A 121896-nucleotide genomic window follows, 5' to 3' on the forward strand; every position below is an offset into this window, starting at 1 on the left:
CCAGACCAGGAGTCCAAGTCTCAGTTCTTTAGGGCAAAAGTCTAAGTCGAGTCTGAAGTCTTTTATTTTTGAGTGTGACTTGAGTCATCATCTTTGGTGTGGCTGGTACTGGTAATGCAACAAAGGAGAGACTTGCTCATCAGTGGCGGGGGAAAGGAGGTGTGGGTGGTATCAGGTCTGTCCCATTGCCTTTGAAAGCGACAGTCAAAGTCATTCAGATTGTTGGCCAGATGTGTGTTGTTGACAGAGTGGGGAACTCTCGGCTTGTATTTGATGATATCTTTGAGCCCTTTGTGGTTTGAGAATAGAACAAAAATTGTGAGACAACAACACCGCCTCTGTCTGCATAGTGATTTAGCATGTCTCACCTTTTTGCTTAATTTTGTTTAGCTGCTTTCTATACATTTTTGTCTACCCATCTGAAAGCAGTCTGGTGCATGATGGAATGAAGCTGTCCTCACAGAACCTAATGTTGGATGTCACAGAGTCCGTGCACTTGTCCAGACTGTAGATGGCAGACTTGAAAATGCCCCAACAGCCTCTCTGGTCAGGATCTTTGATGTGTTCACCACAGGTTTGCACAGTTTTAGTTTCTGCTTATAGGCCGGAATCAAATGCACCATGATGTGGTCAGGTTGCACCAATGCATTGCAAGGGACAGCATATAAGCGCCGCTGATGGTCATATAACAGGGTTCCAAAACATTCCTCTGACTAGTTGGGTACTTAGTAAACAGTTTGAGTTTGGGGATTTTGATTGGGGATATTAACTTCATTAAAGTCCCCTAGAACAATAACCAAGGACGTCTGGGTTTGACCTTTTCACACACAGTGTCTCGCCAGCCAGCACACACTGTGCGTCTAGTCCGTTGCTCTGCTGCAGGATAGACCACAACAATGAGTCAGGAGAACTCACATGGAGAGTAGAAGGGATTATAGTTTATGATGAAGGATCTAGGTCTGACAAACCGTGCCAAACAAACTACTGTGACATCTCTGCACCTGCCGGTGTTGATGTAAAAACATATTCCGTCTCGTTTTGTTCTGCCAGGAAGCTCTGTGTGTGTTCGTGCTGTAGAGTTGGAAACTGCTCAGAGTCCAGTATAAGTCCATAACACAAGATGTAGAAGTCTCTTTTCTTGTTTAGCAAAAGGGTCACCTCATCCATTTGTTGCAAAGTAAACCCATGTCGGATACAAATATACCAGGAAGAGCTGTGTGTAGACGCAAAACCTTTGGGAACCATATGTATGTCTTAGGCGAGGCTCAAATGGGTAATATGAAGATCAATTTAAATTGTCTAACTCCAATTTTGGGTCCTACTTTTTATCCAGTCTCACTTATCAGTATCTTCCAGCATTAAACCTAAGAAACGCACAAAAACTGACCATGAACTAAATTATGCATACATGGAGATAAACACTACACAGTTGTGACCTAGGCAAATGAAAATGTTTTCAGGTGACATTAGATGGAACAAATAATCTTTAATTTCACAGACTGTTTTCTTAATTATCCATATGCAGTTTTTATGACTATGAAAATATAACAAAATATTTTTTTTATTTAAATGCTCTTTAAAGTTAATGATCTTTATTTTGCTCATTTTAAAACTCAGTCAGCAAAATGTACTTGTACTGCTAAGAATATTTCAATGCATGTGATAGACCTTGATTTAAGACAGACAGTTAACAGTAACATCCTTATTTAGGCATGCTTTGGAAAATTGTCCCTCTGAAACTGTAAACCAGTCATTCTTTTTTCACACCTGGTACGATAATGTAGGCTGAATACACAAGTACAGCTTCTGAGTGATGAGTCAGTAAGTGATGAAAAAGAGACAGAGATAGACAGACGGACAAGCTGACACATAGAACTGAGGAATTATGCCCAATCTGAATAACCAAGCCTTGTTTAATATAGTTTAAATGTGTTGTATTGGAGAGCAGCGCTGGCGCAGCAGTAGAGAGAGCGGCCCAGAGAGGCTTTGGCCCTCGATGCGGCTGTCCACTGGTTCAAGTCCAGGCCATGGCGACCTGTGCTACATGTCTTCCCTACTCTTCACCCCATGTCCTGTATGCCTACTTTCAAAGAGAAATGACAAAATAAAAGCCCCAATGCTGCAAAAACATGTGTTTTGATGAAGGTTGATAGATTTTCCAGTTTCTTACATTTTGGTTCTGAATCAATCAATGAGCCAAAGAAGACAAAGCCAAAAGAGAGCTGATAAAATCTGGAGCAGAAGCCCAAGCTGGTCCCAGGGAAGTAACCACTGCCTGATCAACCTGGAGATACTACTTCATGTCCTATCATAAGGCTGTTTGCTGGCACCCTACCTCCAGGCCTTCCTCTGTTGGGAGTCCTCTCATGAATTCTTCAGAATCCAGACAGGTATTTAGAGATAAAAGATCTGTGTGTAAACTGCAGTTTTACCTTTGCAGAGAGAGAAACCATTTAATAAATGAAAATATTTTATCAGCTAACGAAAATCTGAATGTTAATTTTTAAAATTTCCCTTTAAACAAATACATTTATTTATTGTTATTAATCATTTTAGTGTGATTATTAATAATTTATTAACAATTCTGTTAGTGTTGGTCTTGTCATTCTGACAATAAATACATTTTCATATTATCTTCCTCACTCCTTTCATGATATGTGGAATTCAGGCTCCCTGGCAAGGAGAATTTACACAGATTTAAGACTGATTAAAAAACATTTTATTTAATGAAACTGATATGATTTTCTTATACATTCTGATGCCACCCATGTACTATGGGATTAAGTGAGACATTATTCACTATCCATTCATTACACCATACAGGCAGTTAGCATTGGGCCATTATGTAACCCATGGATAATCCCATCTGGGGCCTATTTCTCAGCCTATTTCCTATCAATGCGGGCCCCACATGTGAACCGTGGCTGGGTTGAAAACACAAGGGAACAGTGTGACTCGGGTATTAAAAACTGTTCTAAAACCCATCCAGGACACAAATCAACATGGATAAACACTTGGGGAGGAAGTAAAAACATATTTTTTACATTTGTGGGTGTGCATCATTGGTATGTGCATAAAGGGGACTTTGTTCTGCACCTCCCCGGGCTAGCTCTGCATGTGCTTGCATGTGTGAGTTCCATCCACAGGTGATAATTGCATGAGAAGACGAATGATGAGGGGATTGTGATTCATCCACATTTAATTCTATCCAAAGGCTGGTTGGTGAGCTCACATGCAAGGCTGTATTTGTATAAAGAACAACAGCCTAATATTATTTTTATAAAATGCCATCACAACGGTAAACTATAGAAAACATAATATTGTTTGTGCTAATAAAGCCCATGCTTAGTGTACACAGTGTTTATGTGAGGAATTAAGGCTGGCCATTTTATCAGCCGGGCTAGGAAGAGTTATGCCTACATTATGTAAGAGAGGTCCGTGACTGTGCAGTCCTTAGACAATCTTTAACCTTGTTCAAATCATTTTTTAGGGTTATTTTTTAAAATTCTCAATATTTACTCTGTAAACATGCAGGAGACCAAATAAATAAATAAAAATGTTGACACTATGAATTTAGTACATGAGCTGTTTAGGTTTAAACCTTTCCTGCAAGATTCATGTGAAGTCTCACAGGATCCCATTTACAGCGTAGTGCTAAAGTACTAGTCAGCTTTTAAGAATCTGAGAGAGCTCATCTTTGGCTTTGCTGTCAGAAGGCTTCTGTGAATTTGCTTTGAGTAGACCCCATGGTACTTGTGAAGCTAACAGGAAGCTGAGCTAACCCTCAGTCTAGAGATTCAAGAAGAACAAAAGGTCATAGGGAGAATTAAAGGGGAAATCGCTTACGCTTTCTGGAAACGACTAGAGGAAAGGTTCATCTATTGAGCTTTTGAATAAAAATCCTGCTTTAACTGCACAATTGAACAATCTGTCACTAAGAAGGCTCCACCTGGTGTCTTGTAGTTTATTAGTCCTAAAAGCATTTATAAATGGTGCACCACAAAGACATGGTATGTAACATCCTAATGATGGAGGTATTATGCATAATTCCTTACCATAATTTGCAGAATAATTTCAAATCAAATGAAGTAAACATATTCACGAAGAACATTTTAAGCCAAAACCCCGTAGACTCAGCTTCTAGAACAAATTTCTCACAAGAGAACTTGAGAGAAAGATTCTTTCACACATCTTGTGGAAGTGATCTTAACTGGTCAAATCACTCCTCAGACTGTTAGTTTAGACATGTTATTTGTTTATAAAACTCTGCATTTATATGATAAATATGCAATATGTATTCATAGAGGCTGTGCCTATTCCAACTAAGTAGCCACACCATATATCTTCAGGGCAATTATTACAGACATCAACCAAAATACAAAATCGGCAAGGTGATGGGTTAGGTTTCTCACCGTTTGAATTAAATCTGAAGATGACAGTGGGCTTTATCTCTAGTCCCTGCAGGTCTTTCCTTCCCCCCTTGTTCTCACTGAATATGGAGGACAAACGCATCATGGCGCTCATAAGCCTTTTTAATCAGCGTGAGAGATTGGCCACCATATCTGTTAGCTCTGCCACTAATGGCTATTCTTCCTCATTAGGGAATGTTATCGCCGCCTCCAACATGTGCAGGCATGATCAATTCCTCTATCATTTAGGACCAGATCAATCTCGCATCACTGCTTCTTTTATAAACTTCAGTATCACCCTCTTCTATCGAGATGCATTAAGGCAACTAATTAGTTGTACCGCTGTCACACAGGCAGTGGAACTGGAGCGTGGGGACAAGTCAGAGCTGTCAAGGTATGCTCCTGTAGTACAGATAAGTCTTCATTAAAGAATTTAATCCCATATAACCACACATAAGACTGATGGAGGGAGTTCCTCTGCAGAAAGTGTTTTAAAATTTAGACCAATTTTATAAGCTGTTTGTGTTTTTAAGAAAGTTTTACAGCAAATGTTTACAGCTAATTTTGCTATTTTTAGGTTTCTCTTTTACTGATCATATGCTGGATCAATTTTAAATGCATGCAATGTGATCTTACAATTGACATTGACATCACAAGGTCTTGTGAAAGTTGCCCCTTCAACGTTTTCATACACAGTATATAAAAACAAATTGTTAAGTAAAATACCAACTGAAGCAAATGCATTGCATAAAATACAAATGTCCCTAACAATGGTATCCCTTAATAAAATGTAGGACAATACCTTCAGAAGTTACCTAATTTGTAAAAAGGCTCTACCTGTGTATACATGCTAAATGATATGTATAGTAGAAAACTAGCACTTCACATCACCCTGAACAAATCATCCGCACATACCCCTTTTCCACCAACGCAGTTCAGAGCCCGTTCCGGTTCCCAAACCTGATTTCGAACCAGTGACGCATGTTTCCACCAAGAAAAAGAGGCTTCAGAGCAAAAAACTCTGGTTAAACCCGGGGACGCAGGATACTTGGCTCTTCTGAGCAAACCGTAACGTGACCTGTGGGCGATCGAACCCGGAGACAATAGAAGCAACAAGTATGGCGGCAAAGATGAAGAACATACAGTACAGACCAAAAGTTTGGACACACCTTCTCATTCAAAGAGTTGTCTTTATTTTCATGACTATGAATATTGTAGCTTCACACTGAAGGCATCAATACTATGAATTAACACATATGGAATTATATACTCAACAAAAAAGTGTGAAACAACTGAAAATATGTCTTATATTCTAGGTTCTTCAAAGTAGCCACCTTTTGCTTTGATTACTGCTCCGCACACTCTTGGCATTCTGTTGATGAGCTTCAAGAGGTAGTCACCTGAAATGGTTTTCCAACAGTCTTGAAGGAGTTCCCAGAGATGCTTAGCACTTGTTGGCCCTTTTGCCTTCACTCTGCGGTCCAGCTCAACCCAAACCATCTCAATTGGGTTCAGGTCCGGTGACTGTGGAGGCAAGGTCATCTGGCGCAGCGCCCCATCACTCTCCTTCTTGGTCAAATTCTGGTTCAGTATGCATTCAATTTTGAATAAATCCCCAACAGTGTCACCAGCAAAGCACCCCACGCCATCACACCTCCTCCTCCATGGTTCACAGTGGGAACCAGGCAAGTAGAGTCCATCCGTTCACCTCTTCTGCGCCCCACAAAGACACGGTGTTTGGAACCAAAGATCTCAACCTTGGACTCATCAGACCAAAGCACAGATTTCCACTGGTCTAATGTCCATTCCTTGTGTTCTTTAGCCCAAACAAGTCTCTTCTGCTTGTTGCCTGTCCTCAGCAGTGGTTTCCTAGCAGCTACAGGGGTTGGACAATGAAACTGAAACACCTAGTTTTAGACCACAATAATTTATTAGTATGGTGTAGGGCCTCCTTTTGCGGCCAATACAGCATCAATTTGTCTTGGGAATGACATATACTGGTCCTTCTCAAAATATTAGCATATTGTGATAAAGTTCATTATTTTCCATATTGTCAATGATGAAAATTTAACATTCATATATTTTAGATTCATTGCACACTAACTGAAATATTTCAGGTCTTTTATTGTCTTAATACGGATGATTTTGGCATACAGCTCATGAAAACCCAAAATTCCTATCTCACAAAATTAGCATTATCATTAAAAGGGTCTCTAAACCAGCTATGAACCTAATCATCTGAATCAACGAGTTAACTCTAAACACCTGCAAAAGATTCCTGGGGCCTTTAAAACTCCCAGCCTGGTTCATCACTCAAAACCCCAATCATGGGTAAGACTGCTGACCTGACTGCTGTCCAGAAGGCCACCCTCAAGCAAGAGGGTAAGACACAGAAAGAAATTTCTGTACGAATAGGCTGTTCCCAGAGTGCTGTATCAAGGCACCTCAGTGGGAAGTCTGTGGGAAGGAAAAAGTGTGGCAGAAAACGGTGCACAACGAGAAGAGGTGACCGGACCCTGAGGAAGATTGTGGAGAAGGGCCGATTCCAGACCTTGGGGGACCTGCGGAAGCAGTGGACTGAGTGTGGAGTAGAAACATCCAGAGCCACCGTGCACAGGTGTGTGCAGGAAATGGGCTACAGGTGCCGCATTCCCCAGACCTGGGCTACAGAGAAGCAGCACTGGACTGTTGCTCAGTGGTCCAAAGAACTTTTTTTGGATGAAAGCAAATTCTGCATGTCATTCAGAAATCAAGGTGCCAGTGTCTGGAGGAAGACTGGGGAGAAGGAAATGCCAAAATGCCAGAAGTCCAGTGTCAAGTACCCACAGTCAGTGATGGTCCGGGGTGCCGTGTCAGCTGCTGGTGTTGATCCACTGTGTTTTATCAAGGGCAGGGTCAATGCAGCTAGCTATCAGGAGATTTTGGAGATTTCATTTTTCAGCACGACCTGGCACCTGCTCACAGTGCCAAAACCACTGGTAAATGGTTTACTGACCATGGTATCACTGTGCTCAATTGGCCTGCCAACTCTCCTGACCTGAACCCCATAGAGAATCTGTGGGATATTGTGAAGAGAACGTTGAGAGACTCAAGACCCAACACTCTGGATGAGCTAAAGGCCGCTATCGAAGCATCCTGGGCCTCCATAAGACCTCAGTAGTGCCACAGGCTGATTGCCTCCATGCCACGCCGCATTGAAGCAGTCATTTCTGCAAAAGGATTCCCGACCAAGTATTGAGTGCATAACTGTACATGATTATTTGAAGGTTGACGTTTTTTGTATTAAAAACACTTTTCTTTTATTGGTCAGATGAAATATGCTAATTATGTGAGATAGGAATTTTGGGTTTTCATGAGCTGTATGCCAAAATCATCCGTATTAAGACAATAAAAGACCTGAAATATTTCAGTTAGTGTGCAATGAATCTAAAATATATGAATGTTAAATTTTCATCATGACATTATGGAAAATAATGAACTTCATCACAATATGCTAATATTTTGAGAAGGACCTGTACAAGTCCTGTATAGTGGTCAGAGGGATTTTAAACCATTCTTCTTGCAGGATAGTGGCCAGGTCACTACGTGATACTGGTGAAGGAAAACGTTTTCTGACTCGCTCCTCCAAAACACCCCAAAGTGGCTCAATAATATTTAGATCTGGTGACTGTGCAGGCCATGGGAGATGTTCAATTTCACTTTCATGTTCATCAAACCAATCTTTCACCAGTCTTGCTGTGTGTATTGGTGCATTGTCATCCTGATATACGGCAATGCCTTCAGGATACAATGTTTGAACCATTGGATGCACATGGTCCTCAAGAATGGTTCGGTAGTCCTTGGCAGTGACGCGCCCATCTAGCACAAGTATTGGGCCCAGGGAATGCCATGATATGGCAGCCCAAACCATCTCTGATCCACCCCCATGCTTCATTCTGGGCATGCAACAGTCTGGGTGGTACGCTTCTTTGGGGCTTCTCCACACCGTAACTCTCCCGGTTGTGGGGAAAACAGTAAAGGTGGACTCATCAGAGAACAATACATGTGTCACATTGTCCACAGCCCAAGATTTGCGCTCCTTGCACCATTGAAACCGATGTTTGGCATTGGCATGAGTGACCAAAGGTTTGGCTATAGCAGCCCGGCCGTGTATATTGACCCTGTGGAGCTCCCGACGGACAGTTCTGGTGGAAACAGGAGAGTTGAGGTGCACATTTAATTCTGCCGTGATTTGGGCAGCCGTGGTTTGATGTTTTTTGGATACAATCCGGGTTAGCACACGAACATCCCTTTCAGACAGCTTCCTCTTATGTCCACAGTTAATCCTGTTGGATGTGGTTCGTCCTTCTTGGTGGTATGCTGACATTACCCTGGATACCGTGGCTCTTGATACATCACAAAGACTTGCTGTCTTGGTCACAGATGCGCCAGCAAGACGTGCACCAACAATTTGTCCTCTTTTGAACTCTGGTATGTCACCCATAATGTTGTGTGCATTTCAATATGTTGAGCTAAACTGTGCTCTTACCCTGCTAATTGAACCTTCACACTCTGCTCTTACTGGTGCAATGTGCAATCAATGAAGACTGGCTACCAAGCTGGTCCAATTTAGCCATGAAACCTCCCACACTAAAATGACAGGTGTTTCAGTTTCATTGTCTAACCCCTGTATTTTATCATGAAGGCCTGATTCACAGTCTCCTCTTAACAGTTGTTCTAGAGATGTGTCTGCTGCTAGAACTCTGTGTGGCATTGACCTGTCCTCTGATCTGAGCTGCTGTTAACATGCGATTTCTGAGGCTGGTGACTCGGATGAACTTATCGTCCGCAGCAAAGGTGACTCTTGGTCTTCCTTTCCTAGGGCGGTCCTCATGTGAGCCAGTTTCTTTGTAACGCTTGATGGTTTTTGCAACTGCACATGGGGACACTTTCAAAGTTTTCCCAATTGTTCGGACTGACTGACCTTCATTTCTTGAAGTAATGATGGCCACTCGTTTTTCTTTACGTAGCTGCTTTTTTCTTGCCATAATACAAATTCTAACAGTCTATTCAGTAGGACTATCAGCTGTGTACTGTATCCACCTCCTGCACAACACAACTGATGGTCCCAACCCCATTTATAAGGCTTGAAATCCCACTTATTAAACCTGACAGGGCACACCTGTGAAGTGAAAACCATTTCAGGTGACTACCTCTTGAAGCTCATCAACAGAATGCCAAGAGTGTGCGGAGCAGTAATCAAAGCAAAAGGTGGCTACTTTGAAGAACCTAGAATATAAGACATATTTTCAGTTGTTTCACACATTGTTGTTCAGTATATAATTCCAGATGTGTTAATTCATAGTTTTGATGCCTTCAGTGTGAAGCTACAATATTCATAGTCATGAAAATAAAGAAAACTCTTTGAATGAGAAGGTGAATCCAAACTTTTGGTCTGTACTGTACCTTACAAACATTATTCCTATGTTTGCAAAAACACACTAAACATTCATTGTTTTTACTATTGGTTTACATAACACTCACGCATGATGAACATATACAAATAAAAACATGGTACATACCATTGTTCTTGCACGTAGTTGCCATCTCCTTTTCTGTAAGTGTGGTTTATGAATGTTCTCTTTTTGCATTAAAAGGACATTGCCAGTTCCTCTGCTGCCTCACTACCATGCTTTCCCCCTGCGTTATGTAACGCCCACAATTAGTGTCTCATGGTTTGTTCCTAAAACTGGTGGAAATGCACGTCAGTACTCAATAAAACACCGAAGTTCAAAGGCACACAAACCCAACCAGTTCAAAAACTTGAGTTCTTTCAGTGGAACGATAACAGTGAAACATGGTGGTGGCAGCATCATGCTACACGCTGAAGAAGGTGATCTGGTAAAATTTTAATTTGTGGCTTACAAGCAAAGTGCTTTGTTTTCAGAAAAAGAAGCAAAGCGCATTTGCTTTGGGAATGCTTTTCCTCAGCATTGACAAGGACGTTTATTTAGGGATAACAGGAGGATGGATGGATCTACTGTAAATACCATGGCAGTACTGGAACAAAACCTGTTAGAGGCTGCAAAAGATTTAAAACTGGGTGAGGTTCACTTTCTGGCTGGATAACCCTAAACATACACCCAGAGTTACACTGGAAACCATCTGTTAGAATCGAACTCCAGACCTAAATCCAAAGCATCTGTGGCAAAGCTTGCAAACCAGTGTTCCCAGGTGCTCACCATCCAACCTGACTGAGCAATTCGACAAAGAAAGATTGGCATACATTTCTGTGCTTGGCTGGTTTAATGAAAACCGTGTATCAATTTACTAAAACTTCACAATTACATGTTCTTTTTTGGGAAAATCCAGACAAAGTACACTGATGTACAACCTGACAAATTGTGAAAGAAAATCTGGGGAATTGAGTGTTTTGGAGCCACACTGTCTTGTGCTCAAGAATACTCGTTCAATTGAAAATCTAATACGTTCCAAGTGGAAAATCTGGAAATATGTTGAGATTCTTTCACCTGTCACTGGTGCAATTTAACTTGATTCAATGAGCTGTGTAATTCTCTGCTGGAAATAATTTCAGTAATTATATTCGGTCTATACCAAAAACAAACAAAACGCAGTCAGTATTATCCTCTTTATAGTTTCTATATTGGCATAATTACAGGTTTCATGCAGATGCTTCCCATGAGAACTTTACCCTTTGAACAGAAGTGAATGAAAGTGTGAATGGGCAGACTTTAAGAAAGGGCCTTTGGGAGCCATTGTTTCTTCAGCGTTTAGCTCTGTTATAAGGTCAGTACAACCATGAAAGCTTTAGAGACACATAACACGCTTTTATAAACTGGGCATAAAGCTTTACACTCTGATGTCTTTCAGGCCAACAACAAAGCAAATCCTCCAAGCTCTGTGTGTTAAGAAAGTCACTGACTCAATAAAAGAGGATATGAGCACATCTTTAGGGGTTGATGGATACTTCATGTATCTACACATTAGTTCTGAACATAGTCCAGTCAGAATACCATGTTAGTATCTTCCTCAGTTAGAGAAATAAGGAACTGTTTAGATAAAGGCTGTAAAGGTTTGATCTACTCAACAAGATTTTTTTGTATTTCCTTTCCAAGAACCCAGCCATCTACTTATCTTCCTGACAGAAACAGTCAGATTTTCTCAGGATTTTTGAGTTTTACATTGAACAGTGATTGTTGTTCAATACCTGTACCTGACTATTTTCAAAGTTGTAATTTTACTATATTAGCAGTAAGCTTTAGCTATTTGCAGCCATTAATTGTCAAAACTAAATATGCTGCCAACGATCCAATTCCTTTTACATACATATAAAACGTGCTGAGACCAACAGTTGTAACCGTGCCACAGTGTGGCCCAGGATGGGTTCAAACCAGCGTGATCGGCTCCGGAAATCGGACTCTGGCATGGTAAAAAGGGTTCCAGTGGTTTAGTGTGAAAGCACTGTCAGTCACTGCAACAGTAGGTGTTACTACAATAACTATAAGCACTATAAGTGCTTTTAAAAGCAGAGCTGTAGAGGAGGTACTTACATGCAACCTTAACTACAGTTTAACCTTATAAGCTTAAGCAGTTTTTGAAACACATGTAATGTTTTGAAATAAATACTTGTTCTGTGGTTACATTTAGCCAAATGACATCTTAGAAAAAAATATTTGGTGGGCACCATTTACGCTGTGAGTGACAATCTGACAGAAATCAGGAACAAGACCAACAAGGGTTCCACCTTCGTTTTGTCTAGCAATGCTGTCCATGAAGCATAAACATTGTAACACTTCATTACTAGAGAGCTGGAAGCACCTTTTCAAAACCTGACTGTATTAATGGAGGACCAATATCCAGTTTAAAGGTTAAAAAGGGGTTAAAAATGATGTTCTCTGACAATAAAGTTCTGCTTGGTTTCAACTTATTAGTGGGTGAATGTATTTACCAGACTGCAGTTCAGAGAAAAGCAAGACCCATCTTAGATTACTTTCTTTTTTAACAGAAAAACAAAACTAAGGTTACATGGATAACAAAACAGAATAAAATTGATATACTTCCAAAATGTGCTCTTATATTAACAAATAAGGATGAAAGAAAAAATGTCTTGACCAAAGATATATTTTGTACTGTATCACTCACTGGGATGTTTACCTCCCCATGATTTGCAGCTGCTCTTATGGTAAATTTGAATTGCTTGAGTGAAAAGCAGCTAAACCTATTAACTTGCTGCCAGGTAGTGAGTTAACAGTTTCTCCTAACAGCTTGTATGTGTTCATTTTTGGTATTACAAACATTCAGCGAAAGTCCAGTAAGTTCCACCATGTTCATTTGATGGGTTAAAGCGACCGATATTTGGTCAGCTCAACAAATGACCCAACAACAACTTCAATTCCGTGTTTGGTTACAGAGCAACACGCCAGTTTATAGCATCTGAAAACAAAAATTAGGAACAATGAGAAAAAAAGGTCTTGGTGGAATGGAGGACAAAGAGAACTAACTGAAACAAACTTAAGTGGAAGAAATGATTCTGAATACAAAACATTAAAAAGCAGTAACACAATCAAATAAACCCATCACAATAAAATAGACACTAAGATAATAAACAAAACCACAAGGTAAATCATCTTTTGCTCTGGAATATGAACAGGTTTGATGGTAAGTGAAAAAGTAGCCAATGTCAAAAAAATGTTTTAATGCTTCAGAATGCCTCTGATGAAGTCCAGTTTGTTAGTTCATGATGTTATACGGGGTTAACATCTTACCTACAGAAAACGACTGTCTTCATTTAGTATAAATCAAAATGGATTTCTGTAGTTTTAGACTCCAAAATCTAAAGAAATGTCAGGAATGCTACTTTACTTTACAAACTGTGGTGACGTTTGCATTGGGCAGTTGTTTACGGAAGAGCCAATAATTATTTAAATGGAAAATGAACCTTAGATTCAGTGCACCTCCAATTGTCATCCTATTTAAAATGTACATAGAACATACAGCCATATTTAATAAATTAGAAGTTTATTGAAAATTTCATTTATTTCAGTAACTCAAATCACTAAATGAAACACATTATATAAATTACACATAGAAACATGTTTTCAAGCCTATATTTCTGTCAGCTATGATGATTTTTCTTCTTACAAATGATGAAAATATTTTTTTTTATTATTATTATTAGGCTCTGGCAGCCTTTATTTTCTTTCACATTATGTTTTAGACAGTAATGATAATGTGGAAAGGAAAGAGTGGGGTAAGCGTGCAGAAAATATCAACGGGCCGGGATTCAATCCTTCAACAGTCTGCGTACATGCTTAACCCCCTGTGCCACCAGCGCATTTAAGACTAGACTGTTACATCATGAAAGTTATTTTTGATACCTGCTTAAAGGTTGTTGTTTTTGAAAGGTACTTTAAATCTGAAAAACGAACCTCGTCGGAACGCATATTCTAATTTATTGAATATGACTGTATATTGCATTTCCAGTTAGAGTTAATTTCACTTAAACTGCTATATGTTTTCCTTTTTAAAACAACCTACTTTTATATTAGAAAAGTGGAAGTCGCTTTGATCTCGGATTCATACAAAGTAAAAATGCCAAGAGAGTGATGTACACCAGGTAAGTCAAAACTGTTAAACCAAAATGCCCTAAATGCAAAACAAATTTGAGGTGACCATTTGCCTAATTTCCTTTATTAACTGTCTTGATCAATTGTATGATCAGAGAATATTTATTTTCCTTGTCATTCTGGATGTTATACTATTATAAAAGTGAGCAAAACCTGTTAGCTCTCTGCCATGCCCCTGTCCACAGTGGTGTAGAGAGTGCAGTGAAGAAAGAGGACAGAAGGGATGCATTATTTATTAATAGTCAGTCTCCCCAAAGCTCTGTAAAACATCCTGTTGAGCTCCCAAAGGTGAGCACTTAGCTTCAAAGCAATTAAAACTGTGGCAATGAGAGTGGAATGAAAGTCGTGAAAAAAGAATTGAGAGAGGGAGAGAAAGTAATGCGACCTGCCCGGCCCCAGGGCCACTGAGCGACTGTGCGGTCACATATTATACATTTAATTCTTATGTTCTGGAGAGCAGGGACTCAAGGCAGATTCCCCAACCCAGATCAGGGGTCCCCAGTCAGGGTTTAACACCCCTATAGGCCTGGGGACAAACAAATACTCTCTTTTTGTGATTATTTAACAAATATGTCAGCATAGTGATTCTTGTCTTTATCTTTTTTTAATCTTTTTTTTGCCTGCTGTGTTTCACATTTTGGGTTTTACAAAATTGTATTTGCCAACATTTTGTGTTTAAATGAAATGGGAAAGTGTTTAATTAGCATTTAGCCTAACATCAAATGGCTCTTGATTAATGGCAGGTATTTATTGCTTCTGGCTCTTATTGGCAGCAAAAGGATCACAACACCTGGATGCTGAAAGTAATTGTCAATGAGAGAGCTGAACTTGGAGCCAAAAGTGGGGTTTTCTTCACAGTCACACACATTAACTGACTAGAACATCAGATACAGGGCTTCTGTAAATGAAAGTAATTGCTTGTGGACCAAAAGAGATTAGACTGATTGAGTCAAAAATAATTACCTTGGGTGATTACCTCACTAAGTCCAAGTTTATCAGAAACTGTGATTCACAACAGCCTGTAGATACAGTGTAATACCAAACCTTCATGTTGTTTTATCTTATAGGCTGGTCCACGGTGAAATGGACTGGACATAAAGGTACAGTACATTTGACATAAAGATAAGAAAATTCCTCCTCTATTCCTCCTCTAGCCTCTACTATCGTTTGTGGATTAGGATGATAAAATGTCAAGAGTATATTTGAGCTCTCTCATTAGTGAGAACCTCAAATAAAATCAAAATATTAAGGACCTGTGTGGAGACGCCAGTCTTGACTCACTTCCCGTGACGTCACTGTTTGAACAAAAATGCTGTGTTCAGACACGGACCACGCGGATTTCAAGCAGGAGAACCAGACAGAGGGACACAACATTCCAGTTGCAGATAACGGCTATGGAGGGACCAGACCACGCCTCAGCTGTTGGTTTATTCAGCAAATCATTCTCTGAAATATTATTTTATTAAAATAATGTTTTATCTGATGTTGCAGGGTGAATGGTGGTTTAAAGGTACCATTTAGGTACCAAGTTAGTTCCAAGACTAACTTAACCTCATTTCCAGATTCCTTAAAATAATCCTTTGTTCTTTAGCATAAATAACATTGAATGATAATGTTGCATCACTCTTTTGTTGGTTAACCATCTTTGATTCATTTTTTTCATATTTGTTCATAGTTCATTGGTCTTCATTATTCTTTCATTCTGCTTGGTAGTTTTAGTTAGATTTTTCCAGGATAAGAAAGAGTTTGTTGATTGAAATACGTTTGACTTTGAGTTTACTTATTTTTATTAATAAAATGTTGTATTTCAAGAAATGTATTCCATGTGTGCAGAGTTTTGTTGTTCATTAATATCAGAGCTTGGCTCACCCCTTTCGCTATTGTCCTAACACCACGGCCTTATTGGGTTGGTATTCACAGGACAACACTTAACAGACAGAATTATTATTTAATAAAACAATGTAATATTTAATATTAAATAATATAATCATAATAATAATCACAACAAAAACAATAGCTTCACTCTCACTTGAAGGTACACTAGCATGCTTCCAGAATACATCTCACAATCCCACATAAAGCACGGTTGTGGGATACATCCAATAGCAAAGGCTCTTCGGTGTCATAAACACAGCTTAAGTGATCTTTAATAAAGGTAGGTTTTACATGACTTGTGGGTATTTTCTCATAAAAACCTGAAAGGTTTTGAAGAATCATTCTCTCCAGCAGGCTTGTAAATCGTTAGCATCCTCCTTTGACCACACAGACAGGAGCAATGCTCCTCGTAGACTTACTGGTAGAACCGCCTTTGACTCCATAGCTTTATAAACTGTGATTTTTTTGTATTAAACTTCCCTTCAGATGATACTTCATTCTAATATACTCTGTTGTCATTGTTTTGTCTTTCTTATTAGTGTGCCGATGTGGCCCTGTCACCCTCTTCTGTTATCTATATTACATTAATCATGATTTTGATTTGATGAGAGAGGGACAAAATTAAAAGGGAGGTTCTTTCAAAAACTTTGGAGAGCCCCCATGCTCAAAACGGAGACGATATGATAGTTGCACTATGTTCTGCTACTTTGTTATTTTGTGCACACTGTCAAGGTGAGTTTGCAATCAAACAAGCTGAGAAGAAGCAAAAATTAGTCTCTATTTGCTTCAGGGAGGAGGGATGCCTTCCCTTCAGTTTGAACATGTTGAAATCCCAGGGTAGCAAACCGCCTTTGCATTTTGGTTTAGACAATTGTTTATAAGATTTATTTTATATCAATCTGTTTCCTGTGTATTCATGTCCAGGTCTCCATGTTAGAAGCCAAGGAGAGGAAGTTTGGGCTACTTCAACAATATCCAGAGGGGTTCCCAGGTAAAACAAGATATGTAATCCCCCCACTGTGCTCTCGGCTGGCCCCAGGGTATTCTCTCAAATGAACCCGCTAGCATGGGAAAGCATTCCAGTACAAGTCCATTTTCCTTGAACAACCTAAAATTACTCTTACTCCTAACTCCATAAGCCCATTCACTCCACCTATGACTGTGCCCCATTCTCTCTCTCACTCACTACCTGTATTCTACAGCAGACTGCAATCTTGAAAAGATATTTAAATCAAGATCTTTTGAAAAGGTATTTAAACCAAGACAACCCAACAATATCCATCATCCTTAGCTGTTCTTTTGACAATGTCTCTACTGCTGCCACTACCTCACTAACCTCTGCCATGGAGCCAGACCTTATTTCCAACAATATCCTGCATTTTGTTTCCATTACACCATGTGTCTGGGAACTCTATTAGGAATCTGACAGAAATTTCCTCCCTCTGACTGACTATACACTCACTTCGGGTCAGCAGTTCTTGTCCCCTGCTGAGAACAGTGTAGGCAGGGCTCTGCCTCCACTTCCTGAATCATCTAATATTTTGGTAAAAAACAATCCCGTCTCCATGGTATCCTGAACTTTAGCTTCCATAAAATTTTTCTTTCTCTTTGATTGAAGTTAGAGGTAGAACCCAAGGTCCCAAAAGAGAGCTTCTTTAGCAGGTTTTTAATAGTTTACTCTTAGATTGAGCTACAAAAGAAAGATGACCCCATGATGTACCTCTGAGGAGTTTTGACCAGTCTATAATAGAAAAAGGTGTCACTGTTCCAAATATTTTGTCACCTACAGTATTTAAGCCAACCTGCAATTTGGCATCTTCTTGAATAACCAAAGTATTCCATGCATCTGTAGGCATAATGCAGTTGTGAAGTATTTATTCAATATATTTTTTAGGGAAAGCAAGAATAGCAAACACTTAAAAAAAAAAAAAACAATTGAGGCCCTGTAGTCATAAATCAAGTGTATGACCTTCCCTACGTAAGCAACATTGAACAAATTACTGAAAGAGGACAAAAAACTCTTTAGGGAAAAAACAGAGGGCTGCTAAGAGCGATGAACTGAAAGTAGACCATTTGATGCATTCACTGATAAAATACAACTCTCAATTCAGAGAAATGCTAGCCCACATTTAGGAAGCAGCCTTTACTGCAACAATTTCTACAGGCATACTTTTGATAGTCAATCGTAAGTGTGCGTTTATGAATACGTCAAAGCAGGGGTGTTATTTGCATCAAAGAGCTGGATTTAATCTGCAAATACCTCAAGGGACTAGGGGCAAAATGGGTTGTTGACTACAGTTGGGAATAAGCTTGTTGGGTTTCATTTTTTTTAAACTGAGGAGATATCGTCAACACTGGCGGCCTGTCCATGAGGTGACTGTGGCTCAGTAGGAAGAGTAGTCGTCTTGCAATCAGAAGGTTGTGGGTTTGATTCCGGCTTCCTCTTGTCATATGTTGATGTGCCCCTGGGCACTTCACCTACCAATTGGGTGAATGTGTCTCTAGTGTAAAGTGCTTTGAGTGGTCTGTATGACTGGAAAGGCGCTCTATAAATTCAGTCCATTTACGCATGCAGCAGATAACCCTCGGGGAGTGGTGTTATCCGTGATGCCAGGGTCACCAGATACAATCTACCAATCCATCAGTCAAAGTGCAGTTGCTGCTGAGGAATACTTCTCTCTGTTCATTGCTCCCCATGCCTTGGTGCTTCAGGAATATTGAATATTGCTGAATATATAACATGCTGTGGCCACTGCAGAAACAATGCCATTGATTTTGAATCAATACTCCAAGCTGCAATAATTTGATTTGGTATCAGCAGTGGCTAAATGAGGCTTCTTGAGGCAAGAGCAGAGTGATTTGGAAGATGGCAGGTTTGTAATTCTAAATAGCTTCATATTTGCAGGTAGGGTATGAGATTCATCAATACTGTGCAGCTGAAAGATTAAGCTGCCTTTGTTTTGCACTTACAATGTCCCTGTACTTGTGTTGTTTCCTTTCTTTTGCAATATCTTCTTTCTATACCTGAAAAGCATCTTACAAAGTAGATGACATTGGTATTTTTATTGTGGTGTCATTGAAAATCCCTCTGGTGACTCAAAATGTTGACCTTAACGTTACTCTTATTTAGCGAAAATGTTTTAAAGTTGCATGTTAGAAGTAAAAGGTCTAGGCCAAGTCCCATTGGGTTTCTTTGGCAGAAGTTACATTTTTCTTAAAGCAATATTCATCACAACTGATTCTACTCTAATGAGGATCCCAACCCCCAGTGGCAATCAGTGCTTCACAAGAGTCAGCAATGAACCTAATGCAATTAGGCCACAGCTGTCTAACAGACCCTCTTGGACTCTGCGAGAGATGGCCAAGATACTTCTTAAATGTCGGCACAATCAGATGAGCACATCTCGAGTGCTACAGGCACCCTCAGAGAACCTTTCTGACTTTCCATCAGACTTGTCTGCCCTGTTAAACTACATATATTGTGAGCAACTTGTGGATTTAGTGAAAATATAGGTTGTTCTATAAGTCAATTTCTTTACTCAGTGCTCACTTTCCCAGATCCAAATACATATATACTTATGTACACAGATTCAACATATTCACAAATCTATTAGCTGAAATGGCATTGGGGAGTAGGAAGGCATTACTAGAGTGAAGCAATGTTTCAACATAAATCAAGTGGATTTTAATAGGGAGTATTATATGAGACAAATGTGCTCTTATCTGCATTGTGATTCCCCGTACCCCCTGACAATGGCTCTGTTTTTTGCCACATCACTGGAAGTATCCCCACCTCACTGTGACCAGTCTGCCTTCATCACTATTTCACCAGTGAGCAGCTCAATTCTGCCACCAAGTGGTAGACAACAGCCATGACTGCCACACCGACAGGAGGTTAACAGCCCCAGATGCTCGCAGTCAGTGCATCACACTGGGGACGGCCCTGCAGATGGAGGTGCCGTGGTGGGTTCAAAAAGATGAGCAGACGTCAAATTATCACAGAGCCTGGCGGAGCTCCCACTTTGTGATGAGCAGACATCAAATCAATAATCTGTTCATTAGTCTTACACGAGCAAATCTGGGAGTGATCCTCTGCTCAGAAAATCAATACTGTATGTAGTTACTCATTGTGCCAGATCCTCTTCTCCATCCATAACAGTCTTTTATGTGTATCTACTCCAGCTGCAAAAAGAACATCTCCCAATTATGGAAGAACAAATCCCCTTGTGTATAACCTATCTGGGTGCGGTATATTGAATCGCCTTCAAATTGAACCATAGCATAGATTTCTGTTATACCTTGCAGGAGCAAATGACATCCTGGCTTGAATGTGTTTTGTCTATCAGGCCTCAAATCTTTCTTTTCCGTGCAATCAAGGTCACAGTGAGAGACCACTAACAATGTGTGGGCCTATTTCCCTCCTGCCTTCATTACTATACAATTAGCTCCGGTGCTATTCAATTTCCCTCATTTCTTTGCAGATCAATATCACTCAGGCTGCTGGCTAAATGGTTTTGCTGCTTGGAGGGCTTTTCTTTAGCTTAAGGGGAGGTATCAATCACGGAGCTAAAAGAGACATTCAGTGCTGGAGTGAGAAATGAGCAGACAGTCTTTGAAGAACAACTGTACAAGTTTGAAAAGAACCGTGGTGGTGAAAAGGGGGCAGCGTGAAATATTTAAAAATTGATATTACAACAAAGTTCAGGAAAAATCAGATCATTATTTAAAATTCTTTTTTTAATAATCTAGAATTTAGTAAAGCCTTCTGATATTGTCAACTTTGTAGTGTTTATTCACTTTCAATGTCAAAATTGAAATGTTCAGCCAATGCAATAAAATTGATATAATAATTTCTGTATTAGAAAAAAAAAATGTATACAGATTACATAGACTTCTGACATTGGTGTACCTCAAGGTTCAGCACTAGGCCCTCTGCTTCATCATTTGTTTAGTGTAGTTTGCCTGAAGCTTGTCCATGTAATATTGTGATGATATTGTTGCATAATTACATGCGGCATTCTAGCAGCTGTCTGCAGAAGAACTGTCAGCTGTTAATGATTTAGATCTCTCAGAGGTTATGTAACCCGTGTTTGAAATTCGGTGATGATAAAATCTACATATTATTTTCAATATATGTAAATAGAGATTAGATACAAGTGTTTCAGGAATGAGAGTTTCTTGCAAAAATTATCATACTTCTGAACTTGTTTACATTTTATCACGTTAACACAAATTTATAACCACAAATTTAACCACAAATGTATTTTGTTAGGATTTGGAAACATCTGAAAAGTGTGGCACACATATGTATTCAGCCCCCTAACTATAGGGGGCTGAATACTATAGGGGGGAACCTAAAATTTGAAATGTGCAGGGCACCAAAGTTTTCAAATGTGAAGAGGAATAAAACATCACAGACCCAAATCTAAATCTTTATCTCCACCTAAGCTCAACTCCTAATAACGTTGGATCGATTTGCACTCAAACAGAGTGAAGTCCAAGTTTGTTTGCTCTTTTACTTTGTTGTTTACTCAAGAACTTCTCATCGAGCACATCATTTGACAACAAAATCAGGTAAGATCGTACTTTGACTAATCCTTTCCAAACCTTAATCTTGTTTTTTTGTTTTAGCCCTGCAGAGTTTGGATTTGCTGGTATGCTTTGGATCATTGTTCTGCTGCGTAACTCAAATATTGAGCTTAGGTCACAAACTGATGGCTGGAGATTCTCTTGGAGTCTTTTCTGAGAGAGAATAATCATGACTCCATTAATTATAGTTAGTTGTAGCAGAATAGCAGAGCAGACCCAAATAATCACACTACCACCACCATGTTTCAGTGTTGGTATGATATTCTTTTTCCTGAAATGTAGTGTAAGTTTTTTACTAGCTCAAGCTCACTTTTGTTAGGCAGCAAGACAAGTATCTAAAGTATACCAGCAAGTCAAATCTCTGCTAGGCTCAAAAAACCCAATATGAAGGTTTTTGAGTGGCCAAGTCAAAGTCTGAACTTCCTCCAATGTAACTGAATTAAAAACTATTTCGTAAAGAGCAGTGGGAAAAAGTCCTCCACAGTGATATAAAAAAAAGTAATTGCAGTTATTGCTACCAATGGCACAATCAGTTATTAGGATTACAGGGCAACTACCTAGATAGTTTTTCCCTTAATAAATAAAATGATAATTTAAAACTGCATTTTGTATTAACTCTTTGTATTTAACCTTTGTATGATATTTAAAGTTGTCTGATGATCTGAAACATTTAGGCGTTACAAAGACACAACAGGAAACAAGAGGAAAATACCTTTTTACAGCACTGTGTCTCAGAAAAAAATGAATTGTGGTTGGGAATTTCGATTTCCAATTTCACCATTTAATGCACCCAAAGTGGCAGTAAGCTGTTAGCTAGAACAAAAAAAGTTCATAATTTCAGCTAAAATGTCCTCATAATGTTTCTAAATTCCTGCACAACCCAAACTAAAGTGGTGTTCTCCAGGATGTATGGAGCCAGTATATGATTCAGGTTTGGGGATGTGATTTTTTTTTTGACTGTTGCAATAATCATAAACTGGATGTTTTGTTATACCAACACTTCAACCAGCAGTGCAGTGGTTTCTTAGGATGGACTAAAATTCAATCTCCTATACACAACAAGCTTGTGTATAAGACAGCTTAGGTTACAGCTTACTGTCTGTGTTAGAACTACTTATGTCCAAAGTTTAAAGTTAATTTGTTTATTTTCTGGCTTTTGTGACTTTAGTGGTCTAAATTCAACACAGGAGGGGTCTGTGTATGTAAGTTTAATCTAGGTAATCCAGAGCCTGGGCCTGCCACTTAAACTTAGTTTACCTTCCTTAAGGACTCAGACTCCCTGTACTTAATAGTTATACTGTGCTTTGCAAACCTATTCCTAACCCCTTGGACATTTTCACATTTTGTCACATTACAATCCAAAACTTTAATTTATTTAGAAGGAATATTATGTGATAGATCAACACAAAGTAGTGTTTAATTGTGAAATCTAAGGTAAATAATACACATTTTCAGAATTTTTACAAATAAAAATCAGAATAGTGTGGTATGCATTGTATTCAGCCTCACTGAGTCAACACTTTGTAGAAACAGCTTTTTCTGCATTTACAACTGATTCTTTTGGGTTTGTCTCTACCTGCGATGTACATCTACAAACACTTTTGCCAATTCTTCTTTGCAAAATAGCTCAAACTCAGAATGGATGGAGATGCTCTATTGATAAAAACTTGTAGGTTTTTCTAAATACAGTATTGTTAATCGGATTTAGCTCTGGACTTTGATAAGGCCATTTTAACCTCCATATACCCTAACCCTATGTTTATGGTTGTTTTCCTGATGGAAAGTCAACCTCCGCCCCAGTCTCCAGTCTTTTCTAGCCTCTAATAGGTTTCTTTTTCCAGGATTGTCCTGTATTTACCATCCCATCCATGTTCCCATCAACTCTGACCAGCTTTCCCTTCTCTGCTGAAGAAAAGCATTCCATTAGCATGATGCTGATACCACTATGTTTAACAGTGAGAATGATGCATTCAAGAGGACGTGCAGTGTTAGTCATTGCCATGTACAGCACATTGCATGTAGGCCAATACAGGATTGGTTCATAATCAGTAACTGTGCATGTCTTATATTTGCAACATGACACATTAAGGGTTAGGTAAGGGCTCCATCAAATAGTGAATGTCCACATAGTTCTTTGAAAAGAAGAACTGTGAATGTTTAGAAAGATGTGTGTAAATCATAGAAAATGGTGAAACTGAAAATGTTCTAAAAACAACACAAACTCTCATGCTTTCCAGTATCATTCTTATTATTCACAAATATTTTCACAACACTTATTTGAAAGATACCTGCTGCACTTAATACTGAGGAATCATTTGGAAGCTACCACAAAACAGCATAACATGGTTCTGATAAAAACACATTGTTAGGTGGGGATCAACACTGAAGGCCCAACTTTTCTTCAGCTATTCATGCAGCAAAAAATAAACAAGGAGTTTCATTCAATGACTAAACAGTTGGTAAAATGCAGTTCCAAGTCTGAATTAATCTCTCCACAGGCAGAAAGAAGCTGAAGAATTTTGTGAGTAATGGCGCTCTACTTTGGCGTGCTACGTTAGAAATGTTGAAACTTCTATTCTGAGGAAAGGTTTGGAGGCAGCATGCAGCATAAAAAAGGCAAAACGTTGCATTACAACAGATTCTCAGGAATAATTTTCTACAGGCCGCCGTCAAATAAAAAAGCCTCATTAGGCGACTTCGGTGTAACTTCCTTCCTTTGATTCCTTAAAAAGTAGCAGGCTGAAAACATTGGAGCTCATTCAGCCACTGATGGGGGAATCAGTGGGACATAAGCCGGTCTCCTGCTCTGTGCTGTCGACGAATTTGCTGGGAAAGATGGATTCTTCATCTGACAGCAGGATTCCTTTATCTCAGCTTGGTTCACAGCACTGTATAGTGAAAACAGCACGGTGTTCACTACAGGACAGCTACTGATACTGGGGGAAACATTACAAAAATACAGCAATGTTCAGTGTCTCTTCTCACTCTAATTATAGGTGTCTACACACTTATTTCTGCTGTTTCTTTTGTCTGCAGTGCAGATGCTTTTGTCACCACGCTTCAGACGGTAAACCACAAAGCAACAATATTTCATCTGACATCAAAATTGGTCCTTGTTATGTCTCCACTCAAATATATATTTCAAAAACAACATAAAAGAAAACAAAAACAGAGCCTCTCAGATAAAAAGGAGACAATAGCTTAGTCTGGGTGGCAGCTTCACATTCTTGGCAGTAACAGCACCTCTTTAATGTTCTGAAGATGAGTAGACATCAACTTCAAAATGCAGAAAACTAGACTAACTTTAAAGTTCTACTGAGAAAATACAATTTGATGGATTACTTTTTGTTTAAACATACAATAGCTCTATACATTAAAACCCCCTTTTCAGGCGGAATCAACACACACATTCCACGGACATAGGACTTCATCATTGATTTAGATTTAGACGAGTGTTGTTCCAGGGTAAGTCCACCATGTGGCAGCGTGCGGGTTTCCTGGATGGTGTTCAGTGCAAGTTCCCCAGTGTTGAGCGTTTTACAACTAACGGTGGCACGTTCCCCAGCTTGGCTTCATGCACACCACCTTTGACAGGGATTTTGGGATACAGAAAGCTGAGGACTGTCACTGGCCTGTTCGTTGAAGCCACCCTTCAGTTAAAGGCTCCTGCAAGAAATGTGAAATCCATCAGCATAATGACAGCAGTGCACCAGATGGACTAAAGAGGAACCCAGGATCTCAAACCTCCGGAGTTCTACATTTCCTCTGTCAGCTGGTCTGATGCAAGATTGAATTACCACGGGAAATATGAAGCATCTGACTTTATCAGGAGGTCAAAATGCCTTAATGAGCCCATTTTGATCATATAAAGCAGGATATTTTTGTAATCAAGAGTGAAAAGAATATTTTTTCAATTTGACAAAGCTTTGCAAAAGTATTAAAAAAATAATAATAATAAATATATATATATATATATATATATATATATATATATATATATATATATATATTTATTTTTTTTTTTTTTTTTACATTTGTCACATTACAACCACAAACTTCAACGTATTTTATGATGATTTATTTCATAGACTACTAACAAAGAGTGGATTGCATGGTTTTCGTTTTTTTAGAATATGGAAACTGTAACGTGCATTTCTATTCAGCCCTTTGAGTCAATACTGTGTAGATGCCCCTTTTCACTGCAATTGATCCTGCGGGTCTTTCAATAAATGTTTGCCAACTTTTAACATCTAACCATTGAAACTTTTCCATTCTTGTTTGCCAAATAGCTCAAGTTCAAACTGGAAGGAGCGCAATGTTGCCAGTGATCCTCAATTAGATTTAGGTCTAGACATAGACTGGGCCATTCTAAGACATCAATATGGTTTGATTCAAAATGTGCAATATTCCTGTAAGAAGGATTGCTCTCCAGGATTGTCTTGCATTTATCAGCCATCACCTCTGACCAGCTTCCCTGAACTTGTTGAAGATAGGCCCTCCCACAGCATGATGATGCCAGCGCCTTGTTTTTCTCTGGGTATGGTGTGTTCAGAGTGATGTGAATTATTTGTTTTCTACAATTGTGGGCATGGTTCCACTTATCCGTTAGCAGCTAATGGTGGAGCAATTTTTTTGTTTAGCGAATTAGCATTTTTGCTAACTTTGGAAACCATTAGCGGACCGTTTAGCTTCCACTAAATTAGCTTTTGCCAACAAACAAACAAAATTCACAAGTTTGTTCCTTTCTGTTCTGGGCATATCTTAGAGATTCACACCATTGGCTTACTACAGGTACATGTAACAAGATGTCACTGTGCGATGCAGCAGCAGCTAACTCAGGGCATGCTGTTGGTTTACTACATGTACACATGACAGAATGTCACTGTGGGACAAAGCAGCTATCTGAAGGAAGTACTGAATTGAACCAGAACCGTTTTAACCCAAAGAGGATACCCAGAACTGGGTTGTTTTTTTTTTGCCTCCATAAAGAACAGATTTGGGCACTATATGTCTGATGGTTTTTCTCTCAATAGATTCTCCCACATGAGCTGTAGATCTCTGCAGCTCCTCCAGAGTTAAGACAGGCCTATTGGCTGTTACTTGTCTGACATGGTCACCACTACACAATTTGTGTTGGTCTGTCACATACAAACCCAATACAATACATCAAAGCTTTTGGTTGTAACATCACAAAATGTTGTAAGATTCAGCAGGAATTATTACTTTTGTAAGGCATTTAGTATCACTTTATTGTGAAGTCAAAATGTCTTGAGGCAGCCATAATTATCATATTAAGCCAGAAAACCTCTATTACTCACATATATAGTCACAATGTGTGGATACATTTTTGCCCCACGGCCCATTTGTTGGTTAATATGACCGTGTCATTTTGCATTGTTGTTGTATAATTAGCCTAATTAACAAAACACTGGTCCCCAACCTAGTAGTAGGATAATTCTCAGAGGGTGTAAGATGTTACAAAAGCAGAAGAGTCAGTCCTCCAAATGGAAATTAGGCACATTTCTTTCCTGTCCGTTATCTCCAGTTGCCTTTTTTCTTTTTATACAGTGATTAGTTTCACTTGTGAGGGCTTTTAAGAATTATTCAAATCAAACAGCTGGGAAATGAAAGATGCTCTTTGAATGAACTGCTCACACTTCATATTTATTTATATCCAGGCTGTGATTTGAGGCTGTACGGAGTCATTGATGTATTTCACAGGACCAAAAGCCACAAAGGCTTTTAGAACACCTGAAGGTATTTCCAGCATGGGTACACTTATTAAAGCTCACTTATTGATCTCTTATTTCCATAACACAACCCTAAAGGAAATAATGAGGTAAAGAAATGGGCTTAACAGCACCTGTACTGCAGTTAATGGATACCATAGCAGGATTCTTGATCTTGAATACTTCTGATGGGCTTGGAGTTCTTTGTTAAATAAAATAACAATGAAGTCGAACATTTTGTATTTCTTCAAACTCTTTAAACACTGCATCTGCTCTGTGTGTGGCTGTAAAGAGCGCAGATACCTGACTCAAAAAAAGCTGCATATTGCTCCCATCTGTTGGACGTGCTGGGCAGGATTGCTCTTACATGTATTTACAGGAATCTGCGTCATGAATCCAGTGCAGAAAAAAAGGAATAGTGAAAGCAAAATAGCTGCAAAAATTGAGGAGATTGCACTGCTTCATGAATGTGCCTCTGATTGTTATACACATGAAAGAGCAGCATCAAACTTATTGGCCTCACCAGACACTTACGTCTGACCAATTTATGGCATGTGCAACAGATATTTTTGTGATTTCAGGAATTCTCCACGGCCAAATAGGTAGTTATTAACAAGAATGAAAATCAATTACTAGTAGAGATCCACAGGACATCTGTAAAAGGTGAAAACATAACACAACAAGCATAACTGGAATGCAATAAAAACCATTGTCTCTCTTACCTGGTTATAGATGGACATCAAATACTCCCTCCTCGACTGTCTCAATGTCTTCTTCAGCTATGACTGATGGAAACAGAGAATAAAATTCAACTTCATGCAAAAGTGAAACTGGGAGTCTGGTCAACACTTCCAGAAGATCAAGCGAGCAGAAGCCGGATCTTACCAGCATTCTGGTTCATTTATCCGGCAATTCTGTGTAGCTCAGTGAGGAAAACAGTTTACAGTTATGTAAAATACAATTAGGCAGAGAGTAAAGGCTTCCCTGTGGTGAGCTAATTATATTTCCATTGTAAATGACACTCTCAGGATATGTTCCAAATAGACATTGGCTTGTGTGAGATTCGCATGGCATGAGCGAATAAAAATACCACAGTATTATAGCAGCTGCACAAAATGAATATAACTTAATGTTATTTTGATTTTAATACATGGATCTTAGCAAAAGCATAGAAAAAAACCCTGCTATATTTAGTAGTATTTATAGCACAGATTATACATTGCTAGGAAAAGGATTTGGATGGATTTCTTCTTTGTTTTAGATCATCTAACAAATTGTACTACCAGAGACAATCAGAGTAAACGGAAAAACAGTTTTCCAATTCATTTATTTTCAGACATTTTAACAAGTAAAGCAATTATTACGCAAACCAGCCCAACCCTAAGTGAAAGTAAGTGCTCCCTAAAGCTAGTAACAGTTTTTTCCACTCTTGGTAGCAACAGTTGATATAATGAGTCTACATCACTGTGGAAGAACTAATGGCCAGGGGTGGACTGACAATCTGTTCATTCTGGAAAAGTGCAGAATGGCCATAAAGTACAGGGTTGTAGGTCTGCCTTGTTCATTCACCAATAAGTTACACTGAGCACCTCTTTCACTCAACAGCAAATGGGTTGCAGTCGAGAATGGCTGCATGCATTAGAGCAGAGTGCAAGCTCCATGTGTGTGCGATCACAGGCACAGGTAAAAGTAGAGAGACATAAGTGAGGCTGAAGATATTTAGTCATGTCTGGGTCAGAGGACCCGTCTCTCTGAACTTCTAGCTGGATTTGCATTAGAATGATGACGCTGATGTGAAAAAAATCTTGTCATTCAATGATGTCAGATTTAAAGTAGTAAAACTTGTAAAGCTAATTTAGCTATTTTAACCAAGTCTTTGATATTCAGAAAATCAGTTCGAGCTATTTCCATTCGACTGTTTTCTCTGTAGTGAACTGATACAACACATGCAGGCCTGGCAGTTGTTAAAACTGCAGAAATAAATGATAGTTAATCACGGCATAATTTACCTTTAACTAGGTAATTGTTGTAGCGGTTCTCCTATGAGAGAGTGTGTACAGAAAGTTTGTATGTTGCCATTTCAGAACAACCTTGTTGGTGGCTGGGCGTATCTGCAAAGTGGGCCGGTCAAGTAGAAGAGGCCCAGAGCTGGTTTTAGGGCCTACTCTCCCTTGCAGAATTGTTTTGATTCAGCATCATTGCATATTATTCCAGCACGAAGGGCCGTTAATAGCATCATGACAGCATCTTAATCGGATTAAAATATGGATTTGACCAGCCCACTGCCCACCTTCATGTTATTTGTTTAGATCCTCTCAGAGTTCAAGGTGGTAGTGTGACAGCTTTCATTTGAATGCCAAAAATAAAATAAAAACATATTGTTTTTATCTATTTCTTTTTTGTATCCAGCAGCAAGAGAAAGCTTCTCACCTGTATCTTGCAGGCTGGGAGGAGAATTGGCAGGTGGTGGGAAGCTGTAGGACCTGGCCTGGAGGGCTGGTGGAGTCTCGTGGCTGATGCTCTTCGTCCTCTTCCTGCACTCGACAGCCAAGCGGCTTCGGCAGGACTTATGACAGTTCACCCCGCAGGCTGCATCAGATTTCCCACAACCGACGAAGGACACCGGCATGGAGAGGTGTCGGGAGAGGAGGAGAGGACGGCGAGTCGGGTAGAGAGGAAGGGAGGATCGGCAAAAGAGAAGAGGGAAGGACCATTTGTGTGGGTAGCGGGGGAATGAGGAGGAAAGAGAGGGTCAGGCAGAGGGACGGGTCCAAACCGAAACATTGGGGTGAATGGGAGAACTAATGGCGACAGAAACGTTCTTTGACACGGCATGCAGACACACGAGCACTGGCACACACACACAGAAAGGTCAACTGCACTCGACAACAACTCTCTAAACTCAGGGGAGTCTGAAAGGAGAGAAATGATGGGTCAACCAGCAAGATGGCAAAAAAACTGGAAATTTACTTTTGGTCATGCATGGTTCTCTGCAAAATTATTCACAAGCCTTGAACTTACAGTTTGTTATGTTACAACCAGAAATTTGAAATGTATTTTTAGGGAGATTTTGGAGATTTCACACATTTTTCACAAGCTCTCTCCATCCAGTATGTCTAAACTTGAACTACAGTCCACCAAGTGTTCAAAGCTGGTAAAGACACACACTATAATGCCAAACGTATTTGCTCATCCATCCAAATAACTGAAATCAGGTGTTCCAATTACTTCCATGGCCACTGTTGTATAAAATCAAGCACCTAGGCATGCACTGTTTCTACAAAGATTAGTGAAGGTATGGGTTGCTCTCAGGACTGCGACGTCATGGGATTCCACCTGTGCAACAAGTCCAGTCGGGAAATTTCCTTACTTCTAAATACTCCACTGGGAACTGTCAGTGGTATTATAAGAAAGAGGAAGAATACCGAGAGATTTTGGACAATTTCATGTTCCCAACTGTGTGGGAATAGTTTGGAGATGTCCTCTTCCAACATGACTGTGCACCAATGCATGAAGCAGGGTCCATAAAGACACAAATAAGAGATTTTGGTGTTGGTGACCTTGACAGGTCTGCACAGAGTCCTGACCTCAACCAGACAAAACACCTTTTGGATAAATTAGAGCAGAAACTGAGAGCCAGGCCTTATTGTCCAACATCAGTCTATGACTGCTAAAATGTACGTCTGGAAGAGATGTCAAAAAACTTCCATGAAAATGCTTGTGGACAGCGTTCCCAGAGGAGTTAAAGCTGTTATAGCTGCAAAGGGTGGGCCTAGGTTATGCTGAACCGTATGGATTAAGAATGGGAAGTCACTGAAGTTCATTTGTGAGTCAAGGCAGGTGAGTTAATACTTCTGGCAATGTAGAGGATCTTAAAGGCTTGCAGCTGCGATTGGAGTAAAAGATGGTTCTGAACTGGTGTGGTGGGTGTGGTGGGGGGACTCAACACTTCTGAAAGCCATGTATCATTTCCCTCTCACAAATATTCACTATTTTGTGTTTGACTATCATGAAATCCTAATTAAATGAGATGATGTTTGTGGTTGTGAAAAAGGATGTGTGAATAGTTGAGTAAGTCTTTGTAGATTTAAACAGCTGTGACTCGAATGTTTGAGAGACAGACATGAGAATCAAATTAATTATTTCTCAGTATAAAAAGCAAGGCTGCTCCTGCAAAAATGTTAACCTGCCTGAAAATGTCTGAACCCCATATTAGGGCTATCTTTGTGGTTGTGTTGGTATAAAAGTTAGAATGAACTGTGGTAGCACTGCACCCATTCACACACCAAGAGGCTACCTATACTTAGGCCTGAAATACCTGACATCTGCTCCTCCGACACACATCCAGCAACCCACACACAGTCAGAGTCCTCCCACTCCTGCACTGCGCCACAGTGGGTGATTCATTTCAATTACACCCCTGGTGCTCTGTCTCCCTCCCTGAGTACAGCCTAACAATGGTAATGGGGATGAATGGCTGTGGGGCTCTCTCATTGACTTCCTCCGGTCTCATTAATGGAACAAGCCAGAACACACTGGAACTCCCAGTCAGAGTACAGGCCTTTGAGTGGAGAGGATATTGGAAAGTGTGGGGGTCCTGGGGAATGGGTGGGTAACATGTTTGTGTAGGTGTGTGGGTGTAACCACTGCAGAGACATCAGGCCTTTTTATGGGTGTGCTTGTATTTGACTTCCACTTAGCCTTGTTTGTAAAACCAGAAGCAAAATGTGGGTTGGCTGTTTTTTAATAACAGACTGATCCTCCTTTCATTGGGTAAAAACCTAAACCTATACTGCTTTCATTTATAACCCTTGTCCTTTTCCACTTGTTCTCACATATGAATACAAACTTCACTGTATTTGATTAGGATTTTATCTGATAGACCAGCATCAACATTGCATAATGGTAATGTGGCATTTATTTGTATTCAGGACCCCTGAGTCAATACGTTGTAGAACTACCTTTTGCTGGAGTTACAGCTTCAAGGTTGTGTGTAGCGGTGCAGTCAAAACAACCTAACCTGGCACCAAGAACAATCCAGTGCAAAGTCTCAGGAACTCATAATAACATAGTTGTTGCTGCAAACGGTTAAAGAAAATCTGAATATTCTAAGTTAGAACTCTTCTGCATTTGAATAAACCCAAGAGTTTCACAATAAGTTGCAGTAAAAAAAGAAAGTTGCAGCTGTGGTCTTGAGAAAAAATACACAAGACAAGACCAACAAGAAAAGTCAAGATAAAATAAAAACAAAGACCAAGGCTTGAAAACTCAAGACTGGTCAAACAACACCTCAGTTCCATCTCAAAAAATTTGAATATTGGGAATAAATTCAATATTGTTCGTCAATCATTTCAGAAAGTGAAACTTATTTATTATATAGATTCATCACACTATTGTAAGCCTTAATTTCCTGTAATTGTGATGATTATAACCATCTGCCTCTCCACTCTCCCTCCAGACTCTGGGACCTTGATTTCCAAATGCAATGCAAACTTTACTTTCATCTGAAAAGAGGACCTTAGATCACAGAGCAACAGTTCTTTTTCTCCTTAGCCCAGGTAAGACCCATCTGATGTTGTCGCTGGTTCAGGAGTGGCTTGACACGAGCAATGTGTGATGCCCAACTGATGTGTAATATGTATTTCTTTAAATACTTTATGAAAAACCATGTAGCTTGTGTTTCAGCGTTATCTGCTGTTGACGGGTCCTGGACTCCGGTACCAGTTATGAATGCGACATTTGTAGCCCTTGTATATCTTGTAAACAGTGAATGACTGTCTTCTGGATCTCTGTCCAGTCAACAGTATTCCCTATGATTGTGTAGCCTACTGACCCAGACTGCTAGACAATTTAGAGGCTCAGGAAACCTTGCAGGTGCTTGTACTCGTACTCGTTGTCTTCCGCTTATCCGGGACCGGGTCGCAGGGGCAGCAGACTCAACAGAGACGCCCAGACGTCCCTCTCTCCAGACACCTCCTCCAGTTCCTCCAGGGGGAGCCCAAGGCGTTCCCAGGCCAGCCGAGAGACATAGTCCCTCCAGCGTGTCCTGGGCCGTCCCCTGGGCCTCCTCCCGGTGGGACGTGCCTGGAACACCTCCCGAGGAAGGCGTCCAGGAGGCATCCGGTAGATGCCCGAGCCACCTCAACTGGCTCCTCTCAATGTGGAGGAGCAGCGGCTCTACTCCGAGCCCCTCCCGGATGGCCGAGCTCCTCACCCTATCTCTAAGGGAGTGCCCGGCCACCTTACGGAGGAAGCTCATTTCAGCCACTTGTATCCGGGATCTCGTTCTTTCGGTCATGACCCAAAGTTCATGGCCATAGGTGAGGGTAGAAACGTAGACCAACCAGTAAATTGAGAGCTTTGCTTTTCGGCTCAGCTCTCTCTTCACCACAACGGACCAGCACCGCGCCCCCATTACTGTGGCAGCCGCACCGATCCGTCTGTCGATCTCCTGCTCCATTCTTCCCTCACTCGTGAACAAGACCCCGAGATACTTAAACTCCTCCACTTGAGGCAGGAACTCCCCTCCAACCTGAAGAGGACAGGCCACCCTTTTCCGGTCGAGCATCATGGCCTCGGACTTGGAGGAGCTGATCCTCATCCCAGCCGCTTCACACTCGGCTGCGAACCGCCACAGCGCATGCTGTAGGTCTTGGCTAGAGGGGGCCGGCAGGACCACGTCATCTCCAAAAAGAAGAGACGAAATCCACTGGTCCCCAAACCCAACCCCCTCCGGCCCTTGGCTACATCTAGAAATCCTGTCCATAAAAGTTATGAACAGGACCGGTGACAAAGGGCAGCCCTGCCGGAGTCCAACATGCACCAGGAACAGGTCTGACTTAGTGCCGGCAATGCAGACCAAACTCCTGCTCCGCTCGTACAGGGACCGGATGGCCCCTAGTAAAGGGCCTCCGATTCCATACTCCTGGAGCACCCCCCACAGGGCATCACGAGAGACACAGTCGAATGCCTTTTCCAGGTCCACAAAACACATGTGAACCGGTTGGGCAAACTCCCATGAACCCTCGAGTACCCTGTAGAGGGTATAGAGCTGGTCCAGTGTTCCACGGCCGGGACAAAAACCACACTGTTCCTCCTGAAGCCGAGGTTCGACTATCGGTCGGACTCTCCTCTCCAATACCCTGGCGTAGGCCTTACCAGGGAGGCTCAGAAGTGTGATCCCCCTGTAGTCAACGTGCATGAAAATCATTTGTGAAACCAACAAGTTTTACAACATATTCTTAATTGGATTTAGCTCAGGACTTTGACTGGGCCATTCTAACACATCAATACACTTTGACCTAAACTATTCCATTATGTGCAAATATCAAAAGGGGGCTGATTATTACATCATACTTTACAGTCTTTTATTACCAGAAAGTTTTGAAACTGTAATATTCCTTCCACTTCCCAATCTTAACACTGCTTTGCGTTTGTAATGTGAAAAAAATAAAAAGGTTTAAAGGTTTGGAATACCTTTGGGATTATTTTGTTAATAAACAAATTAGTCTTAGAGCAAACATGTCTCTTTTTCTTGTGTCCTACATTCAGGGTGTTGTGAAAGCTGCATGTAATAGCCTCAGCGAACACTAATTACTCTGGTTGCTATGCAACAGAAATGTTTGATGATGACTTGCCAACGATTTAATAAGCAATGGTAAGCAAACCTGAAGTCCTGAATGATTGAGGAGATTGTTAATATTGAAACTACAAATGGAAAGGATAAAATTGGTTACTGAAATGCTTATATTTCAGGAAACACTGAGCGGAGCATTCACACATCACATAATCATGGGTTTTAGAAAAATAACTAAACAAAGGTGGACAGGAAAGTGCAACTAAATTGACAGTTATGTGTTAGAGCACTAGACCATTCTGAGAGTAAAACATTTGTCTTCTATCACCTCCCCCAAAACTGCAGCAGACAAAAACCTCTGTGATTTGCATTCAGGATCTGCCATCGCTTCCTAAGTTTTTCCCTGCGTTCCATATGCAGTGTTAAGTTATTTTCAGAGTGTAGCATCTGCAGTTTATCACCGTCTTGACACAAACCACTGACAGCATCTCCCCAGAGGAAAGAAGCAGGCTAAGTCGGTGTTTATGGAGTGTGGAAGGGTTAGAAGGTGTTGGAGGAAGCTGGCTTGCGGGTGTGTGTTTGTGAAAAGAGCATGCTATTTCCAACACAAGTTTACGCGGAGGCCTGGAAGGGCAAATAATTCCCTCAGGTGTTTATGGGGTTCTTAGCTGATGGACCAAATCCAACTGCTAGCGACAAGGTTTTACATGCAGACAACAAGTAAACCTGTGCGATCCAATATACTGGTGATGGTATCATGGCTCTGTGTGTTGTTGACATTTCCTCTGTATATGCGTGTTTGTGTTAGATGGGAAATCAATGGCATCAAGAGATCATCTGGAGGCTGCAGGCTTCTGCATGGAACAAGAACATCTGCTCAGTGAATTGCTGTCTTACCTTTACACTTGTAGCCTTGTTTGTAAAAGCCCCATATCTACAAAAAAGACACAAAAAAAGCAGAAGGTTGGTGAACTGGTAATTAGGATGCAGTTTAATTTCCTTGAAGGGAAATGGATGCAGACACACTAGTATGCAGTGACTTTTTAAACTTTGTCAGACTTTGTCAAGTTTCAACCACTAAATTTAGTGTATTTCATTGGGGTTTTATGTGATGTGTCCAACACAAAGTAGTGCATAATTTGAAGTAGAAGGTAGCTTGCACAATCTTTCACAACTCCAAACCAAGAAAGTGGGATGTGCATTTGTAGCTCAGTGGTATTGGATCTGTGAACATCAAGTCTTGCCACAGATTCTCAATTAGATTAAAGTCTGGACTTTGACTGGGCCAATCTAACACATAATTATATTTGATCTAAATCATTCTATTGTAGTTCTGACTGGATGTTCCTGAGGGTTCCTTTCCTGCTGGAAGGAGAACCTCCGTCCCAGATCATCCATTGTTTTGCTGTCTCTGACTAACCAACTTGTATCAGGTACTTGTATTTAGCTCCATACATCTTATCATCACTTCTGACCAGCTTTCCTGTCCCTGTTGCAAAAACGTATTCCCACAGCATCATGCTGCCACCACAGTTGTTGTGTGTACGCAAGTGAAAAAAAGTTAAAGCTTTGTATCTTCTGACCAGAGCACCTCCTTCCACCTGTTGCTTTGCATGGCATGTGGAAGGAGGGTTACACTTCTTAAAGCCTCATTCAGGCTACTCTCTATTAAAGGCCAGATTTTCCATTAACTATTTTCCCACCTGAGCTGTGAATCTCTGCAGCTCCTGTAGAGTTACTATGGGCCTGCCCAAGAAAATATTTAATAAAATAATGTAAAAATATAAAAAAACAAAATACACAAAAACTATATAAACAACACAGGTTGACACAACACAGATAACATCAGACATAGCATACATCATATGCACTAAGTGAAAGTGTAGGCAGTGTTCCGGTAGAGAGTGCGATTATTGCACATTCTGTTCATAAGGATGGGATGGCGTGGAGGGGATCTCATCTCTGGGTTGTGAACGTAACTCCTTAAATGTGTGTGTGTGTATTTAGACACAGAATACGCAATGTCCAAGACCGGAAGCATTTCTCCCACAATCTTCTGTGGAGTCTTCAATTCATCACACAGAGGGTTGATGAGTGAGCAGGGGTGGCGGGGAGATGGTGGCTAATGCTCTGGGAAAAAAGCTGTTACTCAGCCTGTTAGTTCGTATTTTAATAGTGCAGTACTTTTTCCCAGATGGCAGTGGAACAAAATAGGACTGTCCCAGGTGGCTGCTGTCCATGCAGATGGAGTGTGTTCTCCTCGCTCAGCATACACAGAGTCCAAGTACGGGAGTTAAGTTCCCACAATCCTCTGAGTGGGTTTCATTACATGGGGCAAATCTTCCCTGTCTTGTGCTGTGCAGCTCCTGCACTACACTGTACAGCTCTGACAGAGGATGCTCTCTATGGTGGTTCTGTAAATGTTTTTAAGTAGCCATGGAGCCAGACCAGCCTGCTTGAGCTTCTTCAGGTAGAACATCCTCTGCTAGGCCCTTCTTACCAAGTCAGCTGTATTTAGTGACCATGTCAGATCCTTGGTGATGTAAGTGCATATCTGGAGAAAATGTTATAGTCTTTGATCAACATTTTTAACTCAGCCAAAAACAGAAGGACAAATGTATTCTGAATGCTGATATCAATAGTTCTTGGAAAGAAACAGGCAACGCGCCCCGCTAGCATCCTCACAGCAGAATTCTATAGATTTTGCTGATGTACACGATCTCAGCAGGATCCTCCAGCTGCAACACTGTGGACGGGTGGGCCCTGCAGAGGACAGTGAGGGTAGCTTAAGGAGTTGTTGGAGTGTTCCTGTCCAGGATCTGTTTCAGAGCAGGAAGGGGGCTGTGAACATTGTCAGAGATTCCACAAACGCTCTCTATAAGCTGTTTTTATCTATTTGTTTTGTCTGTGTATCTGATTTTTCACAGTGATCCATCACAGATCCCAGACCAACACTGTTATTTTATTGTATGTTATTCAGTGTTTCATAACAAATTGATTAGATTTAAGATCATATATGACTCAGCAGGTCAGAGCTTTACAAAAACTGGATATTGTTATCAGAACTATGCCTGGTACATCTCTAAAAATTGGTTGTTTTTCAGATGAATGATGCAGCAACTGCAAAAAGCAAAGGTTGTTTTTTTTTTTTTTTTTGGAAAAACTGTTATCACTACCGAAATATAGAATAATAATTGTTAAGAACGTTTTAAAAACTGCAGCAAAAGAGATGCGTATTCAGTAGTAACTGTTACAAGTGTAAAGTGACAGCAATAAAACATTTCTTATACTTGTCACTGTAGGATAATGGTCTTGATTAAAAGGATTTGGTTAAAATAGTTTAGAGTCAAAACAGTTGGAAAAAATATCACAAATCAGGAGTCATGCAAAGGAGAAAAAAAGAGAAACTAGAATGAAATCAAGAATGAAGCCGTTTTGATGGTGACTCAAATCGGAGAAAGGACTCAGCAGTATACATTACTCACCTGAATGAGAGATTCAGGTGAGTAATAAGTAACAAGGAGGACCTGATGATGTGATGATGCAGAGTACAGAAGAGGGTATCTGGGGACATCTAGTGACAGTTTCATGTAACAGGAAAGAACAGAAGAAAATGGCTCTAACAGAACACACAACAATGATGGTGCCGGCATCTTTTATTTGATGGCCAAGCGGAGTCGCGGTGCTTGATTACAGCTAAATATATAACATAAATGCCTTGGCTCATTCTCATACAGTGCCTTGCAAAATAATTTATATCATTGAACTTTTTTACATATGTGTTTTATTTGGATTTTATTTCTTAAGTATTACATAATTGTGAGGTGGAAAGAAAAAAGATGCATGCGAAGTTTTTGCAACAAAATTGTGAAAGGTGCGCTTTGTATTTGTATTAAACCCACTTCAATAGTCAACTAAGTGACTTCTGTAGGCATTTAGCTGCACTGGGTTTGATTTTATTCAGGGGTATTAAATTAAAGGGGCTAAACTCATATGCGTGCCAAACGTGTCAGATTTAATTAGCTAAAAAAAATATTCCAAACCATGTGTCATTTTGGCAGCATCATGCTGTGGGTCTTCAGCAGGTTCCATCTAACCATACTGTTAGTTTATTATCTTTTTTTGTCATTAAACATCAGTCATAATCATTATTGTTTGTTTGATTGTTTTTAACTAAAAATACTATACCAACATTTGGATTTGGTATTGATTTATGTTTTTTCATACATTATGGTAAAAATGAAAATGTTCTGTATTGTGCAGTGGGTCCATATGATCACTGTGACTGAAAGTGACTGCAGAAGATAAATTGGCTTTATTTTAACCAAATAGCACCACATTAATGCCAATACCTGTTCATTCATTCTCAGTTACTATGAGGTCTCCTAAAAACTACACCTTCTGTTTTTAATCTTTTATATGTTCAATGTTTGTTAAGCTGCAAAATGTAATTACAGGAAACCAAAAGCACCCTGAAAGCTACAGGCAATTATTCTAAAAACGTGTTTGAAGAGGAGATGGGTGGGAATAACCAAAAAATAAAATAAAATAAAAAATCCCACAATGAATTATAGACACATTTTAAGACATCCATTCACTTCATATGTGGATCTCCATCATTGATGCTAAATCCATTGGAACAGACAGAGAGGTGAGATGAGTCAGGGGCCAGAAAAGAGGAAGAGGAGAGGGGGTTGGTGGGACAGACAGGTGGAGGGGGACCAAGATCAAGCGGGATGCAGGGAGCGCTCCGGCAGTGGGGGGAACAATGACATGAAAGACCCAAGCTGGAGATCACACACAGCACTGGCACATCTGAGGAGGCACAAAATATCCTGACCTCTCCACACACACACACACACACACAGAACTACAGAGAAGCTTTAAGAACAAATATGCCGCCAGCTACACACATACACACATAAGGACGGGCTGTGCAACAAAGAGGAGTTAGGAGGCAAACATCTAGACACCATCATCATCACAGCTCTGCCTACACAGACTGACCTTTGCTGCTGCTGGAGACAGTAAAACACAAAGAAGCACGAACAGGAGTCGCAATCACACTCACTTGTTCGCTTCCTGTGATGTTTAAATGTAAGCTTTGAGAAAGGTGCTGCGATCAGCAGTAGTCAGCAGTAGTCACTTTTACTTTCAGCTCTCTGCAAGTTTTTTAATCAGCATATTTATTATTAACACATTTTAAAAGTAAGAACAGTTTTAATAAATTCTTTGAGTTTCAATTCATAAACCCAACAGCAACATTTCTTTAGTTTGTTTCTTTAGTCATTTCTTCTGTTGAGTAAGTGAGTCTTTTCTGAATGGACAAAGTAAATGTTCCTCACAGCTCAGAGAATTACACAGCCTTATCTGCTGCATTAACAGTAATAGACATTTCTGTTCATCAACAAAATGCCACAAACAAAATTCTACAGTCCACTTAACATGAAGCAAGATGACAATGCTCGGCTTGCACTTTGGGTCTTTCTTTTTAGATTTTGACTCGTTAAACTCGTTAAACTTCCTTTTTTCCACCCTGCTCAAAGTTGCCTTTAAAGCGCATTTATCTGGAAAAAAAACAAAACAAAGTAATACTGCTAGCCTCTACTAGCCTTAACAGGGGGCTATAGTGCCTTGTAAAACACAATTTTAGTGTGATATGTGGTAGACCAATATGTAATTGTGAAGAGGAAGGAAAAGACTACATGGTTTTCGATGTTTAACAAATAGAAATCAGCAGACCTGTTGTCCACACGGGGTGGACTTGTTACAGGATTGCTGTTTGTAGCTCCATCCATCTTCCCACTGACTGCAGAATCCCCACAGAATGATGCTTCCACCACCATGTTTCGCTGCCAGGTGATGTATTATGCTAGCTTTCATCCACAGAAAATGTCTTACACACAGGTCAAAAACCTTCGTTTTGGTCTCATCTGACCAGAGTGCCTTCTACCACATGTTTGCTGTATACCATACATGTCTAATGGCAGACTGCCAACAGGACCTTTTAAAGATTTCTTTCAACAATGGATTTCTTGTTGCCATTCTCATACAGGGCATATTTGTGTAGTGCACTACAAAGAGCTGACAGTTTCCCCCACCTGAGCTGTTAATCTCTGCAGCTCCTCCAGAGTTACAGTAGGCCTCATGGCTGCATTTTTGACTGATGCTCACCTGATAGTTAAATTGGCTTTCAGGTCATGTCTCGGTGGGTATGCAGTTGTGCCATAACCTTTAGGTTTTTTTGTGAGACGTTCAGAGGTCGGGACATTATTTTAGAACCCCAACCCTTTTAATTTCTTCACAACTTGTTCCCTGACCTGTCTGCTGTGTTCCTTAGTCTTCTCAGTGCTGTTTGTTTACTAATGTTCTTTAAAAAGCTTCTGAGGACTTCAAGAACAGCTGCATTCTGAGATGAAACCTCTAAAGGCAACTGGTCACACTGGGTTTTATTTAAAGGGGGTCAGATTTCGTCTTTGTAAAAATGTTGTAAAACCATGTGTCCATTTTCTTTCAGTTTCCTAGTGTGCACTGTTTTGTGTTGGCCTGTCACATAAAACCCAAATAAATCCAAAAATACATTGAAGTTTCTAGTTACAACATGACAAAATGTAAAAAAAGTTCCAAGTTGTATGAATACTTTTGCAAGGAACTGTAATTAGAGCCAAGATGTGATGCCGGAATTATGCAACAATTGAAACTTAAGAATTAACTGATCTATAGGGTCGTTACCTGTTAGCATATGGGTAAAACCCTGGGAAGCTCAACATTTCCTGAGGAGATTGCATCTAAAAGAGGGACCATATGCAAAATGAAAGAAAATAAAGAAACAGGCTAGACGAGTGCTAGCCTGTAAAATTGTTAAATGGAACTTTATGTCTCCTTTAAGATATTTGCAGACATGCACCACCTTCTGTAAACCCAACAGCATATAAATTTGCTGTTTTTATCTTCAAATTATTGCCCCCTGGAGCACCTTGACAGCAACAGGAAGTCTGACCTGCTCAGACATGGTAACATCCACATATTACTTTCAGCACTACATGTTTTGGCCTGCAGCAGTCACATTAACATAGACATGCCCAGCAGCAGTGGGCTGTTTTGGCTGTTTTTTTAGCTTTTTTCCAGAACAGATCAACAAAAATAAAGGATGCTGTCAAATCCCTCCTCTGTGGATAAACGTGCAGTAATTATCGACAGTATCTATGTGCTTGCCAGTGCATCTGAGCCTATTGACTGAGAGAAATGGTTTAAAGTAGTTGAGCTCTGAATGAAGCTGGTGCTCTGACATAATAATTCTAGATCATTACTCACCTTAGCTTGCAGTAAAGCAGTGAAATAATGTTCCTTCTGAGAATTTTTAACAATGCATTCTAATAGATAACAGCTAATGGCTCTTTTCCATTCACCTTTCCATCACTCCACTCCACCCGTCCTTAAACTTCTCCGCATAAACCTGTTGTGTTTTCGTTGACACACTGATGGCTACAGTTATGATGTATTATTGATGTAGAGGTGCTGGAGAGGCGGAGTTATATGGAAACAATTCTGCACCATGAGTTTAGTTTGTGTTCTATTTAGTGACCTTCACTGTTTGTTTTGGGCATAAAATAATAGAATTGCCTTCTAGCGGTTCTACTATGATTTGCAACTAACATGCAAGTTAAGCCAAAGTGTGACTTCATTCAGTCTCGCCCACATGGCTTGCCACATTGTTATCTCTCTCGAGTTTTTTTGAGCTTTTCCCGGCATTGTGTTGGGCTGTAAAATCCATGGCTGGTCATAATCTATTCTGTCTGTTACCTCGCCACTCACCTTCTCATGCTGCTGACATTCAGCTGAGAGCACCCATGGCCAATCAGTGAACAGCAGACTGTTCACATAACATTTCAGTCCTACTCAGCCCCGATGAGACCTACTTATGAGAAGGTAACACATAAGCCAGTACTGGGCCGAAAAACCAGTAATGTAAACGGTTGCAAAACGGCCTGAGTGGAGTGGAGCCAGCCAGAGTGGAGCCCATGGAAAAGAGGCATAATTTTCAATTCAATTCAATTCAGTTTATTTATATAGTGCCAATTCACAACACATGTCGTCTCAAGGCACTTCACAACAGTCAGGTTCATACATTCCAATTAATCCTAATCATTGAACAGTGCAGTCAGATTCAGTTATTTATTCAAATTGGATAAAAGGTTTTTCTCTATAAGGAAACCCAGCAGATTGCATCCAGTCAGAGACTTGCAGCAGTCACTCCTCCTGGATGAACATGTAGAGACAGTGGACAGTCACTGGCATTGACTTTGCAGCAATCCCTCATACTGAGCATGCATGTAGTGACAGTGGAGAGGAAAATCTCCATTTTAACAGGAAGAAACCTCCAACAGAACCAGGCACAGTGTGAGCGGCCATCTGCCACGACCGACTGGGAGTTTCAGAGAACAGAGCAGAGACACAAAGAGAACACAGTAGCAGTGATCCAGGAGTACTTTCTATGGGAAGGAAAAGTAAATGTTAATGGATGTAGCTCCTCGTTTCATCTAGAAAGAAAGAACTTATAAACTCTGAGCCAGTTTTCAAAGATAGAGTCTGAAAGAGAGCACATATAATTAGTTACAGTAAAAGCTCAGTCAATTGCTATGTCTAGGAGAGAGAAAGGGTTAAACACTGAAAGACAGGGCCAAGTGGAACATCTGTAGAAGGTGAGCATTAAGTTGTTGCCAGCAGAAGCTTGGACGATGCCCCCCTCCAGAAAAGTGTCACAGGTAGACACAGAGTCAGGCCAGGTGTAGCTTCTAGAAACAGAAAAGAGAGAGAACATAAAGTTAAAAGCTGAAATAACAGCAAATAATGAAAAATTGAAGAGTAGTATGAGAATGTAGCAGAGAGAGTGAAACGTGATCATTATGTCCTCCAGCAGCCTAAGCCTATAGCAGCATAACTAATGAGCTAGATCAGGATAACCTAAGCCACTATAACTATAAGCTTTATCAAAAAGGAAAGTTTTAAGCCTAGCCTTAAAAGTAGACAGGGTGTCTGTCTCACGGACTAAATCTGGGAGCTGGTTCCACAGGAGAGGAGCCTGATAACTAAAGGATCTGCCTCCCATTCTACTTCTAGAGACTCTAGGAACCACCAGTAAACCTGCAGTCTGAGAACGAAGTGCTCTGTTAGGAACATATGGAACAATCAGATCTCTGATGTATGATGGAGCTAGATCATCAAGGGCTTTATATGTGAGGAGGAGAATATTAAATTGTATTCTGGATTTACCAGGGAGCCAATGAAGGGAAGCTAAAATAGGAGAAATATGGTCTCTCTTTTTAATTTTCATCAGAACTCTTGTTGCAGCATTTTGAATCAGTTGAAGGCTTTTAACTGCATGTTGTGGACATCCTGATAGTAAAGAATTACAATAGTCCAGCCTTGAAGTAACAAATGCATGGAATAGTTTTTCAGCGTCACTCCTGGAAAGGATATTTCTAATTTTGGTGGAAGAAGGAAATCCTAGAAACCTGTTTAATATGGAATTTAAATTACATGTCCTGGTCAAAAGTAACACCAAGGTTTTTTACTTTATTACCGGAGGTCAATTTAATGCCATCCAGGTTAAGTGATTGACTAAGCAGTTTCTTTTTTAAAGACTCCAGTCCAAAGACAACAACTTCTGTCTTGTCTGAATTTAGAAGCAAAAATTTAAAGTCATCCAAGTTTTTATATCTTCGAGACATGCTTGTAGTCTATCTAACTAGTTGGGCTCATCAGGATTTATGGATAAGTAAAGCTGAGTATCATCAGCGTAACAGTGAAAATTTATCCTATGCTGCCTGATAATTTGACCTATTGAAAGCATATATATAGTAAAGAGAATTGGCCCAAGTACTGAACCCTGTGGTACTCCACAATTAACCCTGGAGTTTAAAGATGATTAATCATTTATATGAACAAACTGGAATCTGTCAGACAAATAAGATTTAAACCAGCCTAGTGCTGTTCTCCTGATCCCTACAGCATATTCCAGCCTTTCTAGGAGAATATTGTGATCGACTGTATCAAATGCAGCACTGAGATCTAGCAGAACCAGTACAGACACAAGTCCATTATCTGAGGCCATAAGAATATCATTAGTGACTTTCAGCAGAGCTGTTTCATTGCTATGATGAGCTCTAAAACCTGACTGAAACTCTTCAAACAGGTCATTGCTGTGTAAATGCTCACACATTTGATTAGCAACTATTTTGTCAAGAATTTTAGATAAGAATGGAAGGTTGGATATAGGTCTATAATTTATTAAATCATCTCGATCAAGCACAGGTTTCTTAAGTAAAGGTTTAATTACAGCTACCTTAAAAGCTTGTGGTACATATCCATTTACTAAAGATAAATTAATCATATCTAAAACGGGGCTGGTAATCAGAGGGAACACTTCCTTAAATAATTTAGTTGGGATTGGGTCTAACATACAAGTTGAAGGTTTAGATGAAGCTAATATTTCTGATAACTCAGGAAGCTCCACAGGATCAAAGCAGTCCAAACACAGATCAGGTTCTACAGTTACTTCCAATGTTGTCTCACGTGCTGAGGATGAAGTAATCATCTTCGGGTGTATGTCAAAGATTTTATTTTTAACAGAATACATTTTATTTAAGAAGAATCCCATAAAGTCGTGACTGCTAAGAGCTAAGGGGATGGACGGCTCAACAGAGTTATGACTCTTTGTAAGTTTAGCAACTGTACTAAAGAGAAACCTAGGATTAATTCTTGTTCTCTTCTATTAATGATGAGAAATAAGCTGTTCTAGCTTGGCAAAGTGTCTTTTTATACAACAGTAGGCTATTTTTCCAGATTAAGTAGAAATCCTCTAGGTGTGTAGAGCGCCATTTTCTAACATTGTGCTTTAAAGTACGCAGCTCTGAATTAAACCAGGGAGCCAGCCTCCTATGAATAATTACCTTGTTTTTCAAGGGGGCTGTATTGTCTAATGCAATGATGAAGTAACACTATGAACAAGTGAATCAATTTGTGCAAGGGAAGAAACAAAATTATTGCCCTCCACTGTGTTTTTCAGTGATAAGCATCGCCTGATAATGATCTACTGTAATGAAATGTTCTTTCAGGTGTGGAGTAATCGGTTAAATTAAACTCAAAGGTTATTAAAAAATGGTCAGACAGGACAGGGTTATGAGGAAATATTGTTATGTCTTTACACTCAATGCCATATGTCAGCACAAGGTCCAGAGAATGAAGACAAAGGTGGGTAGGTTTGTTAATGTTTTGAGCAAAGCCAATTGAGTCTAAGATAGCATTAAAGGCAGTATTTAGGCTATCACTTTCATTGTCAACATGTTAAAATCCCCCACTATAATAACCTTTTCTGTATTTAACACTAAATCAGAAAAAAGGTCTGAAAACCGATCTAAAAATTGAGAGTAAGGGCCTGGTGGACGGTACAAAACAACAAACAGAAGTGGTTTTGGTGCTTTACAATTTGGATGAGGAAAACTAAGGATTAAATATTCAAAAGAGTTGTAGCTATTGATTGGTCTGGGACTAATCAATAAATCGGACTGAAAGATGGTTGCTACTCCTCCTCGCCCAGTATTTCGAGGAATGTGAAAATTTAAATAATTAGTAGGAGTTGACTCATTTATAGTAACATAATCCTTTTGCTGCAGCCAGGTTTCTGTGAGGCAAAATAAATCAATCTGATTGTCACAAATCAGGTCACTAACTAGCAAAGTCTTTGAAGAGAGATCTTATGTTCAGTAAGCCAGATTTAATAGTTTTATTTTTATTTTTAGTCTGACTTGTGTTTATTTTTATGAGATTTTCATGATTTCCTCCTTTTAGATTATTTTTTAATCTATTCAATTTTTGCCGTGGGCGAGACACTGTCTTAATAGAGTAATGGGTGGGTAGCAGTACAGAAGCTGCAGAGAGGAGTGTTACGGCCCCGCTGGTCTGAACCCTGGGTTGTCAGAGTTTTGAAGAACTAATACATTCGGCCAGTTTCCTAGAAAGAAGGGCTGCTCCATCCAAATGGGATGGATGCCGTTTCTCCGGATCAGACTAGGAATTCCCCAAAATGTTCGCCAATTATCAATGTGACCCACATCGTTTTCTAGACACCACCTAGACAGCTAGCGGTTGAATGACAGCATGCGGCTAAACATGTCATCACTGGTCAGATCGGGGAGGGGACAAGAGAAAAGTCCCCATTGCTTAATGTCGGACTCTGGCTGTGTGCCTCCACTTATGGAGGCTTTGTGCTTCTAACTGAATTCCAGTTTTCCATGACTATAGAAGACATATCTGTGCATTGAGTCCATTCAGCTCATTTAGATTTCATGCAACTAAACTGTGAGGAGCTCAAATAGACTTAGCGATGCAGTCTGTTTTATAGACACTCTGAGCCTTTAGCTAAACTCACCGCATCCTCTTGAGATGCAAACACACACATTCTGCTGCGTGTCTGCTTGCTCTGTGTGTTTAGTAAAACTCATCTGTGAGCCATTAATTAGGACTGAAGGAGGCTGCGGGCGGAGCAGCACAAGATTCTGACAATCTGGGGGTGTGTGTGTGTGTGTGTGTGTGTGTGTGTGTGTATGTGTGTGTGTGTGTGTGTGAAACACTGGGGGTGAATGAACTCTGCAGTGTTTACAGGAGGCCTGGCTCCACTCGAGCAGCATATTTGAAGCAAGTGCTGGAACAAAAAAAGAACAGGCTGCAGGGGAAAATATTGTTTTTGCACAGGAGCCAAAAGGAAAGAACAAAGCAGGCAGACGAGGAAGCGGCTGGTGTATCTACCTCTGCCACACACACACAGACATGTTCAAAGGAAAGAGCACGCTGGCAGAGCCCTTATCTCTGCCTGCTCTCTATTTTAAATTTCCCCTCAGGATGACTCGAAAATGTCAGCTTCCCTGGAGAATAAATGTGTGTACAGGAATGGTGTCAGAGTTTTTATGAAAGTCTATGCATATAATTTGCGCCATACGTATATTCTGAGCACTTCGCAGCCTAAATGCAACACAAAGAAACGAGGAATCGGATGCCACATTCCTGTTCTTATTCCAGCGGAGTGCTGAGTCACTGTCAATGTCTAAATAACATACAGCTCCTTGGGAGGAATGTCAAGGGCAGGAGGACGCACACACCAACACATACACACACACACATACAGAGGTGACACTACCACAGACGAGGGTTATCATCTCACCCAATTACCTTCCTTCCATGTTTCCCAGAATGCAACTTCAGCTCAAAGTAATTGGCATTGGCCTGACCTGACACAAAGTAAACCTCCGAGAGATGCTCTATCACGACTTTGGAGACAAATAATGATGTGCAAATAGTCTGCTCCACTATATGGCTGTGAAATGGCATGAAGAGCATGTATGACCTTTGACCTTTGAATAGAAACAACATCTGGTATCGGCTGACACGATGAAAGAAATCCACACTAAAATGTGAAAGCACAAAAAACAAAGAGCAATACTTCCTTAAGTATTCCTGCACTGGTAAAAAAGCATGGATAAATTTAAAAAAATATTGAGATGAATTAAAATTTGTTTGTATATTTTATTTTTGTATATTTATATTTTTTAATTCTGGGATAAATTGGTGGTTGAAATTGACAGATTTTCAGTTTTACATTTTAAAATCCATTTATCTTCTTTTTGCAGTTGCAAATGCACTATATGCACAAGGTAGGAAAGAAGGGCGGGTACAAGCAAGGAAGGATGCAAGGAAGTAAAGAAGGAAGGGTATAAGGAAGAAAGAATACAGGGAAGAAAATATATAAAGAAGGAAAGAAAGAAAAGGAAGGATGGTCACAAGGAAGGAAAAAGGGAATGGAAGAAAGGACACAAAAAGGAAGGGAGGTTGAAAGGAAGGAAAAATTTAAATATATACATTGACAGAAGAAAGGACAAAAAGAGAAAACAAGAAATGACACAGAAGGGAGGCAGGACACAAGGAAGAAAGAGTAGAAATGAGAGGTGGGACAACGATGGTAGGAAACACACAGAGGGAACGAAGTAAGGGCACAAGCAAGGAAGAAAAGACGTTATGCAAGAAAAAAAATAAAAAAGATGGACACAAGAAGGAAACAAATACTGCTATTTTTCTATAGTCTTATTTCTCTTATCTATAAATATCCAGATCCAGAAAATATTGCAACCAAATTCAAGACTATTCCAGAATTTTCCAGACTACATAGAAACTCTGTGTACTGTGAAAGTGAGACCGTATTGGCTCCTGCAGAGAGAGCAGCTGAAACACACACAAAATAGTGATGTTTAAAGCAATCACAGCACACTTAATTACTGGATAATTAGCGAGTCATCCAAAAACAGAGAGTAAACAAGACAACACTTCAGCAGACTGGTCTAGATGAAAACACCTTCAGCACAAGATGTGAGTTTATTAAATAACTGTAGCTGTACGTGGGCAGTCAGATATATTTAGAGACAAATGATAAAGTTATGCTCGTTTTAGTTGACAAGTTGCCAGATCATTATAGTACCTTTCTTGACCTTGCTTATCCCAAGTTTGTGCAGCGTATTAAGGCTATATTGCAGAAACTGGAAAAAGCACTGCCACTGTCAAATACATTAGACAGTGCAGGGTCATGAACATCTTTGTGAGTTCAATACTGATGAAATATCATGTTATTGTGTTATTTTACAACACTTTAAAGTGACTAAGTTCTAAAATATATACAGTCTTATTAAAAAAACAGAATATGTGTTCCAATGAGGAATGTTTGTCAGATTAAGAGTATTGTTTTGAAAATAACAACCTTTAGGCATTTATAAAACATACCTTTTAAAAAGCCCACAATTCTGTATAAATTTTTTTTTCATAGGTCTAATGTATATTCTAATCTTTAATGTTGAATTTTCATTAGGGTGAAAGCAGAAAATCCTCATAATTAACAGGAATAAAGGCTTGAAAACATCCATTTGTGTGCAGTTAATCTATACAATGTGTTTCACTTAATGAGCTAAATTACTGAAAGACATAAACTTTTCAACAACATTCTAATTTATTGAATGGGTCTGGACATAGCACTGATTTTCTCAACTATGCTGAAGTATTATTAAAAAGTACCTAATCTTAGATGACTTAGATCATTGTCTCATACTTGAAATCTGGTTATCCATGCCTGTTTGATTTTCTCCTATTCTATTTGTTCAGATTTATATTATTTTAATATAACTACATTTCACCAGACTCTATTGTTCTTGACCACTTTCCTCTGTTTCTCCCTTCGACTGCAAAGCATGATTTGAACTAGGGAGTGAAAGCAGAACCAGGGATAAAGGCAAAAAGTTTAAAGCAGATAATAAGTGTTCATTTTGTCTTTTATAGAGTCCCACTAAAATAGGAGAATACAATGTAAAATCTGGACTGTGCTACAACGGTCTGCCCTGCAGACGGCCACAGCTTGTCATCATAAGCTCAAACAATTTAGGAACATAATCAGTAAGAGTAAGTAGTAAATGCTTTCTTACAAAGCCAGCACAATGCTCGCAGAATGTGGGCTTCACATAGGTGGTCTCTGTGAAAGTATGGATGAAGCCCATCTTGCAGTTTAGCAGGGAACTGGCTTTCAAGAAGTAGTCGATCATCTCATCTCTGCTGATCTTCCCATCTCTGCGAAAGGAGGCAAAGGAAGACCCAGATCATAAACACGTACCAACATGGCTAATTTCATTATGTGTGTTGAGTTATGGAGTCTCACTGGTTCTTGTCCAGTTCACCAAACTTGCTGAGATAAGGGAAATTGTTCCTGATTGCTTCAAACTCATCCCTAGAGATGTGGCCGTCGCCATCCGTGTCAAAATTCTTGAAGACACTCTGCAGGTAAAAGACAAATTAATCTAACATCAAATTTCTGAAACAGACTATACTGTGAATATATAGATGCAACAGATGCAAGAAAAATATAAAAACCAAAATCATTACAAGTGATCTATTGTTCCTTGAAAAATGAGTAGGTTTGATTTTAAGTGATAATGTGAGTAAAAACTAAGGATCCAAATGTTTTGTTTTTGTTTTTGTAAACTGTGTTTTAAAGAACCTCTAAATGAGGGTGGAATGACCCATTTCTGGCTTTATGGGTCTAAGAATCTGACAATATGAAATAGAGATGATCAAATGCCATCCAGCATTATTTAACAAAGGTGAAATAGTCCTTTAGTTTAACACATTTAAGTGGCTAGAAGAAATGCTGCCACCTAAACAATTTAATCTGGGCAGGCTTGCTAAATGTTTTTGTAACTAAGTGTTGTTCGGCAGCCCAATGAGAAGTTTTTATTTGTCACCTCCTATCAACACAACACAAGTCAAGAACTACTTCCTTTCTTACTTCAAAATAAGAGTCTCAAACAGCTCATCAGGGTCAGATCACACACCTTCATATCTGGGGCTCATAATAATAGCATTAACATACTTCACTAGACCATGTCAGCTCCTGGTCAGTTTGCTCTTTAGCAAGTTTGTCATTTTGTCCCATTAATTCCTGCTTTTATTTCTAACAGTAGGAATAGAAAAACATTTCCCACCTTTTTTAACACGACAAATATCCTGTACAATTTTACAATTTAACTGAAAAGCCAAAAGAAAACTTGATAAAGAAATTCAGAAAAACATAAAATAAAAAAATAGCTTTTAATATCTTGGCTGCATTAGTCTGTTCTTACTAATACTACTACTTTATTGAACCACCTTTGGAAAATAAAGGGGGGAAATGAGCAGCACCTGCAGCCATCAACTGGACAGCACCTCAGAAGACAGAATCCAATGAGATATGTGAAGTTATGCCATTTTAATATCACAAAATGTAATGCCACGAGATGTTGTTATACCCCTACAAATGAGATGTAATTAGGTGATAATAGGAAATTTCCCAGACCTGCTGGTAATATATATACTCCAAAAAGGTAAGGTTATATTATTGCGGATTACTGTGGCCAGGTGGTCCTGCAGGGCGTTTGCAGTTTTTTGTTTCATTTAAACTTTAGCTTCCTTGGTTTGCTGTTTTAATTACTTGGTGGCAGCTAAAAGGGGTTTTGACCGCAGTGTTTTTCACATCAACTCAAGAAAAGCCTAGCAACAACAACCACAATTTTAGGGGAAAACACTATAATAACTGCACACAGACAAGAGTAGTAAAAGCAGGAAGCTGTCACAGTCACATAACGTGACAACATTAGAAACATCTTCAGTAGCAAACCACAGCTGTTCTGCTTATATCTGAAATATCAAAACGGATGTTTCATTTAAAATATCATAGCAATAAATTAGCACAGAGATGCAGCCTAAAAAGGAATTTATGCATGTGGGTTTTTCTGGGGGTATATAACTAACAATGCAGCAGCTTATTAACATAGGGCCTGCTAATTAATTTTGGTTCTGACCTCTGCAACCTGCAAAGACAGTGGAAAATCAGCATGAGGTTGCAGGCAGAGGCAATATTCCACCAGCATATGTGACAATCTGCAAACTCTGTAAGTGTTGAACACTTTAGTTAAAGGGATACTGCATGTTTTTCTTTAAGTGGAGTACTGTAGAGAACATATGAGTAGTTAGCACAGTTGAGCCTTAAATTATTCAAACCTTGCTACAAATTAGGTTTATTGTCAAAACATGCAAACTAGCAGCTGTTTGCAATATACAAATCAAACAAGAACGATTCAAATTACTTCAGCACAACTAACATTGGAAGTGGTTCCTCTAAATTAACATATAATGTCACTTTCAGCATCCATTGCAGTCTCAAAACTATTCAGCCCTTTATGGGAAGCACATGTAGTACTTAATACAGCACCATTTCGCTGTTATGACCTGCTGATATGTCTCTGCACACCAGCTTCCTAAGGAATCTTAGTCCACGTCTCATGCAGAAAAGCCTTCAGTTCATTTATATTCTTATGTGGTGCAGCTGCGTCTTTCCAATCCCATCAAAGATTTTCAATAAAGTTCAAGTCAGGCGACTGTGGCCAATCGTAGAGAAGGGGAAGATATGCAGCAAATGTCCTGAGCCCGGGAATCAAACTGAGAACAACTACATCGAGGACTATAGCCTCTGCACGTGGTGTACCTGCTCTACCAAGGGAGCCACCCAATGCCCCCTGGGTTCATTTTCCTCACAGACAGCATTGCATTTTTTTAATACTTGATTAAATCCATCTCCTCCCCATGCTACAGGTTTCTAGTACCAGAGAAAGCAAATCAGCCCCACAGCATCACTTAACCACCATGGTGTTCTTTTCAGTGAATGCTACATTCTTCTTTATCCAGAGTCCATGGAGCCAAAAATTCCAATTTTGATTCATTAATCCACAGAACGGGACAGATGGTGTATCATTTTCCTTCCACTTCACAGTTAGGCACTACTTAGTGATGGTTGTACATTGAAGTCTGTGGCTGTAATGTAATAAAATGTGGGATGGTTTAAGTGGCAAGAGTACATTGTAAGGCACTGTTTGTGGGAATGTATTTTCACACATATTTACTGGAATACATCAGCTGTTTATCATGAAAAGGTTTTTTACAAGCTTAATACTTTACAAGCCTCACAGCTGTATCATAATGTAAAATTACTCCACACATTTGCCATCCTGGCCAAGATAAAATAGTCCTTCAGTGGAGGACAAGAGCAGGTAATAACTCATCTCTATTGTTCTGGTCCCTCACAGGTCCCAGGGGTTAGGCCAAACCATGAGAGACAAATGTAGAAGACATGAGGTAACTCACCTCCACCATCTTCTCTATGTGTTTCTTAATGATCGTGGGGTCAGCATTGGGCTTCACGGACACAGACCACTCATCAATCATACTGGGTTTAGGTTCAGGCGCAGTAGCAGGGCTGGAGTTCTGCTGCATAATGAAGAAATAAAGTATCTTGAGTTTAAGGTTCAACCAAGGAAGCTGGTGGAGAAAGAAAACAGTTTTGACAGAACAAAACAAAGGATAAAAAAATCTTTGTTAGACACTAAAATACTGGTATATGTCAAGGCAAGTTCTGTGTTTAACAGCACAAAACATATCCTCAAAACAAGGAGGTATTTCTTCTTAAATACACATTTTATTTACATGTAAGACTCTTGATTAATGTAATCAATTAAAGTAGGGATGGATGATTCATGGAGGAAAATCTGATGCTTTCGAAATGCAGCCAACTATGCACAACTAACAAAATTACTTTTTTCCAATATTTTAATCATTCTGATCTATCCATTTTTCAGTGATCACAGACCACAAAACCCTTTACAGTTAAGGGTAGCGTAAAAATGCAGTCATAAACTCAACATTACGGCAGGCCAACACAATGAAAACGTCATTCCAAAATTGCTGCTGAAAACTGCAAAGCCGAAATCACTTGCAAGAACCCATTTTTTCCACACTTGCTCCTGTTTGTGCCATTGCTATGATATTCATGTCACCCCTAGCTCAGCCTCTGCTTAATTTATCAGTTGTGGGCCTCAAAGATAGTGAAAAATCACCCCACTCAAGAAATAATACTCGCCATATTTATTGGCTCCCCTTTTTATGATGGGTTAAATGCCTGACAAAAATCGTTTTTTTTTACCACAGTAGTATAACCTCATTGTATTTTCAGTAGTTCTGTAACTTCGGAGATCTTTTTACCTCCTTTATAGCCTTATCACATTCTTTTTGAGTAGCTTAGGATAACAGATCTCATAGGAAAATAACAATCTTACACCACCTTACATGCTGGATACTTGGGACTGCAAGTGAAACCGACAGCAGGACCTATTTTTTGATTCGTTCGGCCTATAATTATGGACCACATGGGGCCACTTAGAGAACATTGAACTTTCATCTCAAAATTGTTGGCATGTCCTTCTAACAAAAAAAATAGATAATTAAAACAAGATGGCAAAGGGAGCATACCCAGTCATACAGCACAACACTGCAAACCCAACAGCCTTGATCCCAACAAATTCGCTCTATTCTGAACAGGAGTGCATCAAAGGCAACACACATGGATTTTATCATGATTTAACCAACCCATCATGGTTTTTAATGTGTCTGCATACATGGTAACACAGGAAATGGTGGCTGCAGCTTTACCATCCTCCTCCCTGTGTGGTGACAAAAAAAAAACATGCTTCCTTGTCTCGCCATTTGTTGAGGACACTGTGGTTTTACCATGCAGAGCATGAATGCATGGCTCTTAAAATATAAGCCTAATAAATATTGTATTCACTCAGTTCTTTGTCATTTTAATAAGGCACACTTTAACAGTGCAATGATGACTGCAATTTGATATACAGTGCGCTGCTTTATTCCACATCATTACTAACACGGTATGCTGTATATTATTGACACTGTACATTATAGAGTATACACTCAGTGGCCACTTAATAAGTTACACCTGTTTTATTGCAAATGTCAAATTACTGAATTACATTGCAGTAACTTGATGCATTTAGCAATCTAGAGGTGGTAAAGACAACTTCAAAGGCCTGAGCATCAGTATGGGGAAGAAAGGGAATCTATAGAAAAAGGTGGCTGGTCTGAGTATTTTAGAAACTGCTGGTCTACCATGGTTTTCGATCACAACCATTTATCTCAGGTTTGCAGAGAATGGCCTGCATAAGACAAAACGTCCAGTGAGTGGACAAAGTTAACGTGTTGATGTCAGAGGGGAACAGGCAGACTGGTATGAAATGATAGATAGAAAGGCAACATTAGCTCAAATAACCACTGGTTACTGTCATGGTATGTAGAACACCACCTCGCACAACTTCTCAAACCTTAAAGTTTCAAAATCTGCCAGTGTTATGTTTTGGGTTTGAGTTCTGTTTACCTTCTTTGCACTGCCATGTTCTTCACTTGCTTTATTTCAGTTCATTTAGCCATATTAGATTCATTCTGTTTAGTTGTTTTAGTTGGTCTGTTTTGTTCACCTTCCCGTTCCAGAAGGTCCAGCTGGCGAGAAGACTGAGCTCGGGTCAGAGCTCCCAACACAGCCAGCAGCTTGTCTCCAGAGCGCTGCAGGTATAATGGTGTGAGGGATATTTTTTGGCAAACCTCGGGCCTCTTAGTACTAATTGAGGGTTGTTTAAATGCAACTGCCAACCTGAATATTGTTGCTGACCATCCGCATCCCTTTATGTGTACCAAAAATGTAGATATGTCTGAAGGCAAGGTACTGGCAAAGAGTATCTATGGACAGGGCTGGAGTTGTGAAAAGAAGGGATTTGAATGAGTGTGTAGACGTACAACTGGCTTGCGGGGTTCTCTTTGTAAAGACATCTGGTAGATCTCCTCCTCAGTGTGGTACTGGTCCAGTGATACCTTCAGAGAAAACACGTGTGTGAGTGAGGACTGTAAAATTAGTTCTTGTCCTTAAGAACAAAACATTTCTGCTTCCTCGAACTGCTCAAAAGCTTTTATACATTGCTATTTTTTTCTGTTTAAACATCTCAGTCTTTTAAAATTATATTCATGTCAAATAATAATTGTATGTTTGGGATTTGAACTTTTTAACATATGTTTACCTGTCTATAAAATCCAAACATCAGAAAAATTATTTTCCTAAAATATCTCACACACACACACACAGGAATATTTAACATCAGAAGTGACACACACCAATTTCATATGCAAGGCACTTTTCCAGAACAAGTATGAAATGTTGCAGCATGCTTTGAATTGGGAAAGATTTGTGTCATGTGGTGGACAAAAATAAAACAAACAAAAATAGAACTAGTTATCCCAAATGAAATCTTAACATAAATTCATTAAATGTGGGTTAACAGGGAAATTTGAAGTGGGGAAATTGGCATTTTCAATGGTTTTGAATGGAACAATATTTGTCCATAGGCACAAATGTATCGTTTTTTGTGTAGCTTAGTCATTTTAGGCTACTTTGAGGAGCTGAAGTGACAATTCAAACATTTTTCAAAACTAAATATGCTCCTGAGCTAGATTCATGCAACGCTGCCAAAATGGCTTGAAAATGAATAAATCATGCAAATTGTTCCTGGGATTAAATATTATTAAAGATTATTAAGATTTATTAAAGTCTTGTATTTTCCCTTCATATTCTTGTATTTTCTGGGGTGTAAAATACATACCTGAGATCTTTTGTGTTCTATGCTTTCAAAACACTGAGGCTCGGGTTTGTGCATTTCTTGTTCCCTAAGTTATTGTTTTATGGCTGCTTTACTTTGGTTTATACTATTTAATCTCCATTCTTGCATGGAAGCAGCAGTTGCAATATGTCGTTCATCTTTTGAGATGCACTCTCAGGTCAAACGATGTCACCTGAACCGGCCTCATTAGCAGACAAATGTCAGATGAAAATGGAAGCTCAGGAAGTTAATTTCAATGAAAGCAGCAAAAAAAATCAGAACAGATGTTTAGAAATCTGACCCATACTAATCTGAAAATCTTCAGGATTTAGTTCAGTTTGTTTCTTTGTTTGTGCCTGCTGCCCCTTGAAACTCTTGTTGCACTCAGTGAAGCAGAATTGGACCTGGACGTTTATCACAGTGGGAAACATTGTTCTGTACTAAATTAAAAATATTCATTGGATTCGAGGGTATTTTCACACAAAGACAGTTCACCTGTTCACAGCTGGAAACACAGAGCCTTGTTTAACATCAGAACCCCTCTGCTCTCTCACACTATGCCACTATGGCAACAGCTGCATGTATTTTTGTGCTAGACTATAAATTAAAAGCCACTTTCACACAAACATCTCCACCACTGGCCTAAAGTTGTTTTGTTCGGAGCTATTTGCTCATTGTCATGGTGTTTCCTGTGTTTTATTGAGTCTGAGTGGTTCACCAGGAAGGACAAAAGGTATTTTGGTTTGGTTCAGCTCTATGATTTACTGCTGTTTATACTACCTCAGAGCAAAGGTTAAGAGGAAATTGTTACTGCGACTAAATATCATAAAATCCCAAACTATTTCATCTAAATTATGTGATTACAAAAGTTTGGATTTTAGTTTTTATTTGATAGATCAACACAAAGTGGGGTGTAATTATAAACTGGAAGAAAAATGATACAATTTTCAAAATATTTCATTTTTTTACAGGAAAAATCTGAACTTCAAGCCCCCTTGATCAAATCTTTGTCAAACCACCTTTTGCCACAATTAAGCTACAAGTTGATTGAGGTATGTCTCCACCAGGTTTGTACGTCTAGAGACGGAAATTTCTGCCAATTCTTTCTTGCAAAATAGCCGAATCTCAGTTAAATTAAATGGAGAGCATCTTTGCACATCAACTTTTAAGTCTTCTCACGGATTCTCAATTGGATATAGGCTGGACTTTGATTAGGCCATTCTAACACTTGAATGTGCTTTGATCTAAACCATTACATTGCAGCTCTGGCTTGATTTCTGATTGTCCTGCCCTGTTGGCTTCATTTCTGAAAGCTCTCAGCTGCACTGGATATTGCCATCTACACCTTATGAATTGCCAGAAGCAGCTCAGAGGCAACTTATAGTTGTTGGTGACAGAAATGTTTTGTGAAAGAGGCTCTTGTTTAATGTGGGGATGGTGTGTTTATGATGATGTGTAGTGTTATTTTCCCGTCGGGGTTTTGAATGTAGGCCAGATATAGTTGTGGGTGATCTGAAGATATTAGACCATGACGGATTAGATCATGTTGACAATCTACTACGTTCTATGAATTACAGCTCTACAGGGGTTGGACAATGAAACAGAAACAACTGGTTTTAGACCACAATAATTTATTAGTATGGTGTAGGACCTCCTTTTGCGGCCAATACAGCGTCACTTGGTCTTGGGAATGACATATACAAGTCCTGCACAGTGGTCAGAGGGATTTTAAGCCATTCTTCTTGCAGGATAGTGGCCAGGTCACTACGTGATACTGGTGGAGGAAAGCGTTTCCTGACTCGCTCCTCCAAAACACCCCAAAGTGGCTCAATAATATTTAGATCTGGTGACTGTGCAGGCCATGGGAGATGTTCAACTTCACTTTCATGTTCATCAAACCAATCTTTCACCAGTCTTGCTGTGTGTATTGGTGCATTGTCATCCTGATACATGGCACCGCCTTCAGGATACAATGTTTGAACCATTGGATGCACATGGTCCTCAAGAATGGTTCGGTAGTCCTTGGCAGTGAGGCGCCCATCTAGCACAAGTATTGGGCCAAGGGAATGCCATGATATGGCAGCCCAAACCATCACTGATCCACCCCCATGCTTCACTCTGGTCATGCAACAGTCTGGGTGGTACGCTTCTTTGGGGCTTCTCCACACCGTAACTCTCCCGGATGTGGGGAAAACAGCAAAGGTGGACTCATCAGAGAACAATACATGTTTCACATTGTCCACAGCGCAAGATTTGCGCTCCTTGCACCATTGAAACCGACGTTTGGCATTGGCATGAGTGACCAAAGGTTTGGCTATAGCAGCCCGGCCGTGTATATTGACCCTGTGGAGCTCCCGACGGACAGTTCTGGTGGAAACAGGAGAGTTAAATGGTAAATGGACTGAACTTATAGAGCGCTTTTCCAGTCATACAGACCGCTCAAAGCGCTTTACACTAGCACCACATTCACCTAATCGCACTCACTAACGCTCACACACCGATACGCAGATCGGTAGGTAATTTGAGGTTAAGTGCCTTGCCCAGGGGCACATCGACATATGGCAGGAAGAAGCTGGAATCGAACCCACAACCTTCTGATTGCAAGATGACTACTCTTCCTACTGAGCCACAGTCACCTCAGTTGAGGTGCACATTTAATTCTGCAATGATTTGGGCAGCCGTGGTTTTATGTTTTTTGGATACAATCCGGGTTAGCACCCGAACATCCCTTTCAGACAGCTTCCTCTTGCGTCCACAGTTAATCCTGTTGGATGTGGTTCATCCTTCTTGGTGGTATGCTGACATTACCCTGGATACCGTGGCTCTTGATACATCATAAAGACTTGCTGTCTTGGTCACAGATGCGCCAGCAAGACGTGCACCAACAATTTGTCCTCTTTTGAACTCTGGTATGTCACCCATAATGTTGTGTGCATTTCAATATTTTGAGCAAAACTGTGCTCTTACCCTGCTAATTGAACCTTCACAATCTGCTCTTACTGGTGCAATGTGCAATCAATGAAGACTGGCTACCAGGCTGGTCCAATTTAGCCACAGAACCTCCCACACTAAAATGACAGGTGTTTCAGTTTCATTGTCCAACCCCTGTATATACTTGCTCAAACATATCAGTTTTGTTTTTCTTCTTTTACCTTAGCTTCATGAAGTAAATCTTACCTGACATTGATCTTAAGTATTAGCAATGCTAGAAATGTTTGAGAATTAAATCACCATTAAAACTATATTTAGTGATCATCCTTTTAAAAAAGTCTGTTTTTTTAATCATCCATCAAACGCATCGTGTCAGACTTGTTGGAGCAATCATGAGCAACAGAAAGCAGTGGAAGTAAGGTGGAGATATTTCAACCAGAAAGGAGCATCAAGCCCTTCTTACACATCACTGTGCAAGAAAGGCTTTTTGAAGCTGTCCTCACTACGTGTAGAGGGGAACTAGAAGACCAGTCCTCTTCTTCAGCTGCTACTAGCTGCCTAGCTGGTAATGATAAGTAAGTTAGCTGGATGTTTGCACTCTTCAGAATGCTCTGTATGGCTGTTTAACTGATTATTAGCGCTTTAGATTTAGTGGACAACCAGCGTTGATTACACTCGACAGGGCAACCAATACAATAACACAAGGGTTTATGCCTCTGTTTATAATGGCATGCATTAAACCTTCCCAATAAAAGCCTTATCAAGTTAGAGAGCCTTCTCAACATCCAATAGCAGAAAGCTAATAAGAACAGCTTACTCTGCTTGTAAAACCCCTGAATGCTGGGTGCATTGTTCAGACTACAGACTGTCAATGAAGACATTCTGAGTGCATTGGTGAGATTCTGATGTAATGATCCAAAAATATCGTTGTTCATACTGGTACATAGTTATAAGGTAGAAAGAGTAATTCTTAGCAAAGGGTTCATTTCTGTTTGAGACACAGTGAACTTTAAGTCTCAAAATATACATATGAACCCTATTTCAATTTTGCTTCACATGATTGGCAAAATTGTGCAAGCTGATCAGAATGTTTAGAAATGCTCTTTGCCCTAAAATCTCCATAACATTTTTTTCTTTAAAAGCTATGTTTTTACGAACGGAAATCTATAAAAGAAAAAGTTGTAAAATGATATTTTTGTCATATTGTCATGGTCTCATTTGAACAGAGCACCTTCTTCCACATGTTCACTGTGTCCACCCACCTGGCTAGTGACAATGTTTAAAAAGGACTTTTCATGTGTTTTTTTTTTTTTCCAACAAAAGATTTTTTCTTGCTCATGGCCTAGCTGGCCTCTCAATAGATCCTCCCACGTGAGCTGTGGATCTCTGCAGCTCCTCCAGAGCTAACATGAGCCTCTTGACTGCTTCTCTGGTTGATGTTCTCCTTGCCTGTCTGTTTAGGTGGATGGCCATGTCTTTGCAGGTTTAGAGTTTTGCTATGCGCTTTTCATTTTCAGATTGATCCCTAACCTGTGTGCTGGCTTCCTTGGTTTTCATAATGCTGTTTGGTTGCTAATCCTAATTCTCTCTAGCAAACCTCTGAGATCTTTACAGAACAGCTGTTTTATTATACTGGTATTGAATTACACACAGGGGACTCTAGTTACACAGTAGGTGACTAATGAAGGCAACTGGTTTCACTAGAATGTAATTAGGGGTATCAGATTAAAGGGGTCTGAATATTAATGCAAGCTAAACCTTTATACTTTTATTTGTAAAAAAAAAGAATCCTTCAATCCACCTCAGCTTTGAAACACTTTGAGTTGGTCTATCTCCTACACCAGAAGTTTAAAAAGTGAGAAAACCTTTGCAAAACCGTGTATTTGTATATATTAAAGGAGTTAAACCTGAGATTGCAGAGTTTTGAGTTATCGATTGATTTTCTCTCCATCTTATCTTTGCAAGCCAAGCAGGCCTCACCACAGATCAAATCCAGAAAGTACTGACATAAGATAATTGAGTATTGACCCTGTCCAGCAAACTTTCCTGGCGCGTCTCAGATCTGAACCCCATGAAATAGACTGTGAGGTGACTTCTGTTGTCAGCGGGTGCTGTATAAATAAACCAAATTCCAGCAGCTATCTCACATCAACATTGGCAGCCAGGCTGAGTAATTGATCTCTTGGGATTGTTTAAGCTCTCCTTCCCACATTCAGGAAACATCTGACAAAAATAATGAAACTAAAACACAGAAGCAGTAAAGCAGCGGTGCTGAAAACTAAAACACTACGTATTCATGCTGATCTGCAGGCAGGCCCGATTCAAAAACTCACTTCCCACATTAAAAATAAATACAGCACTTTGCAAAAGTATTTATTTTAAACTTTTTAAAAGTTTTCCATATTTTGTTGCATTAGGACCACAACCTTTAATGTATTTTGTGGGGATTTTATGTGAGACACACACAAAGCAGTTTGTAATTCTAGAAGGACAACAAACGTCTTCAGAAGTCACCTAATGAGTTAATAGAGTCCACCTGTGTGACATTTTTTTATCCAGCTGTTCTGCCAAGACCTCAGAGGGTGTTAGAGAACATTAGAGAATAAGCAGCAGGATGAAGACCAGAGGGACCTTTAGCAGGAATAGAGAAGCTGTCAGAGTTGATGTGAAGATGGATGGAGCTAAATACAGGGCGGTCCTGGTCTGTTGGAGGCTCCAAAAGACTTGGCACTAAGATGGAGGGTTCCCTTCCAGCAGGATAACAAATGGAATGGTTTGGATCAAGGCATATTCATGTGGTAAAATGGCCAAGTCAAAGTTCATTAAAAATAACCTAAAAATGTCCATTGACAGACGTGCTCTGTCCAGTCAGACTCAGGGGGTCTGAATATAAATGCGCTAGGGCTGAAACATTATTGAAATAATCGCCAACTAATTTAATAATCGAATAATCGTCAACTGGAGTATACAGACTGAATATGCCATTTGCTGAAAGAACAAACCACTCAGAGCAGGAATTAGGCCAAAATTGTACAAACAAAATATATATATTTTGCATTTAAGATGAAAAACATTTTTAGTCTGTAAAAATGCTCTATCCAGAACTTCTCAATTGTTATAGTTTTAGCTTCATCTCATTTAAATTCTGTAAAAAATCTCCAATTAAGCACCTTTTACTATCCGATTAGTTACTAAATAAATTTAAAAAATTAGTCTACAGATTGATTAGCAGCAACATAGTCGTTAGGTGTAGCCCTAAAATGTGCATCTTTTTTTAAAAGCAGTTAGAATTGTTGTGCTACTTTATGTTGGTTTATCATCAAAATCCCATTAAAATAAACATCTATGGTTGTAACACCACAGAGTGTGAAAACACTTTGGAAGGCAGTGTAGAATCCTTTTGCCATGTTTTCTCAACGTAAAAAATAAGTAACAGATAATGCATGTCTAACTGGCGAGGGGCCCCCCTTATTTAAGCATTTTTACTTAATAGAGAGGTGATTGTAACCAGTGCTGAAAACCTGGTTAGCATTATTTTACATTTTTGTACTGAAACATTTTTGCTCTCTTGCAAACAGCAAATGAGTTTTGCACAACAGCATATTGCTAGTTGAGTTACATTTTCTATTCATGTACTTGTAACTCACAATTTGTAGCTTATGGTAATTTGTGACAACCATGGGTATATATACACTGGGCCACACTGACACCTATATAAGACTTTATTTCTACCTTCTTGACATTTGCAAACAGAGAGATGTGTTTTACTGTTAAACACTGAGTGTAATATAAGCAGAGAGGAAGTTTAGACAGGAAGGAAAACTAGGGGAATATAATTATGTCTTGAGGAATGTTTCTCTTTTACATCCTAATAGAATTTCAGTCGCTCTTTTTCTGTCGCTGTTTGAACAATGAGAACAAATGTTAGGAAAGCAGAACATCCAAGGGTAACAGACAGAAATCAGTTTAACCTAGCTATTAGTGAAATATCCCAGATAACCAAACGTGTTTATCTTAAACACACAAAATGCTGACAGGCAGCACTTTCTTCTTTAAGCTGACTAAAGGTTTCCAGGGAAAGTTCTGTTTCAGACAATGATTTAATATTTGCCTGATGATGCTTTGATGTCATGATATGTTTCCCTCTGATCAGTAAGTGTTGATTGTATCAACTTTATCTCCACCACATATTCTATAATCCTCCCCCTTGTTAAATCATCAATTAACTGGAAATAACCACATTTTTGTTTCAGTTTTACTAGCCATACCCAGGCCTGATTACTGCCAGACCAGAAGAATCTAAAAATCACTTACTGCCTAACAGCGTGAAGTATTCTAAAAGATCTCAAAGAGCAACACATCCTAACCCGATCTGAACAAATTCAAGAACCCATGAGAAGCAAAGTTTTTGCCCGAGTCCCAAAGCCTCAAGAATCCTAAAGCCTAAAGAGATTCAATCCACAAATTGAAACATGAAACAGGGGTGAACCTTACTACGAGCAATGGATAAATCAAAAATGGCATCCAGAGAGAATTCCAGGCCAAAACTACTGCCGACCTAAAAGAACACAAGCCCCATCTAACATTTGCCAAAAAACATCTTGATGATCTGCAAGACTTTTGGGAAAATATTTTGTGAATTGATGAGACAAAAATGTAAACCTTTGGAAGGTCGTGTGTCCCGTTACAACTGGTATAAAAATAACACAGCATTTAACGAAGAAGAACATCCTACCAAAAGTTAAACATGGTGGTGGAAGTGTGATGATCTGGGGCAGCCTTGCCGCCTGAGGAACTGGACAACTTGCTTCAACTGATGGCCATGAATTCTGCTCTCTGCCACATTATCATGAAGGTAAATGTCCAGCCATCCGGTTGTGACCTTTAGCTGAACTGCACTTTGTGTTATGATCCAAAACACACCAGCATACCTTTGAATGGCAAAAAACTGAAGGGCACCGTTTATTCTTTTTTTAGTCTAGGAGACATCTGCTGTGAACGCATTGATTTACTCTTGATTTTTCAAATATTTATTTCTGCAGTCGTATGCATTCTTTTACTCTTGATTTTAACAAGTTATTAGATGTTGAACTGATTAACCTAGGCTTTGTATCTTTTGTTCAGAGTTTATTTCTCACACTTCCTAATCCATCTGTTCCAGTCTGTTCTTTGGGTCCAGGGTTGCTTCCACTCCCCTGCTTGTTATCACAAGCTGTAAGCTTTGGAGCCTTCACCCAGCTGCGTCACCAACCTTCAGCAACCTTTGCATGATGTTCTCTGGTTGTTCTGATCCTCCCTTTGAAATGATTTATTGCTAAAAGTTTCTGTTCTGGCTGTTTTCATTAACTTTCTTGCCTGAGTTTGTGCACAGATTTGTTCCAGCTGGCTTTAACAGCATGCCTGACCATAACCAGTACGCTCCCAGCATGGGGGAAAGCCTGTGTCCCAAACAAGACGCCTTTCAAATTGGCTTGTTTGAATATTTTCAACATTTCTGACAGCTCAGCTAACTTCCGAATCCACAAGCATTGGTTATAACCAATTCTGTTCTTGGTCACCTCCAAACAGCTAGATCAGTTTAACCATTTCTACACGTTCTATCCAATCCGCTGCACTCACTGTGAGCAAGTTGAGCAGGTCAGTGTTGGAGTCGATGCTCGGCGGCGTGGTCTGGATCAGAGCCAGCTCTTGGAGGATGGCATAGAGCTGCTGGGTTTTGGCCAGGTTCACCTGTGTCTTCTCCTTGTCGGCCCAGTCCGGCAGTGCCACATGCACAGCTATCAGATCTTTTAAGTGCACGCCGAGGATGGGGAATCGGAAGCCGGAGCACTCGGAGAAGCGCTTGCGATACTGACTGTAATTCCCACATGACGTCACCAGTTCAATGAGGTTGTTAAACACCTGCAGGTAGGTAGATAAAAGGGAATGACAGAGTTGATGAGGGGAGTTTTAAATAGATACGTTGCTTCTGCAGAGACTGGTTTATAAAATCTCAAATGTTCAGGGAAACTTTGCTCCAGATGGACTTACGTAACAGTAGAGACACTGTACATCCACCCAACTGTTATGATCAACTCTTTAGTCATGTGGCTCAAATTCATAATTCTAAAAAAATTCTGTGTAGGAGTAATGGGTAAAGACAAGCAGCTCTGCAATTCTCACAGAAGAAAGGTGGCCTGCTGAATCAAGATTCAATATTACACTTTAGCTAAGTGCACCGACACGATAAAAACACCGGATCTGTGTGGCGACGCCTGACAACAAACACCAGAAATAGAATCAGTGATGGTGCGGAGGGCAGGAACAGTTACTGCACCTTGTTGGTCTCAGCACTGATGTGACTCTGGGTGTCTTTGAGACGGGAGATGGAGCTGTTGCTGAGGCCGCCCACCACCGCCATCAGGGTGTTGAAGTTCTGCAACTGAAGCAGCTTCTGTCATGGAGAAGAGAAATACACATTATTCAAAGACAAATAACATTTTCTTCTGACTGTGTGACATTAAATCAGACAAAATCTTTTTTAGTTTTGAGACGGTTATAATTACTTTTCCTATTTGTTAAACACAAGAGGACAACTTTTTATTACTTTCTTTAGGGTTACAGGTTCCTCATCATTAGGTAGCGTAGAAGATTTTCTGTAATTACTTATGTTTGCTTAACTTTATATATTCTTAAAATGGAAGTTACGCTTAAATGCAGCCTGTGTGTGACCTATGACCATCTGTGTATGTGCAATTAGGGACCTAGGGGTTAACTTGGGTAGGATGTGGACAAGCAACTTTTCATCTAGCATAAAGTATAAAAAAAGTAAACATAATTGATTTAGGGTGGCTATGCAGCTACAGATGAACAGCCATTTGTTTTTTTATATTGTAAAAACTAAAAAAATGTTTTTTTCTTTCACTTTACAGTTATGATCTACCTATTGCTGGTCTATCATTAAATCATCATTAAATCCCAATAAGGGAAAACGGAAGGTAGTGTGGATTGAAATAGATTTATTAGGAGACAGAGAGATTTACACATGCAGCTCAGGCGCACACCAGAACATCAATCTATCTGAATATACCGCAGTTTTAATGAATGTCTCTCCTCTCTGTGTTAAAGTTGGACTAACTCTTAATGAACAGCTCTCTGCAGGGCTTCACGTTGCCCTTCATCCTGCTGGCATCTCACCGAAAATCAATGGGGTCGCAGCTGCGTGGGAGGCCTGCCACAGGGGACCATTTGATCCAGCTCAAACACCCTTGGGGATCGATCTGCAGAGCAGCACGGAGGGCAGCCCATCATTTGCAGAGCACAGGTTTTATCTGGATCATATGCGCGCACGGACGTCAATGAGGTTTCATTGTGAGGTCTCTGCAGTGGGTGTGGAAACCATAATGCAGCAAAATATACCAGGGCAGGGAGCTGGCTAGTCTTTATCATCCAAGGCAGAAAGGCAAATTCCCACAGATCATTAAAGGAAATAAATCGGACTGGAGCTTTGCAATGTGGAAGCAAGCAGCTATGGGATTAATAATGCTGTTCTGCAGTGAAGAATATAAATATGACGTATAGGTGATGTGCACCCCATAGGAATCTATAACAGGGCACAACCAGCGCATGCTGAGGGAAGTTGCAGAAATGTCAAGTGCTTTAAGACTACCTTCTGTGCTGCCTCTGAATACATTTAAAAGTGGCTTGAACTTCATCTTCATCACTGCTAGTTCACGCAAGACCAATTTTCACAATAACATAGTTGAGACATTTAAACAGGAAAAATATAACATGGAATAATCTTTTGCATGCATCGACGTAAATTCTCAGAGTCTTTAAATACAGTTCAATTTGTTTTGTCTTATCTAGAAAATCCAAAACACGGGTTACTAAAACAGGCCTCAGCCACTGACTCCATGTAATGTCCCAAAGACACAGTGACAAGCGTGACCAAGAACATCAGAGTGCAAATTTACAAGCAGTCTTACAATAGAAGGAGAAATAGGTGAGCTTCAGTAATAAGTGAATACATTATCTGCTCTAATGCTCTTTAAAAGCTGGAATAATTAGGATGAAGAAGGAAAAGGGCATTGAAGGAAGGGGGGAAAACGTCATATTGTTTTATATAGTCTTTATTTCATGAAATAAAACAAAGAAAATGAAAGATATAAAAGAAATTATCAGTAAAAGCAACAGATCCCTCCCATATTTGCATCTGTGTGAGGCTGTTTGCAAGTTCAATGTTAAAGCACTGCTTTAACCTGAAGAAAAGCAGCATCTATTTAACTATATAGGTTTGTCCAGTCTGTTAAATGCTTTATCATCTCTAATTTCTTCACACTATTGCCTTAAGTCAGTCCTACTCTCACATAATATTTATCAATTTTGCAATGTTTCCAATTGTTGTACTTGGGATTTTTTGAGGATGCAGCAAAAGAAATGGCAGCGATTTATGTCTCTGATTGTGAGACTAATTGTGAGCCTGCTAACTTGTCTATCAGTGTTGTGCACAAATGAGTTTAAACGACCAGGTTCATGAGTGGCATTGACGTTTTTCAAGGACATTCTATTTAATTATGCAGTTTTTTACACAACGATCTTGAACTAACGTCGCTTAACTGTCCTCTATTTATGAGCCAATAAAGAACTACAAACGTTGACAGTGATGCTTATCAAATGATTTTGCTGATTTCTTTCTGCACCCTGGTTCAGTTGGTACTATGAGTCAGAACTTAGGAGAGATAAGCAGGGAAATGAATCTGCAACTTAATGCATTCTGTTTCTTGTAACTTTTCTCTTCAACCATCATACAGGTCCAAACTATTAGCGCAGATGTCTTTATTTTTTAATGTGTGTGATGATTTTGTGAGCTGTTGTGTTTCAATAGACTGGATTATATCAAGGTTGCAAATGCTACACAATTACATAATTAATATGCTAATTTGCTCAGGAAAGCTTATATATTTTTTTTTTTACTGTTTCATTATAAAATGAAATAAACGTGTATGCTGGGGCTTTGAATTTATGTCTAAATGCCTAGGTGGTGAGCTATGAACATAAATCAGTTAAGTTTTGACTAGTTCTATTCAACTGTGAACTTGGACAACACTGAATGGCTGAAGGGTTCAGAGGTCAGAGTTGCATAACAAACCAAAAAATTCCTGAGAAAATACTCAGAAACTCAATGAAAAAGCAGTCCAAAGAAAAACTTTGAAAGAAAGAAAAGCAATTGTTGCAACTTACATCTGCTAATTTGCCTGAGCAGGGCTGCCATGTCTGTTTGTGGTTTGTGTGTAAACTGAACACCGCCTCTGATTGGCTTACAATGAATGTTTACCCTACCTTAGCCAATCATCATCAGTGATGCAATTGTCTCGCCGCTTGCTCCTCCCTCCTCCCTTCCCCAAATTAAAAAAGGCTCAGCTCCTGTGGCTGTGAGCCACGACAGATGACAAGAACTTCCATGAGTAGCTTTAGTTTGTAACGCGCCGCATTTAATTGTTGGTAACGGTGATGTAATGCTGAAAAGTCATGCATTGATTACTTGTTACTGAAAAAAGTAACAATTAGGAACGCCATTTATTTTAACACCGTTATTCCCATCACTGGCTATAACCACACTGAGCCTTCCTGATATTTGCTGAAAGTCTTGCTCTCTCAGGCAACCTCAATGAGGTTCAGACATGTCTCAACATGTCATAGAAAATTCAGTTTTCTTTCTCCGCTTCTGACTGACTTCATTGTAAACATCCCACTGATAAATCAGCTAACTTTCAGTCTACGTCACTCAGTAATAGTGTATACAAGCAAGGCTGTCCGACGGGCCGTTCCCGGTCAGAACCAATCAAGCTAAACATTGGTCAATTTTAATCACCAGTCGATATCTCATTGCAGTTGCAATAGAAACCATATCCCAGGACAATTTATGCTAAATCTTCGATAACTGAAAGTAATATTAGCAAAAACCACAAACAACCTGTGGTGATTTGAAAGAAAGAACAGTTAATAAATGAGAGGAACAATCCTAACATTATGTCATTCCACAGGTCTTGTTGGGTAAATGGTAAAATATGTTCACCATACGATGGCATGTCAGCATGCAAAAATGTAAAGTATATTACAGCATACTGGCAGTATGTTGAGAGTATTCTACCAGAAAGCAGAGCCCAGATCAAGCTGTCATACTGTTTTAATGATGACTCGTAATGAAAAGTCAAGAGATCAGAGTTATTCCAACTAATCCTGAAGAGAAAGGTCTGTCAAACAGATGTGAGCCAGCATGTTGACACCAGAATAAATGTCACCAAAACCAATTACAATTCTTCTCTGGACTCTGATAGAAAGTTTACAGTGGGTAAAATATGGGGATTGAGCAGTCAAACTCCTATGCTCTTAGAAAGGTCAAAGAAAAGAAAATGTCAAACATGATGAGCAGAAAAAAGTCTACTGTAGCTGTGCTTCATACCCAACAGTCCTGGTCAATACCACCATCTGTCCTCTCCCCTACAGAGACACAGCTTCATAAAACACTGGAACAAGACAGTGGAATCATAATCAATGTGATTGAAACACTAAGGAGAGCTCTGCTGGGCTCCCATGACAAGAGCCCTAGGTGTTGGAGCAGCGACGTATTCTGACAGAGAGACGTAAGAAACCCTGCTGAGAGCCAGCAGAATAAATCACAACTGGCTGCTGTCTGTTCTGTAGATACAGCGGAGATAAAAAAAAACACACGGAGTGGAGGGAGACTTTACAGTTATGAAAAAAATCCAGAAGCCGACCGTTGGTAAGTAATTCTCAGAGCACTGCAGCCTATTAAACTGGAAATACATCTTCACCTTCTCTGCTTGACTGAAGTCTCATCTTCACATTGGAGATGAGAGGATTGTCACATAGAGGAAAAACTCACAGCCCATCTGGCAGACCACAGCAAATGATAACATCATGCTGATATGAAAGCAATTACAGCCAGGCCCAGGATACAACTTAAAAGGATATTTATTCAGTGAGAGGATGACAGTCTCCAGACATATGGTCAGAAAATTATATTAGGCCGCTATATATGAGGCTTTTATTGGTAATTGTGTGAAAGATGTGGTTATTTTAAGATTAGGAATGGAGGCACCTTTTACCGTACCTTAACAATTAGTGATTTAATGAGTGTAGGAGTCAGAGACTCTAAATAAGAGAAGGATAGTGGGAGTAACAAGTGATCACATATGGATGAGCAGTTTAAGTAAAACTTACAACCAAATTAGACAAAAACCCATTTTTACAAGAACTCGTTCACATATTTTTTTCTGAAGGATTGCCAGCAAACAGGTGAATAGTACTGAATCTATCTAATGCCATGCAGAAACAAATGCTGATGCAAGTCTTGAATGACGCAAAAGGGTTCTGGTGACCCACTAAGACAAAGACAACAAATAACATAAAACAGAGCATTTTTTTTATCTATCTTCTGGTTTTTAAAGGCAGAAAAATCAAATGTCTTTGTGGAAAGAAAACCAATTTCAAGTAAACCTAAACTTCAAAGCATTGGAAAAGTCTTCACACCCTGTGTACTTCAATGTTGCAATATGTGAAAAGGTTTTAAGGGTATAAATACTTTCTGCCACTTTATGCTACAATATAAAACATCACAACCCTTTCAGGGCAGAAGGAATGTTCCTGTGTTATTTTAGAAAGCTTAACGGGATTACGAGATGGTTACTGCCTAACCTTAATATGTAAATGCCTTATTGCTCCTACAGAGGAGAGCATGCTGTGAACCTCCCTGGTGTTGGGTAACTCTGCAGGGGTGGGTTTATTGTAAGAGCAAGACTGAATAAGTAAGAGGGGCGCTGCAATGAGTGGTAATATTTCTAGGTCTTTGGAATCGCTTCAATATGCCAAACAATCACATTGTCCATTTTTAAACTCAAGGAGTCAAACAGTTTTCATATCAAAACTCATCTAATTAGGCAAATTTAAAACCAATTAGGTAAATATGCATCATTACACAAGCAGACTATTCCTTCATTTACAAGATACAAGGTTTTCCCTCCTGTAGCCTTATCTCAAAGAGCTCTCAGAGGGAATGTTTAAATGCTAATGCTTACAAAGAGTTCTCAATTTTATTTGCTTCCTTTCTCACAATTGGTGCTACCCGATGGGAAATCATTGGCTTATTAATTTGTGTCTGCATGCAAATCATCTCAGCTCTGCAGTGATGATATTCTGTTTTTGTTTTCTATGCAGTTTTTCTTTATCTCTGGCTCCAGGCTATGACCCTCCATCAGCCTGCTTGCCCATGCATCGAGAAGCACATAATTTTCTCAAGGCTGATGTTAACGGTCCAGGAAGACTAACCTGTGCCACCCTGATGAAATGGGCGACGACAGCTGCTCTCTGTGGGGCGGTGGGCTTGCTAAGCACCATAAGCTGGATCCACTGGGAAACGCTGTTAAAGAGCGTGATGAAGCGCTCCAGGATGGGGTTGTCCACCGTGCAGCCGTGCATCACGAAGCTGTGGTAGTCCTGAAACTAAAAAGAGAGGCAGGAAGTCACAAAAAATGTTCTTCTAAAAGACAAAATGCAAACAGAAGTTACTGGAAATTATTATATCTTCAGGTGATTTGTTAACCAAAATCTATGATCCAAAATTATTTTATCCAAACAGTTGGCCACTCATACTGAGCCTCTCCTGCAGGTTTCTTCTTGCTAAAGTCGTTCTGCTCCACTGTCGCAACATGCTTGATTAGGATGAGGGATCGCTGCAAAGTCAATGACCCAGGACCAGGTCATGCCTCCATAACGTTTTAGTTTTAGTTTTTTTTTAATTATTTCTATGCACTCAATACTTAGTTGGGTCTCCTCTTGCATAATTTACTACATCAATACAGCGTGGCAAGGAGATGATCAGCCTGAGGTTCTGCTGAGGTGTAATGGAAGCCCAGTATGTTATGATAGCGGCCTTCGGGTCATCTGCATTGTTGGGTCTGGTGTCTATCATCTTCCTCTTAACAATGCCCCACAGATTCTCCATGAAGACACAGTGGACCAACAATAGCAGATGGCATGGCACCTCAAATTATCACTGACTGTGGAAACCTCACACAGGACTTCAAACTAAGTGGATTCTGACCCTCTCCACCCTTCATCAAGACTGTGGGACCTTGATTTCCAAAAGAAAAGCAAACTTTACTCCCTATCTGAAAAGAGGACTTTGAACCACTGAGCCACAGTTCAGTTCTTTTTCTCCTTAGCTCAGGTAATACACTACTGATGTTGTCAACAGTTCAGGAGTGGTTTGACATGAGAAATGTGATATTTGTAGCCCATGTGTAGGATTGGTCTTTGCGTAGTGGCTCTTGATACGCTGATCCCAGTGTCAGTCCACTCCCTGTGAAGCTCCCCCAAACTCTTGAATAAATGTTACTTGACAACCAAGGCTGGGGTTATCCCTGTTGCTGGTACACCTGTTGCTACCATACTTTTTCCTTCGACTTAACTTTCTTTGATTATGCTTGGATACATCACTCTGTGAACAACCATCCACTTTAGCAGTGACCATTGGTGGCTTACCCTCCTTGTGGAGGCTGTAGGTGACTGTCTTCTGGACATTTGTCCAGTTAGCAGTCTTCTTCATGATTGGGCAGCCTACTGACCCAGACTGAGAGACCATTTAGAGGCTCAGGAAACTCAGGGTGTGACACTGTAGGATTCCAATATTTAGCTTTTCACATTCATTTTGTTTTAGATGTACCTGTAATTTTTTCCTATACTAAGGTGCCAATTATATTTTTACATAGGGCTGGTTCGTTTGGTTTGGATAGCTCTTTGCCCAAGTGAAATTTGAATGTTTATAACACAAAACATTTATTGAAAAAGATTTAACCGTACCCATGAAATAACACAAACATGTTTTAACTGCACATGAGGTGGTGGTCTCAAATATAAATGAAAAGCTTAGAGCGTTGCAGTCTTTCATTTTTCACAATTTAAAAACAAACTAAACTTGCGCAACAGGTTAGACAAGTAGATAAAATCGGTGGATAAGATCAGTTTCACATGTAAGTAAATGTCGGTCACCCAAAATTAAGGAAATCGGGCACGACCAATCTGTGCACCCCTAATTAGATGTAAGTTGAACCTGCTGTCTTTTTCTTCCTGAAATACAACTGAAAAAGCAACATGTTTCTACAAAATAAAATAAAAATATATACAGCCCTGTAAAAGCTCAGCAAGCTGCAGCATTAATCTAAGAGCTATAAACAACTTCACTCTGAAAGTGCAGCTTCGTCGCAGGCTGTGCTCACACTAACCAGGATCTTGCAGAAGGATTTGTACTCCAGGAAGGTCAGGTGCTCTGCCAGTTCAGTTGAATCAAGGTGGTCGAACAGCAGGGACATTTTCCTCTTTTTAGACACAGATGGGACACGCTGAGTCACCTGCCGTTTCCATTTATACGATGGCCTGTGAGGAGAGACACAGAACATTTTTTTTTCTTTTAAGAATGCTTTTTTAAACAGCATCATAAAAGTCACGAGGACCCAGTTTTATAGCAATTGCAATATATACTATCACCAGTCCTTTACACCCTCAGCAAGCTACTATGATCCAACTTTTATTGCAAAACACATTTTAGAAAAACATTTTTTTTTTTTTACTCAGCTGCACATATTTTTTTATCTAAAAGGTTAATGGAGGTTAAACTGGGATTTTATTTTTTAAAGAAAAGATAAGTCGCTGATCCTTCACTGCACAGCCCAACAATGTCAATCAACAGGCCATAAAACAGAATGCCGACGCCAGGGGAGACAAACTATCAGTCACACTGTCAGCAACACGTAGCACTTAGCAGCCTGCTCACTCACACACTGTCCAGATCAATGAGCTGACTCTGCCTCTCGTTGCCTTCAGTGGTCAGGAGGTCTTTAAAGTCTTTGATCTGCTCCTCCAGCTCAGGGTTCAGATTGAACTCAGCAGGGAACTCAGATATCCAGTACCTGGAAGAAAGGCCGCAGGAAGAACAGCAGACAGATGATGCCATACTGTATGCTGAAAATAGTCTTGTTTGCCTCAGTTTGACACAGTTTTACAGCTTGAAATGTTTCATAAATGTTTCTTTTTGGATCGTTCCTTTTTCCACCACATGAAAATGGAATATTCTTCATGTAATACTACGCAACATTTTATTGTTAAGACAGATCAATGCTCAATTCATCCACAGAGCAGAAGAAAGGGTATTTTGATTTCATGTATAGTTCTTAAAGAGAAATCAGAATCAGCAACGGATGACTTGGACAGATCAGAGCTCAACAAAATCTGGGACTGGAAATTGGACACAGGGTTTTTAATCGGTGCACCTCTAAAACAAAATCCACCTGTGTGTCATTTGATCTCAGTGTAAATACAGCCATTCTGTGAACATTTGAGTTGGTCTTTAACTAATCCCTCTGAAATACATTGATATTTGTACTTATGACATGAGAAAAATGTGTAAAAGTTCAAAGAGTGTGAATATCGCAAGGCACTGAGGCAAAATGAAACAAGAAGGCCAATTAATTAATGAGAAGGAAGAGTAAAAAAGGACAGTGTGAAAGATCAGAGACTAGAAAGAAAAATGAAAAGATGAGATCATTATCAGACAGAGAGGAGAGAACATTACTTGACAAGGTGGCATATTCTTGTTCGAAGTTCCTCACTGCAGCTCTCCTCTTGAGATCTTGTTCTTAAGTTAAGCTGTAAATACACCCAGGGGAAAACATGTGCAATTAAAAGCTCCGTGTGTTCACAGGCAAACACCAGAAGGGAAAACATGAAATGTATGCAGATGTCAAAGGATACTTCAGCACAAGCTTCTTAGCCATGTCAGTGGAAGGGATGTACCAGGGATGCATCATGAGGAACATGCGAACCAAGGAAGCATCCTTCAAAGTGCCTTTCTCATCTTTGAACACAAATCAGCTTTAGTCAGTGTGTTTGCTTCCAACAGCCTGTAGTTACTGCCTACATACATTGCCACCAAGAGCAATATTCCAAATAACTAAACACAAAAAATGCAAGTACATCTACTTTTATTTAACATAAATCATTTTTTTGCAGAGATGAATGACAAACCGAAGGCTTGGATGCATGCTTCCACCAACTCATCCACTGTGGCAGACTGCTCTGATAATATGGACTCCATGGTTCCCTTCGTCTCTGTGTTTACCTCGCTTCCTCCAGTGTAGTTGGAATCCTGTGGTACTCACTGAGCACAAAAGCAGGTAAGAAGAGAAGGTCAAAAAGTGAGAGACGGACTTTGTATTTCAGATGTGAACACAAAGAGAAAAAACGTTGACATCAGCTGTGGCTGGAATAGCTCAAAAGGTGACCTACACTCCCAGTGAGGAGTTTACATATGCTCATCAAGGATGTTAATGTCTTAATAATTTGGGGTTTAAATTATTCAGTTGCCTTCACTGAGCTTCTTGCATAATTCTAGTTGCATTTCCAATCCAAAACCAGTGTTGATGTGTTTGGGTGCTGAATACACAGCTATTAATTTAAGGTTAACTTGAAGAATTTGGAAATAGTCAGTCTTCATTATCAATCCCCACCATGCAATGCACCACTAGCATTGAAGGCAAACAGTCCCAAAGCATAATGCTACCACTACCATGCTTGGTAGATTACACTGTGTTTTAGGGTTTAAAAGCTTTACCTTGACCTCTCCCAGCATTCTGCTTTACAGTGTGACTTGTCTAAGTTGTTTGGCTTGTCATGTGGGCAAGCAATTCATTTGGATCAATCACCTCTTTTTTTGGTCTAAACCCTCACAGTTCATCATGATTTCACCATGGATAGTAACACTGGGGTTCTAGCCGTCTCCAGTTCATGGCACGCTTAAGGCTTGGTGGTTCTTTGGTTGTTCCTGAACATTCCATCTGAGGGGATAATCTGGGTCTTCCTCCAGGCCGTAGCAAAGTGGTGACACATGGAAATAATTTGTATATAGGTGCAATTTTTAAGTTGATGGAATCTGCAGTTGTTTAGAAATGTGCTCCAAAGACTTTCCTAACTCATGTATCAGCCTTCTTAGATCTTCACTAAGTTCCATACTTTCTTATTGTTGAGTGTTAGTATATTGATTGCTGTCAAATAAATCATGTTATGCCACAAAGAACAACAATGAGCTGTTGTCAATTCTAATCACCAATGAAATGTTAATAGATCCTGGTTTTCTCAAAGTGAAACACATTCTAGAGCATTCAGGACCACTTATTAAATGTACAGCCTGGACAGATTACCAATGGAACCTACAACAGGACATAATCCAGTTATCAGTACTAAGGTACTAAGTACTAAGCAGAATGAAAGATGGCTCCCATTATTTTCCCTCACTGGCAAATTACTTCAAAATTCAGCGAATCAGAAGTAGTTCTCTTCGCACAAAAACAAGGATTGTCAAAGTGTGGTAACTAAAGAAGCAACACCTATCCATCTCAAAATGGTAACAATGTATGAAAATGAAGAGCTGCACGTCTAAGCAGCTGATTGCAAGCTGGCAACCCAAGTAGAGAGCTTAACTCATGTTACTTTATGAAGAGCAGAACAACAAACAGGGATATTATAATCTGCAATAAGCACCTAAAACTTACTACTGAATTTAGCCAGTGTGTACTCTGTTTCTGTTAATGTATCAAAATAGCAATAAAAGTCAATAAATATTATAGATATCATTATGATAACTGCGAGTCAATTTGTCATATCATTTTAGCAGCAGGAGAAACAACTATTGATTTTCTGATTTATATAAAAACTATGTTTGTGTGAATACAAGAACCACATTATTTTAGGAAAACATGACAAAATTATTGTTTTATATTGCAATGATCATACTGATTGCAATTTGCCCAGATTTTCCTCCCTGATGTCTTTTTCATCATCAGGTTGTCCCCAAGACTCTTCCTGACCTCTAGCATCCTGTCACCAAGCTGTGGATCAGGTATGGACTTTGACAATCTGTGCAAGTGAGCAAATAATTTATTCATAAGCTGAGTTTGAAGACACGGTGCCTAAAATGGTACAACCTTACCAACTATTGCATCCAAGCCAGCCTTTGGGGTTGATATTGCACTCATAATACAATAATGATTGCAGTAAATATATTTTGCAGTTCTAGTAAATACACAATAAATCTCTAAAGTTCATTATTTTCCATAATGTAATGATGAAAATTTAACATTCATATATTTTAGATTCATTGCACACTAACTGAAATATGTCAGGTCTTTTATTGTCTTAATACGGATGATTTTGGCATACAGCTCATGAAAACCCAAAATTCCTATCTCACAAAATTAGCATATTTCATCCGACCAATAAAAGAAAAGTGTTTTTAATACAAAAAAACTTCAACCTTCAAATAATCATGTACAGTTATGCACTCAATACTTGGTCAGGAATCCTTTGGCAGAAATGACTGCTTCAATGCGGCGTGGCATGGAGGCAATCAGCCTGTGGCACTGCTGAGGTCTTATGGAGGCCCAGGATGCTTCGATAGCGGCCTTTAGCTCATCCAGAGTGTTGGGTCTTGAGTCTCTCAACGTTCTCTTCACAATATCCCACAGATTCTCTATGGGGTTCAGGTCAGGAGAGTTGGCAGGCCAATTGAGCACAGTGATACCATGGTCAGTAAACCATTTACCAGTGGTTTTGGCACTGTGAGCAGGTGCCAGGTCGTGCTGAAAAATGAAATCTTCATCTCCATAAAGCTTTTCAGCAGATGGAAGCATGAAGTGCTCCAAAATCTCCTGATAGCTAGCTGCATTGACCCTGCCCTTGATAAAACACAGTGGACCAACACCAGCAGCTGACACGGCACCCCAGACCATCACTGACTGTGGGTACTTGACACTTGACTTCTGGCATTTTGGCATTTCCTTCTCCCCAGTCTTCCTCCAGACTCTGGCACCTTGATTTCCAAATGACATGCACAATTTGCTTTCATCCGAAAAAAGTACTTTGGACCACTGAGCAACAGTCCAGTGCTGCTTCTCTGTAGCCCAGGTCAGGCGCTTCTGCCGCTGTTTCTGGTTCAAAAGTGGCTTGACCTGGGGAATGCGGCACCTGTAGCCCATTTCCTGCACACCCCTGTGCACGGTGGCTCTGGATGTTTCTACTCCAGACTCAGTCCACTGCTTCCGCAGGTCCCCCAAGGTCTGGAATCGGCCCTACTCCACAATCTTCCTCAGGGTCCGGTCACCTCTTCTCGTTGTGCAGCGTTTTCTGCCACACTTTTTCCTTCCCACAGACTTCCCACTGAGGTGCCTTGATACAGCACTCTGGGAACAGCCTATTTGTTCAGAAATTTCTTTCTGTGTCTTACCCTCTTGCTTGAGGGTGTCAATAGTGGCCTTCTGGACAGCAGTCAGGTCGGCAGTCTTACCCATGATTGGGGTTTTGAGTGATAAACCATGCTGGGAGTTTTAAAGGCCTCAGGAATCTTTTGTAGGTGTTTAGAGTTAACTCGTTGATTCAGATGATTAGGTTCATCGCTCGTTTAGAGACCCTTTTAATGATATGCTAATTTTGTGAGATAGGAATTTTGGGTTTTCATGAGCTGTATGCCAAAATCATCCGTATTAAGACAATAAAAGACCTGAAATATGTCAGTTAGTGTGCTATAAATCTAAAATATATGAATGTTAAATTTTCATCATTACATTATGGAAAATAATGAACTTTATCACAATATGCTAATATTTTGAGAAGGACCTGTATAAGGCCAATTTTGAATCAGAAATTAACACCTGAGACGTAATAAGAAACCATATATTTTACCAGCATAAGTCATATTTTGAAGTTTTCTAAATAAAAAAAATAAAATTAATTAAAATACAGTGTTTATATCATGTCTTAATTATTTCACATGAAAAGGGTTATGCCTGTTGACATATAAATATTGTTGGCAGTCTGTGATGAAACATAAGCGGATTAGAAGACAATTTCTGAACATGCCTATGTTATTTAGGCAAAAAGCACATCTTCTTTTTCCATGCTACTTTGGCGGACCATGGGAAGGGGTAAGCAATGCACATTTGAAATGCTAGTGAACCCACACAGAGACTAACACAGAGGGAAGTTTGACTATGGATGGCCCTTCCGTAAAACTAACTCCAACATCCCAGCTCTTATCATTCTTGCAGTCACTAAACCAAACACATACCAGGTAATCATTCCCCCCATCAAAAGGTTAAAGGTTTTACATTAAAGCGTAAGTACCAAACTAAGTCATATGCTGTAGAAGTGTGTGTATCTGCTCACTTCTTGCTCCACCTAATCTTTGCCCATCTTGACTGCCTCTTTGTGTCAGCCATTATCTGGGTAACCACAGTGCCTTCAGCGTTTTCACATTCTGTCCCCTAACAAACACAACCTTCAAGGTCTTTGGGGACTTTATGTGATAAAGCAACACATAAAACTATATTCATCTCCCTTCACTGTGATCCCCCAAAAATAAAATATCATAGCAATCTCAAAAAGCACTATGAAGACCAAGAAACACTGCACACTGATCAGGGAGAAAGCTGTGGAGAAGGTTAAAGCAGAGTTAGGTTAGAAAACGATATACCAAGCTTTGAACATCTCATAAAAGGCTCTTGAATTCAATATGTCCACCTGCACCGACAGATCAGAGAAGGAGAAGGAGAAGCATTATTATTCAGAGAAGCAGAGAACCTTTAAGGAAGAGTGCAAAGAAAAAAAAAACAATTGTTGAACGGTAAGAAAAGTAGTCCCCTTTTCAGTTTGCAAACCATGTAGGAGACACAACAAACATGTGGAAGCAGGCGCTCTGGTCAGATAAGATCATTAACCTTCTGGCCTCTACTTAAAATGCTGTGTGACAAAACTAAAACCGCACATCACCCCGAACATAGCATTCCAATGTGAAACACGGTGATGGCAGCATTATGCTGTGGGGATGTGTTTCTTTAATAGGACCAGGAAAGCTGGTCAATGTAGATGGGAAGGTATATGGAGCTAAATACATGGCAATACTGAAAGAAAACCTGTTAGATGCAACAGAAGGTTTGAGACTGGGGTGCAAGTTCTCTTTCCTGCAGCAAACTAGGTCACCTCTGACTAAGGTTGACCTAGCTTGCAAGGTATGGGCAAAAACCTTAATCTACAATCCAAACTTTTTATTAAAGTTTTCTCCAGATGTGCAAAATCATTAGAGACATCCCTGAAAGTCCCTGCAGCAGAAGATGATTTAAGGGTGCTGAATAAAGATGCAGCCAACACTTTTCAGAGTTTTATTTGCAAAAACATTTGAAATTCATTTTGAATTGTCTTTCACTTCCCAAATATGTCGTACATTGTGTTGAAATCCCAATATTGCAAAATGTTTATTTTAAAGCATCGAGCATATTTAGCAACCAGGCTCCAATCGAATCGCTCCATGGCCATGCTGCTCAACATGTCATTAGTGATGAGCACATCTCTACCCCCTAAACATGTCTTCCACATGTCAGGAAGAGAGGAGAGTATCTCTGACCTCTTAGCCCAATGGGACTGCTGCTGGGGTGGAGGGCTGTAGACAACCAAGCAGAAGATGTCAACAGCAGGAAGCTTTGCAGCTTAAGTAGACCACCTTATTTGTATGTTGGTGATATGCATGATATACATCTATTCTGCTGAATGAGTTAAAGATCACGTGTGAAGCAGTAGCACAGCTCGAGTTGACTGCCTGAACTTGCTCGCCTCAGTTTTAATCAACATGTTCCTTCTGACTGGAAGAAATATTAACGTTTTGGAGTGGTCCAGCCAGGGTCATGACTTGAATCTGATAGAAAATCTGTGGAGTGGGCTAAAGATTGGATCAGGGGAACTCAAGTCCAGTCCTGGAGAGCTACCATCCTGCAGCGTTTACATGCATCTTTTCTCCAACAGATCTGAATCGAATGAATGGCTGGTTACCAGGCCATTTTATTTAGGTGGTAGAGCAGGGATGCTTCCAAAAGTTGCACCCCAGGATTAGAGAGATGGCAAGAAGGCCTTCCAACCTCAAAGAATACCAATGGAAGTATGGTGCCTGACAATTATAAGAAGGGTTTGATTCCTATAATGCCAAAAACCATTTATCCATGGATTAAGAAGGTATTAACATTTTAAACATGCCATTTTACAATAAAATGTAAATGTAATCTTTTTTTTCTAAATTGATTCTGCTACATTGTTTTATTATGCTTTGAGAGATGTCTGTCTTATTTTCTGTAAGAAAACGTCTTATTGTTGGACTTAACTACAGGCAAGGGTGCCGAAGTCCAGTTATCGAGAGCTATTATCCTGCAACTCTTAGATGCATTCTTGCTTCAACACACCTGAATAAAGTATCTGAATTCCCTCATCAGCATGTCATTCAGTTCTGCAGGGTCCTGGTAACAATCCAGTCATTTGGTTGAGGCTTGTTGGAGCAGCAGGGATGCAGCCCAAAGCTCTGGAGGGCTGGAGCGGACCACCCTTGCTTCGAGGCCTACACAAGAAAGTGTCAATATACTTTTTTATGAAATATCTAATGATGGAAAGTGGCTACAAAACTTGATGGAAGAATATATAGTCACACAAGTAGGGTGACTTTATGACTGGACTTTGGATTCAGACATGACGTGCAATGTGTGACAGCCGATAGAAAACCACAGAACAATCAGCAGGAAACCAACATTCAGTCTGCGGATTGTGATCCTCTGTTATCACAATTTTACCAAGATGCCTAAAAAAGAATTTGTGCAGCATTTTGTTCTACATTTGTTCATTTCTGCATTTTGTTCAATGACTCAGCTGGTTTGAGCTAAATACATCTCCAAATAATGTTGTCTGCGTCTAAAACAGTCATTTGTCTTGTCTTTGATCCACATTACATCACAGTTTGTGGATACCGAGTGACATATATGAAGTGACATATATGAAATCTCTTAGCCTCATTACTGTAACGTTCAAAGTTTAAAAACAAAATAACTAACACCACGCCCTGCAGCCGCATCTCTAGACTAACAGTTTTTCAACGCCAGGGCTCAGTGAGCGTGAGAAGGGTGTGATAAGTATGTGTACGTATCGGTTGTGCCTGACACAATGAAGGCTTTCACTGTGCTGTCTCTGCTGCAACACGGTGGGTGGACACACTCAATTACAGGCTTCACAAGCTGTCGCAGCCGTGCTCGCTCGTGCAGGGACGCTCGGAGGAAAAAACAGAGAAAAAGAGGGAAGTGCAATCTGAAAGCTTCAGTGTTTCTGCGATACATTAATCAGACTGCGAAGGAAGGCAGAAGCCACTGTTATGATAAGAGGGGAGAGCTAAAATGGTCCGCTGCACATGTGAGGTTCTGTGCCCATTTAAAAATAACATTAGGTTTAAAAAATGGAGAATCGAAGACAATGCTCTAGGGCTTAAAGAAAAAGAAACAAGTGTTCCCCACAGGAAACACATTTAAGCTATAGAGCTGTGCTCTACTGAAGAATGAAACCTCAGAACAAGATATACCACTGCTTGTGTTAGTCAAGCATCACCTCAACTCAGAGAAAGCTGTAATAGATATAATCTTACCTGTACACAATAGACAAAGTGCTGTGAATATGTATGTGTATTAATTACCAATTTCTTCTGTTTTTGATTAAGAAAAAAAAACAAATTTTAACATCAAACATAACCTGAGAAGATACAAAAAGCAGTTTTCAAATGAGCACTTAATTCTGGTCCTATGTGAGAAATGTGTCCATTCAATTTTATTTTTGAATGAATTTCAAGGAATTTTTTCAATTTCTTTAGACATGATGTGTTGCTTTTTGAAACTTTTTGCCTACTTCATGTTGTCAGAAAGGTTTTATTTAAGTTATTAAGATTCCTTGATTTGGCGGTTTGGTAATAATCAAGCTTGCTTGTTGCTATATGAAACTGAACTTAGCTTTAAAAATATTAAATTAATCACAGGTAACCTTATCAGCCAAAAGGTGATTTCTTTTTTTTTTTACATAAGTTCTGCTTGTTTTGGATCCTTTTGTTGTCCTTAACAACTAAAACCATCATTTTAAACAGCATTTTCCATGTACTCAGGTTATCCTTGATAATAAAACATTTAGGTGTGACAAACAGGAAATCTGTGAGGAGGCAAATACCTTTTGGCAGCATTATATTACTGATAGTACTGTCTGGACATAGTAGGAAGGAAATCGGTGTATATCTATGATCATTATTAATGATGAGGGTAATAATCTAGACCTGAAATAATAGGACACTTTTGTGACGAAATAAGCCGATTTCAGAACAGCATGTTCTCGCAGATATAGAAGGATTTCAGGCATTGGACACTTCACTCCGCAGCTGGGAAAGTGGACAGGAAAGCCACAGGGATGCCATGTTTGCAAAGACCAAGCAGTCGAAAGCAGTCTGACACTGCAGCACAGCCTGTGCCCATCCTGATGATGATACTATCTTGCCATTGCATGTGAACGGACCATCCATCACCAAACGGACAGCAGCGCTTTATCACAACCTAGAGAGCAATTCTCTCTAAGCTTTGGGAGACATTGATCTGACTTGTTTATTTTTCCCATTCCATAGATTTCTTTTTCGTGTAATTTTGCTTTTGTTTCCAAAGCTGTGTAGCAGTGGAGTGAGTGAAGGTTAGAACAGGCAATGAGAGGCTTTGGTGTCATCACCAGTTGCTTGGTGATGCCGACCTAGGGCCATCGATCAGGCACATTAAGGGGTGGGATGGGGCACAGTGGGGATAAAGGCAAGCTGATGGGTGCCTGGTCAATCCTGGCCTTGAGCAGAGCACAGTGCACTGCTGCCTCACTGGGCAATGAAAATGTCACATCCTTTGGCTGGACGCAGACAGATAGATACCTATCAACTATAGCCATTGTCATTTCATCTGTTACAGCCTCTGAAGAAAAGTCTTGCAGTTCCTCTACCTACCTCCGTCAAGCAGAAACCTTGGATTTTTACCATCTGCTCACAGCACATAAAACGATTTGTTGTTTACAATTGTTTAGTTATATGTTTTAAATTAATTATCTAGACAAAAATCTACATTTTATAACTTAATTTAGACAAAAAAATACAATGGCCTATAAAAATCTACAAAACTCTGAGAATTTAGGCTACATTTAAAGAGGGAAATGTTTGCCCATTTTTCTTTTGCATAATCACGATTGTCAATACCAGTTTTCAGTTGGATTTAGGTCTGGAGATTGACTATGCCATTCTAACACATGAACAATTCCTTTGCAGAAGTGTTTGTATGTTTAGGGTCCTTCAGGCCCGTTGTAAGATGAACCTTCTCCCCCACCACTATAGTAGGTTTCCTTCCAGGATTGTCCTGTATTTAGCACCATCCATCTTCCCAGCAACTCTGACCAGCTTCTTGTCTATGATGAAGAAAAGCATCCCCACAACATGATGCTGCCACCACCATTATTCATTCGGTGGATGGTGGAGCTCATCTAACCAGCAACTTCTTCCTCATGTTTGCTGTGTCCTCTGGCTTAGGCCAAACTCAAAATTTTACATTTTATTGTTTTCCCTAAGTAATGGTTTTCGTCTTGCCAGATTTGTGGAATCCACATACAATGATTGTCCTATTGACAAATTGTCACAGTGCCACCTGAGCTGTGGGTCTCGGCAGTTCTTCCAGAGTTACCCTGGGCCATTTAGCTGCATCTCTGATTATTCATCTCCTCGTTTTTCAGATTTACCCAAGTGGACTCTATTTATCAATTATGTTTCTTGTGAAGGCAATAGGTTGCACAGGATTTGATGTAGGTCTATCATTACTTCAGTGATGCACCACTTTGTATTGGTCTATCACATAAAATCTCAATTAAACCTTTCACAGTTTGTAGCTGTAGCGTGACAAAATGTCAAAATATTGAATAAATACATATGGAAGCAACTGTACTCTCCTAGAAGCAGGCTGCAAAGTAGACTTTTGATTTACAAAAAGGGCAAGAGAGTAAAAATCCTCATTTACTTGCTGTGTGCATAGAACATAGCACCAGCTCTGACTAATGACATGCCACTCACAAACACAAATGATTATATCCGTCTTGGTATTGGGTTTTCCATAATGAGTTTATTTCCACACTTGTACATTCCGTCTGCAATGCAAAGCCTCAACAGTCATTAATGAATTTGTTGTGGTATCTGTTACTGGCATTCGAGTTGAACAACACTGACTAAGTCCTGTACTTCTAGATATGGGGTCTATTAATACTCAGAAACTGGATGCAAACCCAGCATGAATAATAAAATGTTACCATTTGCAAACAATAAACTTAAACTGATTAATATCCATATATGATTACATTTGTATTCTTTAAGCAGTTTAACCAAACTTTTAGCTGGGTGATAAAAATGGTTGAGAGGGGATTGGTGTTTCCTACTGAAATTACGATCTCCTGCAGTATTCCCCCTGTCAGTACTATCCACGTTACTGTGGATGAGAAAACAAGAGGTGTGAAAACAATGTGAACAATTTAGACTTTACAGCCACAGTCTGATGATGTACAGAACATGTGCACAGTTAGCCAGGTAGATTCAGGATTCCAGCAGTGGCTTCCTCCCCCATCTAGACACACCTGCCTTTTTTAGGGTTATTTTTTATTCTGCTGCTAAGCTTAGTCACAGAATTCTGTGAGGAATCCTGGACAAACCCCCAAAATCTGATTTCTAGAATGCTGTTTGACACTACATAAAAGGGCTATTTCACAGTTTTGTGCATTTAAGTATCTCGTTTAATATCTAAAATTATTAAAATAATTCAGATTTAACTGGATTATTCTGCAATAAATAAAGATTCTTTAAACCACAGTTTGTTATTTTTAGAAAATTTAATGTGTTCTTTGTGAAAAGACAAAAACTTACTTCAATACTTTTTTTGGGAATTAGGACCACCTTCTAGTCAGACAAGCATGACTAGGGTTAGCTTGTGCAGGCTGATATTAATAGCAGGGTCTTACTGAGAACTAGTCTTTTGAAAACTTTAATATTTAGGGGTCTGTGGTTAAACTTGTCAGTACTTGGTAGATACTGTGTGTTTATTAAAAAAAACATGTTACATTTCCATTAACAAACTACAGGGGTTGGACAATAAAACTGAAACACCTGTCATTTTAGTGTGGGAGGTTTCATGGCTAAATTGGACCAGCCTGGTAGCCAGTCTTCATTGACTGCACATTGCACCAGTAAGAGCAGAGTGTGAAGGTTCAATTAGCAGGGTAAGAGCACAGTTTTGCTCAAAATATTGAAATGCACACAACATTATGGGTGACATACCAGAGTTCAAAAGAAGACAAATTGTTGGTGCGCGTCTTGCTGGCGCATCTGTGACCAAGACAGCAAGTCTTTGTGATGTATCAAGAGCCACGGTATCCAGGGTAATGTCAGCATAGCACCAAGAAGGACGCACCACATCCAACAGGATTAACTGTGGACACAAGAGGAAGCTGTCTGAAAGGGATGTTCGGGTGCTAACCCGGATTGTATCCAAAAAACATAAAACCACGGCTGCCCAAATCACGGCAGAATTAAATGTGCACCTCAACTCTCCTGTTTCCACCAGAACTGTCCGTCAGGAGCTCAATATACAGGGCTGGGCTGCTATAGCCAAACCTTTGGTCACTCATGCCAATGCCAAACGTCGGTTTCAATGGTGCAAGGAGCGCAAATCTTGGGCTGTGGACAATGTGAAACATGTATTGTTCTCTGATGAGTCCACCTTTACTGTTTTCCCCACATCCGGGAGAGTTACGGTGTGGAGAAGCCCCAAAGAAGCGTACCACCCAGACTGTTGCATGCCCAGAGTGAAGCATGGGGGTGGATCAGTGATGGTTTGGGCTGCCATATCATGGCATTCCCTTGGTCCAATACTTGTGCTAGATGGGCGCGTCACTGCCAAGGACTACCGAACCATTCTTGAGCACCATGTGCATCCAATGGTTCAAATATTGTATCCTGAAGGCGGTGCCGTGTATCAGGATGACAATGCACCAATACACACAGCAAGACTGGTGAAAGATTGGTTTGATGAAAATGAAAGTGAAGTTGAACATCTCGCATGGCCTGCACAATCACCAGATCTAAATATTATTGAGCCACTTTGGGGTGTTTTGGAGGAGCGAGTCAGGAAACGTTTTCCTCCACCAGTATCACGTAGTGACCTGGCCACTATCCTGCAAGAATAATGGCTTAAAATCCCTCTGACCACTGTGCAGGACTTGTATATGTCATTCCCAAGATGAATTGACGCTGTATTGGCCGCAAAAGGAGGCCCTACACCATACTAATAAATTATTGTGGTCTAAGACCAGGTGTTTCAGTTTCATTGTCCAACCCCTGTACATAATGAACACAGCAAAGCTAAGTAGATGATTTTACAAGTATTTAACATATCTGTTACTTTGTTTTTCTCCCTTTTTTGACTTCAGCTAGCTGGTGTCACTCATTTTTTTGGGAATCATTTTCCTAGTAAGTCTAGAGGTGTTACATTCACAACTAGAGCTATAAAAGCATCTTCACATGAGGATTGTAAAATATAGTTGAAACTTTGGAGCCTGATGAAAATGTTGCAAATGGTAACTTCAGAGGAGATAAACTATGAAAGCTTTGCTCATTCTGAAATTACCCAGAGTAATTCTGGGTTAGGAAAGTTATCTCATCCTCTTCTCCTGAGCAAAAAAGCTATACAAACACTGCTTTTATCATATATACACACACTGGACTTATCTGTGGCCTAACACCCTCCAGTTTGTCTCAGGAAGTTGTAATGAGAAGCTGTGTGACGGGACAGATAGAGTTGTCCAGAAAAGACCACAGTGCTGCTGAAGGCAGGCTCTATTTACAGAATACAAGGTACTAAGAGCAGGAAGGGAAATATTTCCTTTTCCCTGGACACACAGAATGCCATACTGGTGGGGGATGACCGGCTGCAGAAATAGATTAGCAGCCATCGTTCTTCCTTAGGGAGGGGAAACGGGGGAAGAGGAGGAAGGAGAAAGACAGAGAGAGCTTCAACTTATTCCAACATGGAAAGATGTTGTTGGCTGAAGAGGGAAAGAGATTAAATACAAAGGCTTAATAATAATTTAAAAAAAACAAAAGAAAATGATGAAAAGCTACTCAAATGTGTTTGTTAAACTAATGCAAGTGGGTCAGCTTTGCAGCATATTTTCAATAAATTTGGAATAACAGATGGAAATAGAAGAGAAAAATATGCAAATTTAATAAGGACCTGCTGGGACATGACAGCTGGGAGCTGTGCGCTCTTCAATAACAACAACAACAAAAAGAAAGTCATGCCACATGTTAAACATCTGGCACAGTCGAATATGCCTCATCTCTATTTTTTGCCTTAACATGGGGGGGGAGGGGGGTGGCATGGCTGCAGACTCCCTGTGTTATGCTAGAGAACCCCACAGTGTGTATCATTGTGTGACACTACCGGCACTGCTTTGTTTTCAAGGGCTTCCTGCTCACCAGTCTGCCTGTTAAACAGATGTGGGAGTTTGCTTCATGACAAAGAAGGGTGTGTAGGTTCATGAAATGTGGAGGCTTTATGTGCCTGTTAAACTGAGTTCACACATTTATGTCACAACCTTTTTGTCCATGTTTTTCTGACTGCCACATGGCATATTGGGCAATAGATCAAATGTGATACATCATGCAACAGAGTTGTGCTTTTCAGTGAACACCCAAGCAAGTCAAGCTGATCTCTGTGCATGCCTTGGTTGTACTTTGATTGTGCCTCTGCAACGCCCCGGCAAAGAAACTCACATCCTGTTGTGACACTGGCTTTCTCCTCACGCTGATGATTGTAAAATTTAAACACAGTCAACACTCACAGGTTGGGCAGACATTTAAAAAAAATTTGTAAATGAGGTAAGAGTGATGTGAAAAAGGATTTCCCCCCTTACAGGTATTTTCTGTTTTTGCTTTTTTCCACAATAGATCATTAAACTTTACATCATTGTCGAAGAATTTTGACCAATTCTTCTTTGCAGAACTGTTTTAGTCCAGTCACAAAGAGTTTCTGACTGATAGCCTCTATAAAGTCATGCCACATCATCTCAGTTATATTTAAGTCCCACCCTTGACTAGGCCACACCAAAACCTTTATTTTGCATTTGTGCATTTCTGAGCAAGTCGAGATGGATTTGCTGCTGTGCTTCAGATCATTGTCCTGTTGCACTTAAGCTTAAGCTCATAAACTTAAGGCTGGACATTCTCCTTTAGAATATTGTGGTAGAATGTGTGGTTCCATTGATTATGGCAAGTTGTCCAGGTCCTGAAGAAGCAAGGCCGCCGTAGATCACCTAACTACCAACATGTTTGACCCCAGCTATGATTTTTTATTAAAATTGTGTTAGTATTACACCAGATGAAACAGAACACAAACTTTACTAAATGCTCCACTGTTTTTCTGTTCAGTCTTTGAGTTATGTTTGGTCAGCTGAGCCTTTGGCATTGGTACTTTCCCATGGTTGCCCAGAGTGTTTCTCATGGTTGATTCATGAAAACTATATCATGAGTTGTGAGGTAAGAACTGGACCAAAATGCAGACAGAACTGCGGAAGAAGCCTGGTGAAAACAAGTTTTAACGCTAAAAAGACAAAAAATCTATGACACAGAACAAGGGGAATAGGATGTAAAGCACAAAAAAAATGGCATGAGAAACAAGAGAGAATAACAGAAGAATCTAACAGGGAACAATGTAAATTTTAAAGTTTAAATACTGAGATAGGATTGGAGAAATGAGAAGCAAACGAGAAGAGCTCATGAGATCCAATGGGGAGCAGCTGTGGTAGAAAGAAAGTCGGTAGGCTGACTGACAGAGACTAATTAACACAGATCAAGCTGAACAGTAACCCAGGGGAAATATCTAACAGAGATCTAACAGCAAATAACTTTAAGTGTAAAAGATACAAAAATATACCGAGAAGCTAAATACAAAGAATGGACTAATATGGAGACAAGTACTAACAATAATGAACACAGAGACATGAACTGAATCAGAACAGAACAACAAAGAAATGATCATAAAAAAAACAAAAGAAAATCAAAACCTAAACACCTCTGGATTGCGACACACTAACTCAACTGAGATAAGTGAGGCCTGCGGTGATTCAGACTCTGTCCTTGGGTTCTTTTGTGACCTCCTGGATGAGTTGCTGATGCACTCTTAAAGTACTTATGGTATTCCAGCAACACTTGGGATGCTTCACCACTATTCCATATTTTCTCCATTTGTAGATAAAGGCTCTAACAATGGTTCAGTGAAGTCCTAAAGCCTTATAGATGGTTGTATAACGACTCCAGACCGACAGATGTCAATGACTGTGAATATATTTAGATCAGTGACATATTTTAGCCTACTTCAGGTAAACAAATTTGTGTATTTAAGTGATGTATTGATTCTACTGGTCTGGCAGTAATCAGGGCCTCAGTTTAGCTGTAAAAATGTGGTTACATCACAATTAATTTAAGATTTAATGATGGGCAATTCATTTTTTTACATGGGCCAGGTAGAATGGAATACATTCTTCTTAACTCACTATTTAAAAGTAGCTTTCTGTATTTAGTACGGTTATTTTTGTCTGATATTATAATTTGTTTGATGATCTAAAAGATCTAACAGTGAAATGCAAACACAGAATCCTTAAACTTTCACACACACTTGTTTTCTTAGAAATCCCTGTGGTTTGCAGGGCAATCACAAAAACATGCATTTTGAGGCTAACTTGTTAGAAGCAAGGTTTTATCTGTTTCATTTCCTGCTGCTTGTCAAAGCTGGGTTCACTGAGTTGTACAGAAGTTCTCTGCAACAGTCATTCTGAACATTTTTGATGCGTGAACCCTGGAAGTTTCACATTCGCCCAGGCCAGCCTGTTCAGAACAGCCGTGGCTGCTTCCTGTTTATGTATTCCTCCCTAAAAACGGCTCGCAGTCCTGAAGTTAGACCACAAAACCCTCCATTTCCTAAACACATGATTCACTACTGATTTGGCAGATTTTGATAAAATGTGTGCTAGATTGTAGACAGGTGGTGTAATCATGCCGCATCTGATGAGAAACACTAAGTATTTTGTTGTGATTGCTGGCGCATGGCCCACGCTTTCGGTTCCCTTTGTGAGAGTGAACGCTCAACACTTTGGATCTCTTCAAGCCTGAAACTTTCCCGCTCATACTGAATCTGCGCCATAGAGAAGAAAAGACAAAGGTTACTGAAAGTACAATGCCTTAAAACCTTTTGAACATTGCCACATTTTGTCAGTAAACAAACTTCAGTGTATTTTATTGGTATTTTATGGGATAGACTTTGACTCGGCCGTTCTCTCAACCATTCTATGGTAGCTCTGGCTGTATGTTGGGGTGTTCTGCTGGAGGGTCAACCTCTGCCCCAGTCCCAAGACTTCTGCAGCATCTAGCAGGTTTTTGTCCGTGGTTTGTCCTGTATTTAGCTCCTGCCATCTTCCCATTATCTCTGACTAGCTTCCTTGACCATACTAAAGAAAAGCATCCCCATATCATGATGCTGACACCACCATGTTTCACAATGTGGGAGATGTGTTCAGAGTATTGTGCAGTCAAGGTTTTCCACCAACCATGGCGTTTTGTATGCAGACCACATGGTTCACATTTAGGCGCTTATGACCAGGGACCTTCTATCATCCCTACATTGCATTGGCTTTTTTATTTTTTTTAAATAGCTTGCCAATCTTTCATAAGATCCGATTTGCGGTGTAAAATAATAACAGTTGTTATTTAAACAGCTTTTCTCCCTGAGCTGTAGATATCTTGCACTCTTCCAGAGTTACCATAGGCCAAACTCCCCTTGCCTGGCCTGCCAGTTTAAGCAGCCAGCCATGTCTGGGTAGATTAGCAGTGCCATCCTCCTTTCATTCTGTAATGCAAAAACAGAACAAAAGAGCAAAGTGTACCGGAGGCAAATTCCTTGTTTGTATGTACGAAGTTGGCAATAAAGCTGATTCTGATTCTGATTCAGATTGATGGATTTCCAGTGCTTGGGACACGGTTTTACAACCTAACCCTGGTTTAAATTTAGACACATCTGTCTCCCTGACCTATCTGTTGTGTTCCTTGGTCTTCATGTTGCCGTTTGTCCTCTAATGTTCTTTAAGAAACCACTGAGGCCAGCTGGACACAAGAAACTACACTGGATTTTATTTCTGGGATAGTCTGGTATAGAGTAAAGGGGTCAGAATACATATGCATGACACACAAAATGTCTCATTTTTCCTCCACCTCATACTTTTGTACTACTTTGTGTTGCTTTATCAAACAACGTCCACCAAAATTATGTGAAAGTTTGTGGTGTAACAGATATAATATATAAGGAACTGTATCTGACCGACACTATACCCCCATCCCATGGTGACACCACAGAAAGAAAAAAGACCCAAAAAGGAAGGTTGTTCTGGTTAGAATGTGACTCAGTTTCTATAAGAAGACATCACTAAATTCCCCCTTAATGTGTGATTTTCAGCATCACTGTTGTTCTGCCAACATAGTGGGAGTCGAACTAAATCTGACTCCAGCTCTGCCTACACTGTGTGCCTGTAAATACTTATTTTTGCTACAGAAATCAGTTAAAATCAACTCCGAACAAACAGCTCATGGAACAGCTTAAATTCACGTGCATTGATTGCTAGAAATGAAGGGCACAGTTCCAGGACTGTGTGGGGGAAACGATCAGCAATTAAAAACCAAATAGACGACTGCAGCTAACAGCCACATTGTGCACCGGACCGTTCATCCCACTGATGACCAACATCCAGCCCACGTGTCTGAGCTGCTGCTCTTTGTCTGCTCTCTGGGATTATTTTACTCTCCTGAGGATCGATTTCTGTTTCCTCCTCCTTGTTAGGGTCCTCTGCTTTGCTCCTTCCTCTTCACTTCCTTATCCCAAATCTGTTTCTAGTGGTCCTTCGCTATAAAGAGACAGGCTTTGCCAGTGGAACCAATTATGGCTGACTTTTCTGATAACTGCAACACTGCAGCAGGTTGATGAGGAGGAGGAGGCTGGAAGCAATGCTAAATATCAAGGGTGGCAGCTCCGGAGGCCACGAGTAATTGCAATGCGGCAGCAGAGGTGAGACAGCATGAATGGAGCTGCAGAGGTTTGCTTTGTTAATCTCACCGAGCTGATTCCTCCAGCATTCTGCAGGCCCTTTGAATCCTTGCAATCCTGCCTTTTTGAAGGGCCATATCTTTCAAGTCAAGGACCACTTCAGTGCTCAGATAAGTGATATCACAGAGGCCATGGGTGACTTTGAGGTGACAGATGATCAAATGAGCCGGCATGTGAGAAAACAGGTTGTTTTCATGCTCTGCTGGCTTGTTTATCTGAGTAGGCAATGCACATGTGATTATGGTTAATGTGGACAGCAGCTTTATTTGCATCCTCCGAATCAGACGCTGACCTGGATGAACAAGTGCACAAAAGTGAGTCTGTTCCGAAATTCAAAATAGGCACAGCTAATCAGCAGCCACAGCAGCAGCACTGGAAATAACTAAGGGACTTTTCTGCCTCAAACAAGGAAGAGATGGACTGCACAAGTACAGCTGTAGTCATCGTAATGATGACAGCCTGGCCCTATATGTAAGGATATTAGGGCCTTTAATAAAAAATAAAAAAAACATCTGGTCACCTCTAGTTGAAATTAGGTGAATACAACCTCTAATAATTAAAACATTGCATGTATGCTATACCATGTACTGAATACACTCTTCCTGTAATCATGGATTTTAACAGGGTAAGTAGCAGGTAGTGTGAGCATTATATACGGTTCATACCCCTTGAGCATTTCTTTTTATTTTGTGGCACTAGTGGCCTTTATTTTGTAAGCAGACTGACAGGAAATAAGGTGAAGAGACAGGGGAAGACATGCAACATAGGTCTATGGCCAGGGATTCAAACTAAAATATTTGATGGGATGGTTCCTTTATTATTTTATAAGTATGTATATATAGTGCAGACCAAAGGTTTGGACACACCTTCTCATTCAAAGAGTTGTCTTTATTTACATGACTATGAATATTGTAGCTTCACACTGAAGGCATCAAAACTATGAATTAACACATGTGGAATTATATACTGAACAAAAAAGTGTGAAACAACTGAAAATATGTATTATATTCTAGGTTCTTCAAAGTAGCCACCTTTTGCTTTGATTACTACTCCACACACTCTTGGTATTCTGTTGATGAGCTTCAAGAAGTTGTTACCTGAAATGGTTTTCACTTCACAGGTGTGCCCTGTCAGGTTTAATAAGTGGGATTTCAAGCCTTATAAATGGGGTTGGGACCATCAGTTGTGTTGTGCAGGAGGTGGATACATTACACAGCTGATAGTGCTACTGAATAGACTGTTAGAATTTGTATTATGGCAAGAAAAAAGCAGCTAAGTAAAGAAAAACGAGTGGCCATCATTACTTTAAGAAATGAAGGTCAGAACAATTGGGAAAACTTTGAAAGTGTCCCCAAGTGCAGTGGCAAAAACCATCAAGCGCTACAAAGAAACTGGCTCACATGAGGACGGGCCCAGGAAAGGAAGACCAGGAGTCACCTCTGCTGCGGACAATAAGTTCATCCGAGTCACCAGCCTCAGAAATCGCAGGTTAACAGCAGCTCAGATTATAGAACAGGTCAATGCCACACAGAGTTCTAGCAGCAGACACATCTCTAGAACAACTGTTAAGAGGAGACTGTGTGAATCAGGTCTTCATGGTAAAATAGCTGCTAGGAAACCACTGTTGAGGACAGGCAACAAGCAGACTTGTTTGGGCTAAAGAACACAAGGAATGGACATTAGACCAGTGGAAATCTGTGCTTTGGTCTGATGAGTCCAAGTTTGAGATCTTTGGTTCCAACAACCGTGTCTTTGTGCGGCGCAGAAGAGGTGAACGGATGGACTCTGCACGCCTGGTTCCCACCGTGAAGCATGGAGGAGGAGGTGTGATGGTGTGGGGGTGCTGGTGACACTGTTGGGGATTTATTCAAAATTGAAGGCATACTGAACCAGCATGGCTACCACAGCATCTTGCAGCGGCATGCTATTCCATCCGGTTTGCGTTTAGTTGGACCATCATTTATTTTTCAACAGGACAATGACCCCAAACACACCTCCAGGCTGTGTAAGGGCTATTTGACCAAGAAGGAGAGTGATGGGTTGCTGCGCCAGATGACCGGACCTGAACCCAATCGAGATGGTTTGGGGTGAGCTGGACCGCAGAGTGAAAGCAAAAGGGCCAACAAGTGCTAAGCATCTCTGGGAACTCCTTCAAGACTGTTGGAAAACCATTTCAGGTGACTACCTCTTGAAGCTCATCAACAGAATGCCAACAGTGTGCGGAGCAGTAATCAAAGCAAAAGGTGGCTACTTTGAAGAACCTAGAATATAAGACATATTTTCAGTTGTTTCACACTTTTTTGTTCAGTATATAATTCCACATGTGTTAATTCATAGTTTTGATGCCTTCAGTGTGAAGTTACAATATTCATAGTCATGAAAATAAAGAAAACTCTTTGAATGAGAAGGTGTGTCCAAACTTTTGGTGTGTACTGTACATACTTAATATAACAGGTGTCCTGATGTACCATCTTTAAAAACAACAGTATAGTGATCATAGGGCTTTGACTGCAGCGAGGTTGAGTCAAAGCCAAAATAGACTGTTATTGATTTTTCAATAGTTTTTATTGACACTTTTATTGTTATTGCAAAAAAATAGCCAGAAAATATTGTGACAAACATTTAAGTGTAACTTACAGATCACTAGTGTAACTAATAGTAAGAAGTATAAATACTTTTCCAAGGTAATGTAGAAGCAAGATATTTTGCAGTTTTCTGCTATGGAGCACTCCGTAAATGCCAGGGCGGAAAGAGATCAGAATTGATCTTTAATTTTTTTATGCTATGGTCCCGTGACATGCCTGTGAATATTTATATATTTTAGCCACTGTTGGTCATTCACACATGAACTAACTGAGGTGGCACCACCCTGCAACAGTGTGTGCTTACACACATGAAGCTAGCAGTGTGGAACCAGTGGAGTGAAAGCAGATGTTGATTATAACAAAGCTGGAGCCCCTTGGAGGTAGCTGGAGAGGGGCTCCAGCTCAAACTTTTTATAAAATATGAGCTGCCATTCTGCACTGGTCATTTCACATCTTATATTGGTGGCTAAGAAACAATTCTCAGCCCTGGTTTAAAAAAGCTGATCAAGGAAGCTTTAGAGCAGCCATTTTTGAAGCCAATCAACCTAGGCAAAGTTATGGAGCCATTTCTAAACAATTTGGTCTCCATTAATTTAAAGTGAGAAAGTAAAAACATTTAAGACAGTTGCCAGTGGTCGTAACAAGTTCATGCAGATGTTGCATTGTTCTATATGATTTCTATATTTTAGAATTCATGATAGACCAATTAGAAACAATAATTTCACTCTTTTGAAAGGTTAACAGGAGACAGCTGTTTCACTCTAAAAATGACATGCTAGCACCAACAAGGTCGCACCTCAGGACACAACTTCTGGAAGAATGCCTTTTGTATAGTAACACCAAAGTGAAGATGGCTGTTCATAATGCACACCAAATTCTTACTCCAACTGTGAGCCACCGAGGCGAACGGTTGATGCTGTGGGCTTGTTTACAGCCACACAATCTCCTGGGTCATCGAACAAAACAATAAGCAGCAATTTAGAATCAGAACAGCTTAACAAAATAAAGTTTTTCAAATTGTCTAGTCAAAGTGAAGACCCCAAGCTGACACAAATGCAAGGGCAAAACATACTGTGTATGAAGAGCATCGAAAAGTAGCGTCCAACAGGCAGTCCAAGCAATCCTTTTAGACAGTCAGAAGATCCAACCCTACTAATAAAACTATCCACGGCTGAAGTCCAGGTAATCTCTTCGGTCTTGGTAAACTTCAGCCCAATAATTTCCAACGTGTGTAAAAGGCTACAACTGGTAGATTACCACAGTAATCCGAGTTCATTACTATTAAAGCAAAACTGAAATTAAGAGTGGTTTATTCCTCCATAGGAATGTGTGCTGATGAGGTCATACAGAAAAAGTCTAATTTAAGCTTCAGCTACTAAAGGAGATATACATTATATTAGATCATGATTTAGTTTTTACAAGCTGCTTCGGCATAATGTCTTACAATCTGTTAAATAAACAGTGCAAAATGTAAGTGTTGTTCACTTAATACTGACACGCAAAACCCGAGAACTGAGGGAGGTTGCCATGACTGTAATCCGTTCAAATATCCACACAGACATGCAGTGACCAGTCAAATCCCTGCACTCCAACAGCCCAACATTGAAGGATAACACTGGGGTGAAGTTGGCATTCAAACATGCCCCCTAATCCCTGCTGCTCTGAGGGTAGTTGGAGAAAATCACCTTAAATCATCATAGCAAAGCACATCTGCAGCCAGCACAAGAGAACAAGGGAGGATGGCTGAAGGAAGGTTATTGGAGCAAGGTAAGTTTAACCTCTTGCATGTTTAGAATTCAGCAGCCAAGGCTCAAACACAATGAAGCATCAGTCTGTGGTCTAGGCGAATTCCCATCAATGCTAAGAAATTTATTGCAATTAACAGAGCTGCCAGGGGCCTTAGAGTGAAGCAGTATATAAACTGATGCAAGCTCCAACAGAAAGTGATGCAGTAAAAGAGATTTTGGATCCAATTTCAATGAGCCATCACTGTTTGTGCCAGTCACAGCAGGATCGAGAACCCGCCACTCCTTAAGTCTAATTTTAGGAACAGACCTTCCTCCACCCTGCTACCTCACTGCCCCACTCTGAAAATAATGCACAGGCCCTTTAAACAATTTACATATTCAGATCATCCTAACCCATGTGTATAGATCTCATCATATTGGTGCAGCCACAGCACCTGAGACTTCAGATTATGGTTGCCTGAAGCCTTTTAGAACCCATAAAGTTAATGTGAGCATGCAGTCATTCCTGCACACAGCCACCAGGTCCTTTTGTTGGTAGGGAGGCTGTGTATACTCCACAATCACTGACTGTGCAACAAGTACATGTATCTGACAGGTGACTACAGCAGCTGTAAACCCTTTGTCCCCCTCGCACATGCAAAGCTTTCTTTAATAAATCTAAGTAAAATACCCATACAGAGACAAATACAACTATGATTATCCTGCTGCAGTACATTACTTATATTTAAACAGTTGATCGACAGGCAGATGTTTTACAGAGATCCTCAAGTAGACCAATAACATTTAACAGTGGCAGATCCGTAAAAAAAACAACAGTACTTGAACTGATACTGTTTATGCATAAAAAATATATGAAGTAGCGTCAGTGTTGCACTAACACGCAAGTTATGGCGCAGTCCTTACCTTCAGAGTTCGCAGGGTCCCATGCTCGAAGACGAGAGCCTCCAGTGGGAACAGTTGTGGAGTGAGCTCTGGGATGAGCAGCCTTACATCACAGTCTGGTCCGCTCAGCCACCAAGTGGGAGCTCAAGGACTTTGCGTTCAGAGGCGGCGGCAACAGATCGGAATGCAAAAGAACTCATCAGACGATTTCCGCTCGAATCGCTCCTCAGAGTTGGTAGCCCACTTGTTTTACCCTGCTGGTTTTTTCTAATAATTACCCCCACATAAGAAATGTAAAAACCCTACATACAGCGATGTGATGCTGACGCGATCGGAGGCGACTTTCTGTGGGTGTGTGTTGGCGTGCAGCTGAGCTCGGCCATCGGCACGCAGCTGGATCGCCTTCCAGCTGTGCGAGCGACAGGTCGCAGTGCGGAGCCACAGTCCCGCCTTCTGGCAGCATCACGGCAGCGCCACGCTCGGCCCGCGTGGTGGCCCTCTGCGAGCGGCTGCGAGCGGCGAAGCACCGCTGCACTTTATGGGAACAGATGCTGACGGTTCCAGCCGCTTTAGGTACACTTAACACCTGGGTAGTTTCTGTCACGGGAAATCTCGTGTTTTCTCCTTTCAATCAATCAATGTGCTGAAGGAAAGCCCGTGTTTATTCCGACACAGACCACAGTTTTTTTCTCGACTGTCTTAACTTTGCTCCTGAAAATAATTCCGCTGAACTGTGTTTTCATTTTTTTTCAACTTGTTATTTAGACTTACACTGGAAGAAATTCAGCAACCTGTTGCATCCTGCTGTTTCCTCGTGTCACGTGTTGCATTAATGGAACAGGAGAAAGGAGTTTCTTTTTTATTTTAGGTACAGTTTCTATGGTTTGTTCGACTTGTGTCGGAATTCGGAGCGATCAATGACGTCACATCCGAGCTGAGAGCTGAAGAAGAATACTGGGATTGTAATACAAGTCTAGAATAATCTATTTCTTTTCGTTTCATGCGTTAACACACCAAACGGACATGGTCACATATTAGTATTTGACAGCACCGTGTGTGCCACTGGTTCAGAGAGACGCGAACTGGGCAAAGTTAGTAGCTATAGTTAAGTCCACAATTATTCATAGTATTAACATTTAGAGTGGCCCAGCTTTGCATCTTATATATAATCTATGAAGAGAGGAAAAGATTAGGGTGATGTCAAGGAGGCCTTCCGAGCTCAATTACTTGGAGCTCATCACCAAAGATAAATTGAAAACAGTAAACATAATTTTCAACATGGCAAGTTCTAAATAAAATAATCTGAATTATTTTTTCAAAATGTTGTTTGCATTGTTTTATTAGCTTTTGTGAGAAACCTGTCTCAATTCTTATCAGAGATAAACTTTGTTGAATGAAAGTAATATAATGTTTAATCCCAGTCTGCCAAGGATATGATCGACGTTGGGCTTAACTGTACACATTTGATCCCTAAAACGTTTTTATAGATAGAGAGCTGCAATTATGAACATTCAGCTTAATATTTTATGGCGCATTATATTTGTACACGAAAGCCAGATTGTCATTGCTTTGAAAAAAAAAATCTCTATTACTGGAGAGCCACAATCTTTATTTATCCTTAATTCGTGTAATTGTTTTTTGTCATTTCTTGCTTGTGTCAGAAGTTATTATGATTATGTCCATCGTCCTAACGCACCAATGGGATGCTAAAAATCTTAAAATACATGGCCAGCAGAGGGCGTTGAAGCACAACTAAATCATTTATTTCAGATATAAGGTCATCCATCCAGTCTATCACAGGGCAACCCAGGGGTGCACAAGACAGGTTTGGACCTTCCACATAATATTCATTTACCAAGAAACATCTGATTAAAATGTGAATTTGCTTGTTCTAAATTAAATTTGTTTTGCCAAACCTCGCTGGAATAACCTACAGGTAAAGTTAAACAGTAACTGAAGAGGAAAACTGTAAAGTTTCATAAGAAATAATATAAGCAGTTATAGGACTGATAATGCGTTCTAAAAACTCAGTAAGGCATGGGTCATGGAAAAAAAAAACTCAGAAATGAAGCCACAGCCAAACAAACCTGTATGCTGTAAACCTGCTTTTGCAATCCACCAGAACAAACGGGTAACCAACATCGACACACTAAGCTGTCAATTCTAGTTTGGAAGGTTATTTTAGTACTATAACATTAGATACTATTTTCTTACCACTTTTATTTCTAAGTTGAAACACAAATTAAAAAAATTACCATACAAGCTTGCAAATAAAAAACAACTAAATGTGTATATTATTAGCAAAAGACATTGTGAAGGCACAAAGAGATATCAGTGGCACCTTTCACTATTCAATTCAATTCAGTTTATTTATATAGTGCCAATTCACAACATATGTCGTCTCAAGGCGCTTTACAAAGTCATTTCAATCCAATCATATAGATTTCAAGGGTGCATACATCCCAATTGATCGTAATTATCAAACAGTGCAGTTGGATTAAGTTTATTATTCAAATTGGTTAAAAGGTTTTCTAAGGAAACCCAGGAGGTTGCAACGCGTCAGTGACTTGCAGCATTCACGCCTCCTGGATGAGCATGTAGCGGCTATACAACATATGCGCAGTGGCCATGCCAAATACAGACGTTGGGGCTGTCAATAGACCTCTAACTTTGCAGGTCTAAATTCCAATTCCTTTGACGACCATTGCTGCTGTTATTCTCTACTAGTATCCCAGAAACTTTGTAGTTCAAAGACAAAGCACTATGTTTGTACTCAAGCATTGGATGTTGCTCCTTGTTCAGGATCCAATATGGCTGGCATGCACAAAAACCACATAATGAAAGTAACAGGTGTAAACTATTTATTAGTTATAAGTCTATGGAACACATAGTGCTGTACTGCCTTTATTTGAACACATAGAAGGAGAGAATTACATTATTGTTGGATTGTACTGAATCAGACGTAAACACCACAACAAATAGTGAAGCCCATTGGTTTTCCCATTTGCAAAGAGTACACTCAACTCCACTTGTGCTGTGATTTCCAGATCAGAGCTTTAGCTTCCAAGACAACCTAGAACAGACTATATCTGAGAAAATTTTAAATTTCTAAGTTCAGTTGTCATGATTGATTGGTGTTTTTGGGTTCTTCTTATTATCATTATTATTATTATTATTATTATTATTGATAGGTTTCGCATCATGCTTCTGTTTATTATTTTCCTGGTCATGCTTTAGATTTTGTCTTCTAGTTCATGTTTTGTCAAGTTAGGTTTTTTGGATCTGGTTATGCTTTAGTTTCATGGTTTACTAGTTGTGTTTCTATTAGTTTGTATTCAAGAGTCTCTGTTTTGCTCCAGCCACATTTTGTTCCCTCCTGTCTATCAATTAACTTCATTCGGTTCACCTGCACCCAGCTTTCAGTCTCCTCGTTTCACCTGGTTCTTGCTCCATATCTACACCTCTGTTCTGTTCATTCCTCGCGGAAACATTTTTTGATCACTTCACTCTGTTGTTATTTAGGCTCATGTCAAGTTTATGCCAAGCTTGTCTAGCCTGCCTGTCCATGTCTGTTTTTGCCACCACCTGCTGAAGTGAGTTTCATTTAATAAATCAGTTTACTCACCACCTATGCTTCCTGCTCGTCTGCATTCTGGGGTCCTCCACTACACAAACCCTGACATCAGTAATTTAATGAGTACTGGTGTTTTGTGTGTGATATGCTGTATTCTCCATATGTCTGAAATAAAAAGCAGGGTTTCCAGACAGAAGCCTTTCTTTTCTTCAGGAAAGGTTTGGCTGAAGTTTCCCCAATCCCTGTGGGAGAGTGTGCTATGGTCTGAAGGAATAAACTGGAAAACCTGGGCCACAGTTTCTAAATTTAATTCAATTCCGTGGCAACATTTGTTTTGGCCAGGCAGTGTAGAACAATAGACAAAGGATTGTGTTTGTGTATTGGTACTCAAACAGAAAGCCCCACACACATATTCGGAATAGACACAAACAACTTCTCTCCAAAACACAAGAATATATTAACATGGTACGTCAACTTCCAGTTAGAATGCATCAGTCAATGAACTCTTTAACTACGGAAGGAACATTCAACTAAACTACTAAGAAAAAATTTAACAAATGATAAGAAAACTAACAAACCCATAAAAACTAAAGAATAATAATAGTAAAAGTATAAATCAAACTACCACAGTTTACAGTGGATATGTGTCAGAACCAAGGTGTTTTACGGGGAATTAGGGTGGGGACGAATTAGCTCTAAAGCTAACAAAGAACAACTGCTGCTGGGTTTTCAAACAATCAGTTTACAATGCAAAGCAGAAAGGAAAATAGCACATAAGGTTCAAAATAGAATTTAACTGAATTGCGTGCACGAATCTGATCTACAAACCAGGCGCAAATCGAATTTATAGGAGGAGGATATGCAAATGTTATTCCTTACCACCCGCAATGCGATTTATCAAAAGTGAAACAGATTACAGGTGCTGTTTTTGCATCTACATTTAGCACATTTGAAAGACGTGTGCCAAAGAAAAAAAATCCAGCACATACACATACTGCAGGGGATTGTAGAGTGGGTCTTTTTTCAGGAGTTGTCTCAGTCCAACAATGGATTGTGAGCAAAAGGACTTGACCCTGGATCATCAGACGACAGCGACTTAAATATTGAACTAAATGGAGGACAGAGCCAGTGAATAGTGTCCTTTACGGCCCCTTCATTGACTTAAATGATGAGGTGAAACAGATTCATTAAATTTAAAAAGCGCAGTTTTAACTACAGGTTCGTGTCAAAAAATTAGAATACCTTGAAAAAGTTCCGTATTTTTTGTCCCTCATTTCAGAAAATGAAACTCATATGATATAGATTCACAGTCATGGCAAAAGACTGCTGAATTGACAGATGCCACTGACACCCTCCACAACGAAGGTAAGCCACCAAAGGTCATTACTGAATAAGTTGGTTGTTCACACAGTGCTGCATCCAAGCATATTCATAGAAAATTGAGTGGAAGGTAAAAGTGTGTTAGGAAAAGGTGTATGAGCAACATCCATTTTAGAATTTGAGGAAGCCTGGGCTAAGGAGAAAAAGAACTGGACTGTTGCTCAGTGATCCAAAATCCTCTTCTGAAATGAAAGCTAAGTTTGCATTTCATTTAGAAATCAAGGTACCAGAATCTGGAGGAAGATCAGAGGGGCACAGAATTCACTTTGCTTAAAGTCTAATGTAAAGTTTCCACAGTCAGTGATGGTTTGGGTGCCATGTCATCTCCTAGTGTTGGTTCTGTGTTTTCTGAAGTCCACAGTCAATGCAGCCATCAACCAGGACATTTTAGAGCACTTCCTTTGCTGACAAGCTTTATGGAGATACTGATTTCATTTTCTAGCAAGACTTGGCACCAGCTCACACTGCCTAAGGTACCAAAAGCTGGTTCAATGACCATGTGCTTGATTGCCCAGCAAACTGGCCTGACCTGAACCCCTCAGAGAATCTATGGAGTGTTGTCAAGAGGAAGATGAGGGATGACCTGCAGGCTGCTATCAAAGCAACCTGGGCCTCCATTACACCTCAGTAGAACCACAGGCTGATCACCTCCATGCCGCGCCACATTGATGCAGTAATTCACGCACCAGGAGGCCCAACAAAGCATGAAGTGCATAGAAATGAAGATACCTTTTTGAAGAATGACATTTCTGTTTAACCTGTTAAGCCCGGATGGGTTTTAGAGCAATTTCTGCCTGAAATTACATAATTTAAATAAATCAAGTATAGCTCCAAAATTATAAGGTCTACAGGCAAACGTCTGGTACCCGTGTAAAGGTAAGACATAAAGAATATTTTTCAAGTGGAACCACTATTGTAATTGTGACTATGTCTGATTTATTTGTGATTAAACAAAGAAAACATTTAATTGTTTGAGCCTCACCAAAAGTCTTTCCTAAATGACCTCTTTTTAAGACCTCTCTTTCGATGGCGCTGGTCCTGTCTATCTCCAGCAGTCATTGAGCGAGAGGCGGGGTCGCATGTCCTTCACAGGGCAACACAGACGCACAACCATGCACACACACTCATTCCTAAGAACAGTGTAGAGAGAAAAATTACAAATAACAGTCGTGTTGTTGGACTTAGTACACTCAGAGAAGACACGACGCATGAACGGGACAACATGCCAAATCCATGCAGCAGGACCCCCTGGTCGGGATTCGAACCCAGCACTTTCTTGCTTCGGCCCCGACTGCAGATTGAAAGCAGCTAACTAGAGAAAGTCTTATTTCCTATAGCATTGAAAGCATCAATTTTTAGCTCCGCCCTACCAGGAAGCCACGGAGAACCCTGAAACTTTGGTACGTACTTTATTGTTAAAATGATCATTAATAAATTCTCCATTTAAAATATACTGAATGTATTTCAATTTTCTTGATCCTAAACATAATGTGGTTAGCTACAGCAGTTATCTACTGTGATTCTAGCCTCTCACAATGTTAACTAGTTTTATTGTACATGATCAAAGTACAGTGCATGGAATCAATAAGTAATCACAGTCATCTGACTAAATGAAAAGTTTTTTCAAACGTTGTTTGACATTGTCATGCATGGTAACACAACCTATTTTTATTTCTACAATCTGTTTATTGATAGGTGTTTTCTCAATCCCCAGATAAATGTAAATATAATCTTTCTTTTCTTCCTATGGATGTGTTCATTCATTTTTCTGAGACTCTGTAAACTGACTAAACAGTGATGGTGCAATCCTTGCCTAACATCTCGTTCCTCATCTTTGTAACGCAGAAGCTGTGGTGAAGACGCCGGAAACAGGACCTACTGCATGTGTCTCCCAGAATGGAGGTGGGGGAATTACTGGATTGTTGCCTCAGAGCAGCAGAAGCTCCTCAAAGTACTCAGGTCTCTGAACTTGTGAGGCTGCAGTACTGTTGTTGCAGAGGTCAGTCACACGATGGCCGTATTTTGTTTGTTTTCAGTTGGACTTAAAATTTGGTTCCTACTAGAGTTTAGAATTAGCTGTATGCAATTTTTGATAAACATGACTTATCCCAATGTGACATTATTTAACAGGATCTGTGCCAAAATGAAGAAGCAATGTGTGAAACACCAAATCTTGTGATGCTATAATGTGTGTTAATCATGTTCTTTACAACCTTTTCTGTTCTAAGTAAACCAAACTTTATAAGCTGCTTCACTTCATTGAAGGTTGCCGTGTAACATTTTAAAACATCCCCTTTAAGGTTTATCAGATATCAATCAGGTTATGATCTGGACTTTGACTGGGCCATGGTAAAACCTTGACACTTGATATGGATTGTGGCTGATAGGCAGTAGTCTTAAACCTCCACCACACCCTGACCCTGCAAGCGACTATAGCAAATGGATAGATGGCTGGATGTTGTGGGCATGTTGGGTTCACACTACTGGAGAGGAACTGGACTCTGACATTGGTTGTCAGTTGGAGAGGGGGGGTGCTCTCCAAAATAAGAACTCTCCTGGACTTTCCCTCGCATCCTCTCCGCTAGAGTTGAAACAATTCATCGGATTAATCGTGATCAATCGATTATTGAAAAAAGTGTCAACTCATTTAAAAATTGAGTAATCATTAACAGACCCTAAAACATGCCATTTGCTGAAAGAACAACCCGCTCAGAACAGTAATTAGGCCAGAATTTTTCAAAATATATATAGATTTTGAATTTAAGATGGAAAAACTTATTTGTCTGTAAAACTGCTCTATCTTGAACTCCTTAAGTGGCATAGCTTTAGCTTCACCTGGTTCAAATTCTGTGAAAAATCTCCTATTAAGCACCTTTTGCTCTCTGAATATTAATTGATTAATCGAAAAAAAAGTTGACAGATGAATGGATTCGAAAATAATAGTTGCAGCCCTACTCTCTACATTGTTCTGCACAGTTTCAGGAGCTCATTGAGAAACGGACTAAGACTGCCACGCTGCACCACTGAGCCACACAGAACATCATTTCTGCCTTAGTTCTATTAGATCCTACACCTAGAAATGACATTTAGCTACAGGTGACAAACTAAATTGTTGTGTTAATACTCTTAAGTTTCTTTTACAGTGGACTTGTGGTTTTTAAATTTGGGATTTGACTATTTATTGTTCTTCTTATCCTTGTCGTGTTGCACACTGTAACAAAAGGAATTTCCTTTTGCGGATTAATAAAGTAATTTTGATTCTGATTCTAAAACCCGTGGACTATGATCCGGCTCTGGCCCTGCTTTAGCTGTCCATATAGATGGCTTCACATTTGACTTTTTAAATACTTTGGTATACATGGAGGTACAAATTGTGCTTTCACAAACTTAAAAATAAACATGGCAACCTGAGTCACTTTCCTACAGCAGTGTACAGTCTAACCTCAGAGACTTCATTCTTTCCTTTTTTGCAACGTGTTTACACTCACCTGGATCCTGCAGACCACCAATCTGCTACGTCGGCTTTTATAGAGCTCCTCACACCCAGTTAGTGAATCCATTTGATCAGCAGCACGTGACTCTTACCTACCCTCCTGATCCTTTGGAGAATATTTATTTTGCAAAGCTTCCTTAATTATTTCCACTGAAACTAACAGAAACCATCCTTACATTTTAAGTTCACTAAGTTTCAATAAATGTCTCTTGTTATTATTCTGATGAATGTTCTGATGAATTTTAAAATTGCAACTTTCCTCTAAGTTCTGTTCTGCTGCCACCTTTCTGTCAAGTAAAGGGAATTCAAACCTAGGAAAACCTCAATGTTGCTCCTGACAAACGCTGATTGTGCAATCCCCAGTGCAACTTTAAATCCAGAGATTTCCTCCTGTAAGCATAATGCTGTATACTGGATTTAATAAGTTCCTTTTTTATATCCTTTAGAATCGCTGTGTGCAGAACTGGCCTCTTTGTTGCAGGAGGCTATGGAAATGAAGTGGCCCTTTGTCACAGAGAAGTGGCAATATAAGCAGTCCATCAGTCCCACAGACAAGACCAACCTCAGTGACCTCATCAGCAAACACATGCACCAACTCTTGGTAATTCAAAGAGTGTAAAAGGGATGATTTCTTTTGTTTTAACTTTTTTCTGTCACACTTAAATGTTTCTCATCATCAAACAAATGTTAATATTAAGTACAAAAAGCAGTTTTTTAGATAATGATCTAATTTATCAAGAGAAAACAAAGCTATCCAAATCAACTTTCAACCAATCAGGTTTTTATCTAAGTTTAAGTTCCCTAGCTAAACTCAGGCCTGATTTCTACCAGTCCTTTAGAATCAAGAAATAACTCAAATAAAATTATCTGACAAGATGAAGTAGGCTACAAGATTTCAAAAAGACAAATATTTTGCCTGGATCTAAAGACATCCAAGAACCGATCAGGAACAAATTCAATTACATCCATCAATCTGAAAAAGTTACAAAGCAATCTCCAGGGCTTTGGGATTCCAGTGAACCACACTTAGAGTCACAATTCACATAAGAAGAAAGCTTGAAACAGTGTTGAACCTTCCCAGGAGTGGCCAACCTACCAAGATTACCACAAGAGTGCATCCAGGAGATCAAAAAGAACCAAGAAGAAAACAGGTCCGTAACTTCTTTGCATAGTGGAGGATGTTTAGGATAGATTTGCCATTTAATGAATGAAATAATCATTTAAAACCAGCATCTTTTATTTACTCAGGTTGTCTTTAAAATTAGTTTAATGGTCTAAACATTGAAGTGTGACAAAAAAGCAAAACCAGAAGTAATCTGTAAGGGCGTGAATACGTTTTTTTAAGCACTGCAGATCCATACGGTACCCTCTTATATACAGTGTTTGTGCTTAATGTGCTGCCAGGATCTTCTGAAAACATCCATCATGGCTCAGGAAGCACAGACATCCCTGGCAGTGGTCTTCTTAATGGACCGCTTCCTCTACTGGACTGATGAATCCAGCCGGCTTCTAAAGATCACCAAGCTGCTCCACAAGCAGCACCCTGACACCCCCATAGCCCCTCAGTTGGTCATACGGCAGGCCAGGGTCTTCCTCAACGCTGGTAGTAGAATATAAAGGCTGATCATGATCCTCCATGGATGTTCTTATATTTAGATATGACTGAATAATTGTACGAACGCTACATGGAACAGTTTTGATTTTTATGGTTGTAGCATTGTCTGAAATTTTCATTATGTTGTTTTTATTCATTGATGTGCTTTTCTGGGATGTTTTATGTTTGATTGTTATTATGATCATCATCTCCTACAGGGAAACTTCAAAAGGCAGAATCCATCCTGAGCAGTTTGATTTATAAAAATGGAACAACAGGTAGTTGAACAGAGTTGCTGTTTCGAAGTTTTAAAGAAGAAAAGTCAAACATGGAGCTTGAATTTGTCTTTGGCATTCAGGTTGTTGGGTCTACCACTGTGACAGCGACAAAGTGCTGGTGCAAGCTGTTAGTGTTCAAGTGCGTGGAATGGTTTTGCAAAAGCTTGGTAAGGTTGAAATGAATCAACAGCAGCTGTAATACTGTTTTGTCCTTTGTTTTTATGAACCTTTTGGGTTTCAGGTCTGTGGCTGCAGGCTGCAGAGCTAATCTGGACTTCCCTTGTTGGATTTTACTCACTCCCTCAGCCTGATAAAAAGGTAACCTGGAACATAATGCCTCTAAAGTGTGCATGGGTACCATATTATAAAGTTATGCTGTTTACCAGCCAAAGATGCACAACGTTATAAACCTTTGTCCCGTAGGGCATTGGAACATCTCTTGGGTTACTAGCTAACATATTGGTGTCCATGAACGATGAAGACTTCCATGCTTTTAAGACTAATCCAGATATTGATATAGTAAGTACACGCAACATAAGAGATTGTTTCCCTCTTCCTTGTTTTTGGGTTGCAGCAGCTCGTGTTGTTTGGTATTCGGTGGAATCTGTGGTTGCCCTGTTGTTCCTCCTTTTCAGCCATCTTTACTTGGGAATGCCAAGAGTCATCGACTTCTTTCGGCCGCCCAAGCAGCTAAGATGTCTGTGGTGTACAGTCAGTACACTTCACTTTATGTGCTGACTAACGTGGTATGTAATACGCTCTCTGGGATCACCCATGGTGCCTCCAAGTATCATTAACATTAACTCTAAGCCTCAGTAACTAGCAACATGTTAACCTGCCATCATAAGAACATTTCTTACAATTCATTCCAACCATTACAAAATACACAACTCAACCCTAACTTTCTTTAACAAGCCTGATCCTAACCACACCCATAAAAAAACCGAAACAAAGACCCGACTGGTTTGGTCCTAAAAATGTCTTTTCAAGACCAAGTTTGACGACTTTGTGGACTGTAGCCAGGCATCTGTGATTTTAAACGTCCAGACCAAAAATTGCTTCTAGGCTCAAGATCAAGATCTGCTTATCAATTTTTTTACCTTTACTGCATGTCTTCCCTCTCTCTCCACCGCTTTCCTGTCAGTTTAGTGTCAAAGAAATTAGAAAAATAAAGGCCAGTAGTGCCGCAAAAAAGCTTAAAAAAGACCGTTTTTATTATCATTAGTGGCAACTTTCATATTAACACAAGACAAATAGGAACTTAATATGAATACTTCCAACCTAATCAGAATCAGCTTTATTGCCAAGTTCGTACATACAAACAAGGAATTTGACTCCGGTACACTTTGCTCTTTTGTTTTGTTTTTGTATTACAGAATATACATATATACAATGTACAATATACACATATATAATAAAAAGGTGCATTTTCAACATCTGTATGCTGTTGTTTTGTACTCTATTGAATGTTCATCAGAGAAACAGCCTGGGGGAAGAAACTGTCTCTGTGGCGGCTGGTTTTAGCGAACAGTGCTTTGTAGCGGCGGCCTGAAGGTAAAACTCTAAACAGTTTATGTGCAGGGTGTGTGGGGTCTGCAGAGATTTTTGCAGCTCTTTTTCTGACCCTAAACCTGTATAAGTCCTGGATGGATGGAAGGTCAGCCCTGATTATTCTCTCTGCAGTCCTGATTATTTGTTGCAGTCTGGACCTGTCCTGTTTTGTGGATGAGCCAAACCACACTGAGATGGATGAAGACAGGACAGACTGAATGATGGCAGTGTAGAAGATGACCAGCGGCTCCTGTGGAAGGTTGAACTTCTTGAGTTGCCTCAGGAAGTACAGTCTCTGCTGGACCTTCTTTCAAACAGTGTCTATGTGTGAAGACCATCTCAGGTCCTCAAAGATGGTGGTTCCTAAGAACCTGAAGTGGTCAACGGCCGATACACTGTTGTTGTTGAGGATGGTGAGGGGGATGTATGGGGGTGGTGTTCTCCGAAAGTCCACCACCATTTCCACAGTCTTGAGTGGGTTGAGTTCCAGGTAGTTCTGACACCAGTATATCAGCCGATCCACCTGCTGTCTGTATGCAGACTCATCACCGTCCTGGATCAGTCCAACGACAGTGGTGTCATCTGCAAAGTTAAGGAGTTTCACAGACGAGTCCGATGAGGTGCAGTCATTTGTGTACAGAGAGAAGAGGAGTGGGGATAGAATACACCCCTGGGGGGCACCAGTACTTATTGATGTGGATCGGGAGAAGATGCTCCCCAGTCTCACCTGCTGTCGGTCTGTCAGGAAGCTGTTGATCCACTGACAGGTGGAGGTTGGGACGTTGAGCTGTGTGAGCTTCTGGTGGAGGATGTCTGGTATGATAGTGTTGAAGGCCGAGCTGAAGTCTACAAACAGGATCCTGGCGTACGTCCCTGGACGGTCGAGGTGTTGCAGGATGAAGTGTAGACCTAAGTTAACAGCATCATCTGCCGACCTGTTTGCTCAGTAAGCAAATCGCAGGGGGTCCAGCAGGGGTCCTGTGATGTCTTTCAGGTGCTTCAACACCAGCCGCTCAAAGGATTTCATGACCACAGACGTCAGGGCTACAGGCCTGTAGTCATTTAATCCTAGGATGGTGGGTTTCTTGGGAACCGGGATGATGGTGGATCGTTTGAAGCAGGAGGGGACCTCACATTTCTCCAGTGATTTGTTGAAGATCTTTGTGAAGATCGGAGCAAGTTGATTTGCACAGGCTTTCAGACATGATGGGGAGACGTTATCAGGTCCTCCAGCTTTCTTTGTTTTCATGCGCTGATAGAGCCTATTTACATCTTCCTCTGAGATCTTTATTGCCGGCAGAGGATCTGAAGGTAGGGGGTTGGTAGCTTTGTGGGAAGAACTTCTTTCTGAACGGGATGTGGAGGAGATGATTTGAGGTGTGAACAGCTTCCTGTCATGTCTGCAGTAGAAGCCATTCAGACGGTTGGCCAGGAGACGACTCTGTTCAGGATGGGTGGGGGGGCTCCTATAGGCAGTCAGGTTTCTCAGACTGGTCCATACAGCTGAAGTGTCACCAGTAGAAAGGCTGTTCTTAAGCTTCTCACTGTAGCTTCTCTTGGCTGCTTTGATCTCCTTTGTTAGTCTTTGTTAGCCCAATCTCCACCGCTGTGAGCTTCTTCCTTTTCCCTGCGCAGATTCCTGAGATGTGGAGTAAATCATGCCTTGTTGTTCCCAAAGGTGCAGAAGGTCTTGGTCTGCACACACATGTCCTCACAGAAACTGATGTATGATGTAACCACATTAGTTAGTTGGTTTAAGTCAGTGGATGAGGTTTCAAAAACAGTCCAGTCTCTGCATTCAAAGCAGGCCTGTAGCATCTGCTTTGATTCCTCAGTCCACTTCTTAACAGTGTGAACCTTGGGTTTGGAAGCTCTTAGTCTCTCTCTGTAGGTTGGGATGAGGTGGATAAGAGAATGATCCGAAAATCCCAGAGCAGCCCTGGTAACAGCGTGATATGAGTCCTTTAAAGCTGTGTAGGGGGAAAAAAACGTAATGCCCCTTTTCCACTGGCGCGATTTGGCCCTACTCGACTCCACTCGGCTCGCTTTGCGAGCGTTTCCATCACTGTTTTTTCCGTACCGGTACCCTACTTTTTTGGTCCGTGCTCCTGAGCAGGTCCGACCGCGGCTGAGTAGAGACTACATGTCACGTAAACAGACTGCTGTTCACCGATTGGCCGTGGGACCAGGGGAAATGAGAAGGTTTTCACTGAGGTAGTGCAGGGAAAAGTTAACAAAACTCATGAGCAACGACAATAATATGAAGGACCACAATGGTTGGAGCTATTTACAAATCATAAACCATGCCTGAAGGCTGAAAGAAAAGAAAATGGACACATCAGCTTTCTGAATTACATGCAGGCGGGTCGCTGTATTTAATAACATCCTAAATCAGCTGATCACACATAAAATCAGCTGCTCCGACGTATATTTCCCAAAACACACCAAACAATACCACCATGAAACAGTGTGTTTGGATCGGGAACCGGTGGTTTAGTGAACCAGTGTCTGCAGGAGGAGGGAGCAGGCAGAGAGCAGCTGCTTACATCGGATCAAATGGGAGGATGAGCCCGGTGAATCCGCCAAGCACGAATATGCAATATTCAACCTAAAACTAACTTTACCATGGTCAGACGTCCACGGTTTTGCGCTTTATAGTCCTTATCTTCATTATTGCCACGGATTAGACAAAAGCCATGGAGCTTACACAGTCCAGACACCAGTGTCTCCTCGATGCTTCTCCTGGGGAAAAAAAAACGTAATATTTGTCACAGAAAATTTTCTGTACAAAGATTTTCGATTGGGTTCAGGTCTGTAGACTGGCTAGGCCACTCCAGGAGCTTGAGGTGCTTCTAATGGAGCCACTCTTTATTTGCCCTGGCTGTGTGCTTCGGGTCATTGTCATGCTGGAAGACCCAGCCATGACCCATCTTCAATGCCCTTACTGAGGGAAGGAGGTTGTTGGCTAAGATCTCTAAGATACGGTGCAGTCGTCTTGTCCCCTAGGTAGAAAAGCATTCCCGTGGAATTATGTTTCCACCTCCATCATCACTGTAGGGATGGTGTTACTGGGGTTGTACTCATTCTTCTTCTTCCTCCAAACACAGCGAGTGGAGTTTAGACCGAATAGCTCTATTTCTGTTTCATCAGACCACATGACCTTCTCCCATTCCTCCTCTGGATCATCCATATGGTCATGGCAAACATCATTCGGGCCTGGACATGCACTGGCTTGATCAGGGGGACCTTGCGTGCGCTGCAGGATTTTAATCCATGGTGGCGTAATGTCTTACTAATGGTCTTCTTTGAGACTGTGGTCCCAGCTCTCTTCAGGTCATTGACATGGTCCTGTCGTATAGTTCTGGGCTGATCCCTCACCTTCCTCATGATCATTGATGCCCCAGGAGGTGAGATCTTGCATGGAGCCCCAGACTGAGGGAGATTGACCATCATCTTGATCTTCTTCCATTTTCTTATAATTGCTTCAACAGTTGTTATCTTCTCACCAAGCTGCTTGGCTATTTTCCTGGAGCCCATTCCAGCCTTGTGCAGATCTACTTTTTTATCCCTGATGTTCTTACACAGCTCTCTGGTCTTGGCCATTGTGGAGAGGTTGGAGTTTGATTGAGTGTGTGGACAGGTGTCTTTTATACAGATAATGAGTATAAACAGGTGCAGTTAATACAGGTAATGAGTGGAGAACAGGAGGGCTTCTTAAAGAAGAACTAACAGGCCTGTGAGAGCCGGGATTCTTACTGGTTGTTAGGTGATCAAATACTTATCTTATGCAATAAAATGCTAATTAATTACTTAAAAATCACACATTGTGATTTTCTGGATCTTTGTTTTAGATTCCATCACTCACAGTTGAAGACAACCTATGATAAAAATAAAAGACTTCTACATGCTTTGCAAGTGGGAAAACCTGCAAAATCATCAGTGTATCGAATACTTGTTCTCCCCACTGTATCTGCATTGTAACCATCCACTAGGCAAACCATGAAAGTCCAATCCCTCACCTTTAAATAGGTCTACTGATGTATGATGAATCTTAGTCTCAGCCCTGAAATATTTTCTAACCGTGACGTCACTGAGCCTACTTCTATAAGAATGGCAGGTATTATTATTATTATAACTGTCTTATTAATAGAAAAGTAACTCAATTTTCCAACACCCAGCCAGGACTTATCTCCTCAGCCCTCCTCTTTTTCTGTCTTGTTCACATCCCACTCACCTCATGAACCCCTAAAGTCGCTTTCCCCCTCCCACTGAGAAAATTCTTAATGACGGGGAACCCAAACCCTAACCCAGGCAACCAGCAGCATGTTAACAACTGAATTGTTCCCCACATTTCTACACTTAAATTTGTTGCATGTCTGAGAAGTGTTTCATGTGCTGAATAAAGGGTCTTGTGACTCTTCTCAATAGACTGATTTCTGGTGTTAAATCTGATAAAAGAGAAGTGCAAAAAAGCAAGAAAAGAGGTCACTGTTGCTACCAAATCAACCAGAAAACCACTCTTTAAAACTTACAAGCTGCTTGTGGTTCAGCTGCAGCTGTGCTACTTCCAGGCTGTGCTGAATGGTGTGAACTAATAGTAGCCATCTTCTAACAGATCTAATAGAGCCTCGCAGAGTAAATGTACACTTCAAATGTAAACGTTAGAGCCATTTTACAAATCTAACAGGAATTATTCAGAGCTTTAAATCTGATTTATGTTTGTTAGGACAAATCAGTTAAATAGCTAAAACCCTTCAATGGCTTGGTCTGTAATTTATTTTTTGTTTGTCTTTAGACGGCTCGAGGAACCTGCTTGCTGTCGTACAGTTTCTCATTAGAATGCCCTGCCTCTAAAAGGACATCCTTCCTCCAGAAGGCTCGAGAGGCCTTTGTGATCGGCCTTCTCACCAAAGCAGAGGGCGAGCCGGTCACTAGCCAGCAGGAACTTCACACCTTCCTCAAGGCGGCCTATTCTATCACCGTCACTGATAAGTGGCTTGACGCTCCTAAGGAGGCTGTGGTGAAGGCTGCTCAAGCTTGTCAGCAAGCTTTAGGGATTTTTTACAAGTACTGTCATGCCAGCATTCAAGACAAATATGGCCTGTGTGTTGAAATCATGCGTCAAGTCACCCGAGTCAAGCTTCTGCTGGGTGTGGAGCCATTCCCTAATTCAGATAAGGGATCTTTTATCCCTGACAGCTACAGAAATGTCAAAGATTCCTCTGTAAATTTCACCCTGGAGGGTTTCTCAAAGATATTGGGGAAATTTCAGAAGTATCATGCGTCGCTGTGTGAGACCTCCAAAAGTTGCAAAGGGACCCAAGACAACGTAGCAGAAAAGCTGTGTTTAACAGCATTGGATACAACTGTGGGTCCAGTCAACACAGAATGTGGTACAGAAGCTGCTGAGCAAAAACTGAGAAGCTCAGATCCATCCAATGTGTTTCTGTCTCCAAATGCTGGCTTGTCTCACACCCTGGAAAGCTCAGACCCCCTGGGATCTTCTTGGCAAAAGCTCTCCATGATTACTTTAGGCTTTCCTCAGCCCAGCAGCAGTGCGCCTAGAAGTGGCAGTGGACACGGAGCAAGCATAAGCGATCAGAGCAGTATTCCCACTGAGAGTGATGATGGCAGTTTCTCACACTCTGCTGATGAAAACGAAAAGCAGAAGCCACAGAGCCGTAACTCTGGTATCAGTTCCCATCCACTTCCCAAGTCTACAACTCCTAAATCCCTGAGTCATTCACCACAGTTTGAAGTAATTCAAGGCGGAATAGAGACAGAAGACACGGACTGGATGACTGATGTTAATGATGTGGAAACCAAAGAGTCTCTGCATTCCCTGTCCCAGCTAGCTCTCAAAACCTCTTCCAGCTCCCTTGGCGAGAGTTTCGGTTCCCAGTCATCTTGGGAGAAAATCTCAACTGGCCAAAATTTTCCTATGTGTGAAAAAGCAAAGCCAAGCCATCTGTCAAAATCAAGAACTAAGTCTGCAAGTTCTGATGGGAGCTTCTTTATCATGGAAACCCTTGACTCTGAAAGCAGCTGTTTAACTGATGGCATCACAGATCAGGGCAACTCAGAGAGGTCTTCGCCTGAGCTGCAACTTCTGGAGAGCCACGATGTTCGCTCAAATATAAAAAGGGCAGCCGATTTAAATCCAGTAAAACCTGGAAGCCACACTGCCTCAGTGGCCCAACACAAGCCTTCACAGAGTGTTTCAGACCACAGCGCACCCACTGAGTGCTCAGAGGAAAGCTCATACGAGCTGCTGGGGATAGATGAAAATGGGCGCCAAGGCAATGAAGGGACTTCTGCAGAAAAAGCCCCTCAGAACATGAATGCTTTGTGCTACAGCTGTCTGTACCACAGCACAGCAGCTGCTCCTGTTAGACAGTACATGTTGTCCCAGCAGGATTACCAGGCTCTGCTGGCTGGAATCTGCCATGACTGTCTGCTGAGGAGGCTCCACAGCAAAACAACACTATTCAGACTCCAGAGTGTTCAAACTGCCTACAGTAAGTTTATTTTTGTGAAAGCGGGAACTTCCTGTCATTATTCATGCAAGCTTTTAGCCAAATCATGCAATTGTTATAATTCCCTGCCCTAAAATAAAAACATATAATAATGAGATTATAAATGACATTTTTACTAATCTTGCGTAATGCCAAAATATGTAGCAAAAGTATGAATTGGCTACTAGATCGATAGACCTATTTATCATTTCCTGCTGCTTGTACTATTGTTTCAAAAAGTACTTTTGGTAAATATTCTAAATGTTGTGATGAACAAAATGTAAAGGTTTGCATGTTTGCAAATTATCGCTCTAGGTGCTCTTCATCTAAAGTTCTCCAAGGCCACAGGATTGTGGACAGCAAGAGAGACCTGTGTTTACATCGGGGATCTGATGGAGATGGAGGGCAAACAGAGAAGAGCTATATGGGTCCAGTTTTTGCACCAGGAGGAGAGGTTAAGCAGGTACGGTGCACAGTAGCCGTGTCATTCCTGTAATATAAACTCCTTTCAACAACTTGTAGAGTATCACTGCTGCACCCTCAACTATTAGTCAGCTGTGTACCATTGCTGAACGAAAGGAACTCCTACACTGCATTAGCGCTGTTTGACCATCTGAATGTTTCTCTTCCTGACTGGAGCTCTGTATTTAGGACCATTGGGTTTCTGTTCATCTCTCTGACCAGTACCCTTCTTCCCTGATTCTTCAGTCAGATCTCAGGAGGGTCTTAGTGGCTCAATACTTCTTCATTTTACAGATAATGGGACTTTCAATTCTGCCGAGGTTTCCTTCCCTTATGCTCTGACAATGTCCGGTCTCAGAGGACCACGGACAATTCATTGATATCGTATTATATCGTACTTTATCATCTTTGCTCTAAAATGTCCTGACAACTGTGAGATCTTATATAGACAAGCAGTTTCACTGCAAATCTTATTCAATCAACTAAATTTATCACAGGGGGACTCCAATCAAGTTGTAAAATAATCTGAATTTTTATTAGTGGAAGCAATACTTACCTTGATGTGATTTTTGTTTTGTTTGTTTGTTTTTTAATCAAGGACTTTTTGCATTGTAATATAGGGGTATTTTGTGTAGAAATGTGAAGGAAATAAATAAATGTAATCCTTTGTGGAATAAGGTTGTGACAGAAAAACACTGTTTAACCTTTCTACATGTACTATAACATCCTCAGAATCTCATAAAGGTCCATGCCTGGCGCAATAATGAATAAGGTGAATTAAAGGCAAATTGTTTATGTTGTCTTTAGTTATGTTGGAAAGGATTACTTGAAGCCAAGAGAAATCCACTATCACCTAAACGACGTAGAGCGACAGATGACAGCCCAGTACTATGTGACTGAATTCAACAAGAGTCTCTATGATAAAGAGGTTTTGGCTCAGATCTTCTTCATTCCCTCAGACGCATTGTTGGTGAGCTGTGTGTGTGTGTGTGTGTGTGTGTGTGTGTGTGTGTGTGTGTGTGTGTGTGTGTGTGTTCTTGTCTTTGCTGCAGAGTTAACCAGCAACATGAGGACATTTTCCTTGTTCTCACTTTTTAAATTCTGTTCTTGGGTCAGGGGTTAGGTTTTAGGACTAAGGTGTAAATTGAGTTCAGGTTAGGGTCAGAGTTAGGTATGCACTGGTAATGATTAGGGTCAGGGTGAGGCCATAGAAATGAGTGAAAATGAATGGAAGTCAATGACTAGATGTGTACGTGAGACAAAATCAGTCAGTGTTATCGAGGAAGACTAAGTGCTGTTCTCCCGGCAAATGACGGTTGAACAAAGGATGAACTGCAATTATGCCACCAAATTAAAGCCTCGATTTTTCTAAAAATGTTTAGCATGAAAGAATCTTAGTGCTATGAAAGCTGAATTTTTACCCATCTTTGCAAGGGGTGCCATCAAATTTGTCTGTGTCTGTATATGTAGATCTATACATAGCAGAACGTAGATCAGCCAGATCTCACTTATAGCATTTTTGCTTGAATTTTAAATGTGACACCTTACTTGCTGTACATCTTCCAATTGTCAGCGTACAATTGGAAATTAGGAAAAGAGCTGGTACTTTCATAGCCCTTGGTTCAGGTAGTAGTATGTGCTGTTACTGCGGAAGTTCCTGATATTATTTTAAACAGATTTTCTCTGTTGTGTTTTTAAAAAGATCTGCAACACACACTGCTGGATTTCGGACAAAACCATTGTAATACCTACACTTGCCAGCAGGTGGTCAAAACATTAACATTAAAGGGTAACGCACATCAGCAGCATTATACGGACAACCAGTGGGGCCAAAACTGTGCAAATTTTAGTGTTACATTCACACACAAAGTTTGCATTGTTTATGCACAAACAACGCAAACTTTCTGTGTGAAAAATAAATGAAAATTTGTATATTTTTGGCCGTTCATGCGTTCTATAGAACAGGAAAAACGGCCCTATTATTTTCTATGAAACACCGCACACCAGAAGCGTCCGGTCAGCGGCCGACACTCCACAGTTCAGCATCCAGCGATCTTTCTGAGCTTCTTCTATTCAGGCACGTAGCTGCTCTTCTTCGGCTCTGCTCTGGTAGTTCTTTTTCTATGGTTGTATTGTAGCGCCGTTTATGATGGGAAAATTGTCGCAAATGGACAAGAAAAGATTCATTTTTAAAGTTAAAAAATGTATAGATAACCTACAATCTCATAATTATAAGGACAAGGGGAAAAAAGATATTGTCTGGTGATTGATTTCTCTCGAGATTGACTATTCTAGTGAGAAGCCCAAGTAAATATATAAAGAGGGAATGCTAATCTAATATTTTAAAGTTGTAGAAGAGATTTGCATAATAAACATTTTACGGTGTCATAAACTCATTTTGATGAGGTAAATAATTAATTATGTTTCTTATTGGTGGCAATGCCACCTGCTGGGGTAAATGGATTCATTTTGTCTTTTGGTGGTTAGATTCTAAACGGCGATGAGATTGTGGGCTGCATAACAGTGGAACCATACATGCTCGGAGAATTCGTCAAACTCACAAACAACACCGGCAAGAAAAGAACTGATGCCGAAGCTACAAAATATGGCCTCGCCTTCGGACACTTCACCTACCTGTTCTCAGGTGGCCAGGAAGTTGTTGTAGACCTCCAAGGTATCAGTAGATAAGTAGAACTTTGCCTGTGAACAAACACAGGGGTATATTTTTGCCACATGGAAAAAAAGTGTTGGTCCTGTTATGCATCTTTCGTCTTCCACAGGATGGACGACTTCCAACGGTAAAGGTCTGACATACCTCACCGACCCACAGATTCACTCCACCAGAACCCCTCGAGGGCCCTCGAACTTTGCTGAAAGGGGGCTTGCTTTTTTCCTGAACGAGCAACATGGACCAACTTGCAACGAGATCTGCAACCTGCTCAACCTTCCTCCTCTCACCGAGCAGCCACATGTTTAGAGATCTGGAGAGTGTATGTTCTGGTTGATGCTTCTTCTGGGCATCTGAACAACACTTCGTCAGAGGTTTATAGAAAACACTCCTGATGTTACTCTGCAGCATATGTTTTGATTGATGCCACATTTGCAGTGACCTGTTAAGTTAATAAAACCTATGTCTGCATTTAACTTTAAAAAATATTGTTTGGAATTTCTTCTTTTAACTATAACTATTTTTGTTTCCAACCCACGACCTTCTATCAAAAATGTAAATCTGTTCATTCGTAGCATATTTTATTAGCTTCATGTAAAACATTTCTTGTGTAGTAATTGTGAAAAATAAGTACACCTTCCTTCAATTCTAGTTAGGACATAATTAAAATGGTTACATGTTCCAAAAATACTTTCATCAAACCAAATGTGCAAAAACACACAACAGATTCCACACTGTTGTTGATATTAGAAAAACATAAACCAAAATGATAAAGTGGGCGTGAAAACCAAATCCTTGCTGCTTCCATGGGATTTTAAAAGCAAAGTAGAAACCAACTGCTGCACATCAAATGCAGGTCATTAACAGGCCACCTGCCAATTAACCACTGCTGCTGAAGCAAGAGATTTCCTGGTCTGAAGCATAAAGGTGTGAATTAAAACAATGACAAGATAGAATCAGTAATGACCTTAGAGAAGCAACTATTGCTGACTGGCAACATGGGAAGGGTTATAAGGTCATCTGGAAAAAATTTTTTGAAGCTTATTAAAACTCTCAGGAGCAAATTGACCCCAAGATCACAACTGCACAATGCTCAACAAATAAATATAAATAATATTCCAAAAATGGCCAGCTAACATTTTTAATGTCATAATTCCTT

General features: G+C 40.2%; 2 protein-coding genes across 4 annotated transcripts; one reads left to right on the top strand and one right to left on the bottom strand.

Moving 5' to 3' along the window:
- Positions 1-23729: 23729 nt before the first annotated feature.
- LOC124880556 (RAS guanyl-releasing protein 2-like) lies at positions 23730-102438 on the bottom strand. Of its 2 annotated transcripts, none has more exons than XM_047385780.1 (17): positions 99244-102438; positions 75934-76066; positions 75661-75763; positions 75482-75538; positions 74688-74819; positions 74136-74286; positions 72181-72354; positions 66167-66283; positions 65470-65751; positions 56066-56140; positions 53570-53689; positions 50553-50668; positions 50323-50464; positions 35702-35738; positions 29659-29817; positions 27951-28013; positions 23730-25165 (listed from the first exon to the last, which is right to left on the bottom strand). In XM_047385780.1, the coding sequence occupies exons 2-16, from the start codon at positions 76001-76003 to the stop codon at positions 27955-27957; spliced, it is 1794 nt and encodes a 597-aa protein (XP_047241736.1). In that variant the 5' UTR covers positions 76004-76066; positions 99244-102438; the 3' UTR covers positions 23730-25165; positions 27951-27954. The 2 variants fall into 2 exon arrangements, with proteins under 2 accessions (XP_047241736.1, XP_047241735.1); XM_047385779.1 differs by having other exon boundaries at positions 53570-53692; positions 99244-102436.
- Positions 102439-105313: 2875 nt separating this feature from the next.
- alpk1 (alpha-kinase 1) lies at positions 105314-121223 on the top strand. 2 transcript variants are annotated; one of them, XM_047386808.1, is made up of 14 exons: positions 105327-105576; positions 106022-106175; positions 108116-108270; positions 109074-109272; positions 109482-109541; positions 109622-109708; positions 109783-109859; positions 109965-110060; positions 110177-110287; positions 115888-117610; positions 117923-118070; positions 118877-119039; positions 120557-120743; positions 120850-121223. In XM_047386808.1, the coding sequence occupies exons 2-14, from the start codon at positions 106073-106075 to the stop codon at positions 121044-121046; spliced, it is 3306 nt and encodes a 1101-aa protein (XP_047242764.1). In that variant the 5' UTR covers positions 105327-105576; positions 106022-106072; the 3' UTR covers positions 121047-121223. The 2 variants fall into 2 exon arrangements, with proteins under 2 accessions (XP_047242765.1, XP_047242764.1); XM_047386809.1 differs by lacking the exons at positions 118877-119039; positions 120850-121223 and having other exon boundaries at positions 105314-105576; positions 120557-120699.
- The last annotated feature ends 673 nt before the right edge of the window (positions 121224-121896 follow it).

The sequence above is a fragment of the Girardinichthys multiradiatus genome, chromosome 14 (genome assembly GCF_021462225.1).
Source record: "Girardinichthys multiradiatus isolate DD_20200921_A chromosome 14, DD_fGirMul_XY1, whole genome shotgun sequence".
Lineage (NCBI taxonomy): Eukaryota > Metazoa > Chordata > Actinopteri > Cyprinodontiformes > Goodeidae > Girardinichthys > Girardinichthys multiradiatus.

What these genes read in the sequence shown, in the direction of transcription:
- LOC124880556 (XM_047385779.1), bottom strand. Translation starts at nt 76,003, where the DNA reads ATGGAGTCCATATTATCAGAGCAGTCTGCCACAGTGGATGAGTTGGTG. An exon ending in ACATAGAGAAGATGGTGGAG is followed by an intron (nt 50,669 to 53,569) that starts GTGAGTTACCTC and finishes TTTTACCTGCAG; the next exon opens with AGTGTCTTCAAGAATTTTGA. An exon ending in GGTGAACTGGACAAGAACCA is followed by an intron (nt 50,465 to 50,552) that starts GTGAGACTCCAT and finishes CTCCTTTCGCAG; the next exon opens with AGATGGGAAGATCAGCAGAG.
- alpk1 (XM_047386808.1), top strand. Translation starts at nt 106,073, where the DNA reads ATGGAGGTGGGGGAATTACTGGATTGTTGCCTCAGAGCAGCAGAAGCT. An exon ending in TTTATGTGCTGACTAACGTG is followed by an intron (nt 110,288 to 115,887) that starts GTATGTAATACG and finishes GTTTGTCTTTAG; the next exon opens with ACGGCTCGAGGAACCTGCTT. An exon ending in AGTTGTTGTAGACCTCCAAG is followed by an intron (nt 120,744 to 120,849) that starts GTATCAGTAGAT and finishes CGTCTTCCACAG; the next exon opens with GATGGACGACTTCCAACGGT.